The sequence below is a fragment of the Erpetoichthys calabaricus genome, chromosome 11 (assembly GCF_900747795.2).
Source record: "Erpetoichthys calabaricus chromosome 11, fErpCal1.3, whole genome shotgun sequence".
In the NCBI taxonomy this organism is placed as follows: domain Eukaryota; kingdom Metazoa; phylum Chordata; class Cladistia; order Polypteriformes; family Polypteridae; genus Erpetoichthys; species Erpetoichthys calabaricus.
In genome coordinates, this window is record NC_041404.2 from 115,071,532 (window position 1) to 115,215,710 (window position 144,179).

The 144,179-nt window shown below is 39.3% G+C and overlaps 1 protein-coding gene across 1 annotated transcript; it reads left to right on the top strand.

Moving 5' to 3' along the window:
• Positions 1–1,197: 1,197 nt before the first annotated feature.
• sncb (synuclein, beta) lies at positions 1,198–120,045 on the top strand. The gene is made up of 6 exons (XM_028813721.2): positions 1,198–1,522; positions 2,517–2,650; positions 76,557–76,598; positions 97,420–97,538; positions 110,920–111,009; positions 119,225–120,045. Exons 2-6 carry the CDS (start codon positions 2,530–2,532, stop codon positions 119,255–119,257), a joined length of 405 nt encoding a protein of 134 aa, XP_028669554.1. The 5' UTR covers positions 1,198–1,522; positions 2,517–2,529; the 3' UTR covers positions 119,258–120,045.
• Positions 120,046–144,179: the final 24,134 nt, after the last annotated feature.

Sequence of the window (144,179 nt, forward strand, 5' to 3'; positions counted from 1 at the left end):
CTGCCTCTTTCACATAGTGTAACAAAAACTTTCTTGTTGAAAAACATTCATATCCACGTATTTTCTTTTCATAACTTAATTCAATACATTTCTAAAATGTGTACTATACTACCTTATGAAGCCAAAAAAAGAAGACCACAATTTTTAACCGATTATGGTAACCTTTCTATTTTCTTAACTGAGAGAGATGTCGTTTCTGTGCTTGTATATCGTTTAGGTGTGCCATGATTTAAGCAGCATATTTTATAAGGAGCAGTGACTTAATTAGCTTCTGGTGCAAATTGTAGGCACCGTTACGTGAAGGAACAAAGCACTGTATGGAACAGAAGCTTTAAGGAATAGATCAATAGATCCTATGCGACGATGGCTAATTTATTCAGCCTGCGCAGTTATATGACTCTTGGGTATGCATGTTTAATTATTGTTCAAATGAACAAGGCCAATGAATAACTGACCGCTAATAATGTTTAATTCGATACGCAGCCGCATGGCACTTAAGCACGTTGCGTTCCGATGAGCCTGGTGTCACTTGGTGTCATTGCTCAGAGTCGTTGCGCTCTGTGACCACCACACCCCCACCCATCTCATCTCTCTCTCTGTCTCTCTTTCTCTCTCGCAGGGCTCGCAGGCAAACACGCGCAGCCGCACTTACCGCCGTCCCAGAAGATGCGCGTGTTTGCGCAGCTCAAGGTTAAACAGCGCTTAATGCGAGTGCTCGTGCTTTATACTACAGGAAAATAGATCTCACATGAAGCAAATCTCAGGAGATTGTAACCCTTTCTAAATAAAGCTGCACTGTGGTTCATTTAGTGATGGACGGCAGAGTAATCTCTTGACGTTGCGCTTTATAAGACCCTGTAAGCTTTTGGACTCTTGAGACCAGCCGCTTCATTCCCAGTACAGTATATATTTTATAACTCTCCATTGAAATCCTTCATATTTCAGATCGGTTAGGACGATACATTTGTTTCTGCATATTTACTACTACTATACTAATATTACTACTCCTCCTCCTCCTACCACTACTACTACTACTACTACTAATAATAATAATAATAAAGGTTGAAAGTGCAAAGCTCCATAAAAGAAAAAGATCAAAGGATGTAAATAAATCTCCTTACATATTTCATAGTGAGGATGAAAAACCTTAGCAAAAGGCCCGAGCAGAGCGGGAGGGGTGGGGTGGATTGCAGTTGCAGTGTCGTTGTCTGATTGCAGGATTCATGCTGATGAAATCCTCGCACTACAGGTTTATAGGGTGCCTGTCTATAGGGGGAAGCTCATTGCAATATTAACCACACAGAGCCGTTATATATAGGCTGACATCTTCGAGAAATCAATGGCAGAAGTGCTCTGATTCTCTGTGCTCAAACATAAAAGAGACCTTAGCCATTGGCTCGGAGATAAACAGAGGGCCCCGTGTAGCGCTGATGTTATTCTGAGCTCTCCGCGCTCCCCCCGACGATATCTGTGACTATAGCTAATTTAAGACGAAGAAGGAGACCTGCTCATTTGGTTAAAGGTGAGGTTATTTCATTCTACTCTAATTTTGGTATTTGTATGCCAATAAAACATTTTCTGTATTCTGATGCTTTAGGAACACCGTGAATATTTTAACGTTTTGCCGTCCCTTTTGCTATAAGGTTGAAGATGTCACTAATTCTTAATGGGGGACATTTTAACCTCTCGCTTCCCCGTTTGATCGGTTAGCCTAATTACCTATATTTAGCGCCTGAAATACGATTAGTAATAAAGGTGTCCAAGCAAAACTGTCTTGGATGTAAAAACGGTATAAACGACGAGCTATGCCGAGCTCCGTGGCTTTTGCTCGTATACCGCACATTAAGCCGGCATTTTGAAGAGGATGCTTGTCGGCGCGATCTCGCGTTTGAGAAAGGTTGAGGTTTACCGGCTCATTAAAAGTAAAGCAGCAAACCCGAGCCTGTCTTGTGTAGATGTTCACGGAAATGGGAGCCCCGAAGGTTTAAAACGAGGAATGGCAAGTAATCCCTACTGATGGATTACAGAAAGGGGTCAATCGGAGAAAACGCACTACCGATTAACCCTTTGACGTTGATGACACCACATAGGTTACACACACACACAGAAATCTGTCACTTTGCTGCTTTAGTGATCGAAACGCCTTCACCATTGGACATCACTGTAGAATGTTAATATTTTACACGCATGTGTTAATGGATAAAAAAGCCCCCCGCTGTTGAATATCTGCAGAATAGGAGTAAAAACAGTTAAAGGTGTCTAAGATGAGCACGTGTGTACGAATTATTCCGATCGCCACTGTATATTTTTAGCCTTACAATTAAAACACAGTATGAGCAATCAATACGTGTATTACTCTGCTAGGCTGCGTGTATACGTTTAAGGATACTCTTATTAGTTGTACGTCCGTGTGTGTGTGATAAATGTCTAACGTGGTTGCTTATTTAGTTCTTTGTTTGCTGACAGCGAAGGGGAGGTAACTTGCTTATTGATATGTGTATTTCTCCCAAACCCAGCATAACAGCCAAGATGGATGTTTTAATGAAAGGATTGTCCAAGGCTAAAGAAGGCATGGCCGCAGCGGCCGAAAAGACTAAAGAAGGGGTAGCGGTCGCTGCCGAAAAAACCAAGGAGGGCGTCTTATATGTTGGTAAGAAGACTTCTCACATTGCAATCAACTGCTCTTCGCTTTTCTAACAGGCAACCTATAAATAAGCAGTCCCGTGGTCCGCTATACCATCTCTAGTTTTTACATATTACAGAATTGCAAGATCCAAAGGTGGAGCCCTGACATGCCAACTTTGCTTGTATCATCCCGTCATTCTGGGTTGCGATTGGCTGAATGAAAATAAATTCTGTATAAATAGGCCGGAGCCAGAGGAGGGGTTGGAGGTGATGGAGGAACTGACGATCACGTGCACAAATGCAAATTCAGTCCTCTGGTCCTTGTACAGTAATCTAGTGTCGCACATTTTAATTAAAACACCTCCTTGTGTCGCATTTATTGATCAAGTATGTTAACTTCAATGCGTTTTTATATAGCGCCTCTCTCAGTGGACAGGATCAGATTGCCGCCATAGATGATTTCTGTTGCGAAGTAAGTGGCGCTCAGGGCCTGACGGCGGGGATAGAATGTGCATCCTTGTATCTGACAGTCTAACAGTTTTGCTACTAGGTGGGCACATTAACAATGTATCACATATTCAGGGGGGTGCTGAGAAAATGTACATGTTTTAGTAAATAATGAAAAGATCTGCACAGACTTTGCAAATCTGTATTTTGGTGTGTACAGAAGAATCGTTAATGGCACACGGTGACCAAGCACACATGTCCAAATTGTCTGCTTTTGGAATGTTGACACAGTTCAAAGTCCTCCATGTAACTCAGGTATGTCTCCTTACAGCCTAGGGGTTGAGGGATGAGAGGGCAGGCTCCAAGGGAGACGGACTAGAGTTGTTGAACTATCCTCCATGGTTTGGGATGCCCCTAAACTGGTGACTTTTACAATTTTCAGTGAGACAGCCAGAATCAGTATGTTTTTTAGGGTTTGCATTATGGATGCTATTTTACTTTTACAAGTTGACAAGTCTTACATCTAAATATTAAAGTGATCAGAAATAAATACATTTCAGTTCCATTATAACCATTATGTGTTGCACAGTCATTTTTCATCAAACTGTTGCCGCATCATTTAGGGACACTGTGTAAACACTTCCCAAACACACCCCAATTCATCCTCTAAGTCTTTGGATTTTGATGGGCAAGGCGTTTGTTTAGGCAGGGTAGGTTGGCACATGGCCTAGGCAGTTGCCAGTCTAGAAAAAAGAGAGTCAAGCATACACAAGTATAGGGACTGACCCAGACCCATGTGCTGAGTGCCATTTAAATGCCATTTCTTGACAGTCTAGACATGGGAAATAAGTTGGGCAGGGGCAGGGGCAGGGGTTTCTCTGACAGGGGTTATCATCTTCTGTTTGTTTTGATCTTATTTAGCAGACTGTAAATTTTGCTTCCTCTTCGCATATTTTTTCTTATACAATCTGAATCATGTACATTCTATTGATTACCCATTTTTTAGTTTTGGAATATTATTTTAAATTAACTGTTTTATTTTCATTGTGCCACAATGCCATATTGTTCTTCTGTGGGCACCACCATTCTGAGGCTTTATTGCCAGGATGCAATTGTCCATTGTCAGGGTAACATGTATAAGAAATCATGGTGAGTGACGTCAATGGTATGATGAAACTTAAGCTAATATTATGCTGTTGTGTTTATCCAAAATTGTGGATAAATTTCCAACAACGCTTGCATATGTGTTCCTTACAAAATTACTGGTATAAGAGGCTTTTGCAAAGCAAATCTTGACGTGTTTTGGTTTTATTTTGCTTTATTCACACTATTGAGTTATTATTTTGGTTATAACGTTCACCAAGCCTTTTAGCTACCTTTTTTCTTCCAACCCTTTACATTTGAGGTAGAACAGTGGGAGGAAAAATGATGAGAGAGAGTGGCAGTGAGAGTGGGCAAAGGAGAAAATGGAGAAAAGGGAGTGCTACATTTTGTTTTGGAGGTGGACAAATGAGAGACACACTGCATCAGGTAGACAAAAACTGTTGAGGTGGCCAAAGAAAGCTGCAAATTTGTCTATTTTGAACTTTGAATGACTCAATTATGCAAGAGCCTTTAGAGATAATGAAAGGAGAGGTCAAAAAGTAAGTTGGTTATGAGGTCCTGGAGAAATGTACGATCCCAGGCTGAGAACGAGCTTAACTTCTTCTCTTTGTCGTTGAAAAGTGTCTCTGAAGCCCTGTGAAAGAACACAGAGAGGTCAGTATAGCTATGTTCAAGGGATGTGAAGTGTTCTACAATAGGCTTTGTAAGGTCTTTGATTTTAATGGCTCAGACTTGCTGCCTAAAATAGTTTGCTAACTGCTTCCGTTTCACTTGTGTAGATGGCCAAACATTTCCTACAAGAAATGTAGTAGATGTTTAGACAAGCAAAAGGCCCATTGTTTTGAATTTACCAAAGGGACCAGATACAAAGATATTGTTGGTGACATATTTACAAAAGACACAGTGGCTCCTGTTATAGCTCATAATACCTGGTGAAGAATGTGTCTCTTGTCTGTGAAGTGAGCTGTGGACAAGAAGTTTATGTAGGTTAAGTGGTCAATGGAAGGAGATCAAGGGACAGTTAGAGAAAAAGGCTCCTGCGGAAGGACCAATCTGCAAAATGAGGAACTTTTGTTTAATGACCTGTGAGAGAGATAGATATGTTAGGGTGAAATGGTAGGATCAGCGGGATTGTGGGTTTAATTATTACGGTTCCTCTTAGAGTGAATGCTATGAGATCTACTCCTGGCTTGATTGAGGGCCCTGTCCACAATATGAGAAGGATATCCTCTATTAATGAAGAAACTCCTCATTCTGGGTGCTTCATTACAGATGTCACCCTAATCACTGCAGTGGTGGTGCATTTTAAGGAACCATGAATGAGGTATCTACTGTATATATATACACTTAGGCCACTCACTCAGGGACAATCCACATTATATAATAAATTCCTCTGCCACCTAACCTAAAATGTTCCCTTATATCAAGTACACCGTCACTATTGCCTAGTAACAGGAATTATTCCACTGTTACCTTCGGTGGACTTGATCATCATCATAATCTTGATAACTGAGTGGCTTCCATTCTTATGCTTTTAATAGTAATAATTCTTTTCTCACTATTGGGCGGAGTGGTGGCTCTGAGCCTAGGGATTTGCACTGGTGATTGGAGGCTCACCGGTTTGAATCCCGTAAACGGAAAAAGTGACTCTACTTCGTTGGGCCCTTGAGCAAGGCCCTTAACCTGCAGTTGCTCTGTCCTGGGTGTGATGTTAATCTGCAACCAGCCCTGCATGTAGGCCCTCCAACCTGCAGGGAAAAACCACCATAAAACACCTCACACTGTTCCACTCCATTCCACTCCAACTAGTGTGGTGCTGTGGTGTCACCCATTGCATGGCTGCACTCAGGTTCTAATCTGGGATCCTGAATTGGTTTATCATGTGGTGGGTGCAGCAATGCACTGTATCAGCACATGCTCCTAACCCCTCTCACTACTCTAAATATTCCAATTTATGCCTTTCCTTTTTCTTTATGGTTTTCACCCAATCTCAGTTTTTTTTTAGATTTTTACCCACAACTGTTCACATCCTCACCTGCTCCTTGGTCTCTGTTGATATGCTGAAATTTGTTTGTTGGGTGTGCTTTTGTTATTTATTATTTTTTTCTGCATTTAAACTACTGCACCACTTTGTTTGGAAATTGTATGCAACATTATTTTAACATGCAGATTAGAATTAATTTGTGCATGAGAAATCCTAGTAGATCATGCACATACTGCCTTATCACATGCAAGAGAAATTCAAATGGTCATGCAAACGTTTTCACACAAGCGTTATCTTCTTGATTCATACCATATTATTACAAAACAGTTTGCAAAAAGGCCTAATTAAAATGTTACATTAATTGTAGACTGCATAAAAATATATATAAATATGCTAATTAGACAATCTCCTTGATAGTTTATGAAAATCTATAAAACATCTGCAGAGTGAGAATGTAGCACGGTTGTTTCTGGGAAGAATTAATTACTGCTGCATCTGTACTTCTTATAGGTCAACATTATCTTATCTGCCCATCTAACCCAGTTGTTTTCTGCATAGAAATGTTTTGTAATTGTAGAAAATATGCTTTATTCTTTACATAACCTACCTAACTAAGATGATGTCTTATATTTAGCTGGGAATCAGACCCTCAGTATATGCATCCCCAGCCCTTTCTCAGTCTCAGTTTCCAGGCTTCATAAAGGATGAGGGATGCTTTAAGTCCCTTGGTAAATTAAGTGCCATATTTTGACAAGGACTGCTCAGTTGTCAGATTTCCACTCTTCATTTCTTTGTTACTTTGTCCATTAGCTTATCCAAAACAGATGGGTTACTTGTGCCTTGAAGCTACACTTTAACTGAGTGGACTGTCATGGTCGACCCTGCCCTTGGTTATGCCTTCCTTTTGCCATTATAATTAGTGGGCTGTTTCTTGATGCTTATTTGAACCCAGTTGTGATTATATTTAAACAGCGTCATCACTCCCATGGAGGACTCGGGTACTGAGCTGTGTCTTGTTTGCTGCTGCTTTTTGGTTGGTCTCATATCCTTTGTTGTTGTACCTTGGTGTTTTCCCAACAGAGAGCAGTCAGCTCCACAAATAGACAAGGTTGGGAAATACACTGTGGAAAACTTACAAAATAAAAGCCAAATATGATACAAAATATAATTAATATTATTCAATCCTTAGCTTGCATTAAAACACCATTCAGTGAACAATCCTGTTCAAGCTCTGCTGAGAAACGCCATCTGGATTTCTACAGAATGAATTCAACTGCATATGTTAGGTCGCTCGCTCTCCTTTTCCCCTTCTCCGTGTCTCTTTCTCTTTTAGCTGAGGTGCTTTTGGGAGTGCGCAGAAGTTCACAGAGTAGAAGGTTCCTGAGGGCCTCAATTCAAAAGTGCCATTGGTGAGCTCATCAGCAAATGTGATGCACTAATGTGTCCAGAGTTTAGCACTGATGGGCTTCTTCATGTGTCAGGATACGGTAATGGGTGTTATAACATTAACATAATATAGATTTGACAAAATAAAAGAATCACTAGTAAAAAGAGAGCTTTTGATGAAAACTTCTTGAAACAACAAACTTTCTCCTGACAGAAATACTTTTCTCATAAACTAATAAAGTAAAATAGTGAAAACAAAAACACAAATGTATAATACTGTATATAACATAAAAAGAAAATGAATCAATGCAGTAATAGGTAAAACTATGATGATATATGAAAAAAACATATTTCTTAAGCAGATTGTGCACATGATAATGAAGAGTATTAAACATACAGACAAGAATGACATGAGAAATGTTGAATGAACTTCACTGCTGCCTACACTTGGGCTACAATTTAGACCTCATTCCTTTAGGTAATGGTCTTTGTCCAAATTTGATCTCTTTGTCCCAATCTGACCGCATTTTTGCTTATTCATTGGTTCCTGTTTTAGCCTAATTGATTTATGGACATTTACTCCTATAATTATGTCTCTGTGCCCCAAAAAAGTATTTTCCTTCATTTGAACTCAATATTTTGACATCACTGTCATCCTGCATTGCTCATGTCTCATATTGCTCCACCACAACTACAACAGATAACATGATTCCAGCTATGATGGTCTGATGGCATCCTTTATTAGCAGCATTGTGAATGGCATCCTGGTTCTGAATTCTGTTTTCAGTTTTTTTTTGTTTTTAATAAAAAAACCTTCATATGTAAGAATTAAGATGCTGCATATCATAGAAGAGAAATCTAGTAACAATGCAAATAAACTGTTCAGAATGGAGCAACCTCTAAATGTTTCATAATTAGGCCAAAAATTCACTGGTATGTACATTATCCATAATGGACAAAAATATGCCTTGTGAAGAAATGATTCAACAAATATCAACTGTCTGGTTTGGTTTTTGGACCACTCTAATATATATTTATAGTGGTATATCAGTCCCTAACCTTAACCCAAAAGCCTTTTCAGGTGTAGCACAACACAGTGCACAAGTCATCAACAATAAGCTCAGTCCCGTCTTTCTTTCTCTCTCTTCTCTGCCACCTTCACTCCTCCACTCTTAAGCTCTGTCCTCCACCTTCTGACTCCGGCTTTTCGAATGGAGTGAGGTGATCCCTTTCATGTTGCACATGGATGTACTCCATGTGCACCCTGACTCCAGGTGCACTCGGATTCTCTTCCAGCAGCACTTCCTGGTGTGGTAGAAGTGGTTTAGTCCAGGGCTCTGGGATCTTCCAGGCATCCCCTGGTGGCGGCCACGGGCCCCAACTGGGTTGAGCTTCCCAGCTTGAATCCTATAGCCCTGATGCAAACCAGGGGGCCTGTCCTCTTGTGTCCCAGGGGAGGTACACTGTCTCTCTCAAGGTCCTTCCATACTCCAGGCATCCTGGCAGGGCAAGAGCCCCATCCATCCACCACAATATATATGTATATATATAGTGGGGGAAATAAATATTTGATCCCCTGATGATTTTGTAAGTTTGCTCACTTACAAAGAAATGAACAATCTCTAATTTTTATGGTGGTTTCATTTTAATGGAGAGAGACAGCATATCAACCAAAAATCCATAAAAAACAAGTTACATAAATCTGAAGTTTACTGGCAAACTTAAGACGGTCCTGTACATGTGCCTTCTTGAGCAGGTGGGCCTTGTGGGCATGTTTCTGTCCTTTCCTCATGGCTGTCTGTATCTAGGTTCTATTTGCCACCTTCCTTCCACCAAGGAGCTGTTACTTTTGTTCCCCAGTCTAAACCCAATTTCAGTTTAAATCCCTCCTTCACTTTATCATGAAGGCCTCTTGCGAATCATTTTCATGGTCAGAGCTTCTCTGCTGTTGAAAATATTTCAGACTCAAGACCACAGGACAATCTAATGGACACTTGTTTTGCTGCACCCATGAGGCAGAAATCCTCCTGAGCCAAATCTCTTTTCTTAATAATAAAGAGCCCTGGATGTTCATTTGTAGACACCCATGCTGTCCTTTTCTCCCATATAGCTTCACATCCCTATGGTTTGGGTTCCACATCTCAAAGACTTGTCTGTTTGGTTAACTGGCAATTCTAATTTATCTCTGTGTGAATATGAGGATTAGCGTAAAGAGTGTTAGAGGATATCCACATACTTATTCTGACAAGATCTGTTTCCTTGATATTCATGTATTTGTTTCCATAGACTATCATAAAAATGTCCTGTTAAATGTGCCCTGGTCTCCAGTTGCTCTTCATTATCAAAAGTGGTGGGATATTTCAGTCTCAAGAATTTTTTTCTCAATGAAATTTTGTAACCTTTAAGACCCTGAGACTAACTGTTTATTAGTTTATTTTATGTATTGTCAATTCTGTAGTAACAGAAAGAAAGCCATTCTTTCAAATACTAATTTGGGAAGCAGATGGTGACATTTACTTTGTACATGCATAAGCTTTCTGGTTTATGCTTAGCAGGACTTAATGCCTGCAAGAGCTGCGATGGGCCATACATTATTTATCTTGAGTAGTATGCTGCTGCCACTTCTCATTTTGTCTCTGAATGTCTATCGTGCTGTTTGCCTTGGCTGTTATGTAATGTAACTCACAATATACAGTATATTTAGAAAGACTGATTTCATATCTAAGTCTGTTGTCAATGTTACATTTTAAATTGAGAAGATTCACTGCACAAAATTAAATGTAAGCAAATACCTTCATTTGAAATAGGCTTAATGGAAAAACTGTCTAAGGTAGTGAGCAATTTCATTTTTATATAGTATTTCACTATTCACGATGAACCCCAACCCCAAGCACATAACATATTTGTTATGACACAAGAGATGTTTTCTCCCATGTATGTGGTTTTAGTAATTTTCATCTCAATACAAAATACTATGCAATGTGTTCTTTTTCCCCAACACTTTTAAAAATGTTCCCCAAGAGTCAGAATGTAGCAAATGTGGCACTGAACAGCTGGAGGTGTTGGTTCAGAGGAAGCTTATGTAATTTTCGTATAGGTAAGATAAAGGTTAGACTAAAGGTTAGATATTAAACAGTGGACAACTGCATGGATTTGTGGTGTGTCGCTGATTCTTCTCTGCTTCTGCCTACTTCCCGCCAGTGCCCAGTAGAGGTGAATGTCAATGTTTATTAAAGCCACCTGAGACATTACCAGATTGAACTATTCGTGGACTTTAGTGAGACTAGCTTATTCTCACTACTGTATAGTGTATGTCTCAACAAGTACAATCCAATTGCATTTTTATATCAAAGCCTCATTCAGAATCCTCAGAGTTGACTAAATATCCAGAACCTTTGGTCTCACCATTCTGTAGACATTCATGAACTTTATAATGAGGTCATTTACTACTGCATCTTTTCCAAAAATCACATAACAATAGCCTTGTCAACATGGATGGCAAGTAACTGCTTATAATTTAGTTTACAGGCATTCTTCAAAAAAAAGCTAACCTTGCAAAGTATACCTTTAGTTGTGTGTTTATGCTCTTCAGGAAGTCATGGGTGTAAATAGCTTTATTATTAAAAACAACTTCCATAAATGAAGTATGCAGAGTAAATGATCATTTCACTATCATCTTTTACTAGTTTTGTTTTCATAATTAAATATATGTATATTTTAAGGTTAATTTACATGCTGGCTAGGTGAATTGGCATTGTTTAACTGGCCCTAGTTTGTGTGTGTGATGGAAAGGCCCTCCTGTCCAGATGTTGTTCCTGCCTTGCTCCCAGTGATTTCTGGGATAGACTCCATCTGCTCCATGATCCTGCCCTGGAGAAAAAGGTTAAGAAGAAATGTAGAAATGGCTATGTTATGGAGCCCTTAGTTCAATGCTTAGCTCTGTTGCCTCATGGATTCAGTGTGCTGGATTTGAGTCCTGCGCCTGCAGTTTGCATATTCTCCTGGTGTCTGTGTGGGGTTTCCTCCAACTTTATCAAATACATTTCCAGACTGGTCCAGTTTTCTGCTTTGCACCTAGTGTGAAATGTTAAATATCTTACATTTAATTTAATTTCTGCATTCTAAGCTGCATTGAATGTGTGAAATATGAGAAAAAAGACAGTTTTTTTTTCTTCTTGTTAGTATTATTATTATTTGATATCAGCAATTGACCCAGAAATTTTATGACTGTTTCATTGTTCACATTTAAGCCAAAACAGTAAATGCCCTATGATCTTATAAGGGCCTGAAATCGGAACTTGCCCAGTTAAGTATTTTAGGATGACATCTCCAAATTTCTCCGACGCATGCTTTGATCCTGTCATTTACTGGAATACTCCTGAAATAGTCAATATGTGTCAAAGAGGCTAGTGATGATGAGGTCTATCCATCCATTCTTGGGCTTCAGTTTCCCCCAATAATATTGCAATCATGTTAAATTTTAAGCTATGAAGAGATTAACTGTGATACTTTTTTTTCTAATTCCATATACTCTTGTTCAGTGATTTCTGTACACTAAATGGGTCATTTTAATGTTTACATGTCAAAATTAGACAAGCTTGCTTCTTGGTAATAATTTAGCTGTTGCGCAGCCGAGGGTTAAACTGATAAATTCTAAAGAAATTTGCACCAAAGATGAATAAAGCGGGGTGGCACGGTGACGCAGTGGGTAGCGCTGCTACCCTCGCAGTAAGGAGATCTGGGTTTGCTTCCCAGGTCCTCCTGCGTGGAGTTTGCATGTTCTCCTCGTGTCTGCGTGGGTTTCCTCCGGGTGCTCTGGTTTCTTCCTACAGTCCAAAGACATGCAGGTTAGGTGCATTGGCGATCCTAAATTGTATCTAGTGTGTGCTTGTGTGTGTGTGCCCTGCGGTGGGCTGGCGCCCTGCCCAGGGTTTGTTTCCTGTCTTGCGCCCTGTGTTGGCTGGGATTGGCTCCAGCAGACCCCCGTGACCCTGTAGTTAGGATATAGCGGGTTGGATAATGGATGGATGAATAAAGCATAGAGCTGTTTGACAGTCCTTAAAATAAGATATAAATTTAAAACTAAAAGAATTAGTCAAGATTAACTCAACAATAGATGGTTCTTCATTGCCTAGTTCTGTATTTTCTGGACAGCCAGTGTCATAGAAGAAAATAATCTTTGTTTGACCTACATTTATCATATATAGTACTCATGTGGAAAATTTATAGTTGATTTTAGGGAGGTTTCAGATCTTGTTGAATATGTTTGCAGATGTACAGATTTATACATTTAGAGGGTCTTGCAGGGAGTCAGTAGTATGATTTGACAGTTCCCAGTTTTTAGGTGCCAAATCACACTGCCAGCACCAGTGACAGCTTGCAGATGCATGTTAGTAGGTTTTGTGAAATGTTTAGTTGATAGTGTGAGAAGCTGATATTGCGAGGAAAATTCTCCTCTTCTACTGAACACCAAACATAAAGATATGAGCCGTGAAGAAACATCAGGAGGGCCTATCAATTCATTTATCCATTTTCTATCCTGCTCATTTAGAGTGACAGGGAATTGATACCTATCCTGTGTGACCAGGGGAGGAGGGGGGGGCTCACTAGAGTCAACCCCTCACTTAAAATGATCTGCAGTCACCACACAGTCAGTCACAAGGGGTTTTATTAATAGAAAGAATGGTTCTAGGGAAATGCAGAGTACAGGTTATACAAATATAGGCTCTGAAGTAGAGAGAGGTTGATATTTTATCTTTACAATACACAACATTCTGCTCCTGACCTACCTTCTCTTCCTCTCTCCTGTCTTCACAAGCATGCTGGTGGGTTTCTCTCCTTTTCTCCGTTTCCTTGCCAGATGAGCCATTGCCTCCACTTTCTCCTGACTGTAAGCGCACCTGGCTGAGGGAAGGAGGCATCTTTTAAAGTGCAGTCCTTGAATACTTCTGAGGGCACGGCCAGTTGGCTAACCAACAGTTCCAGGTCACTCCTGATGCTATGGGGAGTGAACTTCAGTTTTTCTAAAATGCCAGTCATACTTGTATTTGGCTGCAACCTGATATTAGCTTCTTGCTACACCCATAAGGACTAATAAGTGGTCTCTATCCTTTTTTGGGCACTTTCACTACATTCATCTGGAATCGGAAATCACTTAGAGGATATCTGCTTTGCATTCTATCTGGGCGGTGGTCCCGGCCAGCTACTGGAGGGCACAAGGGGTTTCTGTGCAGGCAGTGGTCCCAACCATATCCCAGATGGCACAAATAAAAATTGTGCAGTGCGCCTCTGTATCCTGCTGACCCTTCACATTGGGCATCACAGAGTTGAGCAAATATGGACAAACAACAGCTTTTATATGTGAAAAGAATACCCTGGTAGCTTTAAGAAGTCAATTGAGATGAGAGCAAACATCTGAATGGCCTCCTATCATTTGCCCATCCATTTAATGGATTTATAAACCCCACTTAATCCATGTCATATTTACAAAGAGACAGGACACTATCCTGGTATCATCATGTAGTTTTTTTTTTCAACAATATTTTTATAATGATTTTCATTCTACTTTTCCAGGTGTTCTGGTTATTTAATCCATTATTTACTAATTAGCGGATCTGACACTAAAGTAGTTGCAGCCTTTCATTAATCAGTATTGTTTGCCTGTGTGTCTGTTGTGTTTGTTTTTAATTGTCATTATTAGGATACAATGAAGAGTACATACTACACAGAAAAAGGGGAAAATAACAGGAAAACAACAAAGGATAGTTAAGCATTTAAAGCTATAGCAAAAATAGAAATATTTGTGCTTTTCAGGATGCAGAATAAGAGAAGATAAAAAAGACCAGCTAATTAAATAAGATTATTTATTATAAATTATTACCAATTATTGTGAATCTGGTCGGAATAAAAACTGGCAGCCATGATTTTTCCCACAGGACTGAATTTGGGAACCACTTGGTTGGAGAAACCAGCATATTGGTCTCCAAGTATTGCAAGACTAGCATATTAATATTCTCTTCTATCTGTGATGGATGCTCTTTTTGGGCTATAAATGATCCCCGGCATACTAAATATATATTCAGAAACACTGAAAATTTATAGTGCCTTATAGTAAATGTGATGAAATATAATTTTAAGATTATACATAATAATATGAAAGAAAGTAACATGCTATGGCAGCACACTTCACGGCAGGGAGGGTTTAAGAATCGAGAGAGTGCAATAGCACTAGTTCCAAATAAGTGTTGCCCACGAATGACCAGCACAAATTGAAACTGGCCATCAAGTAAAAATATTTGCAGACCCCTGTCTTAATATGTTACAGATTTATCTGGCTACAAAAGTAGTTTTAACCTGTACAAAAAAAGCAAGCATCTCATCCCTATTTCAAACACAACAGTTTACAGGCTTAAACTAATGTTTCAGTAATTTAAGATACCTACTTCTTGAAGTTCTTTGTATTGACTCACATTTTGGTCCTTCATGTGTTTGGCTAAATTGGTTATCCTATCCCTTCTACTTGGTATATCCTCTGTGTCAGTTAAGTGTGCTGGTGAGGGCTCTGACACTGCTGAAATTGCCATCTTATTGAGTGGGTGGAAACAGGGCAAAGAGGTCCTCACCTATACTAAATGGGTCTTACCTAAACACAGAAGGTTAAATATTTAACTCCTCCTGTAATTCACAGACACCACATGTTTGGGTCCTAGAAAGGAAAGAAAAGATCCTTACGCAAATGATGAAAATTGTCCCTGTGAGTTATGGACAGAGAACATTTAAGTTGACCTCTGTTTGGCCACGCCCCATTCCAAAGACTTCAATGAATGGTAGTTGGATGGGGCTGCAACTCTTGCCACAGCTATTGGTAGCCTATGAGACTTAACTGACAAATGTCAGAACAAACTGGAAGAACGGTCATAACATGGGAAGTGATACCATGAATATTGAGTATTGAAACAATTTTTAAATGTTATAACTGATACTTATCGATATTTTGATACTTTTGTTTCATTTTCAAAGGTTTCGGTTTCCTTGTGGGTCTAAAACTGTGCTATGTGTTTCTTGAATAGGTCACCTACTGCCCACTTTTTTTTTACCCACCTCACCGTAATCACCTCTTACTACAGCATTCTCAATCTTCAGACCCACACATTCGCCATCCCTCCATCATCTGACATCCAGTGTGAAACTGACGGAAAACTCTTTTAGTAACTCATTGTGGTATCTGAGGTGAGGCTTCCCATAGGTAATTGCCCCACATTAGAAGTTTGACCTGACTCACTGTTTTTCAGAGGCAGCTAGAAACGGAAAAATTGCTGACAGTCTAGCAGGGAGCAGAGAGATTAAAGATAGGTAGGCAGACAGGCAGCTACAATCAGTAACCTGATGGTAATGGGGGGAAAGCAGTACTTATGCTAGAAGGTGGCATAGACATTGATAAGGCAGAAAGTATACTGATATATAATCTGTTGATTGATTAACAGGTCGGTTGTAGTGATTATTGATTGTAGGCCAATGAAGAGTGAAGTACCACACAAGCACACAGAGCCCATTGTAACAGATATACCAACATCATATTGATTGGTAGGCTGTGGGGTGTTTATGGTATCAATGTGATGACTAAGGCTGGGAGTTGTAGACCATGGGTGTTAAGTGACACGTTGGTTGGAAGGGAATTCAGCAGCAGTTATGTCAGGAAAACAAAATGATTTATGGGGTATTGTACTAGCAGGTAAAGTAATGAAGCACAACAAGATGGTTTGGAGGCTCAATAATGGGGAGGATGTGGATGAGTAATCACAGGTGACCAGAACGGAGTGCTGTAATTTGTATGCCAGGGAAACATGGTGATTGGTAGAGTGGGGAATGTATGTCAAGTTAAAGGGCACTTAGGGAAGTGTGGTGAGTAGGCTAGTCAGGTGGGGATATACCGTAGTAGCAGGTGAACAGTAAAGGTGACAGGTAATCAGAATGGGATTCAGTCTCAAAAATGCCAGGGAAGCATAGTGATTATGAGCAGGTGGGGTGGGAGAGGGCAGGTATTGTTTCAGGTAGGCCATGTGAGTATAATGACACCTAGGCTACTAAAGAAGCACAGTAACAAGCAGGCCACAGGAAGGAGGTGACAAGTATGGAGCAATGTAGCAAAGATGTTAATGAAACATAGTGATGAGTAGGCCATCTTTAGGTGTACTAATGATTTGGTCAGGAGAGCGAAATGCTTTAGAAGGAATACAGAACTATGTTGTACGCGGATTTGCTACCTCCACTCATTGTACACTTTATGTAATATGTCAGTCTCATATACACGTCTTTCTATGAATTCAAAAGGACATTAACCCTGCAGGAGGCAGTGCTCTGTGTTACTAAATTTGCACAATAAGATGTTTAATGTTTTATTTATTACCTTAATTTATTCTAGGAATAAAATCATTGCTTTAATTTGCTTGTTTTTGCATCATAACTTATGGGCTTTGCAGAAAACTACTAGTAAAGTCTTGCCAAAAAAAAAAACCGCAATATTCAAAAATAGGCCTGGGAAAGAACTAAGCAGCATTATGAGCCGTAGCAGCAGATAAACTGATCTGATGGCAATTAAAGTAAATTATTAAAGACAAGTGTTGTAATACTGTATTTTTTAATTGTTTACTGTACTGTTTTATTTACAAGTTATCACAATCATAAAGCTGAATTATCCATAACGCCATAATGAAAAATCTCTCTTTTTTGTGCTTTTACTAAAACTCACATTACTCGATTCTCATAATTATCTTGGGTTGATCACATAAATGCTTAATGTTAACCTCAGTACATTTTTTGAGTGGCCATATTCAATACTAATTGCCGTTCCTAGATATTATTGCTTGTGGAAACTGGAGAAAATGTTGAATAGTCAAGTAGCTGCAATTAATTCTAAGAAACACTCTCAGGCGAAGAGCCATAGAAATGAAGCCTGTTTGCAGAAATCTGTGTGACCCACTTGGCAGGCCATCAGAAAATATAAGTATGACATATTATCAAGAGGTTGTAGGCTCTGCTAGCTATCTTCCCTTGCAGCCTCACTGTAGCACCTTTCCTCTCAACTTGCCTAACCTATCCAACCTTAATATTTGACTGAGAGAAAAGAAAGGGAATTGCCACTTTGCTACAAGCCTTTGACATTCATTTGCAAATATTTAATTATACAGGCTTAAAAGACCCACCATATCATATCATATCATATCATATGATGGTGCCATGGGTAATACTGCTGCCTTAGAGATTAAGAATGCCAGGTGTGAATTCTGCACTCAGGTTGTTTTCTGTGTGGAGTTTGAATATTCTTACTGTATCAACATAGGTTTTCCGCTGGGTATTCCAGTTTTCCCCTCATATCTCCATTTTAGGTTGCAGCGTGAGTGAGTATGAATGTGTTTCTTGAAATAGACTGGTGCACTGCTCAGGGTTGTCTTCTGCCTTATGCAAAGATATAGACCCCTGATCCTGATTTTGATTAAAGGACAAATTTGGTATTTTTCAAGTTAAAGTTATTTCTTCACAATCATGATATATATATTAATTTGCTACATAAAACTGTGTTCTAAAGTGAAGTGCTTTTTTTATTTTTTAAAATTCCTTGCCTTTTCTTGCAGTTTACAATGGTGCTAATGGAGACCTACTGTAGGTCCACAGTTGACTGAAAAGGATTTAAAACATATTGTCTATTTGGCAAGCCAAAAATGTTATTGAGTGCTGACCATCATCTTGACATTGCATATACTATATTGCAAAGCAGTGTATCCTTTTCATTTGAAGGTAGAAAAAAGCACAAAGCAAAACATTGTTGTGATTTTCACTCCGCTTTAACTTTGACTTTTAAAATACATAACTTATCATTTAAGCAGATTTAAGAATGTTATGGTATTAATATAATATAAAATGCTCGCACATTCCTGCAACCTTGCTGTGGATTAAGCAGGCTCGTAATATAATATAATATCCATCCATCTATCCATTTTCCAACCCGCTGAATCCGAACACAGGGTCACGGGGGTCTGCTGGAGCCAATCCCAGCCAACACAGGGCAGGGAACCAATCCTGGGCAGGGTGCCAACCCACCGCAGGACACACACAAACACAACCACACACCAAGCACACACTAGGGCCAATTTAGAATCGCCAATCCACCTAACCTGCATGTCTTTGGACTGTGGGAGGAAACCGGAGCGCCCGGAGGAAACCCATGCAGACACGGGGAGAACATGCAAACTCCACGCAGGGAGGACCCGGGAAGTGAACCCAGGTCCCCAGATCTCCCAACTGCGAGGCAGCAGCGCTACCCACTGCGCCACCGTGCCGCCTAATATAATATAATATAATATAATATAATATAATATAATATAATATAATATAATATAATATAATATAATATAATATAATATAATATAATATAATATAATATATAAACATTTACACGTGGAAGTGTGTGTGTCTGTCTGACCCGGAAGTAAGAGGTGGAGTCGGGGTAAGGGCTCCACCTCTGAGGAAGCAAACCTGCTTAGCCACTAATAACACAAGCAAGGCCAGCATGTCATCAAAACGAAATCTCAGAGGAAAGACAAAGTCGCTTAGCTGCTAACATCGGCAAAGCGGTGTCCCTTTTACTTTTCCTCCTGCCGCTAATGCACAAGCGATGCAAGCACGTCAGGGAAATGAATCCTTCTAGGAAAGATACACCCAGAGTAGTTCCTTTTAATTACCTGACATCTTTACATTTCAGTTTTTTTTTCTGACAATTTCAATAGTTTCTTTGACTGCGGGCTTTTTACAGCACGGGCTTACACAGCTAATATAATATAATATAACCAGTAACAGTGCACTGCATGATAATGTGCAGTGAATACAATTGACTTGAGCATTTCCAGTTTTCATACTCTTTCTCTGTACATTTATCATTCGTTTGCTCAGAGGTTGATGCACTTGCTGCTTCCTGAGCAGCTCTTCTTTTCTCCACCCTAGTGGCCCGCTTCTTCTTTTCTTTTGTCTGAATCTTTTTGAGTTAAAACTGATTAAGTCAATGTTTGCGTTTCAGTGTTTGTGTTTTTCTTAATTTTTCACTTAAGCTGCCACTTAAGTCTTCAATCTGCCTCAAGAATGATTTAAGATATGAACAGGTAGGAAAAGTGACAACGAAGGTGGTAGGGATGAGAACAGCGCCCATGCTCATGCACCGTACCTGGCCGCTGCCAAGAGTTGATTCCACAATAAAATAAAAATAAAAAGAGTAATAAAAATCGTCACCCCAAAAGCAGATAATAGACATCACGTAGTATATGTGTACCAAATTTCAGGTCAATAGTTCAAATGGTTTGCGAGCTACAAGTGATTTAAAATTTTGGACAGACAAATGTTCAGCCACGGTAGCGTATAATATAATATAATATAATATAATATAATATAATATAATATAATATAATATAATATAATATAATATATCCATCCATCCATTATCCAACCCGCTATATCCTAACTACAGGGTCACAGGGGTCTGCTGGAGCCAATCCCATCCAACACAGGGCGCAAGGCAGGAACAAATCCCGGGCAGGGCGCCAGCCCACTGCAGGGCGCACACACACACATACACACACTAGGGACAATTTAGAATCGCCATGCACCTAACCTGCATGTCTTTGGACTGTGAGAGGAAACTGGAGTACCTGGAGGAAACCCACGCAGACACAGGGAGAACATGCAAACTCCACGCAGGGAGGACCCAGGAAGCGAACCCAGGTCTCCTAACTGCGAGGCAGCAGTGCTACCCACTGCTGCAATATAATATAATATAATATAATATAATATAATATAATATAATATAATATAATATAATATAATATTGTTAATGCTGCCCTGTCATATCATCAAGAGACTGTGTTTGAATCCCAGCCTAGTCACTTTCTAGTTGCAGTTCTGTCATTACAGGTTTTTCTTTGGGCATTCAGGTTTTCCTCTTACATTCTAGTTATCTTAGTTTAATTGACAAGTTTAAATGGGCCTGTAACAGGACCTATAAAAAGCATGCACCAATTTGAAAGTTTTCACATTATATGGTTATACAATGTTGGATCACAGTTTATTTCATTTGGCTTTCACTCAAAGTGAAAGTAGTAATTACAACTATAAAACACAAAATAATTAAGCGCATAAAGTATTTCTCCCCCTTAGGTCAGCATTTAGTAGATGCACCTTTGGCAGCCATGGACAGCCTTGTGTCCGTGTACACAGGTCTCTCTATCAGCTTTGTACATCTGGATGCTGCAATTTTTCCCCATTCTCCTTGGCCAAACTGCTCATGCTCTGTAAGGTTTCATGGGGATCATGATAGAATAGTCTTTTGTCATGTTTAGCCACAAATTCTCATTTGAACTAAGATCTGGACTATGATTCGGCCATTACAGGAAATTAACATTGTTGTTTGTAAGTCATTCCTGTGCAGAATCTGCTTTATACTTGGGGTTGTTGTTTTGCTGGAAAACAAATCTTCTCCCAAGGTGAAGATTTCCTGCAAACTGCATCAGGTTTTCCTCCAGGATTTCAATGTATGTTGCTACATTCATTTTACCTTCTACCCTCACAAGCCCTCCAGGACTTGCTGCAGAGAAGCATCCTCACAGTATAATGCTATCACCTCCATGCTTCATGGTGGGATGGTGTGTTTCTGATAATGTGCAGTGTTTCGTTTACTCCAAAAAAAGTAGTTTAGTCCATCCATCCTCTTCCGCTTATCTGAGGTCGGGTGGCAGGGGCAGCAGCTTGAGCAGAGATGCCCAGACTTCCCTCTCCCCGGCAACTTCTTCTAGCTCTTCTGGGAGAATCCTGAGGTATTCCCAGGCCAGCCGGGAGACATAGTCCCTCCAGCGTGTCCTGGGTCTTCCCCGGGGCCTCCTCCCAGGTGGACGTACCGAGAACACCTCACCAGGGAGGTGTCCGGGAGGCATCCTGATTAGATGCCCGAGCCACCTCATCTGACTCCTCTTGATGTGGAGGAGCAGCAGCTCTACTCTGAGACCCTCCCGGATGACTGAGCTTCTCACCCTATCTTTAATGGAGAGCTCAGACACTCTGCGGAGGAAACTCATTTCAGCCGCTTTTATTCGCGATCTCGTTCTTTCGGTCACTACCCATAGCTCATGACCATAGGTGAGGGTAGGAACATAGATCAACTGGTAAATTGAGAGCTTTGCCTTACGGCTCAGATCCTTTTTCACCACGACAGACCGATGCAGAGCCCACATCACTGTGGACGCCGCACCAATCCGTCTGTCGATCTCACGTTCCATTCTTCCCTCACTCGTGAACAAGACCCCGAGATACTTGAACTCCTCCACTTGAGGCAGGATCTCGCACCCAACCCTAAGAGGGCACTCCACCCTTTTCCGGCTGAGGACCATGGTCTCGGATTTGGAGGTGCTGTTTCCCATCCCAGCCGCTTCACACTCAGCTGCGAATTGATCCAGAGAGAGCTGAAAATCACGGCCTGATGAAGCAAACAGAACAACATCATCTGCAAAAAGCAGTGACCCAATCCTCAGTCCACCAAACCGGACCCCCTCAACACCCTGGCTGCACCTAGAAATTCTGTCCATAAAAGTTATGAACAGAATCGGTGACAACGGGCAGCCCTGGCGGAGTCCAAATCTCACTGGAAACGGGTTTGACTTACTGCCGGCAATGCAGACCAAGCTCTGACACCGGTTGTACAGGGACCGAACAGCCCTTATCAGGGGGTCCGTTACCCCATACTCCCGGAGCACCCCCACAGGATTCCCCGAGGGACACGGTCGAATGCCTTTTCCAAGTGCACAAAACACATGTAGACTGGTTGGGCGAACTCCCATGCACCCTGCAAGACTCTGCTAAGGGTGTAGGGCTGGTCACTGTTCCGCGACCAGGACAAAAACCACACTGTTCCTCCTGAATCCGAAGTTCGACTATCCTCTCCAGAACCCCTAAATAGACTTTTCCAGGGAGGCTGAGGAGTGTGGTCCCTCTGTAGTTGGAACACACCCTCCGGTCCCCCTTCTTAAAGAGGGGGACCACCACCCCGGTCTGCCAATCCAGAGGCACTGTCCCTGATGTCCATGCAATGTTGCAGAGACCTGTCAACCAAGACAGCCCTACAACATCCAGAGCCTTGAAGAACTCCGGGCATATCTCATCCACCCCTGGGGCCCTGCCACAAAGGAGTTTTTTGACCACCTCGGTGACCTCAGTCCCAGAGATTAGGGAGCCCACCTCTGAGTCCCCAGGCTCTGCTTCCTCATTGGAAGGCATGTTAGTGGGATTGAGGAGGTCTTCAAAGTACTCCCCCCACCGACCCACAACATCCCAAGTCGAGGTCAGCAGCGCACCATCCCCACCATACACAGTGCTGACACTGCACTGCTTCCCCCTCCTGAGACGCCGGATGGTGGACCAGAATCTCCTCGAAGCCATCCAAAAGTTGTTCTCCATGGCCTCCCCAGACTCCTCCCATGCCCGAGTTTTTGCCTCAGCAACCACCGAAGCCGCATTCCGCTTGGCCTGCCAGTACCTATTAGCTGCCTCCAGAGTCCCACAGGACAAAAGGGTCCGGTAGGACTCCTTCTTCAGCTTGACAGCATCCCTCACCGCCGATGTCCACCAACGGGTTCGGGGATTACCACCACGACAGGCACCGACCACCTTACGGCCACAGCTCCGGTCAGCCGCCTCAACAATAGAGGCATGGAACATGGCCCATTCGGACTCAATGTCTCCCACCTCCCTCGGGACGTGGTCGCAGTTCTGCCGGAGGTGGGAGTTGAAGCTACTTCTGACAGGGGGCTCTGCCAGATGTTCCCAGCAGACCCTCACAACACGTTTGGGCCTACCAGGCCTGACCGGCATCCTCCCCCACCATCGAAGCCAACTCACCACGAGGTGGTGATCAGTTGACAGCTCCACCCCTCTCTTCACCCGAGTGTCCAAGACATGTGGCCGGAAGTCTGATGACATGACCACAAAGTCGATCATCGAACTGAGGCCTAAGGTGTCCTGGTGCCAAGTGCACATATGAACACCCCTATGCTTGAACATGGTGTTTGTTATGGACAATCCATGACGAGCACAAAAGTCCAATAACAAAACACCACTCGGGTTCAGATCGGGGGGCCAGTCCTCCCAATCACGCCCTTCCAGGTCTCACTGTCATTGCCCACGTGAGCATTGAAGTCTCCCAGCAGTACGAGGGAGTCCCCAGAAAGTATGCTCTCTTGCACCCCCTCCAGGTACTCCAAAAAGGGTGGGTACTCCGAACTGCTGTTCGGTGCATATGCACAAACAACAGTTAGGACCCGTCCCCCCACCCGAAGGCGGAGGGAGGCTACCCTCTCGTCCACCGGGGTAAACCCCAATGTACAGGCTCCAAGTCGGGGGGCAAAAAGTATGCCCACACCTGCTCGGCGCCTCTCACTGGGGGCAACTCCAGAGTGGTACAGAGAATTTTTTATTCATCATAGGAGGTTGTGTTGAACCGCACTTTGTCTCATCCCTCACCTAGGACCAGTTTGCCTTGGGTGGCCCTACCAGGGGCATAAAGCCCCGGACAACAGAGCTCCTAGGATCATTGGGACACGCAAACCACTCCACCACGATAAGGTGGCAGTTCGAGGAGGGGAAGTTTAGTCTGATGACAATAAAAACAAATTCAGTTTTGGTCTCATCAGGCCATTAAGTCTGTCATGTTCCTTCCAGCAATTTCTAGCTGAGATGTCATGTGTGTGTTTTTTAACAGCGACTCTTTGTAACTCCTATAATGCTGTGAAGCACCCAGACAATGGCTGTTGTCTGCATCGTCTGTCCAGCCTGTCCAAGCCTTTGTAACTTGAAATTCCTTCAGAGTTCTCATAGGTCTATTCATAACCTTTTTCACTGGTCTTATTCCTGCATGTTCACTCAGTTTTTTGGGACAGCTTACTTCACGCAGATTTACTACTGTGCCAAACTTTTTAAATTTCTTAATGATTGTTTTAACTGGACTCCAAGATATATTAAGTACCTTGGATATTTTTTGACTCCATTCCATGACTTGTGTTTTTCCATCCCCTTTTGATGGAGTTGTTTGTTTGTCTTCAATGTGTAGAGTAGGTCATGATACTGATTTGCCATGAGCTGGACCTTCAAGATAAGGTGCATTTATATTACAATCTGTTGAAACCCCAAAAAGGTGATCTCCATTGAACCAATGATATGACTTCTAAAACCAATTTGCTGCACCACTGATGATTTAGTTGTGGCACATTAATCAATTATTTTGTGTAGTATATTTGTAATTAATGTAGACCACATTGCAGAGATCTGTTTTCACTTTGATATTAAAAACATTTTCTGTTGATCAATGTCAAAAAAGCCACTGTGATTCAATAAACTGTGAAAACTTCCTAGGCAGTGAATACTTTTTATAGGTTCTGGCTCACTGCAACCCAGTTTTTTGGGTTATATAGGTGTAGAAAATGGCTAGAATAGCACATACATTTTAGAAGTGAGATTTCATGAGGACCGTATTTTTGTGCAGAACCATAGTATTAGTTTATGTAGCAATATTTGTTCTTGTAAGCAGAACCCCATATATGAATAGATACCCAGATATATACACAAACACAATATCACAAGACCTGAGCCTGGGCAGTTCTTAAGGTATTGGACTTTTATCTGTTTAGTAATTCAAAAAAAAAGAAAATCCCTAAGCAAAAGCCTTTTCAACAAACAATCTGTTCAGATTCCCTCTGGCTGACATTAAATGGACAGCAGTTCAATGCTTTGCTGTGAAATTTCTAATGCAATGGGCCTTAGATATCTGTTTGCAGCACTTAAGAGAGATCTGCTTTAGTGCGCTTTCATTAAGCTGACGCATTATTAATCATTCTGCCGCCCTGCAGCACAGCTTTGCTCTCCTCACAGATTTCACTTGCTGTACACTGGTATTCTAGGTTTTCATTTACGTTAAATTGTCAGTTTCCAAATTGATCTTTTGCCTATACTGATTGTTCAACAGGATGATATTTTGCAGAGGCCAGTCGATCTGCTGACAGTTATGAATAAGTATAAACTTACAGTGACCAGAAGTTTTTACTGGATTTACTTTGAGTTTAATCACATAACTGACTTATTAAGTTAGAGAAATGTTCCCTTTACTAGCATCACTTTGTTTAATTGTTTACTTATGATGGAGAATAAGCAGAGACTTTTCCTTAAAGTGCAGATGAGCTTTCAGATGGGCAGCAGGTGAACCACAACTGAACTGCTGACATTATGATACAAAATAAAGCATATTATATTTTGTGCATGATTACTAGGTACATAGAGTGTACAGTCATAAAGTGATATGCTTATGTCTTTATGGTCTATCTGAAAATCTGATTTACTGATGCCATTTCAACATGCACCTCTAACACTAGAATAAAAACCAAATGGCACAAACAATAGACAGACCCATCAGATACCACTTTAACATAACACATATGTCTGTGCTCAGGAATCCACTCTGTGGTGTGACCAGCTAAATACGGTTCATTACCCAAGAATTGGAACCCTTCAGATTTCCAAAGAAGCAACTCCATCTTGGTGTGCAATAAAGGACAACTCCTCACCATTTCGTCTCCAAGTTGCAATGGTACATTTCGACTACCCCGGCTTCCTCCCAGGTCCCCCACTTCAGTCTGCACCGGGACTACCACAGTGGAACAAGCTACTGTATGTTGTTAAATAAGTCATTTTGCTATCTCTATTGGTGGCAACCATATTTCTGCTGCTTCCTTCATTATTAGTAGTGATTTAAAACAGAAATCAAATGCCTAATTTCTACAATTGCAGAAAAATAATATAAAAATAAAAATGTTGAGAAAGCAAATTTCATGTTTGTTGTCCTTGAACATGTTTTGTGCACCTTTGGACTGTGTCGGTTGCTCAAGGGTGTTTAATTCACTTTCATAATGAACTTTTCTGAAGTTTGATTAGCATAAGGTTAAATATATATCTTACTGGAAATATCTGCATCTTTACCATGTTTTGTTATATGAGTTGTTTGCTGCTTAAAGTCTTTAAAAATTGTATAAAACTTCCATATTAGGTTCACTGAAGATTGTGAATTGGTATCTCATTCAATTGTTACCGACCTCTTTTATCCCTGATGTTTAATGGCCATGGATTGGAGAAAATGGCTTTAGAGAATGAATGGATGGATAGATGGCTGGATGAGCAGATGTGAAACATAAATATCTTTCATATAAACAGATTATTTCAAATCTTGTGATTCCAAACTTTTTAACACAGGAAAAACTAATATGAAATTTGAGTTTAGCACTCTTCCCTCCAAAAAAATATAATAAAAACATTAAGATCGTAGCACTTTATATGCCTAGTAAGAGGAACTGATTATGTCTGAAATATGAAAGGAAAGCAGACAAATTAATCAAAATGTTTATATGATGGCCATCTTCATCATCATCATCCACCAATGAAAAACTGAATAAATAATCTGTGAATTTCAGCCTGTTTTGATTTCCCCTACCCGCATAAAATCTAATATCAGTAAGCTCCTCTGCTTGAATGAAAAAATCGGTCAAATGTATTTACATTTAATAATCCAGTATCCTGTGGTAAATCCTAATCAATGTTTATGCTTTATGCTTCCAACTCAATGTAGGAAATTTTGAGGAAAAACTGTAAGCATGATGCTCATAAGTTCTGATGTTTCCTTAACATTAGTCTTTTTGTAATTATTGTGTTTCAGTTGTTTCATTCATGTTTTCATTGTTAATATTGTTTTCAGTAATTTTTCCAAATGTAACTGTTGTTCAAATCTAATTTACCATTTTGAATGTAGTATGCCTATCATTGCCTCACTCCTAGGGGGTGCAGTGGTAGCACTGGTGCCTCACAATAAGGATACCGTTGTTCAGGTGCCAGGTGCTCCCCGTGTCTGTGTGGGTTTCCTTCCACAGTCAAAAGTCAGGCAGGTTAGGTGAATTGGCTTTGATAAGTTGGCACTAATTTGTGCATGAATGTGTTAACCCTGCGATGGACTGGAACTCTATCCAGGGATTACTCCTGCCTTCTACCTGATGTTTGCTGGGATAGGTTCCAGTTGACCCTGCCCTGGATGAGTCAGCTTGAAAACAGAGGGATGTTTTACCTCTTTCCTATTAGATACCTGTGTTACCAGCACATACATGTCCCATCAATGTGAACTAATTAGTTAGGGGTCAATGCCACTTAAGAGGACACTCTTACAAAGTAACATTCTCTTAAAGTTCAAACTGCCTTTAAACAGTCATTTGCTATTTGCTCACCATTGTATAGTGATGGAGACCTGATTCATTGCACAGGACAAATTTGAATAAAAATATCTTTTTCTTGTCTTGTCTCCTTAACATTCTAAACTCAGCTTTCTTCGCCATTATTTTTGGAGAACATAATCTACTCACTTTTTTCAAGTAAAATTATGAATTAGTAAAGTGAAGGATGATTGTATGCACTATTTACACCAAGCAGCAAATTTTATTACATTCAAAGTTTCCCCCCGTTTTGTTTAAAAGTAAATAATCAAAAGTTAAATTTAAACTGTCCTCGTATAACTATATATATATATATATATACAGTATACTTGTACTAGTAGTAATTAAGGCTGGTATTTTACAAGCCATTTAATTTTTCATTTCTACAGGAATCATGCTATTACAGTACATATAGGAACAGGGAAATGTATAGTATACTGATCCCCTAATTACAAACTGGAGTGATAAACTTCAACTCCCTACTGAAGAATTGTGCAGGACAAGAGTAAGTCAGACATGTGAACTAATAAAGAATAATCCTGGATGGATAAATAATGCAGCAATTCTTTAATCTTAAGATAAGATGCAATCATCTTCAATTATACCAGGCAATCAAAAGATGTTACTCCGCAGCTAGACAATAAAATAAAAAAGCACACGTTAATCCATTAGAAACTGAACGATTAGTGTGGGTATGGCATAAAATGTTAAGTTTCAATATTACCTGCTTTTTTAGAGAATGACAACAGTCCTTAAAAGTGCTAATTTTCTAATGAGCTGAACAAAATCTAATACCCATTTTTAGCAAAGAAGTTATCAATAGGGGATTGTTTTATTTATTACATAATTTAAGTAGACTATTTTTGGAAATAGACAGTGGATTCAGAAAGTATTCAGACCCCTTCACTTTTTTCACATTTAGTTAAATAAACTTTGTCAGTGATTCTAGCCTGTAGTTGTCTTGGGTTTGATGTGACAAGCTTTGCATACCTGAATTTTGAGATTTTCTGCCATTTCTCTCTGCAGATCTTCTCATGCTCTCTCAGGCTGGATGGAGACTGTCAGAGGAAAGCTGTTTTTAAGTCTCCTCAGAAATGTTTCAATGGGAACATTCCCAGAGTTGGCTCTAAGCCACTCCTGTGTTGTCTCTGCTTTGTGTTTAGGGTCATTGTGATGTTGCAAGGCAAACCAGTCTGTGGTCCAGATGCTCTGAAGATGGTTTTCATTAAGGATATCGCTGTACTTTGTCCCATTTTGCTTTCCCTCCACACTGTCTATTTACCCAGTCCCTGCACCGGTAAAACAACCCCACAGCATGATACTGCCACCACCATGTTTTACTATTGAAATATTCAAATGATGAGCAGTGTATGGTTTCCTCCAGACATAATGCTAATCTTGGTTTCATCAGGCCAGATAATCTTTTTCACAGTGTGAAAGTCCTTTAGGGGCCTTTTTGCCAAACTCCAAGTGGGCTTCCATGTGTTTTTATACTGAGGAAAGGCTTCTGTCTGGCCACTCTCTAATAAAGCCCAGATGGTTTCCCAAATGGAAGTTTCTTCAATCTCCACACAGGTTCTCTGGAGCTTGGCCAGAGTCACCATCTGCTTCATGTTCACCTCTCTTACTATGATTCTACTCCTCCAGTTGCTCTGCTTGGCTGGGCAGCCACCTCTTGCAAAAACCTTGGCTACTCCAAACTTCTTCCATTTATGAATTATGAAGGCAACTGTGATCATGGGATCTTTATTTTTTGTAGCCCTCCCCAGATCTGTACTTCAACCCAGTCCTGTGTCTAAGCTCTGCAGCCAGTTCCTTTGACATCATGGCTTGGTGTTTGTTCAGCGATGAGACCTTATATAGACAGGTGTGTGCTTTTACTAATCATGTCAAATCAATTGAATTGGCCACATTGATTACCTGAATGGGATGCCCCTGAGCCAAATGTCAAGTATAATCGCATAGGGTCCGAAAAATTGTGTCAGTGGGATATTTCAGTGTTTATTTTTAATAAGCTTGTGTAAATTCCCAATTTTTTTTGGCTTTGTCATTTTAGGGTATTCAGGGTGGCTTGATGAGGGGGGAAAAAAGTGTTTAAATGATTTTAGCACAGTGCTGTAACACAGCAAAATGTTGTGGTGAAGCGAGTTAGGAGTGCATGGCAGCTCATGATTTTTTAATAAAAACCACATATCGGACTTGGGTGTGGGTCCGTGCAGCCCGGGAGTGTTTGATGGGAAAACTGTCTTATTCCTGGTTAATGTGCAGGAATGATCACCATGGCCATTCCCCAATGATGCTTGTTACTGAAAGCATCTGCACCCCCTTAAAGTATAAAGAGTCTGATTAGGACAGAGAGAGGCAAATAAACTAAATGATTGAGAAACAAGGAAGAAAGGTGTTTTGGAGAAAATCAGGGAAGAGAGACAGTTGAGGTGGATAAAGAGTGAATCAGGAGTGTGAGCCAGAGCAGTGGACAGGAAGCAAGGTGGTCAGGAGGCCTCGCAGTGAGCAAGTAGAATGGTGCTCCAGGGGTGGGTTACTCCTATTGAGCATTTTGGGAGCAGAAGCAACAGTTGTCTCCATAGGTCATCCTACACCTGATAAGAGATGGTAGTGGGATGATGGAGCAGGCTTTGGGCGTCACAGCAGTGAACACCTGAGGTGACTGGCATGAAAGCCGTTTAATGCATACACGCATTCCCTCCTCTGTCTGAGCCTTGCCAAGAAGACCCAATGGGCGAGGAGGGAGAGACTACATAAAGAGACTCACCATATAATAGAGAGGAAAGCTTCATTTTATATCTGTGGTTTTATTCTTGATTTTAACATTTTTCAATATATTGATTTTATCTCACAAAACACAGCGATTTTTTTTTTGGATTATTTATTAGATTATTTATTTAAGGCACTGCACTATTTATTGGACTCTGCTTGATTGTTTTATTGTTATGAATAAAGTACGCTTCACTAAGTACCTTTTTGCACCATTGTTGTTGTGTGGTGCTCTCATTGCACTAGTTCATCCTCGGTTCATGGCTATCAATGTCCTGGGAAGTGGGTAATGCCAAGGCTGCAAGCACCAGTGACATTACAAGTATGCAAAATAGAAGGGGTGTGAATATTTTCTGAATCCATTGTAATTCCTAAAACATATAAATTCTTATTAAACAATGTTAACTGCATAGGGTTAAGTAAACAATTTTTTTTTTTTTGGTATCACTTACATTGTCTTGGTAATAGTTCTTCTGCATATATTTTTGTAAATTAAACATGAGATCAAGATATAAAAGATAGAGGTATGAATCCACTAACTTGCGATCTGACATGCTACAATCTTGGTTATTCTGCAACTGAAGTAGACCAGTTTTGTCCAGTTTTTTCAGAATTTAATTTTTGTTGAGACAGGATTTTATAGGGGCCAAAGGACATATTGGTCTGTGAAAATTATTTTCTCTTAGGCTGCCAGTCAGTGCGTCAATAAGAGACAGGGACTGCACATACTGTAAATATCATGTTATGTTTGCAGTTTGTATTACAGGTTACAGATCAAGTTAGGGTTAGGGTCCATTTCCAACTTAAATATTGAAGAGATATTTAATTGAGGAAAACTCTGAAGTCTGCTTCATCATTGTAGACTTCTGTATTGGGAAACTATGAGCATTTTCATGTTGAAATGCTGGAAGCGTGATTATATGCTAACCTATCGGGTGCCAATCCAGGTGATTCGTTTTGTGGTGGGTGCGGCAACTCACTATCAGCACATGCTCCCAACCTCTTCCTCCTATTACATTAGGAAAAAAAACTGTTGCCCTCAAATATAGTGTTGAATTAAGCGGGGGAATGCAGGTATAGGCAGACTACATATAACAGCATTTCCAACAGATGGCCTAGATGTGTGTCAGGAAGTGATGTGTAAAAAGACTGTAAAAATGGGTACTGAACTGTATCGAAAGTCCAACTTGAAATAAAGTTGGAGGCAGGCATTTTGGTGGTAGAAGAAATTGAGGCCTGAGAAAAAAGGAGAGAGAAATGGAAGGTAAGACAAGGAAGTGTTAAGAACAGTATGAAGGAGGGAAAGCGGGAAAGGCAACCCACCTGGTAGACAGGGAAACTATTCTATATTTCTCTCACATCCTAAACTCATGCAGGTTAGGTTTATTGGGAACATTAATTTGTTATGTAGTAGAGATGTGTGTGTGCTGCAATAAATTGGCTGCCAATTCAGGGGTAAGCTTTGCATAGCACTCCATGCTGTAGGCTTTGGATCCCTTGATTTGTACTGAAAAAAGAATTAGATGAATGATTAAAAAGATTTGACAAATGCTAGGGTGTTATTAGCACTGATCCAGGCTCTTGGTTTTCCCTGTTTTCGTACTGAATTCATTGGTGAGACACAACACCTTTCACTTTGAAATGTTCCAGTTGGATGGTGTAGAATAAATAATAGGTGATGACAGTGAATGGCAGCTGGGAGCCACTCCTGGCATATTAGCAAATAACATCTACTTTTATACAGTAAATAAATAAATACAGCAAGCTTGGCAGTGGGATGTTATAGAATAATATGTCTCTCAAATCCTAACTTAAAGTCTTCTGCATGAAATATAATCTTTTAGCAGAGCTACACATTTATAACCTCACAGAAATCCTTTCACTCTCATTTTATAAGATCTCAGAATTCCTTATAAAACAACACAAATAGGAAAATAAAACCTCCGATACAGCTGCACTCAAGTGTCATTAGGGTAAGCTGAACCTGCAGAACAAAGCTTTAAAAAAAAACTTTTTTTGAAATTGGCATCCATTTCACATCTTGTTAACAGCAGTGTTAAATTTAATCTCTTGTTATTCTAGATTAGTGAGGTGTTAGAGGAATATTTTAATTAAGATACAGGTGCATTATAGGATTCTGCAGGACCATTAATTCTTGAGCTGTTTATTAAAACTGACTGCCTTGCATTGTAAACATGTTAAGTTCGGGATGAGGGTCATTTTTAATAAAAATTAATAAATACATTTTGTAAGTAATACATGGATACATGTAGAAATTCAAATATTTAAATGACATTACAATAATGAATTGACTATCAAATATCATTCAGTTATGATATATTGCATTCATATATCAATCCATAAACCTTCTTCACATAATTTTAGGATTGTGGAGAGTCTGGGACAATTTTGCTGGCATCCAGTGAAAGGCAGGGGCAAATTATGAGATGGTGCTACGTGTGCTATGTTTTCAGATGTTAAGTCTGACTTTTTAAAAAACTAAATGTAATAATCTTCAGGCATATATCTTGCACACATTATATTTGCAGATTTGATACTGCATTATGAAATAAGTTAATAAAATAATGTAATTTTTCTATTTGTCTCCTACATTTTCTTTTGGGCAAGAAAAGAAAACATAAATCCCGTTTACACCATTTACTAAGTGGTGTACTATCTTGCTCTCATAAATAACCTTGGAAACAGGTGGCGGCATGATGGCACAGTTGGCCTGCATGCTGGCACACTCATCCTGCACCTGGTTGTTGTTCATGTGGAGTTTCATTTTGTTCCTTTGATTACTTTACTTTTTACACCTTATTCCTAAAGACATTCTCCTTAGGTCAACTGGTAGTTCAAGGTTGGCCACAGATTAGTGTCAAAGTGTGCTTAAAAAGGGGCCCGCAATGAACTGGAATCCCATCTAGGGCTGCCTACTGCCTTGTTCCTAGTGCTGCAGGGATAGGCTTCAGCCATCTGCAACACTGCATTTAATTAAGTTTGGTTTAAGACATTTTAGTGCATAAAATAGTACTAAATAATGGAACTGAGATCTTTTGTGAATCATGTTATGCCATACATAGATTGAAAATCCTACTCTTTGTGCTTATGGTCTTGCCTAACATTCCTATTTGGTGCACATGATCTAAAAAGTATCTCATGACTCCAGATAGTAGAGTGTGGCTTTGCCATTGCCAATTATAGAATTTAAAACTTTTTAGCATCTCAAACATTTTTTCCATTGCTTTTAACCATAAGAAACCATAACCACTACCTCACATCGGTGTGCATTGTGGATCTGTTAACAATTAACTTCTTTTTGCAGTGTTATTTTTGCAATTGGCTTATCATTTGATTAGAATCTTTTAACTTTGATTTTTTATTTACATCTTGTTCTTTGACTGTCATGTTGTTTATATCGCTACTATCGATTTATTTATGAGCAAGGGTGCTCTTGCATTAGTACATGTTATTATTAACTGTGACCAATTTATTTAAGAGTGAGCTCTGCAAAGCAAACTAATCTAAACTTTGTTGAAAGTAAAAGTTGAAATAAAAAAATATAGAATTTGTCCATAGCTTAAAAAACATTAAAAAAAAATTCAGAAATCAACTGAGAGATATCTGTTGATTTTAAGTGCTGACAAATAAATATATCTGTTTAGGTTACTGACACTTGCCTATATTTCACTGGGATTTTGCAGCACAACCGAAATATACTGTAAACTGTGCCATTCTCACATAATATGTATACCAGAAATACAGTAATCTATCAGAGTAACATATTAGAATAAATAATTACAAAATCAGTTATTCAAAGATAAAACGTCTAAAATTTCTGACATTCATACAATGTGCAATAAAAAATATTATGGAAAAGAATTGTATCTTTAAAAAATGCAAAATATTCGAGAAAGGCCAGAGACTTATTCCAGAATCAAATATTTCTATGTAATTGATATCCATTCATCCATCCATCCATCCCATTATCCAACCCACTATATCCTAATACAGGGTCATGAGGGTCTGCTGGAGCAATCCCAGCCAACACAGGGTGCAAGACAGGAAACAAACCCTGGGCAGAGCGCCAGCCCACCACATGGGGTGCACACACACACACACACACACACACTAAGCTCACACTAGGAACAATTTTAGAATCGCCAATGCACCTAACCTGCATGTCTTTGGAGGTAAAGCAGACACGGGGAGAACATGCAAACTCCACGTAGGGAGTACCTGGGAAGCGAACCCGGGTCTCCTAACTGCTACCCACTGCGCCACCGTGCTGCCCTGTAATTGATATAAAAAGCTTAATTATTACAGGATTTCTAGTGTATAATCATATACCACACTACGCAAAACTGAGGCTTAGAGGCGAGGCTGACATCAAGCTTATTTAGTTTATGTTTTTTATACAAAGCAGCATAGTTGTCTAATAAAGAACTGACCAATTAAATGATTTGCTCAGGCACATAGACTGGGACTGTGATGGAGGCTAAGCTGGCACACTGGTGATTTCCAGCTAAAAGCCTTAAAACCAAGATGTACAAAAACCTGTATGTAACAAGTTCAAAATTTTTTTTTTAGGTAAGCTACATTTTTCTGGCTTGTCTCTTTTAACCATAAATCAGCAAAACTCTTCTAAAAGAAAAGTTTTTTTGCTAAGGGGATGCTAAAAGAGGAGAGATAGAGTACATTAATCAAGTATGACATCAAGAGAAAGAGTAAAAAGTAAATAAGCTGTCTCCATTAAGGAGTCAATATCATTTCTCCCTCTTGAGCCAATTTCCAGACGCATAAAAGTTAACAGAAAAGACACCTGGAGCTACTGAAAAGAATATTTAGAGCAAAAGAGACTTAAAGTCTTATATCTATGTTCAGACAATTAAGATTCTTTCTGAAATTAACTTTGGTATCTGGAAAATTACTGGCCTTGTACTTTTAAAGAGCATCCATCTAATGAATTAACATCATTCTCTGAGACTTATTTTTTCAATACAGACTTATTCGGCAGCACAGCCCACTCTAGCAGCATTAAGGCTGTGTCAAATTAGGTGATTTTTCCAGTGATTATCAATCGTAGCATTCATTTACCTAATCTTAATGGTGGCAGTCAGCGGCACGCTTCTGAGAAGAACAGTCTCTTAGTGCGACATACCCAGCGACTCAATCCAACTAGTTTGCAACACATTCCGACAAATTCAAACAGGTTTGATTTTGCCTTCAGTTGTAAGGATGTGCTCTGTGTGCATGAGAACTGACAACTAGTGAATGCTCGCCTGTAACTACAATGCATAAAATGCCACAAGGAGGAATTTTGGGCTTCACAAACAGAAGAGAAGCTCATTTGTCTGACATCTCATATTTTATGTACCACAACAAAATAGAAAACACAAAAAGACCAGAGATTGCCACTGCAATCACCATAGCCATTAACCCTTCGTGCAGCACCAAGTCCAATAGCCTGCTCACTACTGGCTGTCAGAAAAAGGGGCGGGGACAACTGTGCTGGAAAGCTGACACGTAAATACTAAATTAGATAGCCTCTGAAATTTGGTATGGTTTGGTGACGGGATCAGCAACTGTATCAACAAATCTGACATATCCTACAACTAGAAGTTGGGTAATGTGACATTGACTTTAGATGCAAAGCAAGAATCAACCCCAGCTGGTCACACTCATGCACCCAACCTCACTGGGATGACACAGGGATGACAGTGAGCCTAACATGCTTGTCTCTGAGATATGGAAAGAAAGAAGAATGCCTAGAGAAGACCTGTACAGATGTGGGGAATAAGGAAATCTCCTGTGCCTAAACATGAATTAGTCTGAACCAGCAGAGAATCTGTTTGCACACCTTCAGAATATTTCTTTGGTATTGTCCTACATGAAGTTAAAATGGTCAATCTGAAAAATCTTTTGGAGTGAGCAGAAATAGCTTGCTGTTAAAAGGTGACTGTTTATTGTTAAGTTCTTCCATCCATCCATTTTCCAACCCGCTGAATCCGAACACAGGGTCACAGGGGTCTGCTGGAGCCAATCCCAGCCAACACAGGGCACAAGGCAGGAACCAATCCCAGACAGGGTGCCCACCCACCGCAGGACACACACCCACACACCAAGCACACACTAGGGCCAATTTAGAATCGCCAATCCACCTAACTGGCATGTCTTTGGGAGAAAACCGGAGTGCCCAGAGGAAACCCATGCAGACACGGGGAGAACATGCAAACTCCACGCTGGGAGGACCCGGGAAGCGAACCCGGGTCTCCTAACTGCGAGGCAGCAGCGCTACCACTGTGCCACCGTGCCGACCCTGTTAAGTTCTTTTTAAAGGAAAAAAGGTAAGACTACCAAAATGTAAAATTTCACAAACAGTCAAGTCCCATGCCTTGTTCAGTCATTTATTCTTTTTACCATGTTTATATTTTGATGGTGATGTCTATAATTTTAACATTGTTCTAGCCTGCTCCCTGTTCGTCTTTATTTATCCTGAGGGGCTACTGAACTTTTCTCTGTACTGAGCATGTCTGATTGTCTTAGCTTTCACTATAATTAATATAAATCCATCCTTTATTAATATCTCAAGCATGTCCCGTATCCTTACAAACATCTCCACTTTCTTATTGCGGTTAACTGTCAGTGTCAAGGAAGAAATTAAGATCAATTTTGTACAGGGCTGATCTTACAGTAATAAGACACTATGATCGCTCACAAATTATACCATTAGTCCTTCATCTTATTACTACTGGTATTAGAAAGTGACCTGATACCTGCATATTTGTTCTTCTCAGTAAAAAAAAAGGAGACACCCAAAGCATTAAGATTGCTAAGTGCCCCATTCAAGTCAGTACCCTCATCCCAGTTAATATGAGATGAGATGCAAAATGCCAGTCAGAACATGCTGGCCTCATGGCAGGACAGTCAAATTCTGTGATCCAAGTCCAATAATTAAATTTATAAGTTATTTTCCAAACAAGAGCAACATCTTTTGGTAGATGATATATAATCTGTCCAGACATCAGTATACTTGCTTCAGTTACATGCCCTATTAGTTTGTTCCATATTCCTATGATTATTTTTTGTCACTAATCACTTCCTGATTTAATCTTTATTTTCTATCAGGAGTCTTCAAGTTGGTGATTTATTGTTACTGTCTAATTAAAAAGCTGTCTTAAGTGTTCAGCATAATCAGAAAATACAACCTAGTTAGCAATATTTCACATTATTAGGTACTAGTAACACTGAAACCTCAGTTCCCCAAAGAAGTGCCACACACAAAACACAACGCCCCAGGTCTCTCCGCCGAGGTTGTTGCAATGTCCTTCACTGCCAGCTGATGTTGCCGTGGCTCTTTTTCTGACAGACATGCCGCTTGCTTGTGCTTGCATGTCTGTTCTTTTCTTAGCAGCTATTACGTGGTTGCGAAAAGGACCTGAATCCCAATAACGTGGCGGAGGAAGCTAGCTCCTTCATTTCTTTGGTCGTGTATGAATTTCTGTTGTGCTCGGAGTGAATGACTTGCGTCTGCGATTAAAACAATCACTCAAACTGTACAAAGTGCTTCCTTGTGAACAAAGATCGCTGCATTTTTTTCCTGTCAACAATACTGTACGTCCATACAGCTTTTCTATTCCCTTCAGCTATGTTGAGTGGCTGCATAACCGTTTTCCATGAGCAGGACCCAAAGCCCAATTACATGGCTGAGGTAGTGTGTTGTGTTACACATATAACATCAAAAGCTCCTAATTAAGACCAAGATCAAGGTTCAATACCCAGAGGGTCACAGGTTTTTTTTGTGACAGACAGACTAACTGCACATCAGTCCAACAATGGTCCCCTCTCTGTATCTTTCAAATTTTAAAGGTTACCTGTAACCACTGGGTTGATCCTAATGGGTAGTGCACTTTATTCATTTAACAAAATCATCAATTTCATTCACTAATATACCTTTCATACTTAGACCTTCAAATCTTCATACTGTGTGCATCATCATTACATTTCTAACAAGCAAAGACAGATAATAAACAGATTTCACACAAAGACACTGCAATTGCCGAGATAAGTCTGGTAGACATCAGAGTAAACCCGGCTGTGCAGTGTTCTGTGGAGGTGTTTCAATAAGCAGGTAGAAATGCATTTTCCTTTGCCAGTTCTTTTTGTTCATATTTTATAAAAATGCCCTTTACTAAGTCTGCCATCTGACATCTCCACTTGTTATATTTTATACTAGCAAACCAGGCTTTTATTAAACCACTTAGGAACATAAAGGGCCTTGTGCTTCTGATTGATTTTTTAAACCTCTTGAGAAACTAGGTTGTACCTTCAGCAGAGAAACCAGTGTGCAAACAATGTAGATCAAAAAGCATTTGCTTGAGCCAAATGTAGTGCAATAAACCTTGGTATAGTAAGTGTCTCCGGTCATATTGCTGGTTCAGAACAACGGTATATCAGTTAATATGCTTGTGTGCTGCACGTTGAATAAGACTGGTGCTTTATTTTCCATGAGCTACATGAAATCAGACAGATTAATGTATCCTGGTGTTACATGTGCACACTTTTAACATCGACAAAACCAACATTTATATGCAGTGCCTTTACTTGTCTGCTCTATCTTCTCTTTTAATCTACATTTTTCTAGTGGTAACATACCATGTTTGACAGACCAGGCTTCTCTAGCCAACAGTTTACAGCAACCTTACAGAAAATTCCCAGATGTTCCCAATCTAGTCTAGAATTATAACCTCACCAGCATGTCCTGGGTCTCTGCCAAATCTTCTGGTAATGCTCTGTCTCTGGTATGCCCTCCATTAGCATACTACTAACTACATGTCCCTCAGCACTAAGGAGAGATGTCTTCCTGTGTAGCTGAGCTGCTCACCAGGGGCCTCATCTATACCACCACGTGTAGAATTCACACTAAAACATGGCTTAAGGGCAAAACAGAAATGTGCGTATGCTTCGTTTATACATCAGGCCCCAGATCACAGAGCATAAGCCCACCAAGCATGCACTGAAAACTCAATTTGGGCACATGTATTTTCAACCTTCTTCTTTTAGCCAGTATCCACAACATATAAACATTGGTGTGGACAGAGAAGTAGACTGACCAGTATATTTAAATCTTTGTTCAAGGAATTGAATTTCCCAAAGTTAAATTATAAGGAATTACAGTGTACAAACCGTTTTGCTTAAGAGTGTGACAGTACAAAAGAGTTGAGGATATTATAATGACTAGAGCATGCAAGCCTCCCAACAACAAACTGTTGCTTACCAAGACATTATATTGTGATGTTCTAGACACCGCTACTTCCAACATTCTGCTCATTTTACACCTTTCACATGTTAAAATAATTCCTTGTCTAGAAAGCTAAACAAGTGATTACCAGTTGCAAATACAAGGCCCCCCACCACAGAGTAATCCTTCTCTTTCTGAGCAGTTGAACAATATTTAATGCAGTGTTTGAGAAGCCCTCCTTCACCACTCAGTACATCAGGGCACCTGACTTCTCTCTCTTTCAGTCCAACTGCAACTCCCCTCTACACATTTCTTAATACAATGTCTTTGTCTGGACATCACTTCTCAGTCGTAGCCATTATTGACATAATCTTAGCTCCTTGGAGGCAGCCAGCAGCAAACTCCCATGAAGCTGATCACCTCATGGGACATACTGAGTGACTCACTCCGATAAAATCAAGCAAATTGATTTTGTCTTTAGGCGCAGGGGAGGGCTGTGTGGGCTTAAGAGCTGTCAACCAATGAATGCTTACCTGGGAGTTGTGATATAGCATGTCCACGGCTTAGTAGAAAAGGCCAGTTTTAAATAAATAATCGCCGCACTCTGGACTTAAAGAGAGTAGTGTGGCAGGAGCAGTTCTTGGATGCTACGTGATGTGAGCGTTTCCTTGGTTAAGTGCACAGGTGAGGATCGTCCATATTCGTAATTGATGCCAGGAGCGGTTAATCGCCACACCTGTGCCATGTCCCCATTAAAAATAGGAAAAGCATGAGTATGGAGGAGAGATGGGAAAAGAAAGGAAAAAAAGGCTTGGAGAGTAGCATTGGTGCAAACGAAAGTGGGCTAACCAGCCAGCCAGCTGTAAAAGAGAGGTCAGCGCAGTCAGGGGTCCTGGACGGAACGAAGGATCGGTGCTCAAGGGACAGATCATGCCCACTGAATGGCAGAGTGGGTACGATTGTGGAGGAGTCCGCCCTAGGGATCTGAGGGATGACTTCGAGTGTGAGAAAGAAGACGGGAGGACAACTGACCCTGAGCGGTCTGGCAGACGCTAACAGAGGCAGCCAAGATGGGGGTCAGTAGTGTGAAGACCACAGTGGCTGAAGTCTCTCTCGCTGAGCTTGCCTTTGGTGAGCTGGAGAGACTGGGAAGGAGCTGTGCTTGGCTGGTGTGACCCCAATGACTGCAGCAGGTTTTTATTCTCGTGTTTTAGCCTGGTTTTAAACACTTGAGATTTTTATCTTTTTATGGACGTTTGAATCACTGCACTGTTTTGGACGCTGGTTTTGTTGTTTTAGTAAAAGCACTTTGCACCTTTTTTGCACCGTCTTCTTGCTTCGTTGTATCCTCACTGTCCAGCTCATCTGGTTACATTACCAACGGTGTCAGGTTCAAGAGCCAGATGGGAGAATGAAGCGGAACCCACATCGTCTCAGGAGTACAGGTATAATGCATAGAATGTAGAGACAAGCGATAAGAAACGCGTGTGTTTTGAACCTTGCTAACAAAGAAAGGTTTATCTTTCTGATGTCTCATGTTTTACACACTAAAAACACACACTGGAAATAAAAAAGGGTGACACTGCAGCTGAACTCACCATACCTGTTAACCCTTCGTGCAGTGCCAGCTTTATTAGGCAGCACATTAGCAGTTGCCATAAAAAACATAAAAAGGGGCGAGCAAAACAGAGCTACAAGGTTAGAACTCAGTCTGTAAATGTGGCGTGTAGAGTGACATAATCCAGTAACGATATAATAAAATCAGTTTTCAAGTCTGACATACCCCATGACTAGAAGTCACATAATGTGACATCGGCTTAAGACTTTGTTCTGAGTAGTTAGCTTCTCTATTTACAGAAAAGTTTCACTCAGTCTTTACCTCAATACAATGTCTCTGCCGATTTCAAAGAATACACAATCATCCTTGTGCTTAAAAAGCAAATCATTTCTTGTCTAATTAGGCTAGTGGTGCTGACCTCTAATGAAAACGTTTAAAGGTCTGATACTTTAGCAGGTAAAATCTGACAGATTCTCACCTTGACCCAATACAGTTTACTTACAGTGCCAACAGGTCAGTTGAGGAGGCAGTAAACATGGCTTGCCATGACATCTAGCAGAATTTAGACACCACAGCTACATATGTCAGGATCTCATCTGTGGATTTCATTTCTGCTTTTAACACAATCACACTAAAACTTCACCATAGCAAACTTCTCAGCATCTTTCATCACTAACTTTGTAAGCAAGAGACATCAGACAGCAAAGATGGGCAAATATCAGTTAAGGTTCCCTCAGGTCAGGGCTGTGTTCTGTCCCCTCTTCTTTTCTCCCTGTACTCCTATGACTGCACCTACAATGACCCATCTGTTAAGTTTGCTGATGACTCCACTTTGATTGGCTTGATCTCATAGGGGAATGAAGTGTCATATCGGAGGGAGGTGAATCGGCTGGATGATCTTAACTTAAATTCCTTGAAAACAGTAGAAATGATTGGGGGTTTTAGGAGACACTCCTCACATCCTGCACCCTTTGTTGTAAATGGTGTCACTGTCAACTGAGTACAACCATTTAAATTTATTTATACAACTATCACTCACAATCTGAACTTGGATTTAAGCATAACTGTTCTTCTCAAATAAAGCTCAGCAGTATATGTTTTTCCTCTGTCAACTTGAAAAGTTTAACCTGTCCCAGTGAATGCTGGTACTTTTTTATGGAAATGTTATTGAAAGCATCCTCAGTTTCTTCATAACAGCCTGGCATGGCAATGCAACTGTTCACTCAAAATATAAACACAGTGTGTTGTTACTCAGACTACAGAAAAGATTGTAGGCCTGAATCTGGACTCCATGGAGGCCCTGTATACAGGATGGGTCAGGAAACATGCTGGTAATATAATCAAAGACCACACTCACTATCTCTTTCAGTTATGACCATCATGGAAAAGTTACCGGTCACTCACTAAAGGCAAGAACTGCTAGACATAGACACAGTTTTTTTTTCCCACTCTAATCACTATGGCTAAACACAGTCTCTGATTCATCTATGTCTTTTCCTGATTTCTAAACTCCTTGATCCAATCTAAATGAAATTTTGTGTTTATTTTATAAGGACCTTCTTGATATATTACTGGGCAGGATTGTACTTCTACTTCACAATATTGTTTAATGTATGTGTGTTTCATGCAATATTACTTTCATTATTCCTGCAATGTTGTGATGGTGTTGTGTATTGTATATTGTGCAGTTTAATTGTATTTACCTTGTTATGTGCATGAATGTAACACCAAGAGAAATCCCAAGCAACTGTGTTGACTGGCAATCGAGTTCAAGTTAATATATTTTAAAATACAACAAATACAACATTTATTCAATCACATATTGTCTGATGTATTTGTTAGAGAAGGTCCTCTTTCCCTCTCACTCTAGTATGACTAAGCCAGTAGGTACTTAGAGGGCTGAGCCTATTAGGTTTAGAGTTTCATTATCGGTAATTTAATGAGTGGTAACAATGCTCATGTGGATTAAGAGCATGTAAGCACTTGTTCAGTCTAGGGCTGCAAATTCCATTTTAATAAACATATACAAGTATATGTACTTGTAAAGCTACTTGAACCTATATAGATTAAAGTCTCCTTGCATGTATAACTTCAAGGAGTTATAAAGTAAAGCACTTTTAATTTGATTATAGCCTTTAGTACATGATTCATAGGTTTATGGACAAATCTTAAACTAGCCCTGTCCACACCCAAGTTAATCTAGTGAATATGCATTTTCCAGAAAATCACATTTATGGGGAAAATTGAGAACCATAAATTATATCTGGTAAATTTTTCCTAAGCAGTCTTAATTTGCACTTGTTCTTTCAATAAACAGCAATGTAGTGTGTGCCCATTGTGATAATCAAATCTGCCGATGTTTACGCACATGAACATTGTTATTGCCCATTAAATCACTAATAATAAAACTTCTAAGCCTTCCCGGTAGGCTCAGTAAGTATGTCCTTGCTCAGTCCCAAGGGACCGATGAATACTGGTGAAGTTCATCAATGGAGAGATATCAAATTAATTTAGAAAGCAGCATCACAAGCTGTTTTGAAAAGGAAATTATACCAAAATAAAAAGCAACATACAATAGAAATAACTAGAGGCGGACAACATTCTGGCATCAGAGTATAAACTAATTGAATCTTTCAGATATGCAACCCGGGAAACTATGCAAGACATTTACGGAGGTCCACTCATTCACATATATCAGTTTCCTGGGTTCATAGTTGGTAATGGATAAAGGGGTAATGGTAGAGTGTCCCAAAGGCACTAAAAGTAAATGCATATGTGTGCAGCAATGCTAAATTGTTAGATATACTGTATTTTTAAAATTATTATTTTGAATAGTTCACTCAAATCACAAATTTACTATCAATTGAATCAAATGATGTTATAAATAAGCATTTGAAAAACATCAGAGTTCAGGATTCAACAACGATCAGAATACATACTTGGCTACATTTTTACTATTCCAAAAAGCTTCAGAAAGCCTTGTTTCCACTGGGAAGAGCAGCTCACACAAACCACCAAGCCTATGTAGTTGAAGCAGGAACCTTGACAAAGTTTTAAAAAAGTGTCTGGATGAGATATTGGTAAACTTTGCAGTTAGCCGACCAAACAAGCTTGATGGGCTGACTTGCCTTCTTGTGTTTGTTGTTATGCAACCTGTGAAATGCCTTGAAATTATATTAAGTCTGTAAATTGGAAATTAGGCATTTCCAGAGATATTCAACATGTCTTTGTTCACACAAACTTTTGGCCCTGCAGTTTACCTGTAAATTTCTTGGAGAAATTGCTTGTGTGAATTTAGCGAATGAAGTGAATGTGTGAAATGACAATAAGAGCTGAATGACAGCACTACAGCTGTAGCCAGCTTTGAAATGGTAGGAACTATAAAAAGGTGCTATATAAGCACCCGACCTGACACAGATTCACACTGGAGGCACGTATTAAATAAAGAGATTTTTATTTTTCTTCACCTGTGGGGCACGTCTTCCCTGTAATCCCCACAGGCATAACACAGTCCCAAGTGTGCAAGCAAACACACCACACTAATTCTTTTCTGTTCTCTTTCACCACCACTCCTCCAAGCTTTGTTCTCCTTCTCCCGACTCTGGCCATCGAGTGGTGGCTGCTGGCCCCTTTAATAGTTCACCCGGAAGTGCTCCAGATGCTTGATTGCCAATTTCCGGCTGCACTTCCGGGTGTGGTGAAAACACTGCCCACAAGGGCTCAGGAGTTCCAGCTGCAGGCCCCCCTGGCGGCGCCTGTGGGACCCAAAAGGGCTGCCCCCAACTCCAATTTCCATGGAACCCTGCGGGAAACTGAGGCACCGCTCCAACCCAGGGGGGGCGACCATCTAGCGTCCAGGGGGAGGTATTGCACTGTCCATGGCTGCTCCCCTTGAGCATATAACGAAGGGGCATCCCAGCAAAGGAACAAAGGAATAAATTATAAATTAATTAAATAGAGAATAGCAGCTGTAAAGGACAAAAAATGTTTTTCATTGTAACTTGAATGTTAAATGCAAAATCTAGTTGGTATAAATCCATCTCTATCTAGGGGCCATTCGTCAGGTCTGCAAGCCACATTATGTTAATCAACAGGACGTCTATGACCATCCAGCTCCAACACCACTAAATATCAAGCTGTTCAATATTACACAAATATTTTCCCTAGGTACATTGAAGAAAATTTAAGTGATTGATGGCTGCTCTCTGTTATCATGAAAGATATTACACGAGTGTACTCAATACCTGGATAGCCTCACGTGTATGAATGCACCAATTCTTTTTTATCAAATGATAACACCTTAGTTTTCCAGACAGTTAAAGCCTCATCTGTATGTTGGCATTCACTGTTATCTGGGTCTGGTCAAGCCACACATTTTGAGGGCTGCCATACATTACAAAATAATTATTTTATTTATTGAAATTTAGGCTTGTTGACATTCATCTGTGTGTTTCCTACATGTATTTCCATCATTCTGGCATTCCACCTGTCTCTATCAGCACAGACATACAAGTCTGCAGCCCCCTAAGAAATGTGCTTGCACTGAGGCCTACCACAGAAGAAGATGCAAAAAGTCTGTTTACTTACTGACTTTCAGAAACAGACCCCTGTGGTTTGTTTTATCTGGTTGACTGTGGTATGAGAAATGAGATAAGACTTTATAGCATGTCTGTGTAAAAGTATATACAGTTCAACACAACTGTCGGCCATCGTTGCATGCGTCGGGAATGTGGGTGGAAAACAAAAGTCCTGGATGAAAACCTACAGACCAAAGTCAAATGCAGTGATTTGCCAGTACTATCCTGCTGTACCAACCTATTTCAGTTCTCATCAAAACCTTTTAGAAAGGTCAGTACATTAAAAGTGAATTAAAAATGCACCATACCTTCTTATAGAATAACCCGTGTTGTAGCTCTTTTAAGTGTAGAATGAGAAAAGGTCATCTGTGAGGAACGTATCAGCTCTTTAATCCCCCAAGGGGTTTCCTGTGTCAGTGTCACATTGCATTTATCAGGTTGGTTACTGAAGCTTGCCTTGCTGTCTTTGGTCACTTGTAATCAAACTGCAGTCACTGCAGGGGTTTAGCTGCAGTGTTTAATTATACAGTTGGTGTGCAATACACCTGCCGGTACCCACACCTTGAAATCTGCCTGGCATTAAAAGTCTGCACAAATTGTAGCTAATAATTAGAAAAGTGCTAGTGATAAAAGGTATGGGCTCATAGCAGTTACAGTCTTTGGAAATTGTATTCCTTTGTATTCAAATAATGGTTAAATTAGCAAAAATTAAAGTAAAAGATTACTTGGTTAAGTGACTACTCCTAATTTGTTAAACTAGTAATACACTGGAACATCATCCATTAAAATGGCCTCCTAGCACTAAAATAACTACTGACTTTATTTTAATCATAATCAATCTTTGCAGAACATACAATATTTAACAATAAATTGTTAAACACTGAGCATTCTTAGACAACATAACGTAGTTTGTAACAATAACATCTCGTACAACCTGTTTCCATGAGTGTTTGTATTAAGGTATATACTTCAGGAAATAACTATACTAAACGCTCTGCTGCAATTGCAGCTTGAGGCAACAAAGCATTGCTCAGGAGCAAAGAGAAACAGTTACTTTAAAATCAGCATTTGCACATTAAACTCTTTTAAATAAATTGGGTTTTTTTTCTTTACTATTTAAAGTAGCGTTTTTTTTATATCCAGTTCCAGGTATAGTGCAAGTAGTACGAGGGAACAAAATGATTGATTCTTCTCATCCACAAACCTGCTGTTATTCTGCCATAAGTTTGTTTTGCATTTTGATTGCATTTGCTCCTGGATCTTTTTGTTTCTTCTCTTGTACATTACAAGAAACAAATCTGCAGCACTTAATCAAACTTTAATTTAAAATGTGAAGGTTCTGTATGTGCCAATGAACAACACTTTAAATTTATTCTGATTTCTGACCAAATCTGTGAAATATTGTACAGCTCAGTTTAAAATCTGCTAAAGCTCATATAGAAATGGGATGAAACATTTATAATTATGTTTATTTTCTTAGCAGACTCTTTTATCCAAAGTCACTAACAAAAGAGGTCAACATAATCGAGTAAATCAGTCTGGGGGACTGTTTGGGAACAAGTGTCAAAGGACAAGGGTGCAAAATTGATCACATAATATTTGCTTATGCCACCCCCTTCTATACACCAAGACATGACTCTGCTTACTGCTGTTAGAAACCCATTGGGGCCTTTGTTGTTGTTTTTAGTGTAAACGATTATGTGAAATGGATTATTGTATATTTTCACACAATTTTAGTTACATTATTATGGCACCATTTTGTTAACTATTTTCTCATTGGCACTGTCACAGTATTTCTAGCAAAGATTTTCATTATTTGTGTCATTGTGTCATCATTTCATGGCATGTGATGTCTTCATGTTGCCACTTTTAAAGAAACTGGTGAGCTTAGAGAAGAGCTTTAAAATAATAAAAGAAAGACTCAAAAAGTAGATCATTAGCTTTCTAGTTTATGACCAAAGAAATTATTTGACTTTTTAATATGTTTTTTGTTTTGGTTTATCTTCCTGTATGCTAACCTTTACGTCATTAAGACAATTCACTAAAATCATTCTTTATTTAGTTTGCATCCCTGGGTTAAATTCTACATTTATGTTTATTTGCTTGGCAGACACTCTTATCCAAAGTGACTTACAAAAGAGGTAAACACAACTGAGTAACAGGCTAGGGCCTGTTTGTTCAGCAAGTGTGATAGGACAGGTAACAAACGTTGATTGCCATAAGTGAAAATGTGTAATAACTAATACATTTACAAGCCTAAATTAACAATTGATAAAGCAATTAAACTTAATGTAACAATAATTCAAACTACAGTATGAAAGATCACAGGGCAAATTTTTTTTCCAATCAATTAGACAGATATTTACAGAACACATGAGTTTTCAATTGCTACTTAAATACATTGAGGGAGTCAGCAGTTCAGATGGAGGTGGGCAGCTGTTCCACCAAGAAGGAACTACACAAGACAAGAGTCTGAATTGAGACATGATACTAAACAAAGGCGGCATCACCAGACGATATTCCATGGCAGACCTGAGTGGGTGAGAAGGAGCATAGTACCTCACCAGTGTCTCCATATACAAAGATGCTGACCCATTGACTACTCTGTTGGCAAGCATCAGGGATTTGATGTTAATATGTCCTGCTACAGGAAGCCAATGTAGAAACCTGAAAAGAAGAGTGACATGTGCCCAACTCACCTAGTTAAATACAAAATTCTGCATTATCTGCAGCAGCTTGATAACACTTGCGGGTACTCCTGCCAGAAGTGAGCTACAGGAGTCCAGACATGATAAGACCAAAGCCTTTACCAGAAGTTGTGCTGCATATTCTGTTAGATATGGTCTGATCTTGAGGATGTTGTATAGTCTGAACCCGCATGAACGAGAAAAAGTAGGAATGTGGTCAGAAAAAGATAGCTGCTCATCAATCACCGCCCCAAATTTGTGTACTGACTTGGCAGGAGTTACTGACAGCGAACCAAGCTGTACAGAGATGGGGAGTTGAACAGACTGGTTGCCTGGAATCAGAAGAAGCTTGCTTTTTGCCAGGTTGATCTATAGATGGTGGTCTTTCACCCAGGTTGAGATATCAGTTAAACATGCAGAGATTCTAGCTGATATCATATTGTCCTCCAGAGGGAAAGACACAGGTACAGTTGTGTATCATCAGCATAGCACTGATAAGAGAACACATGGGATTGGATTATGGAGCCTAGCGAGGTGGTGTACAGAGAGAAAAGTAGAGGACCCAACATCAGTCCTTGGGGCACCCCTGTATATGTCTGATGTGGCTTTGACAATGTTCCCTCCCAGGACACACTGTACAATATGCTGTAGATATAGGACTCAAACCATTTGAGTGCAGTCCCAGTGATGCCACAGTTAGAGTGGGTGGCAAGAAGGATGTCATGGTTGACGTGTCAAAGGCAGAGGAGAGGTCTAGAAGGATCAGGACCGATAACATGTTGGTAGTTGTAGCAAATCATAGCTGGTCGACCACAGTCAGTAGAGCTGTCTCAATTGAGTGGTTCCTCTTGAAACTGGACTGGTTGGTATCAAGCAATCCATTCTGTAAAAGGTATACCTGGTCAGAAACAGCACATTCAAGTGTTTTGGAAAGAAAGGAAAGGAGAGGCAGGACTGTAATTGTTAACTTGGGATGGATCAAGTATTGTTTTTTAGAGAAGTGGGGTTATCAGAACATATTTGAAGATGTTAAGAAATGTGCCTGAGCTGAGTGAGGTGTTAATGTGTGTGTAATTGCAGAGATGAGTGAGAGGGGGATGGCTTGAAAGATGTGTGAGGGATAGAGTCAAATGGACAGGTAGTGTGGTGATTGGCGGGAAATTCGGAAACATCAGTGGAAGAAATTGGAGAGAATGTAGAGAATGTTGGATGATTCCGTTGAGGAGGCATAATGTGTGCCAGGGAGGGTGAGAACTAAATGCTGATGGTAGCCACCCTATCCGAAAAAAAGGTGGCAAAGTCATCAGCAGACAAGGCGGTTGATGGAGGAGGTGGATAAATTCTAATTAGTAAACTCTTCTTTTTCTGTGTATTAGCATTTAGATTACCACAAACAAAGATCCAAATAATGTCAGCTTTAAAAAAAGATAAAAGGAGTATACAATGTATGAATGTAAATACAGACTACAGAATAATGATTAAACTAAGAAGTCATTCTCATAGTGTGGGTCTAATGCTATGTCCACACTACTCCATTCTCCTTTAAAAACACACACTTTTGTTTTTAGTTTTTTAAACTCCTGAAAATGAAGACTTTTTGAAACACTCTCCAGATCTGTGTAGTTCTGAAAAATGTGGCTTTGTGTTTTAGTATGAATGGGTGAAAACAAAGAGATTTGAAGTTGTAGACTATAATTGCGATCTGATTGGTTCATGTTTATTACATGGCATTTCCCTAATTGGATCCTACTCATTACAACTTCTCATTTCCTTCACAGTAGAAAACCATATTCCAGCATAGCAGACACAGAGGAGTTGCTTTACTTGGTGCTTATTTTGTTTAGCTGTATGCAGCTAAATTCTGTTTTGTACTGTTTGAATGCTGAATACACACATGGAATGCAAATAATTTATTGGTTGCCACATTTATGTAATAAATCCCATAGATGGAAGTGTAACCACCCTTCAAAGAAGATACTTTCACTTCCTGTTTCTGGCAATGCATGCATGCCCACTAAAGTTAAATGTCTACGTCATATGTGTTTTCAGGAGTTTTATTGTGGGCAGAGATACTTTTATTAATGGCATGATAAAAATAGTGTGGACAAAGACTGTTTTCATTGAAAAATCCCATTTTAAAATGAAAATATATTAGTGTGGACTTAGCCTTACTGTCATTATTTGCATCCATCTCTCATGTCAAGAGGACCATCTATTGGCCCAAAATAAAAATACACCAAAAACACTCTCGTCAATCCTTTTGTGCATTCCCTCAAACTACCTTCCAAATTTTCAGCCCACCCACTAACCTTTGAACTAACTCACCACCTCCCAACTCCAGACACACTGTGCTCTCAAACACAAAACAATAATTTAGAGCCCAAAATGCACCTTATGTTCTGCGGCATCTCTGAAATAGCTGTCAGAGTAAGAGATGGCCACCAAAAAATGTAATCCACCTGATCACACTGTCTCTTTGGTGGCTCTTTTGGTATTGCAGCTCCATTTTGCATTCAGTTATTAAATTAAAGTATTCCTTTAAAGTATTCTGTATTAAAAGAGTTGAAGTGCATACTTAACTTTTGAGTGTCTGGTTTTAAGCTTATTTTAATTAACATCTGATTATTGCTGTTGCTTTACCCAAGTGACTTTTTGAATCACAGGTATAGTACAGTGGTATAAATATTTCTGCTGTTAGAGCAATGGGGGACTTGACGTGCTCCAAAGTAGTATGCTTTTCATTTTTACTTCTTATTGTACTGGGGGAGGCCACACTCCGTACTCATAATAAAGGGCCCAATATGAGTTCATTTGCTTTGCAGCCTTTGACAATTTTTATACTGCTTTATGATTTATTGGTAACAATTTCTTTCCTGGGTGGCACGGTGGCGCAGTGGTAGTGCTGCTGCCTCGCAGTTAGGAGACCCGGGTTCGCTTCCCGGGTCCTCCCTGCGTGGAGTTTGCATGTTCTCCCCATGTCTGCATGGGTTTCCTCCGGGCACTCCGGTTTCCTCCCACAGTCCAAAGACATGCAGGTTAAGTGGATTGGTGATTCTAAATTGGCCCTAGTGTGTGCTTGGTGTGTGGGTGTGTTTGTGTGTGTCCTGCGGTGGGTTGGCACCCTGCCCGGGAATGCTTCCTGCCCTGTGTTGGCTGGGATTGGCTCCAGCAGACCCCCGTGACCCTGTGTTCGGATTCAGCTGGTTGGAAAATGGATGGATGGAATTTCTTTCCTGACATTTCCTTGATATACAAGCAGTTTCGTTGTAGCATGTAATATAAGTCAAGGAAGAAAACAAATACTGTATTTAGTTTTTAACTTGCTCGTACACATAAGCATATTGATTGTGTAATAATTTTAGATTTTGTGAGGAAAGTGTGAACCAAAAGGATAAGCACCCTTTTGGTTTTGCTTATGCTTTCACAGTTTTTTCATGATTAAAGGATAACCAAAATTATGTATTTGGAGACACAGCCTTCAAACTGTGCAGATAATTATACAAATCTCTCTCTCTGTTTGTATGTATATACAGTATATATATATATATATATATAACTATATTACATAGTTTACTGTCAAATAATGCAAAGAGTATGTGACACATGCTTCGCCCTCATTTGGGCTCATCAGGCGTACACACTCTACTGCTCACCTCTCAGGGAATCGAACCTTGGACGTCAGCGACGAAGCCCCTTTACGCTGCGCCACGGCGTGTGGTTCGTTTATTTGACAGCCTGTAGGGTCCGGAGTAATTACATTCACTGAGTTTTGATGACCTGAATTGTGTGGGTGGTTACCTACCAGGTAACGCTTGTGGTTGGTCTGGCATTCGGCAAACATCAGCCACAGTGCCCTCTTTCAGTTGTGAGAAGCAGATCATGGAATGTTGCATAGTTTACTGTCAAATAATACAAAGAGTATGCGACACATGTTTCGCCCTCATCTGTATATATGTATACCTGTATATATTGTACTGTGGCTTGTTGTAGGAATGACAGGTCTCAAGATAAAAATTAGGAGTGTCAACTGGATCGTCCCATTTAATTCAACAACAAGTTCAACAAAAAAATAAACGCTTCATGCCATTAGACATCTTGTCTTTAGGCTTCCAAATAAACAAAAAAGGCTCGGCTTTAGCCGTAGGATCACTGTCTTTTTGCTTGGGTGTTCCATCCAGTGGGTCGCTGCTGCCAAAAATATCCCTCACTCTGGGCATTTGGGGTTCTTATGGATGGAGAAACTTAAGGGGTGACGCGAAGTGTACTCACTGGGTGGTTTCTGTTTGATGCAGGGAGAGAAGGAGAAAACAATGTCAGCGACAGCACCCCCTCTGTATGTGTATATATGTGCAGTCAAGGTGCCGTTGTCTAGGCTGTTGTCTATGCGTTCCCCCATGGATATGCCTCCTCAGACCATCACTGACCCACCACCGGTCATGCTGAATGATGTTACAGGCAGCATAACATTCTCCACAGCTTCTCCAGACCCTTTCACGTCTGTGACATGCACTCAGGGTGAACCTGCTCTCATTTGTGAAAAGCACAGGGCGCCAGTGGTGGACCTGCCAATTCTGGTATTCTGTGGAAAATGGCAATCAAGCTTCACGGTGCAGGGCAGTGAGCAAAGGGCCCAACAGAGGACATCGGGCCTTCTGGCCACCATCATGAAGTCTGTTTCTGATTGTTTGGTCAGAGACATTCACACCAGTGGGCTGCTGGAGGTCATTTTGTAGGGCTCTAGCAATGCTCATCCTGTTCCTCCTTGCCCAAAAGGGCAAATACCGATCCTGCTGATGGGTTTAGGACCTTCTAAACTGCCTGTCTCCTGGAATCTCCTCCATGCCCTTGAGACTGTGCTGGGAGACACAGCAAACCTTTTGGCAATGGCACATATTGATGTGCCATCCTGGAGAAGCTGGACTACCTGTGCAACCACCATATGGTTCAGATATCACCTCATGCTACCAGTAGTGACACTGACTGTAGCCAAATGCAAAACTAGTGAAAAAACAGTCAGAAAAGATAAGGAGAGAAAAATGTCAGTGGCCTCCACCTGTTAAACTATTCCTGTTTTGGGGGACATCTCTTGTTGCCCCTCTAGTGCACCTGTTGTTAATTTCATTAACACCAAAGCAGCTGAAACTGATTAACAACCCCCTCTGCTGCTTAACTGGCCAGATCAATAGACAAGAAGTTTCATTGACTTTGTGATATACTCTGATTAAAAAGTGTTCGTTTAATTTTTTTGAGTAGTATTTATGCACATATACTGTATATAAAAAGCAAAGTTGAGTGACTGACTGACTGTCTGACTCTCACTCACTCATCAACATAAATTCTATTTATTGTTTTTTTAAAATGTTTAAATTTGGTATAATTGTACATCTAGGGCAGTAGGCATAAGAAAGGACATTTCAATATGTCATTATTTAGGGGTAAACCCTCCTATAATAGAAAAACCAAATACCCAATTATCTCAAAAATGCTTTGACAGACTCAAATGAAATTTATAAAAAATAAAAATAGCTGACTTTTTCTGTTGATATTTGTTAATATTATGCTAACATATAGCTGCTGTGCTGTATTTGGAAGTGGCTTTATGCAAGCAAAGGACACAGCAGAATGATTCACAGCATCACTATCCAACAGGGTGGACAAATTATTGAAGAAGAGGGGAGGTTTTGGCAAATCTCTTGGAAGTGGTTCAGTGCTTAGTGGTTAACAAGCACACTATAAATCTAGAGTGCTGGTGCCTTGTGCTACAACTGTGAGTGTAGGTGCTGCTTTGCTATAAGAAAAAATGAGAGAGAGCAGTACGAAGTAGAAATGGAAGCAATGCCATCAGATACAAATTAAGGGGGACAGATAGTATTAAGTTTAAATTTACTAGGTCTTACATCAGCTACTCCACTGTAATATACAGTGCATCTATGGACTTTGAAAGGGGATCCCAAACCTGCCATTTAAAATCATTTATATTTACATGAGTGTCTCTTTCTTTCGACAACACATCCACATTCAAAATTTTTTAAATATACATTTTAAACTATTGATCATAAGATCTTGCTATTGTGGCTTGAACTTTGGGCTTGAAGAGGCTGCTCTTAACTGGTCACATCTTACTGGTAGACACATTTTAGTGTCTTTTAATTCCTCTTTTTCATCTACTGCTTCAGTTAAATGTGCTGTTCCTCAGGGATCCATTTTGGGTCCTATTTTATTTTCTATATATCTTCATCCTATAGGAGCTATTTTCAGGAAATGTAATATTTCTTTTCACTGGTATGTTGATGACAGGTTTATATTCCTGTGTGTAACTCTGCAATTAATCAGCTGCACAATTATCTTTTTCAACTAAGATCCTGGATGGCAGACAATTTTCTTAATCTCAATCAAAATAAAATGAAATTGTTGATAGCTGGTCCTTCAGCCAAAGCTCAAAATTGGTTTTGAACTTCTCTACACTTTCACCGACTTTTGCAAACCTCAAATCTGTAATCTTGGTGTCATTTTTAACAGTAACCTCTCATTTGAGAAACAGATTGTAGGCAAGAACTGCTTTTTCCAACTTCACTTTTTAGCTAAGGTCAAACCTTTTTTTTATCTCCTAGGGATCTTGAGTATGCTACTCAAGCTTTTATCTTTTCTCGCTTGATTACCACAACTCATTGTATTCTGGGATCAGCAAATCCCTGATACGTTGGTTGTAGATGGTTCAGAATGCTGCTACTTGTTTATTAGTAGGGCTGTGAAAGTTTGTTTCCGTTTCTTCAATATTACCTTCTTTATACTGGCTACCTGTTTGTTACAGAATTGACTTTAAAATTTTGTTGCTAATTTTTAAATCATTACATAGGTATGCTCTTTATCTGAATTGTGTGTTTTACAGAGAGCTTAGATCTACTGGTCAGTTGCCTCTTATAGTCCCTCGCACTAAGTGCAAAACTAAGAGGGACAGGGCTTTTGCAACTGCTGCACCTCGTCTGTGGAACTCTTCACTTCATTACATTAAGGAGTCACCTTCAATTGAACTGTTTCAAACTAAATTGAAGACTCATTTCTGTTCTCTAGCTTTCAGTGACCTTCAGTGATACTGATGGTTTCCCTACTCTTAGTCAACTTCTTTCTTTTTTAACAAACTGCTGGCTTATTTTGTTTTATTGTAATTTATTTCTGTTTACTTATGTTCATTGTATGTTTTAAATCTAAAGCACTTTGGCTACAGCATTACTGATGTTGCTTTAAATGTACTCTATAAATAAATTGAAATTGACATTTGCATCTGCAGCCTTTAAAGGAGGACCCTGAATGTATAAGCAGCCTCCAAAACATAGTAACAGAAGTTATTTTCTTCCACTTCAAGTACTACAGAAAGCAGCTCCAAAACATTCACTTCATTGGATGGACTTCCCAATTGTGCAGCATTATTGGTGTTTGTGATAAGTTAAAGTAAATCTCAAACTCAGTGTTAGTACTTTGTCTGTCTATGGGTATAAAAAAAGACAACATACAACTGATCAAAAACACAAAAATAATTGAGTGAACGATGATAATAACATATACTCAAATTTCACATTATTGCTACTGATTACCTATTTCAATTCAAATAAATGAAATTGTGGTTTGCAATGACCACCAACAAAAGCCATGTCACTAGGAAAAACAGGAATTGATCTATAGCAGAAATGCTTTATTCATGGAAAATGTTTAAAAGAAAGCAGCTCAGATGTCCTAATAATAATATTACCTATTTGACTGACTCCTTTATCCAAGGTGACTTACCTTTGAGATACTATAGTTTTCTGATTAGAGCACAGACAAGTAAAGTACCTTGCTTATGATCACACAGTGGCAGTAGCAGGATTTGAACCCACAGCCTCAGGGTTAACAATAATAGGCCTTGGCAAAAAAAAAAACTACATATACTCTATACAGAAAAGTACTTAGTTACAAATTACTTCTGATACATCTGATTACCAATGGTACTATAAGTGAATAGAATGACAATTACTCATTATACTGTATATTATACAGATTATGGTTGTCCTTCTTTTAATGCACCTGGAACTCCAAATTAATTATTTTAATAATAATACTGTTGTTTATTCTTAGACTTACAGTAGATCCTCCCATGATATGCGGCATATTGGGCAGCATGGGTTCTCCAGCCATTCCAACCTTGGTCGAGTGCTTAAGCATCATCCCATGTTGTGTTCAGTGCCTTCAGGTCTTGCTTGCAAATTCTTCTCCATGTAATTCAGGGGTGTCCTCATAGTTGTTTGGTGTCAGGAGATGTCCATTTCATTGCCACCCTAGGGATATGATTGTCCTTCATGTGAAGGATGTGGCCAGCTAGTTGGAGTCTTCAGCATGTGATGATATTATGGAGTTTCCACATAATATATATAGCCATTGTCACTGAGTTGAAATGAGCTCCAATTACATTTTCCAGTCCTCGTCAGTCGCCACCCAGTTGGACATTAAAGTTGCTGATCAGGACCTTCAGGTCATGCTTTGGAGTACTGCTGAAGATGTCCTGGAGCTGCTCATAAAATTAGTCCTTCACCAGTCGTCTTCACTATCTGTTGGTGTGTACACTTGTACAATTGTCACTTTGGTGTGGCTATGGGTGAAGCGTGCTGTGATTACTCAATCACTGACCAGTTCCCATCCAATGAGTGCCTTTGTCTCTCATTGACCAAGGACGAGGCTGACTGCATGTTCATGCCATTCTTCATGACCTGCATACTGGATGGTTTTGCCACTGTTATTGATTTGTCTGGTCTCTGTTCACCTGACCTTGCTGACAGCAAGGATATCCAGTCTGTAATCATCAAAAACTCATAGGAGCTGGGTGAGTCACCCAGTCTGATGTAGTATTCGCACATTGCACATCCCAATTCTTGTAATGTTTTTGGCTGAGAAAATCGCCTTCGACTTCAAGCACCAGACACCAGTGCCAGTTTGCTCCACCACCGTCATATAAATCGAAACCAAATTCTCAACTCATTGACCAGAAATACTTTAGATTATTCTTGCTGTTTCTGTAGTGGATGTGAGTTTTTGCAGAAACAGGTTCCCGACATCCAACCCTCCTCCTTTCGCATCTCGGCTTAGGACCAGCAACGGCAGAGTTGTTTATTCAAAGTTTTACATTTTACATGTCAAAACTGGGCTGAACGATATCATAACTTTATCAAAGCTCCAGTCCTGGGTTCAAATCCAGGCTGAGTATGGGATTCACATTCTCCTAGTAACTGCATGAGATTTTGTCTAAGTAATCCTGTTTTGCTCCAGAGTCCAAAGACAATCAGGTAAAGTTGATTGTTACCTGTAAACTAGTCCAGTGTGAGTGAGTATGCTCTGCAATGGACTGGGATTACCCCCAGTGTTATTTCCTGCCCGTGCACAGTTCACTCCACTTTTTTGGTGTAACAAAGTTTTAAATATTTGACTCCAGGTCACCATCAGTGGAATTTGCACATACCCTCTGTTTCTATGCAAGTTTTAATCCAAACATACCAGATATATTTATCAGTTTAATTGTCGATTCTAAATTGGCTCAGTATGGGCATGTGTTGATTCCTACCTTGCATCTACTGCTAGTTCCACATGAGCCTCAAATTTCATTAAGCAGATTGCGTAAATGGGAGGATAGAGTTAAATACAAGTTCAAGTGTACACTTAATAATAATAATTCATTACATTTATATAGCGCTTTTCTCAGTACTCAAAGCGCTATCCACACAGGGAGGAACCGAGAAGCGAACCCACAATCTTCCACAGTCTCCTTACTGCAAGGCAGCAGCACTACCACTGCGCCACCTGTGAGGACCTTGTATATATTTCCAATAAATAACCAAAAAACTTTATTTCTGAATAGTACACATCAATTCAAAATAATTTTCTATAGGGTTATTATTAATATTTGATTTGGTTTGCAACATTACAGACATTATTAATTTATGTTGAAAATAATAGCAACTTTTCAAATACCACATTACATGAAAACACAGCACTGTACCTTATTATTTTGGATAAGTTTAAATTTCCAAAGCCAATTATTATCATGCATACAGTGGAAAGATACGCATTCAGAAGATTCTTTCCACATGAAGGGAATACAGTACTTTATGGCAACAGTAAATGTCTCTAAGTGCAACCTGACCCTTTTTCTCACCAGATCATGTGTGCTAATGCCCTATAATAGTTGCACAAAGAAGATGGCTAATAAACTGCAGCGGGATACAGTAAATAGCATTTAATTAAGCTACTGTATAAGAGGTCATAACCTCATCCTTGGGTTTTGATTTGATTAGAGGAAACAGAATGCGGATATACTTGTGTAACTGGCATGTTGCCCACTTTGGGCTGGCAGAATATACAGCTAAGAGATTTATGCCTCTAGCAGCATCTCATTCCAGAATTAAGTAATTTTAAAATATACTGTAGTTCCCATTAATGTCTAGCACTGTGTGATATAAAACATCCATCAACATTAAAGCTGTCCTTCAGTGACACCCAAGCAAAGCAATGCACACACTGCGGGTATGCCTGCACTTTAATATGCCAGTGAGAGTCATTTCAAACTTGGTGTGCATTTCTGCTAAACTGGACAGTATTGAACTACAAACTAAAAAGCTGCCCACATGTCCCCCATCAAATCATTTGTCACTAATTTTTAAACAGATGGCACAGGAGGGCACCCTTGTGGCAGCTCTCTACAACAAAGAGGGCAGAATTTAAAAAAGGAATAATCACAAAGTATTATTATTATCATTATTATTATTATTTTTATTTAGATAACACTCTTCTACTGCTGATGGAGGAAAATTGGATATAGTAGGATACAACTCTGTATTGGAAGCTAAGTTATTTGTTCACTGTCTTCAACTGCTGTTTATTTTATTTCCATCTTTTGGTATTCTTGTATTAACTCAGAATTTTGTGGTCCGTTTATTCAAAATGTAGATTCTAGATACTTTTGAATGATGGAGGAATATTTTGTACAAAAGTTAGTTAAATAAATATGCAAATAAATAAATAAATGAATTGTGGCAAAATATAAAAAATACAATGACATGTGTGCATACATAATTAAATGTGTCATGAAATGTATTTTTTTTTTGCTCATTTCTTTATGTACAGTGCATCCGGAAAGTATTCACAGTGCATCACTTTTTCCACATTTTGTTATGTTACAGCCTTATTCCAAAATGGATTAAATTAATTTTTTTCCTCAGAATTCTACACACAACACCCCATAATGACAATGTGAAAAAAGTTTGAGGTTTTTGCAAATTTATTAAAAATAAAAAAACTGAGAAAGCACATGTACATAAGTATTCACAGCCTTTGCCATGAAGCTCAAAATTGAGGTCAGGTGCATCCTGTTTCCCCTGATCATCCTTGAGATGTTTCTGCAGCTTAATTGGAGTCCATTTGTGGTAAATTCAGTTGATTGGACATGATTTGGAAAGGCACACACCTGTCTATATAAGGTCCCACAGTTGACAGTTCATGTCAGAGCACAAACCAAGCATGAAGTCAAAGGAATTGTCTGTAGACCTCCGAGACAGGATTGTCTCGAGGCACAAATCTGGGGAAGGTTACAGAAAAATTTCTGCTGCTTTGAAGGTCCCAATGAGCACAGTGGCCTCCATCATCCGTAACTGGAAGATGTTCAAAACCACCAGGACTCTTCCTAGAGCTGGCCCAGCCAGAGCCCAGACTTGAATCCGATTGAACATCTCTGGAGAGATCTTAAAATGGCTGTGTACCGACACTTCCCATCCAACCTGATGGAGCTTGAGAGGTGCTGCAAAGAGGAATGGGCGAAACTGGCCAAGGATAGGTGTGCCAAGCTTGTGGCATCATATTCAAAAAGACTTGAGGCTGCATCGACAAAGTATTGAACAAAGGCTGTGAATACTTATGTACATGTGATTTCTCAGTTTTTTTATTTTTAATAAATTTGCAAAAACCTCAAGTAAACTTTTTTCACATTGTCATTATGAGGTATTGTGTGTAGAATCCTGAGGAAAAAAATTAATTTAATCCTGTAACATAACAAAATGTGGAAAAGTGATGCGCTGTGAATACTTTCTGGATGCACTGTATTTTATCTTATTTTATTTATTTCAATGATACCACATGGAACACAAAATATGCCTTCAACTGAAAATTGCCACTTTCACCCATCGTAGCTGAGAGAATGGGCTTTATCAAGTACTGTTTTTTGATTGGTAAATCTTCTGTAAGGTGTGGACAAATTTTTGGCCGACAAGGAGTACATTTATAGGCAGACCTTTTAGACACAGACTCTTGAGACTGACAGGTTGATGAATTCAGGGATTCTTCAGTTAAAGTAGCTTTTTCCTGCACTTGTGACCCATTTGAACGCACAGTCACAACTTTGTGCATAGGTTTTACTTGCCTTGGTTATCCTGTGGTTCATAAGCAGGTGCAACATTGTGACTGTGTGTTTCTACTCCACCAGTGTTTCACCAATCAAAGCACATTACTCACTAGAGCCCAATTTTTTAATGAAGAAATAATTAAAAAAAAATAGACAAAGAATTAGCCGAAAAAAACATATTTCATGAAACATTGCATTATTTATGCTTACATATTGTTTTGTTATTATTTATTATCACGTTTCACAATGAATATTTATTTGCATATTTACATTATTTATTTATTTTTATTTTGTCTGAAGTATTCTTCCATAGTTCAAAAGTTTTAAGCCCCAAGTAAATGCTGAATAAATGGCACCAAATACCATATTATACCATTCCATTCCATTTTCTATGCTCACTTAATCCTGATCTGGGTTGCAGGGGATTGGAGCGTATTCCAGAAATTAAATTCTAAATAAATAAGAATACAAAATGCTGAGTTAGTACAAAAAAAATAACATAACAGATAAATAAATTGCATAGTAGTAGAAGACTGTGAACAAATTAAACGGCTCACAATGTACAGATATATCCTAAGATTATATGTTTGAATGACCTAAACAAAGTGCGTGAACTGAGAGGGATAGAGTTTTTTTGTAACTTAAATGCCTTCCTCAGCAAATGGGTTTTAATGGCCTATTTAACAGAATAAATACAGTATTCAGATCTACTGATGTTAGACAGGTCAATTAACAGGCTGGGTGTGACACAACTGGAGTCTCCTTCGCCAGCTGAACACAAAATATTTGGGGGGACAAAAAGAGTTCCAGCATGCAGGGAGAGGAGTAGCCGGGCTAGAGCTTACTGGTTCAGGAGGTAAGTGATGTTGTCTGGTGTAAGCTAAGGTAAATCTAAAGAAGGATCCAGAATTAACTAATACAAGCAAAAGTAATTCATAGCTATTAACAGTCAAGTACAAGAGAGACACTAGGAATTTGAGCAGAATAAAATATCAAATCATCAATGGAATGTTAATTACACAGTTCTCTTAATGCTGAATTACTTTAAGGATGGCAGATGTGCTGCGGTGGGTTGGCACCCTGCCCAGGATTGGTTCCCTGCCTTGTGCCCTGTGTTGGCTGGGATTGGCTCCAGCAGACCCCCGTGACCCTGTGTTCGGATTCAGCGGGTTGGAAAATGGATGGATGGATGGATGGCAGATGTGTAGAATGTGTAAAATGTTGCAAAAAATACTTCTCATACTGATCCATGTCAATGTTTAGAGAAAGCCAGCATTAGGTCTACTTATACAAAAGTAAAACAGGCCATCATAATAATACCACCTGGGTATCTCATCACTCAAAGTCAAGCTCTTAAACTGTAGGGTTACCTTTATGACAGCAGGCCTTGTAGAACTTGTACTGCACCATAACATCTTTAGTTTTATTTGTATTGCTTCCCCAGTTCTTTATATAAACACAGACATATTTTATGATAAGTTTAGTGGGTCACCTCTCTGGATGGAAAGGGGGGGGGGGGGGGTGGTTAGACCAAGGAAATGAGGGTAAGGGAGATCCCAGTAACTAACTTGAGTAAAGGTGTGCTGCTCTAAAGATTACTCCTTACTTCTGACCAGGAATCATTAGCTCTTGAAAACTGTGAATGTGCCACTTCTTAGAAAGAGTAGTTTTCTCAAGGTCAGCCAGTATTAAGAATCCTTTAGAGAAAAATACTGAGAGTCTTCTTGCATACTGTCAAGGGCAGATAGCCAGAATCAGTCTTTAGTGTCTGGAGCCGCAAATGTATGTCAGTGGTCAGTAATGTAAAGGCAAGAGTAGGCACCTGAAAGTCTTTATTAGGAAGCTCTTGACATCACAAAATGTAGAAATGGCCACCTAGTGTCAGTGTACACGGAGCCTAATAATTATATAGAACAGTGACTAGGAGGATCAAAAGTGACAAAAGAACGAGGGCACACGACACCACCTGCCTATTTGTTAAAAAGGAATTACACACTGGTCTATATGGCCTATATTTAGTTATTATGTAAACTTTTATTTTGCGGTATTACTGTGTTACCGCTTCTGCCCAAAAAAGATACAGAGAGTAAACTCCAGATGAATCTGATAGATAGATAGATAGATAGATAGATAGATAGATAGATAGATAGATAGATAGATAGATAGATAGATAGATAGATAGATAGATAGATAGATAGATAGATAGATAGATAGATAGATAGATAGATAGTAGGAGGTGCTGTCGCACCTCCAAACCCGCAGAAAATACGCCAAAACACCACATAAAAAGTCCCAATAATAAATTTATTGTTACAATAATGTGCACAAAGCACCTCCACCTCCACTATACACAATAATATATCAATAATCACAAATAAACACTTATAATAAACACTCATCCTCCTCTCCACCCAGCAGCTCTGTCACACTCCCTCCCAACTCTGGCTCAGTCTGCTGGTGTTTCTCTCAGTCCTTTTATATTCCTTGACCCGGAAGTGCTTCTGTCCCTCAGTCCATGTGATTTCATAGCAATTCCGGGTCAGATGAAAAACTTTCCTTTTTCTTCAGCCCAGAAGTACTTCCTTTCTTCCGTCCCTGTGACTAGGGAGTACTTCCAGGCTATAATAGAAATCATTGTGCCTCCCTGCAGCATCCCCTAGCGGCCCCCATGGTATCCAGCAGGGCTGTACAGTAAAACTCCATCGTCCATGATGCCCTGCTGGAATTCGGGGCACCTCCATGTTGCAGGGAGGACTCCATCTAGCAGCGTGGGGGTATTGGCCGGGATAAACTGCCGGCCATATATCACAATAGATAGATAGATACATAGATAGATAGATACTGTATCAAATATGATTTATCTGTAAGTTCTGTAATTATTGTACTTTAAAAATTGATTTAAGCAATGCATGCAGGAATGGGCCTTGGTTAAGATTATAACCCAGCACATATTCTATTATAGAATGACTATGAGGGACAGGCAGACAGTTAGCCGAGGTCTCCGGGACTGTTTCTGCCACATTGTTTGTTGTGTTCTTATTTTTTTTCTCAGTAATTTAGATTTTTTAGTTAATTGTTGAGTTACTAAATCAGTTTTATTTTTTCATTTGTCTAAATGCTTGTTATTTTCTTCTGAAATATTTATTGTGTTTTCTGGTTTCCTTTTTTCATGCTTTATTACAATAACATAAACTGACTTGTAAACATCCATCTATTTGGCAGTACCATGCAAACACCTTAGTCCCTTTTCTATAAGCTCTTTGCCATTTATACTCTATGGTTGATGCAGACACCTACCAGAAATGCCAGTGCAGAATATTGCAGGGCCTGCTAGAAGCAGTTAAAGTTTCAAACCAACACAATGAAATTTGCAGAAATTCCTTTCTAATAAAGAAACAGGCAGTTTATTACCCATCAGTCAAAACATGCTCTTTTTGGCTGCATTCTTTGGGAAGAACACTTATTGACATAAATTAGAATTTTGGCAGGTATATTTATCATTCTTTGGTAATATAGAGGCAATTTTGAATTTCTGCCTCTTCTGCACAAAGTTATCTTACTGATTGTATTATCTCCAACGTTTCTGTAAAACACAGAAAAAAAATTATTTCAAATATTATAGCAGAATTTATAATACATCTGTATTAAGAGTGCATAATTACATTTTTGTATGCTGTTATGATTGGTTGTATTACTGAAATATCTCTAATCACCATATGGATATCATTTTGTCAAAAATGAAGTATGCCTTACTTTATTCCAGTTGTCATGATTTCCTTTAAAAGGATTGTGCTTACCTGCATTGTTTGTTACATTATGGAAGACCTTCAAAGATTTTCTTTCTCAGTACAATTAACTCACTTCAATGCAGTATGAGAATAGGTAGATTGTAAAAGTGAAAGAATGAGAACACAAGTGCAATGTGGCTTACATGCCATTCCAGTTAATGTCCAATATAGAGAGACCAAGAGACAGCCACACAAATAGGGAGAGTCAAAAATAAGGTTATAAGGCAGAAAAAGGGTCATTAGTCTGGGAGATCAATAGATACGAGAAAACAAATCAAAAACACAAAGCCAGAGAAAACAACACAAAGATCCTAACCCTAAATATTTGGAAGCTTGTTTTAGCTTTCTCATACAATAAAAACGCAAAGAAAAAGAGTAACAGTGTATTTTTTTAATCTAGTGACAGGATACTGGGAGGTACCAGTCACCTTCTTGCTTAACAGTAGCATATTGATATAACATACAGTACATGTCATCATAAGATCACATTCTAGCACGCTGAAGTTGTTGCTAACAGCAAGATGGACATGGCCACTAAAGAAGAAGAATAAGATAATGGCACTAATAAACAAAAAATTGATAATGTGAATAGAAACTAATGTTAATTAGAAATAAAATTTAAATACAAAGCAATCACTAAAGTTATAACTGCTGGTTTTACTCACCATGATTTTTGTTCATCTATTTAAATGGTTGATAACATAATATTCACCTACAGTAATGCAGTCTGTTATTCCATTCTATACACTATAGCTCTTTCAAAAATTCAACTGATATAATGTTTCCCGTAATTATACTGGAAATTGCAAACTTTTTTTATTTTTGTTTTATTATCACCATTGTTTCGATTTAGAGCACACTTGAGCTGCCTTTTGTACAAGTCACTTTATGGCATTCCTGTTGATATGATTTAAATATATTCAGGCCTTTGTTCTTTTTTTAACTTTGTTTCTCAGAAAGTCATGGTCCAGTGTGAGGGTGCCCTGTAATGCAATGGCGTCCAATCTGGTATAGGCATTAATCCCACACAAGACTGAACTAGATAACCTTGTTATCAAATTGTTTGAATTGATCTTTTTCTGCACATCAAGCAGCATTCAACACTGAAGAATGACAAAGTGCAAACACGAAATTAGGATTTTTTCGAAATTAATTAAAAATAAAAAAGTGAAATATTACATTGACATAAGTATTTAGGCTCTTTGTTATGACTCTTGAAATTTGTCTCTGTTAAATTCCATTCTATTCATCATCATCAAGATGTTTCTACACCTTGTTTGGAATCCACTTGTGGTCAGTTCAATTTATTGAACACGATTAAGATAGGAACACACCTGTCTATACAAGGTCCCACAACTGACAATATGTATTAGAGCAAAAACCAAGCCATTGGGCCAAATGAATTGTCTGTAGAGCTTAAAGACAGGATTGTGTCTGGTGAAGATCGGGGGAAGGCTACAAACAATTTCTGCTGCATTGTAGGTTCCCAAGACCACAGTGGCCTCCATATTTATTAAATGGATGAAGTCTGGAACAAACATGACTCATCCTAGAGCTGGTCATCCAGCTTGGCACAGATTTGGTAAGAGAGGTGACTAAGAACTTCACAGTCAGTCAGGCTGGGCTCCACAGAACCTGTGTGAAGTTGGGAGAAGCTTCTAGAAAGACAACTATCATTGCAACACTCCACCGATCTGTGCTTTATGGCACAGAAGCCACTCCTCAGTAAAAGACATGGAAGCCCACATGGTGTTTGCAAAAAGCCACCTAAACATGTCTCACATTGTGAGAAACAAGATTCTCTGGTCTAATGAAACTTAAATTACCATCATGACTCATGTCTGGAGGAAACCATAAACCACTTATCACCTGGGCAGTAACATTCCAACAGTGAAGCATGGTGCTGGCAGTATCATGCTGTGGGGTTGTTTTTTAGAAGAAGGGACTGGGAGACTAGTCAGGGTTCAGGGAGATCTGAATGGAGCAAAGTACAGAGATATCCTTATTGGAAACTTGCTTCACCTCATCTTTAAATCTCACAATGGAATTAAGCACAAAACAAAGAGAATATAGGATTGGCTTAAGAAACTCTGAAAATGTTCTTGAATAACTCCAGTTGAACATCTCTGGAGAAATCTGAATATAGAAGTCCACTGATGGTCTACATCCAACCTGACTGAGCTTGAGAGGATCTGCAAAATCCAGGTACTGAATATGAAGTTTATCATGCAATACTTAAGAAGACTCCAGGCTAAAATGGCTGCCAAAGGTGCATCAACTAAAGTAATGAGTAAAGGGTGTAAATACTTGTGTCACTGTGAGATTTCAGTTTTTTACTTTTAATATATTTGCAAAAAATTCTAAAATACTGTTTGTCATTCTGGGGTGTTGAGTGCTACTTGATGAGGAGAAAAAATGAAGTGGCCTGAATCCATTGTATATGCCACTTTCCCTTGAATTTCACAATACCACAATGCAGTCAGGCAGTCTTATACTTAAATCTGTAATAGTTATATTAATTATGTCAAATACTCCCTGTCTGGGATTATTTTCTAACTTGCCCAAATGATGGCAGTATAGACTTCATCCCCCAGTGACATTGAATTAGATTAAGTGAGTATGAAAATGTTATCTCACAGAAGCTCTGACTTTGAAGGGAACATGTATGATAAAGTTTACTACATACATAATATACTGTAAAAGGCACTGCTTATCCAGTCCACATTAGGTTCAAGGTAGGAACCAACTGATCCTGTGATGCAAGTTTATTTCCAGGCCTACTCACATACATGGCCACAATCACACATAGTTAAGCTAACACACATCTTTGTAATATAGAAGGGAAACTGGAATACCCAGAAGAAATACACAGGGAAAACACGCAAAGTCAGACAGAATGTAGGATTTGAACCAAGGTCATTTGATCAGTGAGGCTATAGCATTAACCAGTGCACCAGCCTACAGTCTATTGGTTAAAATCATGGAGTAACGCTACTGCAATGAAAAGGACAGAAAAATTAAAGACTGTAGTACTGTTTATGAAAACTAGGACAGTAGATCACATTTTCAGCATGGTGCTCTGGGTCTAACGGCATAAGAATTTTAAATGTGATACTGTATGTGTACCAGCTGATAAAAATACTACATTCAATACTTATTTTATTTTTAAATGCCACTTGTTTAAAGGATGAAATGTATGTCATTTAGAAACCATCCAATAATAATTTGCCATTAAAAGAACTAACTTGCCTGTAATCGCATTTCTGTTTAATATATAGGGATTCAATTCAAGAAAATAAAATAACAAAATAGCCACAGTTTTCTAGGCTGAACCTGGAACCTTACACTTTACACTCCTGTCCTTTATTCACTAGGTCATGTTGTCTATAATTTATTTGTATGTGAATCTGAGAAAATGTTATGACAAATACAAAGGAACATTTCAGATTGGACTTGCCAGACTGGTGAATGAAGAAATATTAGCTACAGATCTTTCATCCATCTATTTTCCAAGCTAATTTCCGTGCTGAGGGCTGAAAGGAGAAGCTCAGTTGTAGGGCATTAAGGGATTCATTATTTAGATTTTCTTGCAAAATTGTACCTTTTTAGTGGGTAGTTGTATTTTTGAAGACCTACGGCGCTATACCTGTGTTTTAGGTTTTTGATAAACTAATATCTTTATGCATATAAACGATGCCAGTTTTCTGAATCTCATATGCATTTGCTTTGCATGACAGCTTGTTGGTATTCATTTGTAACTGCTAGGGTCTCACTGGGGTTGGAATCATAATTATTACAATGCAGTAATATGGCAACATGTTATGACTAAAAATGTCACTATTAACATTTCTTCGTATATTTCTTTCTGGTAGGGAAGGAAAAATAAATTATAGTCATTGCATTTAATGAAAAAATGTATCTTTATAAGTGTATATTTTTTTGGATGGAGAAAGATCTTTAACATTATGCAATCTCAAATTTAACGGAGCCAAGTTTGAAAATGAATGGCTAGATTAAGACTTTAGGCACTTTCAAAACTAGACATGATCTTTTTTTTTTGAAGAATTAAGTGGATAGGACTGGCGAGCTTTGTTGTGCTGAATGGCCTGCTCACATCTTGATTGTTCTACTGTTCTAATTAGAACATCTAAGTAGAATATTAATCAGCAAATTTACACAATTAATTGAAAACAGCTATTCAAAACCAAGGAAAAGGATATGTAGATCTTCTAGCCATGTTTGGAACTTTCTCTATCCATTACCGGGTCACAAGTGAGCAAGGTTGAAGGACAGCAACAATCCATTGAAGGGCACCCTTAATCGAGTACATACACATGTTTCCATGTTTTGAGCCAATCACATTAAGTGTCAATGGCTAATTTAATATTCCAAAGATATTCATATTAAAAGAATATCAGAATAAGTGGAATAAACCAGATGGACATAAGACAAATTTGCAGATTCTATACAGACAGTGAATGGAAAACTGGATTCCTGCGGTGGCTGTAATAACTAAAGTACCTCACTTATGTCTTCATAATATTCCAATAAGCAGAAACATTTTTATTGAGACAACATGTTCAAGGTGCTGGTAGTAGATTAGCACCTCCTAAAGAAATATTCACAATTTTAAAATGTTAATCAATGATTGTTTTTTCAAATATTATGCTTTTGGCTGGGCCAGTTTTTACCTGTTCCTTGTTTTCAGACTTGTGCATCCCTTAAAATTATTAGATTTGAGAAAAATAAGGAGGATAAGCAACAGAATCATACTTTATGACAAACAATAAGAACTTGTAGTTGAACCTGAGAACCAATCCTCATTTAAGAAACAATGCAATGATATCCCCACACAAGTTCATCATTAGCTAACCAGTCAAGTTGCCTGAAATATAAATTGATCACTAAAATTAGAAATAAGACAATAAACAGATACAAGGAAAAGCAAAATCAGAAATTATGTATGGCAGCTGCAGCTATCAAGGCATTAGGTGTCCACTTCATTCAGATGTCTGCAATAAGGCATTGAAGCTTCACAGCAACAACATATAGTAAAATATGAAACTGCATGAGGGACTAATAAAAACAACTGCAGTAAATGTTCCTGTGGTCACAAAGTATGCTTATAGAGCATTAAACAAGCTATTATGAACAGGTGCATTGTATCTTCCAAAAATGAGTTTTATTTTATTCTAATCTAATATTTTGCCACACCAGTCATAAATTACTCCAAAGTTTAACAGGTACTGCCTGACTCTCTCAAAGTCAGCATTCTGTCAGATATCAGCCACTCATCCATAAACAAATCACCTTCACGGATTACTTAAAGTTGCCCATTCCCAAAATGCCACAGTCAGTCCATATGTATATACCAAATATTAACTGCCCCAACACTTTTATTCACTTTTTGTTAATATCCAATATTTTAGGTATTTGTTTGTTTGTTTTCAGAACTCTCCCACAGTCCTAAGTGTTTCTTCTATACAAGTGTAGATCCTAGTACTTTGCAATTCAGATGCTCTTGGTTTATCCGGGATTAGCTCCAAGTATTTTTCAACTTCTTTCTTGATGGATCCCAATGAACCAATTACCTCTGGTGGTCCACGTGTTTTGTACACTCAAAAAATCATTCTTGAGGTATGTTGCTATTGCACAGCTAACTTAAATTGATTTTATTCAAAATGTGCATGTATTATGTATGTATAATTTGTGTGGAAAACACAAAAACGAATTTCATTGATTTAACGGCTCCAGTCAGAGAAATAATATATTCAGATTACCCAATTATCTTTGGTTGTCTTAACTCAAAATTAGTATCTTTTTAAACTTTAAAAAATATTTGGGAAATATTTGTCATTACACAGTAACTTTAAGTATTGTGTGTTTAAACAAAGCAAATAATTCTCATTGGCACAGAATCACCATTCACTTGCCACGTGGACTGCATCCCCCCAACCAGCTGATTTTCAAAATATTTTCAAAAGAGGGAAGAAAAGGCTTTAAAGAGTTCTGTTTCATGGAATATTTTCAAGAATGCTTGCAAAGGTTTCCTGTTACAACTGCTCCAGTCAAATGTCAAGTGTCTTCTTGGGCAGATCTTACTGCGTGTCCGGGCATGGGGAAATATCAAGGGTGCAAGAGGCAAACACAGGAGTGCCTCAAGGATCGGAGCTGGGCCCTCTCTTCTTTCTATGCACCTCCTCACTAGGGCATATCACTGTGTCCTATGATTTTTCTTATCAATGCTATGCTGATGATATGCAGTTGTACATGTCATTTCCTCCAGAGGACCACATTGTATCAACTAGAATCTCTATATGTCACATTGATATTGTAACCTGGATGAAGGTACATCATCTGCAGCTCAACCGTATCCCAGTTCCTCTATCTATTCAGCATCTCATTTCTTTTCCTCTTGGCTCATTATCACTAACACCAGCCAAGTCTGTATGCAATCTTATGGTGGTGACTGATGATCAGTTGTCCTTCTGGGACCATGTTGCTATTGACTCTCAGCTTGCAGATCCACTCTATACAGCCTCCCAAAGACCAGACCAGGCAGAGTATGCAGCACAACTCCTGGTCCAAGATTTTTTCTTGTCATGTCTGGACTACTGCATCTTTCTGCTGGCAGGAGTTATCAGCATGTCTGACCAAGCCATCACAAATGATTCAAAATACAGCAGTATGTCTTGTGTTCAACTAGCTGAAGTGAACACGTGTCACACCTTTTTAGGTCACTATACTGGCTTCCTGTAGCAGCACACATTAAGTTCAGATCCTTCATGCTTCCCTACAGAGTAGTCAATGTGTCAGCACCTACGTATATGAAGACAATCATGCGGATCTATGCTCATTCTCCACCTCACAGCTCTGCTAATGAACCGTGTCAAGGTAGGCCACTTTTGTGTGACATCAAATTTAAATCCAGCCTCTTTTCATGTGTAGCTCTGGTGGAAAGAGCTGGCCACCTCACCCACAAAGCATTCAAAAACTCTTGTATGGCAAATTCCTGTCTGATATTAACTGTTAGGTTTTGTAACTTAGTAATTGTTTCCAGCTTGTATTTTGCTCTGAGCTCTTCACTTGTAGTGATCAATTCTGTACTCTTGTCCTGTAGCACAGCACTTGGGAAAATATGAGTATTAAAGAAGTCAGGCTAACAAATACATTTATAAAATATTTCCCTGTGGTTTGGCTTGCTTTATTATTTGTCTTGTGACAATTATGCAAACTAATTATACAAAACATAAACAGATTTATTGACCATATGTGTTTAAACTACTGGTGATACATACACAAACACATACACACTGTCTGAACATACACTAGAAAAACTAAAAAAGAAGAAAATAAAAAGAAAGAAATCTTCTGACTTAGTGAGGTATTATGCACGCATATTGGTGTTGGTATAATTGAGCCCCCATAGCATTTCATGACCCACTTCTGCTAAATAATCCATTAGCTGAAATAATTCAGTGTTAATGTGTAGGAGAGAGGATGTGGAGCATTGTTCATAATGGCACTCAGCGTTGTTTTAATTCTCTTCTTTACTAGATAGATAGATAGATAGATAGATAGATAGATAGATAGATAGATAGATAGATAGATAGATAGATAGATAGATAGATAGATAGATAGATAGATAGATAGATAGATAGATAGATAGATAGATAGATAGATAGATAGATAGATAGATAGATAGATACTTTATTAATCCCAAGGGGAAATTCACATACGCCAGCAGCAGCATATTGATAAAAAACAATATTAAATTAAAGAGTGATAAAAATACAGGTATAACAGACAATAACTTTGTATAATGTTAACGTTTACCTCCCCGAGTGGAATTGAAGAGTAGCATAGTGTGGAGGAGGAACAATCTCCTCAGTCTGTCAGTGGAGCAGGACAGTGACAGCAGTCTGTCGCTGAAGCTGCTCCTCTGTCTGGAGATGATACTGTTCAGAAGATGCAGTGGATTCTCCATGATTGTCAGGAGCCTGTTCAGTGCCCGTCACTCTGCCACGGATGTCAAACTGTCCAGCTCCGTGCCTGCAATAGAGCCTGCCTTCCTCACCAGTTTGTCCAGGTGTGAGGCGTCCCTCTTCTTTATGCTGCTTCCCCAGCACACCACCGCGTAGAAGAGGGCGCTCGACACAACCATCTGATAGAACATCTGCAGCATCTTATTGCAGATGTTAAAAGACGCCAGCCTTCTAAGGAAGTATAGTCGGCTCTGTCCTCTCTTGCACAGAACATCAGTATTGGCAGTCCAGTCCAATTTATCATCCAGCTGCACTCCCAGGTATTTATAGGTCTGCACCCTCTGCACACAGTCACCTCTGATGATCATGGGGTGCATGAGGGGTCTGGTCCTCCTAAAATCCACCACCAGCTCCTTGGTTTTGCTGGTGTTCAGTTGTAGGTGTTTTGAGTCGCACAATTTAACAAAGTCCTTGATTAGGTTCCTATACTCCTCCTCCTGCCCACTCCTGATGCAGCCCACGATAGCAGTATTGTCAGCGAACTTTTGCACGTGGCAGGACTTTGAGTTGTATTGGAAGTCCGATGTATATAGGCTGAACAGGACCGGAGAAAGTACAGTCCCCTGCGGCGCTCCTGTGTAGCTGACCACAATGTCAGACCTGCAGTTCCCAAGACGCACATACTGAGGTCTGTCTGTAAGATAGTCCATGATCCATGCCACCAGGTATGAATCTACTCCCATCTCTGTCAGCTTGTCCCTAAGGAGCAGAGGTTGAATGGTGTTGAAGACGCTCAAGAAGTCCAGAAATATAATTCTTACAGCACCACTGCCTCTGTCCAAGTGGGAGATGGATCGGTGTAGCATATAGATGATGGCATCCTCTGCTCCCACCTTCTCCTGGTATGAGAACTGCAGAGGGTCGAGGGTGTGGTGGAGGGTGGAGGGCGCAGTACTCCAAGGTGAGAGTGGGTTAGGGTGGTCAAACCTGTTAAAGAAGTTGTTCATCTGGTTTGCTCTCTCCACATCTCTCATGATGGTGGCACCCTGTTTCGAGCTGCAGCCAGTGATAATCTTCATCCCATCCCACACTTCCTTCATGCTGTTTTTCTGCAACTTCTGCTCCAGCTTTCTCCTGTACTGCTCCTTTGCCGCCCTGAGCTGGACTCGGAGTTCCTTCTGCACACGCTTGAGCTCATGCTCATACTACTACCATCAGGGAGTCCACAGTGTGTCCCATAACTGAGCTTGCCCTTTTCATTAGTTTTTTTGATTCAGTGAGCCTCTCCTGATGTGATGCTACTGGCCCAGCACATACCACAGCCTAGAAAATAACTAGACCACCTAAATATCCAATCTGTGAATAGTGACCTAGCATAGGGGCTCTTTGATGCAGTGAAAGTCAATAACTAGTTCCTTAGATTTGCTGATGTTAAGCAGTAGGCAATTCTTTCTCCACTAAGAAGCAAAGTTCTCCACCTGATTCCTATACACTGCCTCGATTGATCCTTTAGTGCCATTTTTTGATACATCACATAAGTGCAGAATCATCTGATAATTTTTGCAAGAGACATGACCTGGTGTTATATTTCTAGTCTGAGAAGTAAAGAGAAATGGAGACAGGGCTGTTCCTTGTGGTGCTCACATCTGTATCAGACACACAGTCATTGAGCCTCACAAATTGTGGTCTTCCTGACAGACAGTCCATTATCCATGAATGACGCCATAGGTTCATCCACTTGCATATGTCTGAGTTTACCCCTTAACAGGAATAGCTGGATTGTATTGAATGCACTGGAGAAATCAAAAAACATAATCCTCACAGTGCTGCCATGAGTGTCTAGGTGAAAATAAACCTTGTTTACCAGACAGATAATGTAATTCTGTACTCCAGTCTTTGTCTAATAGGCTAATTGCAGTGGGTTTAGGTGGTCTACCACAAGAGTCCATAGCCAGTCTCTCATGATGTAAGATGTTAAGTGCCACTGATCTGTAGTCATTAAATAAAGATGTGTCTGCCTTCTTTGGAACAGGAACAATGCAAGATGTTCTCCACACCTGTGACACTTTCTGGAGCCTTAGGGACAGATGTGAACAAGTAACAGACGACACCACAAAGCTGGCCAGAACAGGCCTTACTACTGGTGCTGAATAGTTTATACAGGGCTATTCAAAATGAAAGAGCAGATTTCAAAAATGTATTTCAAACAAACTGTATAAGACAGAAACACAGTCCGCACATCACTGGATAGAGGAAAGTTCAAAGTTTAGCCCTATAGTCCTTAAGGTTGCATGCACTCAACAAGAGCACCATGTGTAGTGTGACAAACATCAAAACGGTAGACCATTTTTTGCCACACACGAGTCAACTGGTCCGTAGTTACTGAATTCACAGCTTCCTCAATTCGATGTCTCAAATCTTGAACATTAGCAGGTATAGGTAGAACAAACACTCTTTTTTTAATGTACCCCCACAGATAAAAATCGATGGGGGTAAGATCTGGAGACCTGGGAGGCGATAGACGATGAACAAGATCTTGTTGACCACCTTGAACAATGGACTCACACTTCGCAAATTGCAGCACTCAAAATGATTTCTCTTGTGGTGTTGTCACCATTTTACTATAAACAAGTAACAGCGCTCGGTGGCATTCACTGGTACTTTTAGGCAGACTTTTAAACTTTGAACTTTCCTCTATCCAGTGATGTGCGGAATGTGTTTCTGTTTTATACAGTTTGTTTGAAATAAATTTTTGAAATCTGCTCTTTCATTTTGAATAGCCCAGTATTTGTCTCAGTTGTATATTTTAATACTGTATTATATGTCTTAGTTCTCACACTAATAAGGCATTAAGCTTTGCAAGTCAACCAGACATTGCCAAATGACAGTATTTTTATGACACTGTAATAATAATGAAAATCAAATATCCATAGTATTACAATACAGTATGTTTAGATTACATTTTTTGCACATGAAAATTCAGAGCTGGATTTAACAAGGCAGATGTTCGATTAAGGTTTTTTCCCCCCTTTCGGATAAGTTATACTAAATTACTTGTCATCTAATGACATCTTATTTCAAAGCAAAATGTGAAAAATCCGCCCCTTTGCTATTCTTAATATGGGGTCTTTGCACTTGTGGCACGCATCCCTGCTCCTTGAAGGCTCTTCAGCATTCTGTTTTCATGGCGCGTGGGCCATTGATGCTGAGCTTTGATGCCTTGCATTGTTTTTACATTGTGAAAACCTGTCAGCTCCATTTCGTTAACTGCTTGCAAATAGGCACTGTGACTTATTCATCTGAAAAAAGGAGTGCAATGAATTCCTATAAGATGATATAATGCTCAGAAGCAGAGTGGTGTACAAAGAAAACATGGTTTAAATGTAGACCTCAGACGTTTCACTTTAACTGTTTCCTCCCAACCTAGTATTCAGTCCATTCTTTAATAGTTATAAATTAAGAACAACAGTATATCCCTATGTGCTTCACATTAAATGTACTTACTGAAATTATATTCATGCACTGGAGGACAAGCAATGCTTACTGTCTATTTTGGTCACACATGGGGATAGCAGTAGGATATGAACTTGCCTTGTCTTTCAGGGTTATGCCACTAAAACTGTCTGGTTTTCTCCTTTCTTCTTTTTGCAGGTAATATGACCAAAGAAGGAGTGGTGCAAGGTGTTGCTTCAGGTAAGTTGACTTCTAGTATCTTAAGCCTTGTGTGCCATCATAGTAAAATTGTTCTCAGAGCTCCCATCATCAAGGCTTTTCTATACTGGATGGCAGTTAAGTGCATCCAAAACAATCAGCATAGCAAGAAATGTTTAGCAAGACGCTATGAACATCATCACTTCTTGAAAAAAATCAAAGTACACTGACTTATCAAATAATGCTAATTGGAAATGGTTTATATTCAAGAAAATTACTGATAAAAGAGCTGTGGGTGCCTTCCTCCAAACTGGGGTCTCTATTGGCCTGTGGATCATTCAGAATGCAAAGTGTAATCTGTGATCCATAAATAAATAACACAAATATTGCAGCTTCTCCTTCATCCTAATGCTATCCAAGAAAAGATACCAACTCTTATTTAAGTGGCATTCAAGAGGAGCTGTAATCATCTCACTCCCAGACCATTAAACATATTGCATTCCCCTGTGACCACTCAGCTGTCTACATTAAATTCTCTTAATTAATATTTGACATTTAAAAGTAAAAGCAACAGCCTGCTCCTCAGGTTTTTCCAAATCCCACTCCCTCAGAGTTTCCATCCACACATGCAGTATAGGTTTTCCTAAGCTACTACCCACATTTGTTTTAAGTGATCTTTAAGTTATATATTCATCAATCAAGTAAAGGGGCTCAGTGTTCCACAAGGCAAAATATTTTTAACTAAAAAATAAAAACTGCATAATAAACAACCTGCTCCATAAATAAGTATTGTATTAACTCCTGCACAAGGCACCAGTGTGTCACATACACATCCACACAGAAACAATTTAAAGTCACCAATTAACCTAACGCACATATTTGGGATTACGAGAAAAGCCCATGTAAACAGTAGCCAAACATGAGAGTCCAACCCTGAATGCTGGATATTTCAGAAAGCAGTGCTAACCATGACATCTCTGTGCCACTTAAAACACACACACACACACACACACACACACACGCACACGCACACACACACACGCACACACAGACACAGCCATTGTCAAACCTGCTTAATCCAATTCAGACTTAAGAGGCACTGTTGTTTAGTGCAATCTCATTTCAAAAAATAAAAATGGGTTGGCATTTCATTACAACTCCCAATTATGCACATTCCTATGCTGGGTTAATTTGCCTAATCTGAATCTCCTTGGAGAGTGTGAGGAAAATCCGAGAACCCTTGCAGAAATCCACACAAATATGGGCAGAATGAGGTAACCTTACACAGATGTGTGCAGAGCTGGACTCTGGAGCTGGCCATGGCCCTACTGTCTCATTCCTTTTTACAAACACATTCAAGTCTATAGGCAACAGATTGATCTACATTGCAATGGGTTTTCCCAAAATCCAGAATCAAAATGTATTTAAAGATCCCACAGATTGTAGACACAGTGGGGAGAGTCCACAGGCAGAATAAAAGTTAAACAGCTGAGTGATTTAGAGCATTTAGTGTATCCTACTCCTCCTCTAAGGTTTTTGCATGGATTTGTACACCTCCTGCAGAAAGTATTAGAGGATGTACACATTACTCACGAAACTTACTCTTCTCAGGTTTGATCCTTACCCTGTCATGAAGAGAGTCCATCAATATACTGTCCATTTTAGGATGTCCTCCTCCCTCTGACAGAATGCCATCCTTTCTCTGGCAAAGCTCCATCCTCCCTTCCGCCTCTAACCAAACACCATCCTCCTTCCATCATCCACCAGAATCTCTCTCCTCAGTCCTACCTCAAACATAAAAATAAAAAATGCAAGCTGGAGGCTTTGGAAATGAGCAAACAGCTGTCAATCATTTTTACAAATAAGGTCTGTCCAAATTTTTACTACTGGCGAGAAGAAAGAAATGTATATGTCCATTTTCATTTCATACTAGACATTCTTTTTTTGAGTTTACATTGGGAGAAATTCATTTTAGACAGTCAATTGAGTTCACCCTCATTATTTTATAATGTAACATTATTTTACAATGTAATATTATTTTAAAGACCTGCATGCTGCAGCATCATTACGCATTATGGTGTGTTGCTTACATAACACTATTTGTAATCTGCAATTTTATAATCTGCTTTCTGCAGATCATAAATGATTTAAAATGTGAATGAGGTTTACTTCCTTGATGTTTAAAGTATCATTCATTGTCCTTTTTCTGTCATTTAAAATTGGAATAATATATTGCTCATTTAAGGACTATATTAATTAAACATATGCAGAATAGCCATAAGTAAATTCTGTTTGAAATATCAAGAGGTGAACTGTTCACTAGACATGGACACTTAGAGCTTATAGGAGAATAAAACCCAAAATCTAGCACAAAAGAAAGAGACGTCAGCGCCTATATTTATGAAACATCTCAGAATTGCTCCTAGGAATTGCACTAAAAGTCTGAAGAGGATAGGAATTTGCACTACCCCGGAGAAGAACATGAGAAATATTTATAAAGTGTCCTGCACCTTTTTCTCAGCAAGGAATCGAAGTTTACACTCAGTGCTACAAAGAGGAACTCATGATGATGTTTTGTAGTTTTCTGCTAAGGCTTCACTATAAAGACATTATTGTTATTGTTATTAATTATAATAAGGTAGGATACTGTGCTAAGCTGTATTGTAATTGTTTCCTCTTCATAACAACATCAACAAAACTACAGTAATCAGCACTGAGATGGAAAAATAGAGATACACACCGAGTGAGAGTTAAGCCCAATAACAGGCAATTTTATTTACCATTTATTTGTATGATCCACACTTCTAAATAAATCACCATTCAGCTATCATAGCAAGATGAGCGTCTTGTAAAATAATAGTTATTGTCACTAGCCATGGCTATTCCAGCTTGGTTTCTGAAGTCTCATTCACTCCCAGTGTTCCCAATCAACTTCCAGAGTTGTATGCCATGTCCCTGCCAGAGAGTAAACTGAGCCTACAGTTGGCAGTAAGAGAGCTATAAAGAACACCATTTTTCAGATATTGGAGGCAACAGAGAAAGGAGAGAACAGAGAAATAAAACAGATGTAGACTGTAGAAGTTAGAAGTACAGAGAACATGGGGACAAAGTAGGCTAACCAAACATTAAGATAAGCAAGACAAGCTGGAATCTGTTCAGATAAGCCTGTTCAAGACCTACAGCTGTTTTATTGTTTGGGGTGTGTTCAATTCTCTGTCACCATTCCATCTTCTACTAAGTAAAAAATTGTCTGGTAAAGAGTAATACTTGTGCCTCTGAGTTCATGTCTGCTTTGAGGGTGAGGTGAGGCCATGCACAATGACAGTAGCTTCTGTCCATTCTGAATAGTCGATTTCCAAAAAACTTACTTTCCAAAGTAAGATTGGCACAAGATGGACCATATTGTAGATTACCCAATTAATTTTGTTGTGCCCAATTAAAAATAAGTTACTTTGTATGTACATATTTCACTTTCTTGATCAAAGCAAACTACTTTAGCTTTTGTTTGCTTTCTGTAGTATACTCCTTAATAAAGTGAAAAATATCTAGAGATGTTTTTTTCACATAAAAAAGGTTTTAATTGTTAGAAACATATTCAGGTCTGTGCTGCTGAACCACTGCAAAAACATGTCTTAGAACTTCTGCTGCAATTATTTATATTTAATACAGCAGGCTGGGTGGACCTTTTGATATTCATAAAGAGGATTTAAAATAAGAAAACTCAAAATGGAAACTTGCCTTTTCTGTCCCCAACTGGGACCTGCCATTCTACCTCATTTCAATTAAAATCACGCCTTTATGATCGGGCTTGCATGAACAAGGCTGTAGTTATTTTTACTTCAAGTTATTTTATATAGTGCAATTTCCATTTATCCTTGTGACCTGAGAGTAGAATAAGGTCACCACCCCTCTTGCTTGTTGTAAAGGATGTTGGCATCTGTCCTAGCGATTTATTTTCGAAAACCTTCTTAATGATTAGATACAATGATGAGAATTACAAAGTATGGGTAGGATGAGCCCATATTACCCTATCCATTCCCTAACCTGCCTCTGTCAAGCTGAAAGTTGGAGAACCAGGAAAATCACAGACAATGGAGACCCAAATTTAGTAAGGTTCTAGACTTGATTCACTTTGGGGAAGCCATTTGTTGTCAGGCAGGTGAAAGTGAGAGAGTGAGTAAGAGATGAGAATAAAAGAATATATGGACTGTGACATGGAATATTATGAGTATGAAGGTAAAACTGTGTACGATGCAAGAAGTGCAGAATGGAAGGAGAGCAGATGTGTTTTGTGTATAGATGACAAAGTGAAAACGTAGAGGTGTGAGAATGCTTAGTGTGAACAGTGGAAAGAGGATGAATGAGCATAATGTGGTTGTTAAAATGATTGCTGTAAAATGACTAATGAATATAGTATTGGCATACCGTATGCCCCAAGGGTTGGTAGAAGCAATGAAGAGAAAGATGTGTCTTAGGACAAGTTGATGGGGTTAACATCTAGAGTGCTTTAGTTGATTGTAATGGGTGATAAGCTGAATGAGTATGTTGGAGCTAGTGCTGATGATTTTTAGAGGGAATTTATGGTGGCTTTAGCTTTAGTATCAGGAATGCTGAGGATGATCCTGAAGATTGGTGAGGGAATGGAAATGGTTGCATGCAATACCATGTTTAAGAAGGAGGAAAACTACTTTGTGACATAAGAATCTGGTGTTTTAAAGAGCACAATTAACAATTTGCTTAAGTTAATCAGGACATGGTGAAAAATGTAAAAGTCACTCTTGATTGTGTATTACAGTATCACTCAAGTGTAGGAGATGTTTTCCGTTAGAGGTATGCAGAAATGTAAGAGAAAAGTATTGGCCAAGGATGGAGTTCTTGAATTTGAAAAATGGATAATGCGAGATGTAAATTTTCTGAAACACTGGTAGCAAAATGGAGGAGTATCAAAAATATCAGGTACGAATGACAAGTGGGAACAGATGAAGAATGTCTGGTTGAAATACAAGGAAACATTGTGGTGGAATGGTGAGTAGAGATGGCAACTGAAGGGATGCTATAAGGAGTGGCAGGAAACAGAGACAGAAAGTGTCAGGATAACCATAACAAAGCAAAGCGAAATGGCAGAAAAGTCATTGCAAGAGCACACAAAGCTAAGAGATTGGAGATTTTAAGTGAGCTGTGGTATCAGTAAGGAGAAAAGAAAAGCAGATGAGAAAAAAGGTGTAGTAAATATGAACTATTTTAAAATTGCTGAAGGGAACATTGTGGTTGACAGAAATAAGATTGTGGATAACTGGAAGAAGTAAATGCAGAAATTGCTGAATGAGGAGAATGAAGGAGCTAATATTTTTTTGTTGTTGTTGTGAGAAGTAAGAAGGACTGAGCTGTAAGTTCTGGAAAGAGAAGGTTGCAAAAGCATTAGATAATAAAAACAGATAAAAGCAGTGGGCCCAACTGGAGTGGCAGTGGAAATGTTGAGGGTTGTGGAAGGTCCTAGAATGAAATGGTTAACAAACCTGTGCAACATGATTGTATGTCAAGGGAGAGTTCTAATATATAAAGGGAAGGGTGATCCATTGGAGTGTGGGCCATTGTAGAAGGAAGTTCATATGCTTGAGAAAGTACCATAGAAAGGCATCAGGGATCAAGTCGAAGTTACCACAATACAGTGTATATTCATGCCTGGTGAAAGGTTAAGAGGTGTGAAAGATGGGTGCATGGCCGTTAGGCATGTGAGGTAGAGGTGTTGAGAGAAACTGAATCCAATGCACAGATTGCTCAGAAGGAGGTTAATACAAGATGAAGTGTTGTAAAAGGTAGTCTGCAGTGAATGTGTAGAAAATGCGTAAAGCAGGGTACATAACCTTGATGTAGTAAGTGTAAATTTACACATCAGTAATGGAGCTGATTTGGAGAAAATAGAGGATGACTATAACTTAGGTGACATTTTAAGAGGAGACAACAGTGCAGGTGCAGCAGTGCTGGCAAGGGAAAGCAGTGCTGATGGCAGCAAAAGGCAGAAGATGACTGGGTGAAAAGATGTACCAAGATGGAAGGGGAGATGATGTAGTTCAAGGCCCATTATGATTGGATTATCATGGGACAAATCAGAGTGATTATAGTGGCTTGGTTGCTGCTTACATGTTTACTGTTTTTTTCTGTTAGCTTTTTGTAATAAAGCAAGGATTGTTTACAGTCAAGATCAGTTACTGACAACTGGAAATGGACTTCAAACAGCTTCAACCGAAAAAGGATGCTTACATTTGGAATTACTACTTATACCCATGACTGCATATCTGAACTCTTGGCCAGGTAACATGCAGCTGATGTGGAGGGGGGTCTCTCGTGCACTTTATGAACTATGGGTTTTGAGTGCCTCTTCCCAGTCTGTTTTTATCTAACATGAGATCACTTAGAATCAAAACTGATGAACTCCAATTTCTCTTTACAAGTAAGGATATTTTTTTTGCCTCAGTGTATTTCTTTGTGGAAACGTGGCTTCTGTACATTAGAACTGGAGGGTTCGTGCTTTACAGAACAGACGTAGACACAGACCTTTGTGAAAAGTCAAAGGGTGGTGGTGTTTATTTCTGTATTAATGAAACTGGTAAATGTTTCACACAAACTTAATTAAACTTCTCAGATACAAACAGCTAGATAAATGGCCTTCCGGAGATGGGAAGACTTTGGATCACTATTATTATTACACTATACTGGATACATACAGGGCTTTACCTTGCACACTGCTGGGTAAATTTGACCACGTAATGCTACTGTTCTTAGGCACTTACAAGTAAAAGCTGAAATCAGTGAGAAAATCTATACATTCATGGTCTGCTAATGCAGCTGGAAAATTACAAGACTATTTGGATTGTTGGATGTCTTTAAAAATGCTTGTGAAAACATTCACAAGCAGACATACACTATAACATCTTATACCAGCTTCCATGAAGAGGTATACATTCCAAGTATTGTGATCTGTAACAATGGAAAGTATTCACTCACCAAAGAAATAAGGATTATTTGCCAAGTAAAAGAAGCAGTTCATAAAACATGGTAAGGAAGTCTACAAACAGGGTAGGAATCAGATGAACAATGCAATAAGATATACTAAATGGAAACACAAAAGTAAACTGGAGCTTCAGTTTTCAGAAATCCATAGCTTCTCTGTATGGAAGCCTTCAATCTATTATTAGCTTTAAACAAGGTACTGCCCAGTGCCACTTAAATTCTTCCCTCACTGACAAACTTAGGTTTTTAAACATATGTGAAAAATAAGGAGCTGAGTATCAAAAAAACTGGTTCTGACACATGATACTTCTTTTCAAAAGCCTCACTCTTCCTCTTATTATTACTTGATAAAAAAGATGTGTGGAAGCTGTTTTCAAGACAAAACACAATACAATGCCTTCTCCTTCTTCAGGCCGCCTCCTTCTCTTTCCTCCATACCTCGTCCGTCTTCCACCCGACTCTAGTCACCATATGAAGGGAGGAGCCCATTTTATATTCCCCCAGATGTGCACCAGGTGTGTTCCAGCAATCTTCCACCGACACTCCCCAGTGTGGCAAGAGTGCCGGCTGCACACCCGGAAGCACTCCGGGTGTCCCTGCTCCTCTTCCCCCCAGCACTTCTGGGTGTGGCGGAAGTGCTGAGGTCCAGGGCTCCAAAGGCATAGGGGCTCCCCTGGCGGTGACCATGGGCCCCTACAGGGTTGAGCTTCAAAGCTCTGTACCAAAAAGGTACCAGGGCAGTCGCCCCCACATGGTCTGGGGAAGGCGTAAGCCCTCCTGTGGTCCTCCTGGGTGTCCCGGCCGGGTCGCCCCCCCCAGCCATCTCTGACAGTGCCCCAACGCCAGTGAAGATCCGTCGGGCGGAGCATCTCATCCCGCGAGGGCAGCTCATCCCCGAAGTGGGTCCTACTCCTGCAGCTCCCGGGTCAGGTCCTGTCAAACAAACAGAAATAAGGGTGGAGACACTGCCTGGACACCACCAACTGGTGTCCTGTCGTGCCTCGCACAGGCAGCGCTCCCCCTTCTACCGGCACCCCAGGGCCTGCTCTTTTGGCACCCCCTCCGAGGTTTCTGTGCCCCTTTGGTCGGAGCTACTCGCGCCCTCCTATCCTCCGCCAGCTGTGGCAATATATATATACTGTATGTATATATATATATATATATATATATATATATATATATATATATATATATATATATATATATATATATATATATATATATATATATATAAATATATATATATATAGTGAATAAGGACACAAACAATGATAAAGGGTTGGGGATTTTAGCCTTGTATACTGCAAAATAAAGTTCGTCAATTGTTTTCAAAAAACTCAAAAGACATTGAAGGGAGGGAGGATGGACATTTTATGGTGGCGGACCGTAAATTAATGTGAGGAATGCTGGGAGGAGTCGTGATGGATTCTGGGAGCATGACGTCATCACGGGTCAGCAGAGGGAAGGAATGAACCCGGAAGTGTGCACTTTCTAGAGCCGTCCGGGCACTCTTTACAGTTGCGCCGTCTCTGCCTTTCTAAGGAAGTAAAGAAAGAAAGATTAGTACACTGCCGTTGTCCCCACGCGGTACGTTTTACGAAGCAAACCGGGTCGATAAGCTGTTCCCCAAGCACTCATGCCTGACAATATATATATATATATATTGTGACAGTTTGAGGCCCTTATCTTCCTCTTGAACCCTCTGACTCGACTCCAGACACCAGGTAAAAGTCCAAATATTACTTTTATTTAGACAATAACGTGCACAAAGCACCCTCCACTCCACAATATTCATAAATCATTAAACAATACACTAATCAATCCTCCACACTCCCAGACACTTTGCCACCCTTCCTCCCAGCTCAGCTCAGTGTACTGGTTTCCCAAAGTCCTTTATATAGTCCATGACCCAGAAGTGTTTCTCCCTTCTGTCCATGTGATCATGAACACTTCCAGGTCGGATAAAAAGCTCCTTTCTTCAACCCAGAAGCACGTCGTTTCCTCTTGTCATGTGATCATGACGCACCTCCGTGTTATTGGGCAAGTAAGAGTCCGGCAGCCTCCCCACAACGACTCCTGGTGGTCCCCATGGTATCCAGCAGGGCTGTGCATATAAACTACAAAGTCCATGAGGCCCTGCTGGAATTCAGGGAACGTCCATGCTGTTGGGAGAGCTCCACCTGGCAGCCTGGGGGTGAGGGCCGGAATATTTAGCCGGCCACCCACCACAATATATACAGTGGGGCAAAAAGTATTTAGTCAGCCACCAATTGTGCAAGTTCTCCCACTTAAAAAGATGAGAGAGGCCTGTAATTTTCATCATAGCTATACCACAACTATGAGAGACAAAATGAGAAAAAAATCCAGAAAATCACATTGTCTGATTTTTAAAGAATTTATTTGCAAATTATGGTGGAAAATAAGTATTTGGTCACCTACAAACAAGCAAGATTTCTGGCTCTCACAGACCTGTAATGTCTTCTGTAAGAGGCTCCTCTGTCCTCTACTCGTTACCTGTATTAATGGCACCTGTTTGAACTCGTTATCAATATAAAAGACACCTGTCCACAACCTCAAACAGTCACACTCCAAACTCCACTATGGCCAAGACCAAAGAGCTGTCAAAGGGCACCAGAAACAAAATTGTAGACCTGCACCAGGCTGGGAAGACTGAATCTGCAATAGGTAAGCAGCTTGGTGTGAAGAAATCAACTGTGTGAGCAATTATAGAAAATGGAAGACATACAAGACCACTGATAATCTCCCTCGATCTGGGGCTCCACGCAAGATCTCACCCCATGGGGTCAAAATGATCACAAGAACGGTGAGCAAAAATCCCAGAACCACACGGGGAGACCTAGTGAATGACCTGCAGAGAGCTGGGACCAAAGTAACAAAGGCTACCATCAGTAACACACTACGCCGCCAGGGACTCAAATCCTGCAGTGCCAGACGTGTCCCCCTGCTTAAGCCAGTACATGTGCAGGCCCGTCTGAAGTTTGCTAGAGAGCATTTGGATGATCCAGAAGAGGATTGGGAAAATGTCATATGGTCAGATAAAACCAAAATAGAACTTTTTGGTAAAAACTCTACTCGTCGTGTTTGGAGGAGAAAGAATGCTGAGTTGCAACCAAAGAACACCATACCTACTGTAAAGCATGGGGGTGGAAACATCATGCTTTGGGGCTATTTTTCTGCAAAGGGACCAGGACGACTGATCCGTGTAAAGGAAAGAATGAATGGGGCCATGTATCGTCAGATTTTGAGTGAAAACCTCCTTCCATCAGCAAGGGCATTGAAGATGAAACGTGACTGGGTCTTTCAGCATGACAATGATCCCAAACACACCACCCGGGTAACGAAGGAGTGGCTTCGTAAGAAGCATTTCAAGGTCCTGAAGTGGCCTAACCAGTCTCCAGATCTCAACCCCACAGAAAATCTTTGGAGGGAGTTGAAAGTCCGTGTTGCCCAGCGACAGCCCCAAAACATCAGTGCTCTAGTGGAGATCTGCATGGAGGAATGGGCCAAAATACCAGCAACAGTGTGTGAAAACCTTGTGAAGACTTACAGAAAACGTTTGACCTCTGTCATTGCCAACAAAGGGTATATAACAAAGTATTGAGATGAACTTTTGCTATTGACCAAATACTTTTTTTCCACCATAATTTGCAAATAAATTCTTCAAAAATCAGACAATGTGATTTTCTGGAATTTTTTTTTTCTCATTTTGTCTCTCATAGTTGAGGTATACCTATGATGAAAATTACAGGCCTCTCTCATCTTTTTAAGTGGGAGAACTTGCACAATTGGTGGCTGACTAAATACTTTTTTGCCCCATTGTGTGTATATATATATATATATATATATATATATATATATATATATATATATATATATATATATATATATAATATTTACACACACACACACAAACATATACATACACACACATACACTTTTATTTGCAAATCTCCTTTATGATTGCATTATACTGCAAAAGACAGCATAATTTTTACCTTCGCAACTTTTCTGTATTGCACAAGAACTGCCATAAACTCCTCCTCCCCACCCCCTTTCCTACCACTCCTCTGCACCTATGTTTATATATGTTGTGATGTGTGGGTTACAGACTTGCACAAGAGGGACAGAGGCAAGCCCAGGTTTCCGAAAAAAAATCAGCTTTATTGTTGTGAAGACAGGAACATTCTCAAAGCACTTATTCAAACTGGAGCTGTCATTCAAGCACATGCAGCATAAGGCAGTGATGATGATGTTATCCTGCATTCGCTCCCTTCTCAGATAAAAAGAACAGATAGCCAGACAGAAAAGTGAGTGCAAGACCAGGTGAGTGACCAGTTTTAAAAGTTCCCTGCATCACCCACCCTGTCCACTCGTAGCTGCACTGGCAGCAGACAAACAATCCTTGCTTGCGTTATCAGAGTTTCAGTGCACAGCACAGTTTTGGGGGTTGTCGGGTTCTCAAAAATCTCACAGTATAAATCAAGAAAATGAACAGCAGTGCAATGTTTTGACATGTGGCGTATCATTGTGAATTGTGTAATATGAAATTTTAAGTTTTATTTAATAAAAATTGATCTACAGCAGCAAGGTAAGCAGGTAAATACCACAAGAAAGCAAAATTCAGGTAATAAAGATATAAGAGAATTAAAACTTCTGAGGACCACAGTTGTTAGAAAAAAGTTAATTGACATCTATCAGACAAAGAGAAACTGACTGCATGCTTCTTCTGGGTCATCCTACAGTGTACTAGTGTGCTAGCTGGAGTCTATGATTTTTTTTTTAAGGAAACGGAAGAGTGTTATATTCTGGGGTCTGTTGGTGGTCATAATATTGTCTGCCATTCACAGGTCTTCTTTTAGTGTCAGGATGGGTTATGTAACTCAAAGTGCCCGAGAAGCTAATCATTACAACAGTTTAAGTACAGTGGAACCTCGGATCACGACCATAATTCGTTCCAAAACTCTGGTCGCAACCCAATTTGGTTGTGACCTGAACTAATTTCCCCCATAGGATTGTATATAAATACAATTAATCCGTTCCGGACCGTTTTTTAAAGATTTTTAAGCACAAAAATAGTTAATTATACCATTGAATGCACAGTGTAATAGTAAACTAAATGTAAAAACATTGAATAACACTGAGAAAACCTTGAACAGAGAAAACTAACATTGCAAGAGTTCACGCTGCAGCCTTACGAACCGCTCGCTGTAAACACTTTTTTTTAATGAGATTTAAGCACAGGGAAAAAAATAAAAATTTGAAAAATCCTTAATTTATACAAAAACTAACCATAAACAACCAAGAAAACTAACCTTGCATGAGTCGAGTTCTGGCATGAAGGAAGTGGGGAGGAAGAACTAGCCACTCGTAGAAGGATAGTTTTGTAGCAAATCGCCATGAATCTTCCTGACTTTCTCACATAACATCGCCTCGCTTACTCTATCCCCTGCAAGTTGCTTCTCGTTCAACCACACTAGCAACAGTATTTCCACCTCTTCCAGCACTTGAGGACTCTGCTTGGTTAACACTGTAACTCCTTTTGCAACATCAGCTGCTTTAATGGCCTCTTTCTGCTTTAGAATAGTCGAAATCGTAGATTCTTGTACTCGGTAGCAAGATTAGTAACACGAATGCCACGCTCATACTTTTCAATAATTTCTTTCTTTAATTCGATTTCAGTTTTCTTCAAGCCTTTCTTCTCACCAACACTACCACTCTTCACTTGCTTAGAGGCCATGGTTAATTGCAAAATTAATGCAAAAGCACAAGAAATAGAGCACAAAGAGTTCACAGCAAATGCACGCATGTCTGACCGAGAACAATGTACAGCGAGAGACTGAACACGTGCGGAAATCATCAGCGCATACGAACCAGAAGGGAAACTGGCTTGTTCGTCACCCGAGTGTGTGGTCGTGAACAGATGCAATAGTTTGACAAACTTTTTGGTCGTAACCCGATTTGTACATGTTCCGAGACGTTCATGACCTGAGGTTCCACTGTACTAAGGAGCAATGCGAGCTCCACCATCATTATGGTGTCCAGTAGGGATTAATACATTCAACAAGGTAAAAGTGGACAAGGTTATTCACTACTTTTTTAATCAAAAGGATGAGTTTAAGCTTGTCTATAAATTTAATGTACTGCCTGTAAAAGTGGCAGTCAATTAAGAAAATAGGAGTGAGGCACAGGAGAAAGATCAGAATCAAAATAAAGCAAGGGTTAAAATCAAATGTCAAAAAGAGAGAAAGCCAATTTGAAATTGTAAACCAAAAATCAAATTCCAGAGGTTTATTTCATTAACCAGTAATCTAAATAACAAGTAAAGAGAGTTGCTATGACTGGTGCAATCTTGGATACAAAATGACAGTCGAGATGACCTTTTAACCCTTCACCAATTAACCCAGTATCATCACCCTAGAGTCAATGCCCCTAGCAACCAGAACCTGCATCATAACAACAGTAGCCACAAAATGGCCGCCCCCATATTTGAAACAAAATGGTGTCTGAAAAAACATTAGACAAAAGTCCATTTCTAAATGAAGGCTCCAATGAAGAAAATACCCACAGAATTGCTTTTGGGCATAAACCCAAGAAATGACACCTAGATGAAGTTGTAGCCTCTGAAAAGCCTGGACAAAATAAAATGAAACTAAATTCATGACAGTTAACTGGAAGCAAAAATAAACACTTGAGAATTGTATCTGTGGTTGTCTAAAATTACCAAAGTTCTGCAGCTTTTAATCTACTGCATAGAACAGTTCAGGCAATAAATAGTGTGATGCATGTTCAGATAATTCCACCATCCATGCATCTTTGTTTTAAACATTTTAGTAAAACTGTACTGCGGTGGGCTGGCACCCTGCCCGAGGATTGTTTCCTCATTTGCACCCTGTGTTGGCTGGGATTGGCACCAGCAGACCCCTGTGACCCTGTAGTTAGGCTATAGCGGGTTGGATATTGGATGGATAGTAAAATTCAAAGCAAAACAGTTCACACAAAAATAGAGAAAAAATCATATTACAAAGAAAAGTAAGTTCTTGTTTAAAGAAAGTTCTGTTTAAGGCTTATTTATCTTGTTTAATTTCTCTCCAAGTTTGGTCATACAGTCATATGACATGTAGAATGGTCAGCATGGTCAGAAAGCTGTATGCCAAACTAGCCTAATCACCTTAATTAACACTCTGTTTAACATATATAGCTAAGAATTTCTATTTAAGGTTAACTTACAGGGAGTAAAAGACTATACCATAATCTAAGTAATTATGAGAAACTGATATTCTATTAAAATTAAGCAGACACTTATGTGGATTTAACATTAACATTAACTTTCTAAGTTTAACTCTTGCAAGAAGTGGATTTAAATTCTCACACTTTATCATTTTATTTATCAGTCTTGCCTTCAGTATTTGGAATTAAACCAGTAGCAATACAATAATTTAACAGTAAGATAGTAAAGCATTACAGAATTCAACTCTGCTTGACAAAAATGAATAAAGTAACTTTTCTGTAGTGTAGATATTAAAAACCACCCCGACACCCCAGGAAATTCATAACACTCTTCTTCAGTATGTGCAGTGGAGGAAGTGAAGAGAATTTTGAAGTAGTTAATTATCAGTTTTGACTTTGCTCCTACTTTATTTTCCTTACCCTTCTCTGCAGGACGGGGTCCCAGGCTGTTAAATTTATATCTAGGTAAATGAAGTGCACTCATTTTAAGAAGCAGAATAATAAAATGTATTGATAAGCAAAGAATGCAAAAATATAATATCTGCATACTGTATATACTAATGTAGAAGACAGCACATTACAGGTGAGGCAAACATGTAACACAGAAGAGGGTGGCTGTTCACTTGCTATTTACAGTTTATTAATTAATTTAACTTGGCACAGATGAACAGTTTTACAATACCAAGTCTTTGAGGATGTTGTCAGGTTCAAGTGGAAGACTTTTCTTGCATTTGAGTGCACTTAGTTTTTTTGTGACATGGTCCTTAGTTTGTGGTATGCTGTGCTTTTCACAGTCTTCTGTTAGGCTCTTTCCTGTGTCCTCTGAAAACTTAATAGAGAAAAGCATTATTCTTTCTGTTACAAGAGGTTATGCTCTGACAGTCCCTTTTTGAAGTAATAGCTGATTCCCAGTCTTCTCAGACTGGGCCCAGTCATTGGCATAGAGCTTGACTTGGCAGACTGGATCTTAGCTTTCCAGGTCCACAAAGAGAAGAGACTGTCCACTTTTAGCTCTCCAAGGAGAGGATGGCTTATTGGCTTTCTGGTTTCAGAGAGAGGTCCTCAACTTCACAAGTGAGTAGAGAGATAGGTGCGGCCAGTTATTGAAAGAAAGTATGAACTTGGGTGGTTGGATCAAGATCTCTTCTAGTTACTGAACCAGTGTCTACTCATAGTCACATTATTTTGCCAATCAATATTGCCACTCATTGAATTGCAGTCAGTCCTCCATATCCATGAATTCAACCAACCATGTATCGAAAATATATAAAAAAAAACCTCAGAAATTTCTGAAAGCAACATTTGAATTTGCCATGCACCAAACACTACACTGAATGAAAGTGGTCTGTAGCAAATGAACTGATCTGTAGGCATACCATGCTTTAGCTTCCTACCATATGAGGTGAATAAAATGGCTCATAGGAGTAAAACTACAGCTCATATATATAGCAGCCAACTGCTGAGCGACCACACTATTCTTCAGCAAGCTAGCTCTAATCACACAAGGCACCCTTGCTCTACTCTGTTAATCAATCAACCTCATTCTCTGGCAATTGCCTCCTTTATAAAAGGAAAGCTGTTTCTCACTCACCTATCCTACCTCGGCTTCAGAGCAATACCAATTCCCAAGGTGGGAAACGGTTTCCATCTTTACATTTCCCAAAGTACTGCACTTCTTAAATAAAACACAAGAAAGGCATACACATATTCCAGAAAATAAGGACACTTAAACAAATAAGAATGAACAATCATGAACTAAAATGTTAAACTGAAATTGGACTTCCTTAAACTGTTGCTTCCCTCCAAGTCAATAAAAGGGAGTCTGTCCATCAGCCAGCAGACACCTGGCCAGGGCACCAGCTTTAAACTTAGGTTAAGTTATTTATATGAGGCTCACTTTCAAAATGCTGTGTAGGTTAGAAATGGCTATAACACACACAGTCTGCCGGTAGGTAATCAGTACACTGTAAATTAAATACTAAAATTTCAACCGCCGAAACCATTATTATTGACGGGAACAAACAGGCACACAGCTGGAAATGAGGCACCATGTTTCTTTAAACAAAAGCCGTTTAACCGGCAATCCTGACTGTAAAGCACTGTGAGGACTTTGGCATCACATTGTGTTCACCCTTTGTTTCTCTGACAAAATGGCTCCTAACATCATTTAAATGGTCAAATCAATCCTTCAAAGGCCAAGAGGGAGCTTAAAGTGTCATCTCGCAACAAGAAAATAAAAATGTTAGATCTTTTGAAAAGTGGCATGTCACTTGCCAAAGTTATTATTCCCTAAACAATACCTTATAAGTTATTTACATAGCACTTACATTTTATTAGGTATTAACAGTAATCTAGAGATGATTTAAAGTATAAGGGAGTATGTACGTTATATGCAAATGTTATGCCCTTTTTGGAGTCCCTGGAGGGGGTGCTAGAGGGCATACCTTCTGGGGACTCCCTCGTTCTGCTGGGAGACTTCAATGCTCACGTGGGCAATGACAGTGAGACCTGGAAGGGCGTGATTGGGAGGAATGGCCCCCCTGATCTGAACCCGAGTGGTGTTTTGTTATTGGACTTCTGTGCTCGTCACGGATTATCCATAACGAACACCATGTTCAAGCATAGGGGTGTTCATATGTGCACTTGGCACCAGGACACCCTAGGCCTCAGTTCGATGATCGACTTTGTGCTCGTGTCGTCGGACTTGCGGCCACATGTCTTGGACACTCGGGTGAAGAGAGGGGCGGAGCTGTCAACTGATCACCACCTGGTGGTGAGTTGGCTTCGATGGTGGGGGAGGATGCCGGTCAGGCGTGGTAGGCCCAAACGTGTTGTGAGGGTCTGCTGGGAACGTCTGGCAGAGCCCCCTGTCAGAAGTAGCTTCAACTCCCACCTCCGGCAGAACTTCGACCACATCCCGAGGGAGGTGGGGGACATTGAGTCCGAATGGGCCATGTTCCGTGCCTCTATTGTTGAGGCAGCTGACCGGAGCTGTGGCCGTAAGGTGGTCGGTGCCTGTCGTGGCGGCAATCCCCGAACCCGTTGGTGGACACCGGCGGTGAAGGATGCCGTCAAGCTGAAGAAGGAGTCCTACAGGACCCTTTTCTCCTGTGGGACCCCGGAGGCAGCTGATAGGTACCGGCAGGCCAAGCGGAATGCGGCTTTGGTGGTTGCTGAGGCAAAAACTCGGGCGTGGGAGGAGTTTGGGGAGGCCATGGAGAACGACTTTCGGACGGCTTCGAGGAGATTCTGGTCCACCATCCGGCGTCTCAGGAAGGGGAAGCAGTGCAGTGTCAACACTGTATATGGTGGGGATGGTGCGCTGCTGACCTCCACTCGGGACGTTGTGGGTCGGTGGGGGGAATACTTCGAAGACCTCCTCAATCCCATTAACATGCCTTCCAATGAGGAAGCAGAGCCTGGGGACTCAGAGGTGGGCTCCCCCATCTCTGGGACTGAGGTCACCGAGGTGGTCAAAAAACTCCTTGGTGGCAGGGCCCCAGGGGTGGATGAGATACGCCCGGAGTTCCTCAAGGCTCTGGATGTTGTAGGACAGTCTTGGCTGACACGCCTCTGCAACATCGCATGGACATCAGGGACAGTGCCTCTGGATTGGCAGACCGGGGTGGTGGTCCCCCTCTTTAAGAAGGGGGATCGGAGGGTGTGTTCCAACTACAGAGGGATCACACTCCTCAGCCTCCCTGGAAAAGTCTATTCAGGGGTCCTGGAGAGGAGGGTCCGTCGGATAGTCGAGCCTCGGATTCAGGAGGAACAGTGTGGTTTTCGTCCTGGTCGCGGAACAGTGGACCAGCTCTATACCCTTAGCAGGGTCCTGGAGGGTGCATGGGAGTTTGCCCAACCAGTCTACATGTGTTTTGTGGACTTGGAAAAGGCATTCGACCGTGTCCCTCGGGGAATCCTGTGGGGGGTACTCCGAGAGTATGGGGTACCGGCCCCCCTGATAAGGGCTGTTCAGTCCCTGTACGATCGGTGCCAGAGCTTGGTCCGCATTGCCGGCAGTAAGTCGAACCCATTTCCAGTGAGAGTTGGACTCCGCCAGGGCTGCCCTTTGTCACCGATTCTGTTCATAACTTTTATGGACAGAATTTCTAGGCGCAGCCAGGGCGTTGAGAGGGTCCGGTTTGGTGGGCTCAGGATTGGGTCACTGCTTTTTGTAGATGATGTTGTCCTGTTTGCTTCATCAGGCCGTGATCTTCAGCTCTCTCTGGATCGGTTCGCAGCCGAGTGTGAAGCGGCTGGGATGAGAATCAGCACCTCCAAATCCGAGACCATGGTCCACAGCCGGAAAAGGGTGGAGTGCCCTCTCAGGGTTGGTAGCGAGATCCTGCCCCAAGTGGAGGAGTTCAAGTATCTCGGGGTCTTGTTCACGAGTGAGGGAAGAATGGAGCGTGAGATCGACAGGCGGATCGGTGCGGCATCCGCAGTAATGCGGGCGCTGCATCGGTCTGTCGTGGTGAAAAAGGAGCTGAGCCGCAAGGCGAAGCTCTCAATTTACCAGTCGATCTATGTTCCTACCTTCACCTATGGTCATGAGCTATGGGTAGTGACCGAAAGAACGAGATCGCGAATACAAGCGGCTGAAATGAGTTTCCTCCGCAGGGTGTCTGGGCTTTCCCTTAAAGATAGGGTGAAAAGCTCAGTCATCCGGGAGGGGCTCAGAGTAGAGCCGCTGCTCCTCCGCATCGAGAGGAGTCAGATGAGGTGGCTCGGGCATCTGATCAGGATGCCTCCTGGACGCCTCCCTGGTGAGGTGTTCCGGGCACGTCTAACCGGGAGGAGGCCCCGGGGAAGACCCAGGACACGCTGGAGGGACTATGTCTCTCGACTGGCCTGGGAACGCCTTGGGATTCTCCCGGAAGAGCTAGAAGAAGTGGCCGGGGAGAGGGAAGTCTGGGCATCTCTGCTCAAGCTGCTGCCCCCGCGACCCGACCTCGGATAAGCGGGAGACAATGGATGGATGGATGGATGGAGGGAGTATGTAGGTTATATGCAAATGTTATGCCATTTTATATAAAGGACTTGAGCACCCACAGATCTTGGTATTTGTGGGTGGTCCAGGAACCAATTCCCCACGGTTGCGGAGGGCCGACTATGTCCAGCTGGCAACTCTAACTGATGTCTCTGTAATGCTACTTGGTCTTGAATTGATCATCTTATTAGATAAGGTGTAGGGGCTGCATTCTGAAGTGTTAGTATGAGTTGCAGTTTAGCTCTTTATTCTAGAAGTGAACTAGCAGCTGGACCTCTGTATCCCTTACAAAATGGGCAATGCCCATTCTGTCCTACTGTAGAACATGAAGAAGTTTATCTTAAAATTATACAGTACTGCACGTCACACATATTTGGAAAAAAACCCTCATTCATGATCTAGTTAAATAGGGAAAGGATAATAGGTAGACAGAAGTTTGCTCCTGTTTCTCAACAGCTTTTTTGCCTCTTTAATAGAATTTTGACATTTGTGTCTTCCTGGCTTTTGAACTCTCACTTTTCTCTAGACCATCCTCTTGCTTTTGCCCTTTTGTTCCCAATCAAAAAACACTTAATTGCAGAAATCTGTTAGAAAATCTTTTTTTTTTTCAAGATAAAAAGAGTTGCAAAACTACAGCTTTTTAGGACTTAGAAAATTTAAGAAAGAATATTTGAGAAAAGCGGCACGGTGACGCGCAGTTGGGAGACCTGGGAACCCGGGTTCACTTGGAGTTTGCATGTTCTCCCCGTGTCTGCATGGGTTTCCTCCGGGCGCTCCGGTTTCCTCCCACAGTCCAAAAACATGCAGGTTAGGTGGATTGGCGATTCTAAATTGGCCGTAGTGTGTGCTTGGTGTGTGGCTGTTTGTGTGTGTCCTGCGGTGGGTTGGCACCCTGCCCGGGATTGGTTCCTGCCTTGTGCCCTGTGTTGGCTGGGATTGGCTCCGGCAGACCCCTGTGTTCGGATTCAGCGGGTTGGAAAATGGATGGATGGATATTTGAGAAAGATCACTTAAGAAATGTTTTAACTTTTTTATAATTCTTAAAACAATCCTAGCTTAAACTGATTTTTTTAAAGTTCTAAAAAAGGCCACTTTGAAGTAATAAGAATATGAGTTTTCCCCAAAAACAAGTTTTGCTCTCTATACATCAATCAAAATTAAAACAAAATTGCATGCACCTTATTGTATAGACAATTTGAAATGTCCTTTTTGGTACTGCTGGGCACTGTGTAATTCCTTTCCTAGTGCTTGAGCAGATTGTTATTAAAATAATGTCATGTGGTGCTGCATGTTGTAGACCCAGCAACCAATAGTAAAGCTATACTGTTGCTCTATAAACGTAGACTCTGCCAGAGCATATCTACCCTGCCCTAAAGTGGGCTTTTTTCACAGATAACTGTCTTGGTCAACGTCCCAAAACCTTTTAGGACTTTGCTTTCAGATCTAGATTCTCATCCACTGTTTTATGTGTTTAAAGCAAAAATTTCAGAAAAAACATTAAACAAAATGGGTACGTCTGCAATAGTATTGCCGCTGTAAGAGTAATAATGAAAAGAACAAGCTCGGACGGCATTTTAGAGTACTAATAATGAGCTGTATTGTGTTTTCTTACAGTGGCTGAAAAGACGAAGGAACAGGCTTCCCAGCTAGGTGGAGCTGTATTCTCAGGAGCGGGAAACATTGCAGCAGCCACTGGCCTCATGAAAAAAGAGGAATTCCCCACTGATATAAAGGTATGTGTGTGTCTTGTGCCATGATCTTTGTTTATATTTGTTTTTATGTACTCACTTTGCTACTCTCATCTTCAGATCCTTAGCCTTTGATCTGTTTTGCAAGCCAAACTAGTATTTACAGATATCTCAAAATGCATTTTAAGATATCTCAAAATGAGTATGTCTATTTTGAAATAATTTTAAATGCATTTTAAGAAATCTCAAATGATAAACTGTTTATTGTGAAATATCTCAGATGTAATTCTACATATCTTGACTTAAGTTCCTATACATTTTGAGATATCTGAAATACAAGGGGGAGTCAAGCTAAAGTTAGTAAATTAGATTTATTAGAAAATAATTGCTTTAGCTTAGGTGCCCCTGCAGTCCTTAAATCACATTTAAAATCACACTGCACACAACTGGTCCACATTCTACAATCATGTAAAAAAAAAAAGTTAAGTACACACCATGAGGTTTTTTCTTTTTTTAACATCTGAAGATTCTATTAAAATTAAGCAGACTTTAGGTCTTTAGGTACAGGTGATGTAACTGAAAAAAATGAGAATGTAACATTGCAACAACTTACTGTATTCAATGAAAAAAGAGCAGACATGCCATTTCCATCTATGGAAAAAGTAAGTACACTCTTGGCTCTAATAATTGGTATTGCCTCTTCAAATAAGCATTTCCCTTAACTGCCTACCAGTCTCAGACATCGACTGGGAGAATATTTTTGGAATTATTTCAGTGGTATTATATTTGAGAGATGTCTTGCATGCAAAGCCTGGTTCAAATCCCCCCACCCACTGCATCTTGATGGGATTTAGGTCCAGGCTTTGACTTGGTAATTCCAGAACCCTCCACTTCTTTCTTTTCAGCCATTAGTTGGTTGGTTGGTTGATCGATAGGTAGATAATAATAATAATACAATTTATTTATATAGTGCCTTTCCCATGCTCAAGGTGTTTAGATAAATAAGAAAATATATATACATACGTACATACATACATACATAACTAAAAAAAATAAATAGTAAAAAGTACAAATGGTCAATTGTTACAGTGTTGTAAGGTAGAGTGGTGACCAGGTCATCAATCACTTGTGTTGACAACAGAGTTATAAAATCTCACAGCAGTAGGAACAAATGATCTTCTAAAGTGTTCTGTTCTACAGAGCAGTCAGAGAAGATGACTGCTACATTTACTTCTCTGACCTGCCAAAATGTTGTGGAGAGGGTGACTGCTATTGTCAAGGATGGCCTGTACCTTCCTCCCCATATACCTTTCCACCACCACTGCTACTGAGTCCACAGTCCTACCTAGCACCGAGCTGGTCTTCTTCACCAGTTTGTCCAGCCTCTTCATGTTCTTATGTGTCACACTGTCTCCCTAACACACAGAAGCAAAGAAGAGGACACCTGCAAGAACTGTCTGATAGAACAAAGACAACATTTCAGTACAACAGAGCCTGCTCTGCACCTTCCTGTAGAGGACATCTGTGTTCACAGACCAGTCCAGTCTGTCATCAAGGTCTACACCACCTCAATGTCTTACCCTCAGATGTTAACAGGATGAAGGGGGAGCTTAGACCTGCAGAAATCATCCCCTTTGTCTTCGTTGTGTTCAGAACCAAGCAGTTCTTATTTCTCCATTCATTGAAAGCTCCAATCAGATCCCCATATTGCCCTTCTTGCTCATTCTTTATACGTGCCACAATAGCCGTATCATCAAAGTGCTTCTGAATGTGGCCAAAGACTGACTTATATTTAAAGTCTGCTGTGTCTCATGTGAACAGAAATGGGGCCAGAACAGTCCCTTGTGGGGCCCCAACATTGCTCACTACCATCCCGGAGACACAGTTCCCCAGTTTGACAAATTGCAGTCGCCAAATCAGGAAGTTATGAATCCAGGAGGTGAAGGTGGAATCTACACTCATCCCGTCCAGTTTATCTTTAAGAATGTAGGGTTGGATGGTGTTGACTGCATTCAAAAAATCAAAAAACACGATTCTCACATAACCACCCAGTTCATCCAAAATGGGAATGAGTCAGATGTAGCATGTAGAGGACTGTAGAGCACCAATGTGCTCCTGGTATGCAGAACTTAGGGGATCCAATGAGAGTCAATCACAGGCTGGATTTACTGTTATGTTTAGAGACATTGTCATGTTTCAAGATCCACTTTTTGTGATGAGTGAGATGGTCTCACATTACCCTCTAGTACTCTCTGGTACAATGAAGACTTCATAGGGTATTCTGTGATGGTGAGTTACCCAGGCACTGATGCAGCAAAGCAGTCTCAAACCAGAACACTTCCACCACCATGCTTTAAAGTTGGTATCAGGTTCTGATCAAATGTTGTGCTTTGTTTTCAGTAAGCCAAAAACTCTATCTTTGCCTCATCTGTCCAGAGCACATTGTTCCAGAAACCCTGGGCAAATTCAGTCTTGCCCAGAGGTTCTTTCTGGACAGCAAAGGTTTCCTCCTGCCACAACTAATATGCAGACCTAATTTGCGCAGCCTTTTTCTAATGGTAAGCTTGTGCACTTTGACACCAACAGTGGCAAGAGCTACCTGTGTCCCATGATTAAATTTTGTGTTAAATTTTGTCATCATCTTGCATTCTGTTCTTGGGCTGAACTTGCTGGGTGGCCTGGCTTGGACAAGTTGGTAGTTGTTTAAAACCTTCCCCACTTGTAGATGACTTTCTAGATGGTGAAATGTTTGATTTCTAATTGTTTGGAGATCTTTTTAAATCCCTTCAAAGATTAATAGGCATCTATAACCTTATTCTGAAGTCCTCAGAAAGCTTATTCAATCTAGGCGTGGTGAAAACACACACTTCAACAACAAAGAGTAAACTAAACTAAATGTCTGAGGTTTAAATAAGGCAGATTCAGGCAAGATCCTCTCTAATAATGTTCGAATTGTAGGTATTTGAGGTACTGATAGATACAAGGGTGTACTTACTTTTTCTACATATGAAATTTGCATTTATGTTTTTTTATTATATAATGGGATACAAAAATAAATGTGACATGATGTTCATTTTATTATATAACCTTTATCTATAGATATTTTTAAATGAAAATCAAATCTTAATAGGTCCACATATGTTAAAAAAGAGAAAAAAAAGTCATAGGGTGTACTCACATTTCTACATAACTATACATAGTTAATGATTGAACATTAATGATGAACACCAAAACACTTTTAATACATGGAAGGGTAGTTGTGGCAGCTCAGAATAAGTTCTAGGAGGTCAAATGTAGTGCAGAAATGGAACCTGTATTAGACAGAATGAACTACATGAACAAATAAACATAGGAAGGAATCCAAGTACCACAATAAGGGCATCTGGGCCGGTCTTCATATGTGGTGGAGGCTCAGCTCCTTTCCCATCAAATTCGAACACCACCATGACATCTCTATTTTAGCTTCTCTTCCTCCTGCTAGTTGAGCCTTTGCTCCAAGTTTCCTCCTGACTCAGGCAGATTTACTCTCCATCCCAAGATAACATCTGTCCAGACTTCAAAATTGTTTCCATTGTCTCTTTTGTAGCAAGGGCACAAAACTAGAGCTCTTTTTAGTGGCCTTTGTTTTGCTTAATCCTTTAGTTAATAATCCTTTAGTTAAGCCTTTAGTTCTCTTTCATAAGCCAGCTCTCCCAGGCAACACTCCCACTGGCTGGTATCTTAAAGGAACAACACAGTCTCTGCTGTCCCAGTCTGAGACCAGGGATAAATGGTGCATATGCACAAAAATGTTGTGTACACCCCTTTCCACACACACTTTGAGATGTATAAAAACTAAACTTGCTGTAAAGCCATGCACATTTTTGCAGCAGGGTCCCCCCTTGTGTACGCACATTTCTATTCGGTTTTGCAAACTGCCAGCACCCAGCGTCAGAGCAGTGCTACTGTTTCTGTGGTCTGCTTTTCTTTTTCAGATTCACATCTATGATGTGGGTTTTATCAAATGTACTAAAATTAATTTCATATCGTTTACAAATTTAATTCACTTGATTGTAATCATTCTGTAATAATATAATAGTGCACGGAATTGCCAAACTATTCCAACTAATATGGCTGCTTTAGAATTGTTAGAAGACATTGCAACTGGAAGAATTACTAGAGCGCTCCTATTTATAGATGACGATGACTGGCTTCTAAGTTGATTTTGGTTTCCAAGAGCTATCCTCTTGGAGCTGTGTAATGAACTGGTGCTGGCTTTACAAAGGCCGACTTTGAGGAATTGTGCTCTACCTGCTCCAGTTGTATAGGATGATATATCATCCAGATACATTAGATTTCCTTACACCGTGGTTGAACTGGAAAATATAAAAGTGCAATTCGCAACAATGTCTGCTTTTCCAAATATAATCAGAGCAGGCAACTGCACGCACATTGCTATTGCAATGGCGCTGGACAAGTTATATCAACCAGGAACGAATCACTAAAAGAATGAGTTGGCATTACATCATATATACAGTAGCTCGAGAACCTATAAAAACAGCAGCTCTGTACAATCGCAGATGCTTTTTCCAACTATTGAGGCAAAAGACAAGCAGTCCTTTTGCTTTAAGGATAGACTCACCTCATAGTAAAGAGCAGAGAATCAATCCGTTGTGGCGCTTGGTGCCGTCACTACACTATAAAGGCACCTTTAGGGAATGAATTTGCTTATGTAAATAGAAAGCATTTCCACTCTATTAATGTGCTGCTCTATAGTCCACAGAAAATGTGTCTCAGTGTGTAACCATGTACCTGAAGAGACGTGCAATGATGAACCTGATCCTGACCCACCAAATGATCAGCCGAGTTGGACAGTGTTACAACTTCGTTTGAATGTAATTAGCAGAATGTAGATGCAGCATTTATTTTTAACCAGTTCATTTATTTTGTGGTCAATATCACATAGTATAGCCCTTATATTCCTTTGTTCATTGGCCACATCTCTTACAGCATCCACTATTGCATTTTGTGACTCCAGAACAGCGTCCGTCAACACAATGGTCTCACAGCAATTTCCGATGCAGAGGTGTGTGTGCAGCAGGCGCCTGAAGATGTTCTCAGCACAGCAGCACCATCACCACCTGAGCATCGTACGGGGGTCAGCTTTTGTAATATTGTCTGAAACAGACTAAACAGACAGTGGGCTGCGACTCACCTTTTCACATTGACTATGACATCTGACCACTTCTTTTTTTTTTTGGGCACAGTGCAACTTTATGAACTTGAAATTTCCAGTGTCTCTGCCATGCTTTCGTTGCTTATACCACTGCGTAAGCACACAAATAGTACATTTTTCCTTGCCTCCACATCGCATTTGCTGAAATTGTTCTTTTTTTCATATGCCTTTTCCATTGTTTTTTAACCAAACACTGAACAGAAGGTGATATTTACAGTATATTGATTTGCATATTAAAATATGTGAAATTCTGGGAGGAGTTGGGGTGAGGTTGTAGGCACGTGCATTAAATTTCATGTTCGTTGGGGTTTGTAAAGGAGAAGTGCGCAGAATTATGCATCTGGATTTTTTGTGCATACACACATTTCCACTTTTGTCCGTATGCCATGTCTTAGTGTGAATTCTACGCACGGCCTTATACATGAGGCCCCAGGTTACTGTCCTTTGTCTGCCTAGAGGTATTTCAGCTTCACGCAGTTCTCCACATCCTTATTCTCTCTCTAGTATCTCTTGTATCTCTAGTTTCATAGTATCTTGTAGGTCACCTGTATTCTAGCATTTTGAAGGCATACTTGATATTTCTACCCAGTCCATATCTTCCTTTTTTTCCAAAGGTGCACTTGACTAAAGTCCTTCCCAAGCATCTTACTTCCATATTGCCTTGTTGACATACATTATCATTCCCAGCACAGCATATATTTTGTTCTTTCTCTCTTTCAAAACCTAATTGAACCCTGGTTCTGCTCTCTGCCCTGACCCATATTTTTTTTAAATATAATACAATAATTATTTAATTAATAGCATAAAAGAGTCAATCATAGGCTAAATATGCTTATTTTCAAATAATGCTAATGACTTCTTACCATGTTTTAAAAAGTTTTGGATATATCATCTAAGGAAGAGTCTAATTTATTCTAATTTGAAATATTACAGAATGTTAATGAGAACGATAACAGCAGTTTTTAACTTGATGGTCACATTTTTTAAAAGTTCAGTAGTAGCAGTGTATTAAAATCTATGGGATTCAAATTCTGCACCTTACAAGGTCAGCAAAGAGAATAATGTAATAAGATAAATATTCTTAAACTTAGGGATAGGTTACCTTGTACATAGCAATGCAGGTTGCCATTGTTGTGAGATGATCCTATCCTTGGAAGCCAATTCTTATATTATACTATCTTGACACCTCTCATTCTCCTTGGAACTCTATGACTTTCATGTAGCCTACATGTGCTCTAAAGATAGGAATCAGCTAGCAATGGTTGACTTATTTTGTAAAGTGCTTTCAGATGGTTCTTATCATGAATGGTATAACATAAATTACAAATTGTTTTTTCCATTGAGAACCCATGAAACTTTCATGGTAATTATGAAAATATATAGTTTTCTATATTTATACCATATATAAACTGTAAGGATAGAGAGATATTATATATCTACTCGATATATAAAAAATCCTAAGCCTTAAAATTACAACGATTTTGTGCAATGATTTTATGTGATGTTTTTATGTCACATTTTTTTTGTCACGCTTTAAATCAGATTTATTTTAAAACCTATATATATATGTTTGATATCATTCTTTTCAGAATTTATCGAACTTTAATGTGATGTTGTTAGATTTTCAGATTCTTATTCTGTTTCTAAATTATAAACTAAAAAATATCAAAGACAAAGACAAAGAGTAGGACAGCTGCTGTACAGGGTTTTAAATGTTCAAAGCACCATGCAAGATACAGATCACGCGGCACAGCAGCAGCAGCAAGCCAGCAGCTGATTAAGCAAAGAGGAGGTTAAAAAAAAAGCTGTGTTTGTTTCCCATTGTATCACCATTTAAAAGGGGGTTTCGGAGGAGCGACCGCGTCTCCATGAAGTGCATTCAGCCCCCCTCTTCACAACGCAAGTGGCAGAGATGTGAAGTGGCTGGCGCGTAGCGCAGGCCGGGGAGCTGGGAAGCGAAGCGAGTAGGGGCGAAACTCCCTAGTATATATATAATATGTATATTCATGTTACATTCTGTATGACAAAGTTTTCTTGCCAGGTTTTCCCTTTCACTTTAATCCTCTTTAATAAAATCCCTGTGTGCGTCCAGGTGTCCGTGTGTGTGTGTCTTCTGGTGAAGTGCACATACGCGGGGCACGGTGCATTGCGCGATATTACTGTCAGAGAAAGTTACAGGAGTTTTACGGAAATACAAACCAGTATTACTGCGAGAGGAGATTAAAGTTACACAATACAGTGACGCATATTACAGCCACATACAAGCCAGTATTACTGTCAGAGAAAATTAAAGGCATATTACTGACGCGCACGCCTGTATTACCGCCTGAGAAAATTAAAGGTATATTACGAACGTACAAGCCAGCGGACGTACAAGACAGTATTACTGTCACAGAAAATTAAAGACATACAATACATGGTGGCAGCCCACGAAGAACAGTAAGCTCAACAAGTAAACATCAACAAAAGAAAGACTGAAAGACGAAGAAAAATACGACCAACAAACAGAATGAGGTCAAGGTCCCTTGACATTTAATATAGACTGTTCCTACTAATGTTTATGCACTACTGTTCTAGCGCCCGTTATTGTAACAGGCTTAATGACTAGTTGTCTATAATAGTTTCCATTTTTTATAGGGAGATTAACTTCTCCCTGGGTGTTGTTATGTATATATTTCTTATCTAGACCTACATAAGTTTAGGAATTCCTTTGTCTACTTAGAACAGCCAAGCAGAACTTTCCTGTTCCCTTGCTGTCCTCCTGCTGTAATAAAATAAGCTTATTTAGAACAACTGCAGAGTGATTTTAGTGAACATTCAAAAAGAATTCCTCTACATAATCCAAACTGCAGTATCCTGTCCCAATGGGGTGGGTATAGTGTGAAAATTATAAGGTCTATCTTAAATGACATGTGAACGATTATGATAGACTGAGAAACTGAAGCAGACAAATCACTAATTAATATCACAACCACGGTTTCATTTGAATTAAATAAAAGTTTACCTCCTTAGTTTATTAATAAATTATTGCTTTTGAATCTCCCCATGCAGTCTAATGCTTTATTTTATGTTATAGTGTATTTCTTTTGTAACATATTAGAGAATTCAGAGTCATTACAGTGTCTGTCATCCTGCACGTTTGCTGGTAATCTGACAATGTACTCATGTCGGCAATAGATTTGTGCCTTCTAACTGATTGGGACACAGCGTGGACAATATTAACTGAGTCACAATGGATAGATAGACCTCTTTCACATTAATTGTTTAGGCTACTAAAGTAAGTACCGTATAACACAATATCATACCACTTTTTCTCCTTTATTTGCTTATTTTCCTCTTTATTTGCTAATTTTATAGATTAAAGAAAGGGGTTGGAAAGTGCTGTTTTGTTCAAAGCTTAAGGCTGAAAGTCATGTTTAGTGCTTTCTTTTGTGTGAATGATTCACACTGAGTAGCTTGTCATTCAAATTTGATTTTTAGATTAAAGCATCACAGGTATCATCAGACCAGCAGGTGGTGAGCAAGAAGGCAGGAAAAAGACAAAATCCCGGCCACAGACACGGTAGCTGGCACAGAGAGACATATTTCATAGAGATTTTAGATAGCAGGAATAGATGCAACAGTAGAGTAGGGTGTGAGCATTTTGAGGTCTCTAAATATTGCCAAAAAATTGTCTATCAATTGCAAAACCTTTTCACCGACAGTAAAGTTATGTTTCACTGTTAAAAAAAATGCATAGATTCGTTAAAGTCAAATTTCTAACCAGCTTGACAATGGAAAGAAAATGACATATCATATAAAACTTGATTAATGTATATAGAATAATGGTAATAATTGGAGATATTTTCAAATTGTAAAAGTGTTTTTTAATCATTTATGGAATTTATGCATTTTAATTGAATTAAATTAATTTAAATAAATTTCTTTTTTTATGTGCACCCCACAATTTTATTTTTAGTCACATATGACCAACAAGGGGCAGCACAGTGGCGCAGTGGTAGCACTGCTACCTTGCAATTAGGAGACCCGGGTTCACTTCACAGGTCCTCCCTGCGTGGAGTTTGCATGTTCTCCCCGTGTCTGCGTGTGTTTCCTCCGGGCGCTCCGGTTTCCTCCCACAGTCCAAAGACATGCAGATTAGGTGCATTGGCGATTCTAAATTGTCCCTAGTGTATATGTGTGTGTGCGCGCGCCCCTGCCCAGGGTTTGTTTCCTGCCTTACGATCTATGTTGGCTGGGATTGGCTCCTGCAGACCCCTGTGACGCTGTAATTAGGATATAGCGGGTTAGATAATGGATGGATGGATGAATATTACCAACAAAATCTTAGTACAAGAAAAAGTATTTTTTACTTTCTAGTGCATTTCTGAATAAAATCATGTCACTTAAAAAGTCTTTTTCTTATATATATTGTTAGCCACCCTAATGCCACACTGTCCTCTGTACATTACAAAAACCTTGACCTAAGTGGGAATGTGATTTCACAGAAATGACATCAGTGACAGAGTGAAACTGAACCTACAATCTTAAAATGAAATGTAACATTCATGTTCACTTCTCATTTCAGAAAATCCTAACTATGGTGAAACCTTACACATGTGAAGTACTGGAAATGTGTGTTTGTCTATTGGAGAATTGAACTTTCAATCTTTTTTATGAAATCCCAGCACTTTATCCACTGACTCAATATTTCCAAATCACCGAAAAGAGTATTTTGCCAAATTTTAATATAAATGATGAATTATGCTGCTTAATCGTCATATTGAAGTAATTTGACAAAACTTCAAAATCAATTAATCAAAATGATTTTTAAAATTAATTTGTCTATATTGGTCTTGAACCTTTGACCGTTGATCAAATGTCCAACATGCTAACTGCTTGACCACCACCGGTAATTCATATATATGTGTATTGGCTAAAAGCACTATACAGTATGTGTGTGTGTGTAATCACTAAAAGTATAATATAATAAATGAGAAATTTAAATTTGACGTAATTAACGTACAGATCCCAGGTCAAAACTGATGAAATATTGCATTGTCACCGGAGATCAGCATGCATGCAAAGTTTGAAGGAAATAGGTTTGGTAAAACTGGGTAAAAAAGTGATTGCAAAATTTGACACAGACAAACAAGAGAGGGCAAATTGAATAAAATCGTGTAACAATAATAAAAAAAGAGTTTTGTAGTAGAGAAGTGGATTGGCTGCTTCCTCACAGTGCCAGAGATCAGGGTTTTAATCCCCATCTAAGCTTTCCCATATTCCAAAGAAGGAAATATTAAATTGATAGGTTATTATACTGATAGGTTATTATACATTGACCCCCTTAGGCTTAAACATGGTTATGTTTGAGATGGTGTTCTGTGATGAACTGTCATCCTATCTAGAATTGGTTTGTGTCATGATCAGACTGTGTGTAAATTAGTTCCATATAGCTGCTTCATTGTAAATGTAGAAAATTAATAAAAATGGATGGATGTACAGAAATAGAACTTGAAGAAAACTTGGTCCATTCTTGCAGCTTTGCAGACAAGGCCCACAATATGGTTACAAACATATAAGAGTGGCAATGTGCTTCTGAAGGTAGCTATCTATTCTGCTGCTGTTAAAGACCTAAGGCTCTATCCCCAGCCCATGTCTGCTTGCAGTTTGCAAGTTCTCTATCTGTCTACATTGGTTATCTCTGCATATTCAGGGTCACACGTCACCCCCAATCCTAATTCAAAGATGTGCCTGTCAGATTGATTGGAGACTGTATATTAGGAAAGTAAGATGAGAGTGTCTGCATAAGTGTGCTTGATGATGGACTGGGATCCCACTCATAGGCGGCTTCCACCTTGTGCCTGATATTACAGGAACACCAAGTGACATTCCATGCCTCTGTAATGCAATAAACAAAATCGATGAAAGTATGGATGGATTTACTTGGTTATTTCAACAGAAGGTTCTGAACTCTCTTAATTGCTCTTTATCCTAGAAGCTTTATGTCTGACATTTGCAATGCATCTTATTTTAATGTGATACATTTGGTAGATATTGCTGCAACACAAGTCCATGTAAAATATGGAGAGTTACAGAACACATGAAAGTTGTCAGTGAAACAGTGCTCTCATGGTGGGGGGTTATGTGTGAAAGACAAGTGGATACTGTGAGATTCCCAATGCTACTGAACTTGCATTAGCCTACAGCTGGGAATCTAGGCTACAGCTTAATGTATTATTTGCTCTTTATTATCTTTTTATATTTGCATTGTAAAGTGTCTTGGGATTGTGATAAAAGTCACTGTGTAAAATACAGACTGGTCGAGTAACGGACTACCTGGTATCACACACACAATATTTAGTTTGAATATTCCTTACCACAAATGCTACCACTACAGATGTTAAGGAGTTACTTTGATATGACAATTTTTATGGATACCCATTAATCATGCACTTTCCTTTGGATTTTGCAGTCTTCCCTCAAGTTCTTAACATACACTACTAAGCTAAGTTGCACTTAGTGAGGGTATGTGTGTGAGTGAGCCAAGGCATAGAGTGGAATCTTCACTATGGCTGGTTCCTACCTTGAGGTTGTACACAAACTTGATCAATAGATGTAATACCCCACAAGTGTATGCAGTGACTTTACGTTCAACGAATTTCAAACATAAAAACATGAGATGAATACACTCTTAAACTGCCTGCCTCAGTATCTTTTTTTTATTCTTTTATTCCATAAGTGCCACACTTAACATGTTATAATCCTCTGTTAGCATAGGGCCCACTCATGTAATGGCTTCATTTTCCTTGTCAGTCAGTCTGTTTTTTATGGCCAGCTGCACCCATCTTCTGCTGCCCTGATTAGCAATAATGACTAATAATTTTATAATGCCTCTAGAGACGTGACTGCTCCTTAGCACTAATGCTATCTCGATTACCTGAGGCCAAAAACCATGCATTTGTTTAAATCTGTGTGACATTTAGTTGTGCATACAGTACTTTTTATTTTTCAGTCATGTTCCTATTTACTAGTAAGCTAAGTATCCATAAATATTTATATACATACAGTGTCAATGTAAGGTATTATTCCCCTTGAAATGTTGTTTTTATTGGCATACAACATTGAATCACTTTGGATTTAATTTTGATTTTTTGACACTGATCAACATAAAAAAACAAAAACTTTTTATAGGCACTGGTTACCCAGTAAAAACCATAAACAAATGCCTATTGTAATTTTGTTATTTGCTCAACTTCAGATACACCATCACTGCCAGGCACTATAAATATAGAATGTACTATAAAGATAAGAAGAGCAGGATATCCAAAATCACTCTAACCCAACACTTGATCTGCCCCTAAAAGTGAACACTGAAATCAATTTCCATAAATACAGTATGCATAAACCTTATTATTCTGTACTAATTCAAATAAAAATTAAATGAATAAACCAGTGCAAATGTCAACAACTAAAAATAAAAAAGTGCAAATTAGGTTTGTTTCTGCATAATGCAAGCACAAGTACTGCATCAGTAAGTAAATATGATAGTGTTTTAATAAAATCTGTAGAAATTAGGCTAAGTTTCCAGTACTTGACTAATACAAATATATATGCAGTATTTCCAAAAAGATTTATGAGTTCTGTGCAAATAATAATACTTTCTTTCCAGTGGGATTAAACAGCGAACAGTGGTTAAATTCCCAAGATTCCTCTGGTGCTGTTGCCACTGTCAGCATAGTATGCTAATAGCCACAATTTATCTTTGCATAACCACAATGTAGAGACTTAATATCAGTGTTTTTTCAAGCTTTAGTATTTCCAGGGCAACATTAGTACATAATATACTAACTTTAGTATCTCTGGACAAATGGGACTCAGACCTCATTACCCATTCTTGCACACTGAGGTAATATGATACCTATGGTGGCATGGATACCATGGCTGGCACAGCTTGGTGGTCCCGTTTGAGTAAGTCCAAAATTTATGGAGGAAGAAAGAAGTGGATGTAATACAAAATATTCAGATTACTGATACTAATACATGTAAAGATAATCGATTAACAAATGCTATATGCAATATATACAAGTGAAAACCATCCAGAATAAAACTGGGTTATCAGACTGTAGCTAAATGAAACAGTGTGAAAACAAGACAAAATTAAATAACAATATTTATAGGTATTGTCTAAAATCTGGAGTGATGTGGTGATGTGGAACTGTGTTTCTGCAGCCTGAAGAGCTGGGCCAGGAGGCAGTGGAGGAGCCGCTGGGAGAGCCTATTATGGAACCAGAGGGTGAGGCCTATGAAGAAGCTCCACAGGTAAGTTAAACTGTGTCATATATTCACTTATACATACATTTTAATAAACTAGTCATTCTGTTTAGTGTGCCCTGAAACAGGTTCTCAATTCAGAGGCACTGTGTATACAGTAGGAACCAACTCTGGACAGGGCACCATTCCCATCACTGGATGCACTCGTGCACTTACCTGTACCCTATACTGGGCTAATTCAGACTTACCAGTTAGCCTAGTATGCATCTCTTTTTGATGGTGAAGGTAAACTGGCCAGCCCAGAGAAAAACAGTGGGTGGGATTCAAACCCAGAACTCTGGAGTGCTAGGGCAGTAGTGGTAATCACTGCAGTATCATTTGGCCATCTCTATATATAATACTTAGCAAGGAACACACCAGAAATATGAAGTATAAAATAAAAGTCTAACAATTTGAAATTTAAACTAAAATTCTGAAAAAATAGCAGCCTGAAGGGATTGGACAGATTTCAGCAGATTCCTAAAAATACACCAGCAAAATAATTGGTGCAAGCAGGCCCATGTGTTTCAATTCTACTGGATATTAATAGAAACAAAGAGGTAAGTTTCACTTGAAATATTCATTAATTTATCAAAATCTTGTAATAAACAGTTTAGGGGTTGGAAATTAATCGAGTGGAACACACAAGATAGCAGTTAGGGCATATTAGTAATTGTCTACACAAGAATGGTTTTGGAATTATAATTCTTTTTCCCAAGGAAAAACTGCAAAATGAAAAGACAAATATTTTATGCAGTTTCAAAGTGACCCAAGAGCTACGCTAAAAAAAACTTTTGTTCTGTATTGCTTCCCCTGCCATCACAGCCCTAATAATTAAAGCCTCAAAAATGCAATATGTTACCAGGTAAAATTGGTCTGCTGTTTCAATAGGTCACATTCACTCCATTTAGTTCAACCAAAGGCCCTAGTAGTGTTTGATGCCTGCCTTTTATTTTCTGTTGACATGTTCTCTTGATGTTCACGTGTGTTTCTTCTGTTTATTTAATTCTTATTGTTTAAAATCTTCTTCTTCTTCTTGTTTTGGCTGCTCCTGTTAGGGGTTGCCACAGCAGATCATTCTGTTCCATATCTTCCTGTCCTCGGCATCTTCCTCTGTCACAACCATCACCTGCATGTCCTCTCTCACCGCATCCATAAACCTTCTCTTAGGCCTTCCTGTTTTCCTCTTCCCTGGCAGCTCTATCTTTAACATCCTTTTCCCAATATACCAAGCATCTCTCCTCTGCACATGTCTAAACTGACGCAATCTCGCATCTCTGACTTTGTCTCTCAACCATCCAACTTGAGCTGACCCTCTAATGTCCTCATTTCTAATCCTGTCCATCCTCATCACACCCAATGCAAATCTTAGCATCTTTAACTCTGCCACCTTCAGCTCTGTGTCCTGCTTTTTGGTCAGTGCCAACCCATATAACAAAGCTGGTCTCACTACTGTCCTGTAGACCTTCCTTTTCACTGTTGTTGATAACCGTCTGTCACAAATTACTCCTGACACTCTTCTCCACTCATTCCACCTTGCCTGCACTCTCTTTTTCACCTCTCTTCCACAATCCCCATTACTCTGTACTGTTGATCCCAAGTATTTAAACTCACCCACCTTCACCAGCTCTACTCCCTGCATCCTCATCATTCTACTGACCTCCCTCTCATTTACACACATGTATTCTGTCTTGTTCTTACTGACCTTCATTCCTCTCCTCTCTAGAGCATATCTCCACCTCTCCGGGGTCTTCTCAACCTGCTCCCTACTATCGCTACAGATCACAATGTCATCAGCAAATGTCATAGTCCACAGGGACTCCTGTCTAATCTCATCTGTCAATCTGTCCATCACCATTGCAGATAAGAAAGGGTTCAGATTGTATAAAAAGAAGAGGTCAGATTGATTGGCATCACTAAAATGTCCTAGTGGACATGTGTGCAATAGATGACCAATGGTTAATCCAGGAAGGGTTCTGCCATCCGCTTATTACTTCTTATTACTCCTTGAAGGCACCCCACCTATCTAAATCCAACAGCAAATAAAAATAAAATATGTATTTGATCCTACTCTTTGAAGCAGAAACCTTAATTTAAAAGGATATTTCTGATACTAATCTCACTTAGTAGATTTGCAAATTTTTTGAAAACATGTAAATTTGTTATTAAAAATGTATGCAGTTTTATTTTGTTAAGACATAAATATACTATACATAATGTATTGCTTTTTTCTTTATCTGTGAACCATTAACTAATTAATCATAATTTTTGTTAGTAATGTACTGTATGTAGTAATCATTTTATTTAAAATACTTTAATTGGAAGTCATATGTGGTTGGGTGGAGTGGTGGCTCTGGTTGCCAGTTCACATCCCATAAATGCCAAAAGGGACTCTGCTCTGTTGGGCCCTTGAGCAAGGTCCTTAACCTGCAGTTGCTCCATCCTGGGTATGACATTAATCTGCATCCAGCCCTGCATCTAGGCCCTCCAACCTGCAGGGAAAACCTTGGGGGGTTGGTGGCAGAATTGGCATTCCAGCCAACATAAAAAACCTCACACTGGTTCCACTCCATCTGAACTAGTGTGGTGCTGAGGTGTCACCCATAGCATGGCTGCATTTGGGTCCTAATCTGGATCCTGAGTTGGTTTGTCGTGTTGCGCATGCTTTCTAACCTCTTTCTGTCTCTCTCATATGTGGTTACATATATCCCTCCATGGGGTTAGCAATGCTGCTTCTCAGCTCCAGAGTCTTGAATTCTCCTCCCAGTCCAGTGATTGTCTTTGTGGAGTTTGTACCTTTTCCTTATGCTTGTGCAGGTTTTTTTGCTAAGTACTCCATTTTCCTCTGCCTTTCCAGACACAAACCAGTTCAATTAATCTGTGACTCCAAATTGGCAACATTTAAATATATTTGAACAGCAATGCACTGGTGTCCTGTTGAAGGCTGGTTCACTACTTATGCACTCTTTGTGGGTACCGGTGCCTGTAAATAAATATTTATGATACATATCTCATCAATCAGATTCAGTGACTGAAACAGTTGGACCCTGAAGCATGAATAAGAAAGGAGTCCAAAATCAGAGCTATGAAACAATTTGTTATTCTAGAAATGAGATTCATGTTGGTTCATTGTAAATGGATCAGCGCCAGTTGGTGGCTATACAAACAGTTATACATGTCATAACTATACAAATTGGTATCCTTTGGCATATGCAACCAAATATGGTGCAACAAATTGTCATCAGTTGACTGTAGCTGTTGTCCCAGCTGGCTGGTGGCAAAAACCAATTGATTCCATTAATATCATGTGTACTCTGTTTTGTATATTGCTGATAACCACATCATGTAGACATTCTTAGTTAGCCGTAGTGGCAGTGTAACTATCCTGAAGTCACAAAGATCTGACCAGTTATCATCTTATTTATGGTGTACCTGACATTATACCAACTAATGGCTGTCAAGAACATAATAGAGATGCTTGGTTACCTGCCAATGCTGATTTCCATGCTAACTGCACCACTGATTCAGGTTTCAGCTTCCTTTGTAACAGAGTATATAAGTATTAAAAATGTAGATAAGGATTATTACATGTTTAATTTGCAATTAAACATTTATATAGGGCTATTCAATCTGTACAATAATTTATTGCTAGATGAGAACTATATTATTCTCTGCAGTATAGTTCTGTGCCAGCAGTATTTATGATCATTGTCTCAATATATATTCCTTATTTAGGTAGTCATAATATATATTTTACTGATACTTGTGTATTTAAAATAAAGATTAAGTAATTATTTTATTGCTTATACTGCATTTATGATATTCATCCCAGTTTATTGGTATTATGCAATGTTTAGTTGTGCTGCCGCACAGATTGGGGAACTTTGGTTCAGTTCTTGGTGTGGTCTTTTATTCTGTGAGGTTTACGCATCATCCCTGTGTCCCCAGGATTGTTTCCAGGTATCATCCATCCACACCAAAGATTTGTATATATGGATTAACTATTTATTTTTCTTCCTGCCTTGTTCCCTGTGTTGGCTGGGATTGGCTCCATCAGACCCCCGTGACCCTGTGTTTGGATTCAACGGGTTGGAAGATGGATGAATGGATGGATTTATTTTTCTATTTCCTAATGCTGCTTGAATAGAATTTTAGTGACTCAACTCTACCCTTTCTTGGGAAAAGTGCATGATGTCAAAATGGGTACATCTAATGTTTTTAAGTATACGGTTCATACTGTGGAAGATCAGCCCCTTAACACAGACAGATACAGGACACACAAGTCCAAAAAACACACACGTTTATTTTTGTCTTCCCTCTACAGCACCACACAATGCATTAATCAGCTACAAATAGCTCACAGTCCTTTCTTCTTCTCTCTTTGCCGTCCTTTTCTCTATTCTTCTCTGCTGCCTCCACTCCTTTCCCGCAAGCTCTGTCCTCTGCCTTCCGTCTCCAGCTTCTCGAATGGAGTGAGGTGGCCCCTTTTATACCCGGATGTGCTCCAGGTGCTCATTGGTCTTCCTGCAGCACTTCCTGGTGTGGCGGAAGTGCTGCATGGGCACCCGGAAGCACTCTTGGTGTGCCTGTATTCTCTTCCGGCAGCACTTCCTAGTGTGGCAGAAGTGCTGCAGTAAAGGGCTCAACAAATGTCTAGGTACCCCCTGGTGGTGGCCATGGGCCTCCACTGGGTTGAGCTTCCGAGCTCTGTTCCCGTGGCCCCAACACCCACCAGAGCGGCTGCCCTCTTATGTTCCAGGGGAGATACTGCTCCTCTCCTGGTCCTTACACTTTCTGGGCATGCCGGTTAGGCCAGGGTCCCAGCCGACCGTTACAGTACATAAACATATACATATGCACATACAGTATGTACACATATATAAATAAAGTGAAAAAATATGTACCTATACTGTATATGTATTTGTGATAGTAAATCTTTATGAATAGAACAGAAGATGCTTTTGGGGTTAAATTTTCTCCATTTCAAACCCGCCATCTCACAGTGAGATATTAAAAGTCAAAAAACACATTTCTGCTGCTTCTCTCAACCTGCCAACTGTTTGTGCCATGCACTCCTAGCTCCCACAGTCTTTTTTGGTAATAACCTCCATCATCCTTTCATTTATGTAACACTAGCATCATTACTGTGTGACTGTTGATACTTTTCTAACTCAAGATCCTGCTGATCTCTAGATATCACAAAAAGCTGCTACTCTGTGTTTTTCCTCCATTTCACAATTCTACCTAACAAACTCAAGCAGAACCATACATACTTAAATCAGCAGAGAAAGGATGTAGGATTTCAGTTTTAATGAATTGCAAGTCTAAAGTCACCCTCTTGTGGATTAATAAAATAAAGCACCCGTTAAGTACCTAAAGGAGCTTGGGTCATGAAAACGTGGCAGCGGGATCTGTGCTATTAAAAGAACTCTTTCAAGTACTGTCCATATTTTTTAAAATGTAATATGGCCTGCTTGCAGGGTGCCATCCTCTTCACTTATAAGCAGGAGCATGGATTAGTGGAAATTATGTGCTGCCATCTGCAGTTTTATGTTAAATAAAGTTACAGTTTATAATAAAGGTGGGAATATGTATGAATAAAAAAAAGTAAAAAAATAATTTTGAATTACCAATGCTATGAAATGTCCTTTTCAGTCCATTTTTCCTTGTGAGGATCACAGTAGTGACAGTCTCAGTTGGTCAGGGAACACTTCAAAGTCCACCAGTGGTTACCATCTACTTTCAGGAATTCCCAGGCACTTCTAAGGAAACATATAAAGTAGGTCTGCCCCCAGAATCCTCTCAATGGGACTGGAGCTGGAATTGCTGTATAGCCGTAACCTCACTCATTTAGCCATAATGTTATGATGTTAGGTGAGGAAGTACAGTAGATATAGACTCACTATAAATCAAATCTGTGTCCAAGGAGTTGATGCAAGTTTCAACACCGCTGTTTGGTGAAAAGCATTCAGTTCTCCTACTGCTGTGCCAATCCACTGGTCAATATCATGACAACCTTTACTCTTAAGTAATGGTGAGCGAAACAGCAAACTTTAATTTGGCAGCTCATTTTGCATTTGCAGTTTTGCAAAAATTAAACTAAAATTAATCTTACTGGTGACTTCACAATTGTGAAAAACAAAACTAACTAAAAACTGTTTTTTGGGTTGGAAAACAAAGAATATTTCTCCCTAAATGTTTGTTTATACTTTCATGTTTACATGTGGGTTTTTTTCTGCCACCATGTCATGCAGGTATTCTGTAGCAGACCAGTAAAATCAATTCTGTTTATGACTTCAGTTTACATCACCACAGAGCAGCAGAGTGCATTTTTTTTTTAATGTTACATGCTGCATAATTTTCACACAAAGACATAACAAAACAGCTCAAAAAAGTGTCTACACGTGACAGGTATCCAATACTTCTTTATTTAAATATTAAGTGAAAGGCAGATTCGTATGTTGTGGAAAAAAACTTCCCTCCATTTTCTAAGAAGTCATTCATGGAGAGCAAATGAGAATGCATAACACACAGACATGCACAAATGTCTTGGTCCATGGAGCGAGCAATTAATTAAATAATTCATTCCCTTTAATACTTTTCTATTACCATTACGTTATCCAATAGATATGCAGAATTCGGTCATCTTAACCAATCCACTACAGCCACCAGTAATTTCGTATACATGTTGATTCTTCCGTTATTCTAAACATTGCTTTGTCAATAGGAGTGTCTGGGCTTTCTCACTAGTTTGTCCTCGCCTTTTAAGGGGGTGTTCATTACTCACTTGCTTCATTTTAACCTTAGTAATTACTTTGGTGGCTCCTCTAAGATAAGACAAAAGCCTAACATGGTCAAGCTTTAAGCCACGTTTAGTTAACCCTTTAGATACCTTCAGTCCTTTTCCTTATGTTTTAACCAATTCATTATCACGACTTCATATAAGTGTATACTTGTAATAATTTGTAAATATTATATATTAACTAAAAATTCCATAGGTACAGAATTAATTGAAGAAAATTCTTCCAGAGAGGAACTAAACACCTTTCCTCTTGTGTCAATAGTATGAATTTCACTGTAAGTCAAATACCAGTTGTTTAATGATTTTTTTGCGAAGCAAAACACTGAGTTCCAATTTCACAAAAATAAAAGAGCATAACCACAAATTTTGAGGTGTTCTTTCCAACTGTCTGCTGAGGTTAACAGAATAATGTCCTTTTCAAAAAGGTAAGATGCAATCCTTACATCCTCTTTTAAACAGACACTCTCACTACCTTGGCTATGCCTCAATATCTTGCCCATACAATTTATGTATAGGTAAGGAGACAAGACCCATTTGTGTGCTTGATGTAGTCCTGAGTTTACTGAATTCTATCTAATGCCAATTATGTGAACACAACTCTTGCTTTATAAATGCAGGGCCCATAGAACTTTCAGCAGAAGTTATAGGACCTTGTTAATTCTACATCATGTCTCTCAAGATATCACAGGGTATGCTCTTGTAATCCTTCTCAAAGTTCACAACTCCCATGTTACTTTAAATTTTCATGTAAGGTTAAAAGTTTTGCTTTACTGTTTGTTCAACTACTGGGAAATACAGGGAATGCATGTGAGATCCACATGTATCTGTTGGTCAGTATCTCAGAGTACACTAATGTGCCCTTTTTCTAAAATGGTGACAAATGCCCAAGGCTTCAGCAACTGGGCCACTTTTTCCCACTTCTTTGCAGTTTTGAAGGAAGACTTTAAGAAAAATTCACTACAGTACCCTGTTATTTCAGTCCCAAACTCAAGCTTATATAATACAGGGATCCAAAAACCATATCTCTCAAAGAATATTCCCAGGTATTATTCAAAAGTGTTAAGAGAAATATATATGCTTAATATATTAGTCAAGTATGTGTACTTGGATTAGTACCATTAAAATATTGGTATTTCAAAATATTTTTCAGTTTATTTGTTGTGGTCCTGTCCATATTGGGTTCATATCTTACATCTGTTTCTGCCAGGATAAACACCAGCTCTGTGTAAAATTAACCTGCAAAAAGAGTGTCAGTGACTGGGTATAAAGGGTGTGTGGAAGGCATTCAATTTCTTAATGGGATAGTATATCTCATGTGGGTTTAAGAATTCACCTGCCAACTTTCCCCAATCAAATGATTCATCATTCAACCATTGCTTCAGGTATAATAAATAATTTTTTAAAAACTTTCTCTGTTTACAGGACGAATATCAGGAGTATGAGCCTGAAGCATAATCCTGGACCTGACTCCAATTCCAGAGTGACCAGCAAAAGTACAATATACAATAAATACAATACATAATACAATGACAATAATATGGACAATACCCTAATCCTAACAGTGTCCCTGGTGCAAAAAAAAAAGAAAAAAACAAATGATCCTGTTAATATGTTCTTCCTTGAAGAAAACAAAAAAATCTTTTAATAACATCTTTGGATTGTCATGTTTTCTGTAACGTGTTTGTTCTAGTAAGTTATTATGCAGTAAATCATTCGCCGGGTCTCATTTCCTTGTTTCCCTCCCAATGAAATGAGACTTGTGCTTGGTATGTGAAAACTAGTGTTGGTGTATTTGTATGTTTGTGATTTTTGATGTTTATTCTCTACCAGTGAGAAAGGAAAAAACCCAGTCATGCTTATAAATTAACAATAATCAACATAGCTGTACATTGCTTGTATGTGACTTATTTTTTATTTGTTATGATGTGCTCACAGATTAGAGTTTTATACGTTGTACCTTTGGAGTTACTTGTAAGCCCATTCCATGAAAGAGTTAATAAAATAAATTCTATAGCAGAATGTGTGCGGGTGAGTGAGCATGTGAGTGTGACCGATTTAAAGGCCTATTCCAATCAAAAGTCAGCATAAGTGTGTCATTTGCAGGATATTAAGAGAAATAGTATCTTCCGTCTAGTCTCAGCTTTAAATTGCAGGACTTAAGAGATCTATGGTTGTATGTCAAGGAAGTAAAAAGAAAATAAAATCTCTGTAAATAAAAAGTAAGAAATGTGTTTGTATGCACACTTGAATGTCTTAGATCTTTTTTTTTTATATTTTACTCTAATTTATGTACAGTATATAGAATATGCACACATGAAAGAGAATGGATGGCTATAATCCACATAAAGCTAAAAGGCAGAGTCTGCAACAGTGCTCAGGGACAGATCAGGTCAGGTCAGGTCGGGGAATATGCACTGGTACAATGTGTTGCCGTATCCACCACACAATGAAACATCTCAGGATCCTGGTTGGCAACCTTCCAGGTAGACACACAGTCTGGTCCCACCCTCCGGAAATGACCATCTACCTACTACAGCCAGGTGTTATGTCGACGTCCCCTTGGCCTGGTCCAGACACTTGGGTCCTCAACAATAAGGATTCTGCAATCATCCTCGGGGAATCCTGCCATCTGAATGCATGTAATGTGTCTCTCATTCTGGACTCTGTGAGGAAACAGTCTTTTAACACAAAGTCAAACCCACAGTACCCAAGGAATCGCCGAAGGGACACAGAACCGAAGGAGTCTAATCTTGGTCTCAGGTCACTGGATAGTGTCCACGTCTCACAACCATATAGCAAAACAGGAAGCACCAGGACTCTAAAGACTTGGACCTTCATCCTTTTGCATAGATATCAGGAGCGCCACACAGCCCTTTCCAGCAACCTCATGACCTCCCATGCTCTCCCAATCCGTCTACTGACTTCATAGGAAGAGTCACCAGAGACATAAATGTCATTGCCAAGGTAAGTAAACCTCTCAACAAGGTTGACGCTCTCTCCGCAAACAGACACACTGCTGATGGCTGTGTCCAAGAGGTCATTAAAGGCCTGGATCTTGGTTTTTATCCAGGTCACTCGCAAACCCAGCCTCAATCAAAGCCTCCATTGACTCCGCAAAGATCACAGCATTGTTGGCAAAGTCAAGATTAGTGAATCTCTCTTCACCAACAGATGCCCCACAGCTCCTGGACCCGACGACCCTGCCCAACATCCAGTCCATGCAACCACTGAACAGAGTAGGAGCAAGAACACAACCCTGAAAAACACCAGAATCAACACAATCAGAATGCAGACATTCTGCCTCCAATCTGCACGGCACTCACAGTACCAGTGTACAGGCTGGCCATGGTATCCAGCAACTTTGGGGGGATTCCACAAAGTCTCAGAATTTCCCACAGGGTAGCTCAATCAAACACTTTACGAAAATCAGCAAAGCCTGCAAAGAAACTCTGCCAATTTTTAAGTTTGTACTCCATGAGAACCCTCAGTGCCAGGATACAATCGATGGTAGACTTTTTAGGCGTAAAATCAGACTGCTCTGCTCGCTGGTTGGTGAGCAAGTAATCACAGATCCTATTGAGGATGACCCTAGCAAGGACCTTACCTAGCAATGAGAGCAGTGTTATCCCCCTGTAGTTGCCATAATCCAGGGGATCACCCTTCCCTTTCCAGATAGGGACAACAAGCCATGTCTTCCAGTCAGTCCAGTGATGATGCCCATCTCCCAAATAGAAGGAAAAATTGTTTTGCAATGCAAGGAGGATAGCCTTACCTCCAGCCTGGAGAAGTTCACCCCGGATACCACAGATCCCTCCAGACTTCCCTATCTTCAGCTGGTTCACCACCTGTGCAATCTCAGTCAGACTGTGTAGTTCACAGCTAATTGGAGGATCAGCCTCAAGATCCGTGGACTAAGAGATGTCCAACATCCTAGCTGGAAGATCAGTTTTAAACTGCGACTCTCCAAGGAGCAGATTCAGATGTGTGTAATGCTTTGATTCCTCTGTAAGCAGGACATGGGTCACTAGACCATAGATTGTGTTTCACCTGCACAAAGATTCCTCTAACAAACACATCCTTATCTGCCCCCAGAGCCCTTGTAGCTGATCTTCTCAGTTTCTGGTACAGACCGGAGTTGTCATCAAGCCATGCACTCCTTCTGGGCACACTAGTAACACCAACACAACCTTCAGCAACCTTCAGGGTCTTGTCACTGAAGCTCACCCACATCACATTAGGATCATCAGTCTCACCCAAGACTGTAAATTCCTCATACTAAGTGCAAACTCATTACAAACAGCCTGATCTTGGAGTCTGGCCATGTCCAGCCACATTCTCCTAGTAGGTGGTTGCCTAATGGACCTAAGCTGGATCTCCCAAGTAGTAACAACAAGTCTGAGGTCAGAATTCACAAATTGGGCATTTCTTAACACCCTGAAGTCATGTAAGAGCCTCCAGTGTCTGCTCAAGAAGATGTGATTGGATGTGATTGATCTCCTTCACTGCACCACCAGTACTGGAGTAGCAAGTCCAACAATGTGGCTCAGGGCGCTAGAACCGGGATCCAGTAGGCTGCAGCCCCTGACCTTTTGCAAAGTCAAGGAACATGGAGGCACTTTCACCATGGTCACCACACCTATGGGGACCAACACAATCCTCTCAGCCAGCCCTGTCAGTGCCAGTGGTTGCACTGAAATCACCCATTACCAGAGGAGTGTCACCTCACGGGCACCCATCAACCACCGAGCGAAGCTGCAAATAAAATGTCTCCATCACTGAGAGACCACTCACTGTGGTTGGAGCATACACTGAGACAACAGACAAAGCACTCAGAGAGTGTTTTAATCTGAGTATCATATACGCTCGTTGAAAGGAGTGACATCGGACACCATTGTAAGGAGCTGATCTGCCACAGCAACAGCTACTCTCTGAGTATGACAGCCATCAGAGCGACCAGACCAATAAAAGGTAATCTGGCCAGTCCCAGGTCTGTGCAGCGCTCAGGGACAAATTTTTTTTTTCTCACCACTGAACCTTACAGTTCTGCATTTTAGAGTAAACATCATTTAATAAGCCATGACTTTTTTGCAGTCTGAAGGTATGTCATTCTGTTCAAATTCAAAAAGCCCTAGGCTGCCACCTCTTGACCAGCCACTTTACCAGCAGCACAGAAATCATTTGATGGTAAACTTGCACACACATACATTTCACCATGCTGTGAAAGGCATTTCCAAAAGTACGTATTAACTGCAGTACAGTATACACCATACCTAACAAAGGTAGTAGTGATCATTTCTGGGGAATGTCTACAAATATAAATTGTCACATCTTTCAGTTTCTAACTCTGCAAAATTTGCCAAAGCCTTTGAGTGGAGAAAAATCACACTTAACTTCATGTGCTTAGATGTGCACTTCATTCATAACTGAACAACAAGGTAGCAATGTATCCTTCCAGGTCTAAAAATCCCTGTTAACAGTTGGGAACAACATTGACTAACATCCCATTTGATCACCTGTAACTTTATGTCTTGCTGCCCACTACGTTTTCTCCATTTTACCCAATTAAAATCTAATTTGCAGTGAACCACTTTGGCTGACCAGTTTCTCAGAATCTGAAGCCCCTTCTTCATTTGGCAGAATTTGGCCAAGTTAAGCCCCACCTACTTGCACACTACTGTAAAAGCATCTTTTTTTAGCTTAATTGAGATGCACCTGTGACCATATAGTGTAGTGCTACTGATGCCCTGTAATAAACCAATGGAAGTTTAAAAACAAAAGTATTAGCTCACTATCACCAAGTATACCGAAATTCTTGCACAGAACAACCTAATGGAGCAGGCTATCTTTCAGATGTCATGGAGTCTACCTCAGACATTCTCCACTTAAAGGTAAAGATGTTTTAAATGGTTTGCTTCTTCATATTTGTATAAAAAATAATCTCTCTTCCTTCTTAGTATCTCCATCTTTGCCTCCCTGACAGACACATTTCCCCACTTCACAAGACAGTGGGAAATAATGTGCATTATACTCAAGATTCACTTTCTTATTTACAAATTGGAAAGAATAAAATGATTAAAAAAAAAACTTCAACTCCTTGATGATGGCCAAGCGTACCTCATGTCACTCAACAAAGGGAGATATGCAATAATTGAAGTCCACTTTTCATAATACAGGAAGGTTTATCCAGTTTTTCAAATCCAGACAAGATGCTGTGTTAACTGTAGCACTGATCTACCCATGTTCCCATCACAACACTTCTTCACTCAGTCAACCTGTCCCAGGACAGTTTATAGCTGACTACTTACCATGGCAGCCTTACGCTACTGCCAGTGCTCATGTTCATCTCATCCTTTGGTTATAGGCTATACAGCCATGCTGACAATCCAAACAGTCTTTGATTCAGTACCCTACTTCAACAGTGTAGGGCTATAGTTACATTTTAAAATTTGGGCTGTAACCTGCCCCTTCCCCAAAGGCAGATTTAAAAAATGAAAAAGGCAAGACAGAGACAGATGACTTAAAAATCTAGTTAACCAGGTTAATGTCAATAATGCGTACCCACTTTCTCACCCTCAAAGCCCTTGAAAAGCACATTTTTAATCGATGTATACATACAGACAGCAGTGTCACAGTAGGAATTAACTGAAATACTGTATATCGGCACAGAAAACTTCACAAAGTATTGATGTATTTTTGATATGTTCTATGTGTGTGAGACATATTTAGTATAAATTGTTCTACAACACTGAATCACAATGAATTTAAATTTGTCTTTTTGTCACTGATCTAATGAATAAGACTCTTCAATGTTAAAGTGAAAACAGATCTCTGCAAACTGGTCTAAATTAAATACAAATACCCATCCACCCATTCTCTCAACCCATTTAGCCAGGGCAGGGTCATGGGACAGCGGGAGCCTATTTAATTACAAATATAAAAAACAAAATAATCGATCATATAAGTATTCCCCCTTTTAATATGACATGTCTAAATCATCACTGGTGCATCCAATGGGTTTTAGAATACACAGAATTAGTTCACTGAATGGGGTTTCTATTGATCGTAGTCTAAATGCACCTTATCTAGAAGGTTCAAATTGTGGGGACTCAGTGTGTTGCAGCCAATACAACCTACACAATCAAGACCAAAGAACAGTTCACGTAAGTCTGTAAAAAGGTGAATCAAAAGCTACAAAAAAAATATCCAAGGCACTGAATATCGTTTGGAGTCCAGTTAAATCAATCATTAAAAAATGGAAAGAGTATGGCACAGCTGTAAATCCTCTTAGAGAAGGCTGTTCACAAGATCTGATTGATTGTGCAAGAAAAAAAGACAAGTGAGGGAGGCCAACAAGAAACCTATGATAAGTCTGAAGGAGTCACGAGCTACATGAGTTGAGACAGCAACTATTGCCCAGTTGCTTAATCAGCTGCACTTTTATAGGACAATGGCAAAGTGAAAATCACTGTTGAAAAAAATGGCATCTTGGCTAAAGTTTGTCATAAGTCACATGGAAGACTCTGAAGTAAGATGGAAGAAGGCTCTGTGGTCTGGTTAGACAAAAAATAAGCTTTATTTGGCCTTAAGATTAAATGACAACTTTAGCATAAGGCAAACATGTTACATTATCAAAATCACACCATCCAAACCCACCATGAAACATGGTGATGGCAGCATCATGCCGTGGAGAGGCTTCTTTGCAGCAGACCCAGGAAGGCTTCTGAGGGTACAGGCTAAACTGAATGCTACCAAATACAGGGGAATCCTGGAAGAAAACCTGATGCAGACTCCAAGAAACCTATGCCTCAGGAGGAGATTTCTATTCTAGAAATACAACAAACCCAAGCATAAAGCCAAACCTACACTGGAATGGCTTGAAAACAAACAACGTTAATGTCCTACAGTGGCCAAGTCAGAGTCCAAATCTCAATCCATTTATGGCTGGACTTAAAAAAAGCTGTTCAGTTGTGATCCACGTGCAACATGATGGAACTAAGCAGTTTTATATTGAAGAATAAGGGAAAACTTGTAGTGTCCAGATATTCAGTTGTGATAGAGACCTGAGCACACCTTAGACTCAACTTTGTCATGACTATCAAAGGTGTCTCTACTTAAAACTGACTTGAAGGGGATTCATAATGCGATTAAATATTTTGCATTATATATTTTTCATTATTTTAGACAACTCTGCAGAGTTCCGTTTAAACTTTGACATTAAAGAGTCTTTTTCATTTGATCAGTGTTAAAAAAAGCTAAATTAAATGAATGGTGATTTAAAGTTGTACAACAATAAAATGTAAAAACTTCCAAGGGGTGAATACTTTTTATAGGCACTGCAGCTATTCTTAATCAAGAAGATAATTACACTACATCTATAAAAAAAAAAAAGGTCCACAAATTAAAACCTTTTCTCACATCTCTCCACATCTCAAAAGAAAGAAAAAGATTATAAATGAAAATGCCTACTTGCGTATTTAATAAAACACGGTGCCATCCAGCAATTCCAGGGTCACAATGAAACAATAATGCGAAAGGCTTAGGATTCAACTGGCATGATGCACACATGAGTCATCTCTCCTCAAACAGCCTGTCTCCTCGTGCTTCAGCACAAGCCAGAAATATGTGCGCGCTTGCATACAGACAAGAGCATACCATCCAGACAAGCTGACTTGCTAAATTCCTAGGTAAGCTTGTTGTTTTCATAATTTTGCACTGGTAATCAAATTTCCTTCAAAACAAGAAATCTCTGTCTGCAGTAGCTACCCCCAGGAGCAACTAGCAGCAACAGTATTAAACTGCCATTCCTAAAAGTGGCATTCCTGATGCCGGTAACAAACTACAAACAAGCTGCTTTTGAGTCATGGCCTCCATGAAGAAATCTTTTGAGGCGCTCAAAGATTCAACCCAGACAGCAGCAAAAGGGGTCACAGACTCTGCAGGTAGGTACATTTCACTTGTGAGTTGTTGTAATAGCAGTTACTTTGGAAAGAACTTCCACAATCTGCACCCTATTACATAAAGATCTAGCTAATTTACATTTACTTGTAAATCTGGTAATGTACATGTATGTATTTATACGTATCATAACACACAATAGACTCTTACACGAGTTTCATTCATTTAAGACTTGAGTGCAAAAAATATGTCAAGAAGTCTGCTAAGGAATAGAATTAAAGCTGGTTTAGTAGGAAATCTTTTCTGACAAAACTTTCTATTTTACAAGAATGTAGAAAAGTTTTAGTGGTGATTTCCAGACTCAAATTTGTCACTTTGTTGTTGCATGAGTTAAAAATATCTGAGAACATTCACATTTAAATATGAGACACATGCTAGGCTACAGTGCTTACCTTTTATATTGGCACAGTGAATCACAGATAAATGAAAATCAGATAACTAACAAACAAAACAATGTTTGGATTACTTTGTTAATAATTTGGTCATATGCTGGGACACTTATTGTCCATCCGTTTAGAAATCACTGAGAGTGCTCTGGTACTGACGAATAAACCACTATCTGGCCCAAAGATGCTCTATGCTTTTGTTATAAAAATAGTACAATTTTTCTATATTGATGTTTTCTAAGAGACATACCCATGGTTGCATGGTAGCACCCTTTTTAGTGTTACTGCTTCTCAATTTTTGAATGCCAGCAGTGGCGTAGCTAGGGGCGGGCTGAAGGGGCGGTCTGCCCTGGGCAACACATTTTTGGGGGTGGCATTATTGGTCAAAAGATTTAGTACAATTTGTGTGTAAGCAGCAGGGTGCGGAAAAATATCACTCATGAATGAAAAAAGTAAAAATTCTCTGATTTGTATCCACAAATGCTTCAAAAATCATTTTCAGACTATCCTTCTGTGACGGCATCAGACACAGTAGTTGAAATTTATGAGGCAATAACAAAAATAAACATAAAAATGACACCGATAAGAATTTCTAGGAAGATAAGCAACTAATTTACATTTTATAATTTCGTTTTGTTATCAATCTGAATGCGTTCTTGCTCTGCGCAGAAAACATCCCCACCTATCATTTGTATGCTACACTGGTTCTGGTTTTTGCAGCGTAATTATATTAAACTAATAATAAGAACACGGCTTATCAGTACGTCTATACTATACTCTTGTCTAGTTGATGCTTATTAATATTTATATGTGAAAAATTATTAGTTTCTCTATATATGAATAAATCTATGCAAAATATATCTTAATTTTTCTCTATACGTCATTTTCATTTTCTATTTAAATAGGTTAACAATGTTGGAGAGTGGCAAATTGAAGCACTGCCCCGCCCTGAGTGACAAGAACTCTTAGATACGCCACTGAATACCAGGTTTAAATGCCCTCTGAGCAACAGCCTCCCCATGCCCACATTGTTCTTTTCTGAGTAGTCTGGCATCCTCCAAATCCCAAAGATGTGCAATGATTATTGACTTTAAATTAGCCCTGTATAACTGAACATGAGAGTGTGATAGAATGTGCCCTAGTATACTATCAGTAGAGGATCCAGATCTTAAGACCCTGTGTTTGGTTTATGATATGCAGAGAAAAAAAACTGAATAAATCAATAAATTGCAACAACAAAGCAGTACCTCTTCATCAGATTGTAAGGGAAGATATATCAGGTTTGAAACACGTTGTCAGGATGAGTTCATCTCTCACCTTTGGTAAAACTTCTCCTACTTCCTGAATAAATTTGTCCCAGGTCTATCTGTCAACGATGATATAAACGTATTGGTTACTGCCAAAAAATGTTTGCATAGTTAAATGCCATATGAAGGTCCCTGAACATACTGTTGTAATGTCAGTGGCCTCTCAGTTACATTAGAGCAGCATAATAACAAAGAAAATGGATGAAAACAGTTGCTTTCCAAACTATTGAACTCTAAACAACAAAAATGATTCAGAGTTCACATTGGTTCATTTCACAATGTGAGATGACACTCAGCAGTACCCTGCAGCATCAGATGAATTTGCTCCCACCTTAGATGTTGGGTATGGAGAGGGAGGACTCTTTAGCCTTGCATGTTTGTAGTTTATAGTGTTCAAAACCTCTGGTCTTTCTATTGCCAACTTTCTTTTGATCATTAAGTAGCCAGCGATAGCTCAGTTCCATCACTGTAGATACAGATGACTGCCTTCCGATAGTGTATTTTGACCAGCTCTATAAAAAAGCAGCATCCCATGCCACCAAAATCCCACCTCTTTTCACTCAGCAAACTCTGACAACAACAGAACTGCTTTTACAAAGTATGGGCCACATATTGGGTGCCAAAAGCAAGTAATAAAACAGTACTAGATGTCAGTGCTAGCCCACAATAATGAGCGAGGGCTGATGTGAAGTGCCGTAGTCAAGAAAAAAATTAAACATACGTGTAAACTGGAGAATAACTTTAAAAAAGCAAGAATTCGGGTACTTTAAATGCTTGATCTGCAAACCTCTGATATATTTAAAGAAAGGAAAAAGCAAAAACAGAGTATACATGCAAGTTTGAAGACATACAGGCTGAGATAAACAGGAATGCAGGGTGCTGAGCCCCAACACAGAGCACCATAGAAAGCCAAGGATTAGACGTGATGTTTTAAGGGAGGAGGCTGATTCGGTTCTATTCTATATTATTATTAATGTGAATAATTTGTGAAATTATTGATAAGTATTGGAAAACCCTTACCACATAACATACTAGTTATTTGTGTGTATACTGTATATAAAGTGTATGCAGTTAATATATATTTGTGCTGTTCTTATAATTCATATAATGTTCAGCAACCTTATCAGTGGAGCGGGAATGAGCCCAAACAATTTATATAAAATAAAAGGTTTCTAAGTTCTCAAAGATGAAGTCAAGAAAAAAAATAGTTTTGAATTCCAGTGATGTGTATTTTTACAGTACATTAAATTAAACATAATATTGTTGTTTACGTTTTAATACTAGAATTCTGATTGTAAAAGAAACTCCTATCAAGCAATTAACCTACTTTGTTATATTTATATAGTTATATTTGTTTACATGTTTTTTAATTAAAATACATTCCGTTCTAAAATGCTAAGGCTAAGGGAAATTTACATTAATTTACTTAGCATCTGTATTAAACTGATGTTCTTTGGACCATTTAATAAAAATTTTAAGTTTCATTAAAACAAATAAACCGTAAACCTTTAGTCCACAAAAATGTAACAATAATAAATTTTGTCTACATGCTCAAAGTGCTTATGAATATATTAATCGGTTCATAATCCACTTAAACTACCAGATTACAAAAAAATGTTATATAAATACAACTGTAACATACAGTAAATTAGCACAATTCCTACATTTACAATACTCTTATGTCATAGAATAGGTCATACAGTTGGAGTAAGCTGACGTTTTTGCAGCTTCGCCTAGGGCAGTATAGGCGATAGAAACAGAGTCACAGAGCTACAACCAACTTATACAAAATTAATAATAGTGAGAAAAATAACTGGGTATGTGCTGCATGATGACAAGATGCTTACTGAAGCTGCTCCCAAAATTTTCATTGCTTTTGGAAATATGAATCTCAAATAAATAATTTAAAATTGTACTGACTTGGTGCTGCAATATGTAGTGCTGATATTTCACAACTCCAGAGTCCGGCTCTTGAATAGCAGCCTTGTTGCTGCCTGTGTGAAGTGTGCGTGATCTTCCCATATCTGTATGACATTTTTGCAAAGTACTTCAAATTTTCACCAACATTCTAAAGACATGGGTTAGGTTAACTGGGCATTTAATACGGTATGATTGTGCCCTGGAATGGATGATCATCACGTACTGGATGGGTTCCCACCTTGTGTCCAATGCAACTGAGCTAAGCTCTAGTAATACAGAGTTTAGCAAAATGGATGGATGGAGGAATATTATACTGAGAAATATTTTAATAAATGAAATTTATTGTACAAGGAAACAACTAAACTATAAGTTACTTATTAAATAAGAAATATAAATATCATTTTATATAGGGGTTCGGATTCATGTTTCTCCCTATCAGTGTTTTTGTATGTTCAGCCTGTTCTCATGATGTTCAAGTGGAATTTCTTCAGTTATACATCTTACACTAATACAGGTTAGGGTACATGGAGATTCTAAATAAGCCTGGTATGAGGGTGCTGGTACTAGAATAGGCTGGCATCGAAATGAGAGTTAGTTACTGCCCTGTTGCTAATTTTTCAAAAACATGGCCCTATAATAAAAAGAAAATGGCTTCAGAAAATGGATGGACGGAATACTTCACAAAAAGAACACATTTCATTCTGCATCTTAAGATCACCTAATACTTATCTATTATTCTTATTCTAAATTGCTACCCTAAATACCAAGAGGTGACCACCCAATACCTACACATCTATTGGTCAGACAGAGTAGTAACATACAAATAGTGTACCTTACCACCAGCACTAGTTCTTTTACAACTACAGCTGTACTTTTAATTGTCCACGTCAGTCTTCATATGTAGCTACCAGAAGAAAAGTGGAGGCGCTTTGGAATGTGCCAGAAAAAGTCTACTCAGAAAAGGCTGGCAACAAAGGGGCAGAAACACATACAAGCTTTTTTCTGATTTGAATCTCATATTGTTATTATTATTGTTGCACATTTTCTTTATGTTGTTTTCCTCAGTATTTAAAATATACTTAAGCAAAGACTTCTTCAGTGGAAAATGAGTAACTCCCATTGTTAATGTCTGATATGAATTTCAGTTCTAGCAGCTCAAGAAGCGGTGCAGCAGGTGGCAGAGTCCTCCAAGGAAACAACAAAAACAGGTGAGCTGTCAGAGCTGCCAGTGTGACGTCAAAGATTCTGCATGAGCTTCAGTGTACAGAACAGGGCTGCCTGAGACCACTTTTACTTTTTTTTAAAGATTCTTGCAAAAATTATGTAATTGAATAAAATATGGGATTTTTCTTAGATTTGGAGAGTGTGATATGGGGGTCTGCCTCAAAGTACCAGCTTAGTAAGCCACTTCCAGATGGTGCTGCACAAGTAGGATTTTTAGTTATTTATAGCAACTTCCATTAGACCTGATAATGTACTTTGCCCAGTAGCAAAAAAAAAAAATGCATATAAAAATTTAAAGAATCTTGAAAAATTAATAGTCATATTCATAAAACTAGGTGTTTAAAGAGCTTCCATTTTCTGGATGCTGATTTCATTTTATGGATGGGTTTGCAAACACTGCAGATAAAAATCAAGTAAAGAAGCACCATTCCCACCTCTGTAAATCTAGTACTGTATCCATTAAAAATCTATTTTTTGGGCACTTACTTCACTGGGAAGCACTAGCTAACAACCATTGTTACTTGCTATTCAGAAAATTGCTCCCAACTGCCAGTGTGGACATTTTCTCTAAGAGACATTGTTAAACCCTTTCTTCTTGTTGGGGAAGGGGATTTACACAAGACCGTCTTGGGGGAAAATGAGTATTGAATGCATCATCATTTTTCTCAGTAAATATATTTCTAATGGGGCTATTGACATGAAATTTTCGCCAGATGTCGGTAACAACCCAAGTAATCCACACATACAAAGAAATAAAAACAAATAAGTCTATAAATTAAGTTATTAAGTGGAATGACACAGGGAAAAAGTATTGAACACATGAAGAAACCAGATGAAATCTGTCATAGAAAGCAATCCAGCCCCCTATCAGGGCAAATTAATATCAGCTGGTTTAGTTCTAATTCATGGCCTATAAAAAGGTTTCTCATTTACCAAGGTGTAACATAAGAAGCATCTTCTGATGGGTAAAAGCAAAGACCTCTCTCAAAACCTTTGCAACCTTATTGTTGCAAAACATACTGATGGCATTGGTTACAGATGTATTTCTAAACTTCTGAATATTCCAGTGAGCACCATTGGGGCCATAATCCAGAAGTGGAAAGAACAACATTACACCATAAGCTGGCCACGGCCAGGTGCTCCTCACAAGATTTCTGACAGAGAAGTCAAAAGAATAATCAGAAGAATTGCCCAAGAGCCAAGGACCACTCACAGAGAGCTTCAGGTACAACTGTTTCAAAAAAAACAATAACGAATGCATTCAACTGCCATGGCCTTTGTGAACCCTCACCGTACAAGACTCCACTGCTGAAGAAAAAGCATGTTGAAGCTCGTTTAAAGTTTGCTGCACAACATTTGGTTAAGCCAATGAAATACTGGGAGAATACAGTCTGGTTTGATGAGACCAAAATTTAACTCTTTGGAACTAAGAATCTACTGCCATTTACCAGAAACGTGAAAATGAAATGGGGGTAGACATTTCAGCAAGATAATGATCCCAAACACTTAGCCAAGGAAACTCTCAATTGATTTCAGAGAAAGAAAATAAAGTTTGCTGGAATGGCCCAGTCAGTCACCCGACTTGAATCCAATTGAAAATCTATGGAATGAATTGAAGATCAGAGTTCATAGAAGAGGCCCCTGGGACCATCAAGATTTGAAGAGTTTGTGTGGAAGAATGGGCCAAAATCACACCTGAGCAATGCATGTGACTAGTTACTCCACACAGGAGGCGTCTCAAAGCTGTCATTATCAACAAAGGCTTTTCTACTAAGTATTAAACAAATTTCAAGCAAGCATGGTCAATATTTTTTTCCTGTGTCATTTCACTTTAATACACATAACTTGATTTATGGACTTATTTCTTTTGATTTCTTTGTATGTTTGGAATACTTTGGGTGTTACCAACATCTGGTGAAAATTTCATGTCAATAGCCCCATTAGAAATATACTTACTGAGAAAAACGTTGATGCATTCAATACATATTTTCCCCGCTCTAATTGTAATGTAATTACTACATCTGTACAGTAGATTAAGTCTATGCCAATGAATCATTCCTTAGCTCTAATTTTGGTGCCACATTTTACTCAGGTATCACATGTTCTGTACATTGGATTTTCATGGAAATTTGTTGTTTATAAAGCCATTTTTCATTACATACTTAACTTTTGTATTCTGCACATTTGATCAGCCAGTTGCAGTAGTTTGTTTAGATTCTTAATTTTCATGTATCTTGACTTTCCTTCGTCCTTAAATTCTCACCTTTTGTAGGATGCTGGAATAAATATGCTTGCAGGCTTAATAGTGTGAGCATGCATTACAAATTCAAACTTACATCAGAGAAAGTTTATTTGATGAAAAGTATAGAAGTCTCACAAAACAAACAGAAAACTGAGACACCATAAAAAAGTCCTAAATTTAATTACTATTGATAAAATTAAAATAGAACAGAAATAATGCATCCACAATTGTGTGGCATATAAATCATATGGTAATTTGTTAAGCAAAATTGTGTTCCCATGAAATGTAATAAAAATATCCATCCATCATCCAACATGATATATCCTAACTACAGGGTCATGGGGGTCTGCTGGAGCCAATCCCAGCCAACACAAGGCAGGAAACAAACCCCATGCAGGGTGCCAGCCCACCGCAGGGCGCACACACACACCCGCACACCAAGCACACACTAGGGACAATTTAGAATCACCAATGCACCTAACCTGCATGTCTTTGGACTGTGGGAGGAAACCAGAGTGCCTGGAGGAAACCCACGCAGACACAGGGAGAACATGCAAACTCCATGCAGGGAGAGACCTGGAAGCGAACCCCGGTCTCCTAACTGCGAGGCAGCAGTGCTACCCACTGCGCCACCGTGCCGCGCAATAAAAATATCAGTAAATTATTAATTTTATTAAGAGTGTGGCTTTTTGGCAAAGTTGTTTCCAACTTTTCTAGTTGCATTCTTTTTTGTCATTAAATGACAAGTCAATGCCACAGTTTCTAAAGAACTTTGAAGACCAACTTAGAAGGAAAGAACTACAGATTGTGATACCACTACATTTGGTCTGTTTTGGTGTTGTGATTCCCATCATATTGCAGCAATGAGATGAAATATGGAATATTCATAAAAGGGCACCACAAAACACAAAAAGTGCTAACTGTGAAAATCGCCTGTTTTAAAAAGAAGCACCATCATACTAACATTATTCACAGCAAATATAAAGGCTACAATTATTCAATGTCTAAATATCCAATACTAGTGTTGCAAAGCGTGCCATTTTTAGCCAGCATTCTCAAAGCAAACAGGGGAGGCCAGGCGAAGAACTTCAAAGACATTCACAAGACCAACACATAGAAATGCAATATTAATATATTCTCTTGGAACCAGATCAGATCGTCAAATGACTTGTGAAAAAGCTCCCTGGAATTCAAGACTTCATGAAGTGACCAGGAGTGATGAGTATAGAATGTTGTAGCCCATAACTTCACTGCCTTAACCATCCTACCAGAGAGTATCTTCCTAAAGTCTGTGAATCTTAGGTTGCTCTCATTAGCCATGTTCAGGCCCACCTATTATGCACAGAAGCCAACCACACTCACCTAGAAGGGTTTTTCAACTCTGATGATTCTTATTAAATTTTTAAAGGGCAAATATTGTGTAAAAATGACATAAAAAATCCAAAATATCAAGTGTCTGAGTGAAATTGTCCTTAAAAATAATAAACTTCATTTGTCTTTTTTATGGAAAATTCAAATATATCCTTTATCTTAATAATCACCTTATAAGCCCTAATGCTCTCTAGACAGTTGTAAAGTATTCTCACAAAGTAATACAGCAGAGAACTAGTACTGGATGTCACAATTGAATCTCAATTATTGCATAAGTAGTAATAAAAAAGTAGTTAGTAGAAGACAAATAGATTTGTGTAAAATGGAGCTGCCAAAAATTTCAGGTGGCTGTATCCATGGCCAGGTTCTCTAGACGTTTTAAACCTGGATTGAGTCTTCATTCTCTGTCCTGGATGCCCTAATTTTCTTGTCCATTTCAATGTCTGTGCTTCTTCCCTCAGCTGCTGATGAGGCCTCCAAGCAGACTCAGACTACCATTGGCTCTGCAGCCAATAAAGCAACCCACGCCATCAAGGAGTTTGGGCAGAAATTAAACCCTAAGTGAGGAGGAAAGAAAACAATTCTCTACAAATCTAATTTGCAATGTGGGCTGTGATTCAAATCTTTAAAAATTGAAACAGTTTAAAGATACTTCATGGTAAAGGAGCTGACCTTTTGTATTTTATTTATTAATAAATATTAATTAATCAAAACAAAAGAAGTGTGTATTTTCCTTTTTCACAAAGTCCTACTCTTTAACCTTCCTTGTTGGACATCCTTGTTGCCTTCCCACAGCTCGGTATTGGATGCACATACAGTGCCACTGCACCAACTTTTATTGTGCATGCCTAAGTTTGAATGATGCTTTAATTAAATGCCCAGTTTGTTTTATCTAAGAAATACCTGCAACCATCTTATTGAAATATTTTTATTATTAATTGTTCTTAAAAATGATCCACTTGTGTTTCATTTTAATATTATTGGTTACAACATCTTGCTGTGTCTTGGTTTTAGCATTTCCACGAAAAGATGCTGAAATTTCACTTAGAGTGTGTAGGTTTGTTTTACCCATTGCAAGTTCAAAGGAGAGATGAAGATGAGATATGAATTTTACTCCTTCTGTGTTCCATCTCTGTTTAGTAACTGGTGCATCAGTGCCACACACACATGAACATTGCTTCTTTGTGCCACCTTAAAGTGATGAACACATTCCCCTTGTTTGCTCCAAAGTTCACTCCATCTTTCCTACACCATTTGCTGCATGATCCATGCTTGCCATGAGACACATACTGTAAAGGGATTCTTGCATAATGTCCCTGCAGCCTGTAGCAGAAGGGGTTTAAGCAAATGGCCTAAGATAAAATGCCCTTGGCGAAGGCATGCAAATGGAATACATAGGATAGGCAATTTGGAAAAATCATGACTGTTCTGAATGCAAACTCAGGTGGTTAGCACAAAGCATGTTTCATAGTACAGAACAGTGTAGAAACAAGCAGCTGTGCAGCTGCACAAATTCAAAAATGCCTTGATAAGCCACTGGAACCAATGTCCATAGACCACAAAATATATCAATGCCTTTCAAGGGATTGTGATATGTGAAAGCTTTTTAAAACACAGCTACCATTTGGATGGGAAATTTGGATAGGCTACAATGTTGTACTGAAAGCTTGGGCATTGGAATATGGACATAAAGCTACAACCATTTCAAAATGATGAGATGCTGGGGAGAAAAAGTCCCTGCTGTGGGATACAGAATGGGGCAGAAAATTGATATGGATGGGGTCAGATGACAGACACCTACCATACAAACTAACCCTTGTTTACATTTCGGGTGGGGGGGTCAGATGTGGGTAGAATCAACAGTGCATTTAAGAAAACGTTTTGTCTTCTTACCTGATCATGATCTTTATAACAATCCTCAACTTTGTCAACTTAAACATGTTTTCCGATTTTCCGTCATATTTATGCTCAAGGTAATTTCCCATGTAGAAAAATATTGCATTTTCTAGTGTAGAAGGAAAATTTTTTATATTAGCATAGAAATAGCAAATTAACATAAAGAGCAATAAAAAGTAATTAAAAGCTTCTAAAACATTAGATTAAGCATAAATTAGAATGTTGAGAAAATAAGATAGGTCAAGTGAATAGTTAAACTAAAAATCAGTCATTTTGCATTATTTTTTAAGCTTACAGCAGAATTGCTAGTATGGGAAAGAACAGATAAAGCAAAAGAAGATTGAGAACACCTGTGTCCAGAGATAGGAAGCTAAAAGAGGCCAGCTGAAATATTGAATCAGCAAAGATGGCAAAAAGGCATTGCTGCCAAGGTCAGGTGAAGTAATGCAAGGAAAATGACGAAATATGTTCTATATATATATTTAGAAAATTAGTAATACTAGCATTTAACCTAAGTACTGGAATTAAATATAAATCAAGCATGCCAAGCAAATGATTAAATAAAGGCACATGCTATAGTTCAACTTTAATTAAAGCTTAAGCTTCAGGCCACTAATATAAGTAAAAATACCAGGATGGGGCCAGCGATAGGAAAGTAAGGAGATAATAAGGGTTCCCATGGGAACTCAAGGTTCGGCCGGACAGGAGTAGAGGGGAGGCTGGACAAGAATTGAGGGGAGTCAGAGGAAATGAGCAGAAGAGCTCATTTGAGCAAGGTCGGAGAAGATAGGAAATGACATAACAAAAGCCCAAAGATGGTAAGAGGAAGCCATCTGCCCAGCCTTAGATCAATCAAAATAAGCAGAACAGAAACCTAGAGAAAACGATGGACAGTAAGGCCAGGTGCAGAATGAGCTAATTGAGCAAGAACAAAGTGATAAGAAAATTATATTAAGTTTTGGATTTTGAACCGTTCGGGGCTCAGCTCAATTTGGTCGTATTGGGTTGAGTCCTTGTTATTTTTATTATTATTATGCTTATTTTATTGCAATAAAACTGTAACTCTGTTTGCCTATCCCGTGTCTCCTAATAGCATTTATTTCAGGTAAAAAAGCCTTCTGGTGAAGATTTTTCACCACGACAGTAGTATATAAAACTGGCTTTGTGTCACATGCTGCCAGACTGTTTCGATCTCATGGGGCTACCTCTGTTGTTCCTGCAGTGTTTTAGGTTTACCCTTGGGCATGTGGGTATATGCAATCTGAACTTTCCATTTAAGTGATTGTGCTTGAAGATAAGAGCCCCTTATTCTTGCCTCTAAAATGTTTTTTATTTTAATTGCATGTTTGCTCTTCCAGTTTTAAACTTTTCCCAGTAAGGGCTATGAAGCATAATCCAATGAAAATGAGCAAAAAAGTCCAGTGTATTTTCCTCTCTTAAAGTTAGCCATAGCAGTTAGAAAAGAGAAAGAAGATCAACATCAGGAATGCACTGTTCACAAGACATTACACTGATGGGGCTGAGTGGCATTTTTGATCTTCACCCTCCACTGAGAAGAACCTTAACAGTGCTAAATTTAAAAAAGCCACTAAAGATATTTTAAATGTACTCCTTCCACTTCATGGAAAAGACATCAGCAATATGATGTACCTGTATCAAACAAGCACAGAGTCTAGTGCTGAAAGAACACATACTGTATGTAAGAAAGTGTTTTTTTCAATTGCCTGCTCTCCTTGGTTAGCTTTAGAGCCTTGTTTTCGAGTTGTGCAGTGTGTGTAGTCTGCGTGTTCTTTCCGTGTTATTGTGGCTTCACCTAAAATACAATACAATGGATACAATGAGGCTATTAGAAATAAACTGGAAGCATTAGGATTAAAAGTCAAAACGGAGGTAAAAAGCTTAGGGGTAACTGTTGACTGTAATCTAAATTTTAAATTGCATATTAATCAGATCACTAGGACAGCATTTTTTCACTTAAGAAGCATAGCAAAAGTTAGACCTCTTATATCATTGAAAGATGCTGAGAAATTAGTTCATGTGTTTGTTTTCAGTCGACTAGATTACTGTAACGCACTCCTCTCAGGACTACCCAAAAAAGACATAAATAGTTTGCAACTAGTGCAGAATGCAGCTGCTAGAATCCTTACCAGGAAAAGAAAATCCGAGCACATCTCTCCAGTTTTGATGTCACTACACTGGTTACCTGTGTCATTCAGGATTGACTTTAAAATTTTGCTTATGGTTTATAAAGCCTTAAATAATCTCACCCCATCCTATATATCGGAATGTCTGACGTCTTATATTCCAAATCGCAACCTCAGATCCTCAACTGAGTGTCTTCTTAGAATTCCTAGAGCAAAATGTAAAAGAAGTGGTGAGGCGGCCTTCTGCTGTTAGGCACCTAAAATCTGGAATAGCCTGCCAGTAGGAATTCGCCAGGCTAATACAATGGAGCACTTTTAAAAACTGCTGAAAACACATTACTTTAACATGGCCTTCACATAACTTCACTGTAATTTAATCCTGATACTCTGTATATCCAATTCATTATAATAACTATTCATGGTGGCCCTAAAATCTGTACTAACCCCTACTCTCTCTTCTGTTTCCTTTTTCCGGTGTCCTTTTGGTGGTGGCTTGCGCCACCGCCATTTACTCTAAGTACCATGATGTTCCAAAAATGATGGATGGATTAAAAGCCAGAAGTCTGTATGACCATCAGCATCAAGTGACTCCGTGAGAACCCTAACTACAAAGAGGACTATTTCATTTATGTTAGGTAGAATGCCCAGAGGGGACTGGGTGGTCTCGTGGCCTGGAACCCCTACAGATTTTATTTTTTTCCCCAGCTTTCTGGAGTTTTTTTTTGTTTTTTCTGTCCACCCTGGCCATCGGACCTTACTCCTTTTCTATGTTAACTAATGTTGTCTTATTTTAATTTCTTATTTTGTCTTTTATTTTTCTTTTCTTCATTATGTAAAGCACTTTGAGCTACTTTTTGTATGAAAATGTGCTATATAAATAAATGTTGTTGTTGTTCCATTCTAACCATGGAAGTATTGCTGTTTAAATTTAGGCAGTTTATAGACAATACAGCAACTTGCATTACAATGTTTTATGTTTTTGTACAATTTGGCTGCAAAGAAATGTTCTTCCTGGATAATAAAAGTCTACCTAACCTAACCTTAGATATGGTACTTTTTTCTAGGAAGTGGCTGGTTGCAATGTTCTCAGTTTATTTAGTGTTTACTTCTTTATGGCTGTATTTTGCCAGATGATGAAAACATCAGACAGTATCACAATGATCCAATGCCAACCAAGATAGACCACCATCCTGTTGCTGGATTGATTTTTTTTGTGCCATGAACCTGCATGACTTGATAGCTATTAGGAAAAAATACATTATTGCTATTATTAAATTTTAGGAAGTAGATCCTGCCTGATATTGGACTGATTTGTCTATTTCTCACTTCTGCCAAAATCTTACACAAGACTCCTTTGACTTCTAGCCTTTAGCACCTGGTGGCATTATTCTCCCTTTCCCTTCATGGACAGGTGGAACTTGCTGAGCAAATTCAGCAAATTTAAAAATCTTTTCAATTGTTAATCTCACTGTGGTACTATCAGATTTCAGCAATCCCCAGTTTTGAATTTTTGTAAGCATGCAAAAAGATGTCACTGAAGAATGTTAAAATTTGTCCACTATCCAGATGTGGAAGATTGTGGGTTCGCTTCCCGGTTCCTCCCTGTGTGGATAGCGCTTTGAGTACTGAGAAAAGCGCTATATAAATGTAATGAATTATTTATTATTACCTTCCCCAAAACTATAAAGACCATTCATTTTAGATTTACACTGAAATATACAGGATGGTCTAGATCTAACTATGCAATTATTGCTTTGCATTGAATTAGAAGTTGCATAGTTAGATCTAGACCACCCTATAGAACAAAAGTAAACCTTAAGAATACAAGTTAACCTATCTCTTTTTAATTGTAAATTTCTACAAAGCAACACAAGGACATCTCTCACTCCTTTCAACCCTGAATAAGAATAAATAGGTTCTGAAAATTAATGTATGAAATTATTTTACAATATTGTGCTATTTTACCTTTTACACTGCAGCTCAATTGAGATTACCTTCACTTGAGATATTTTTTCCCAGAAGCTGTTAGGTGGGTTTACTGCATTTTCTTCCCCAGTGCCAAAAACATCCATATTTGAATAGCCTGGGATTAGCATGCGGCACGGTGGCGCAGTGGGTAGCGCTGCTACCTCGCAGTTAGGAGACCCGGGTTTGCTTCCTGGGTCCTCCCTGCATGGAGTTTGCATGTTCTCCCCGTGTCTGCGTGGGTTTCCTCCGGGTACTCCAGTTTTCTCCCACAGTCCAAAGACATGCAGGTTAGGTGCATTATCCCTAGTGTGTGTATGTGTGTGTGCACCCTGCAGTGGGGGTTTGTTTCCTGCCTTGTGCCCTGTGTTGGCTGGGATTGGCTCCAGCAGACCCCTGTGACCCTGTAGTTAAGATATAGCGGAATGGATGGATAGATGGGATTAGCATGAAGTAATATATGAGTATAATCTTTGATGAGCTCGAAATCCATTTGATGGTGATGTTCCTGCATAACACCAGCTTCCCCGTCACTTTGAAATGTACTTGTGTGGAAAGGAAGAGATAGATAGACATTTGAATGAACTAGACATTAAAAACTGATTTAAATGGCTATAAATAGCTAGTTTCAGATATTACATAAATTATAATCCTTAAAGTGAAATCGGTGTTACATATCAATTAATGTTATGTTAATGAAACTAAGGTTTAAGCCCTTCAAAAGAAAGTTGATTTTTTTCTGCAGAATTACCTCTCACTAGATTTTTTTTTTGTTACTGAACTTAAGGACAATCCAAGTTTCAGACTGACTCCAGCACTCATGACCCTTAACTTAGATAAAGTGGCTTTAAAAGTGGATAGATGAGTCATTAATATTCATCCATTACTTCACTAAAGAGTTTAATAAGTAACAGAGATAACAGTGCATGATTCCCTTTTTGTTGCTAGATTCTTGAAATTGGCATCTGCCTTTGAAAGAAAATGAATATCTAGTTAATTTTCCAAATTTATTGTAGCCTCTCTTAATTGACTCTTTTTAACATTTATTATACGTAGATAGGCACATTCCTTTCATTCAAACACTGATACGAGCATGTGGTGTGGCTTTATTCCTTCAGATTACTCCCATGGCCACCATGGAGAAAAGCTGTTGACAAGTGTGGCCTTGCTTCTAAATGTTCTCCTCAAGAGTGAACTAGTACTCCCTTATTTCTTCTTTATGCACACACAAAGTTATGTCATTTGAACTTTTCATCTTTAAACAAGTCAGAATATGTTGGCCTGGCATAACATTCACGTTAGTCAGAGGACTTGATTAACTGATTTGAAAGTCGGAACATTTTACAATTGTTTGGCTACTTCATCAAAGAGCTTTTTAACACATTTTTATTTATTAAATTTTTTTTGTAGCAATGAGTCAAATCTGAAAATAGTAGTGATAAAACAATACAATTGCATATGCTACATTAAATAAGTTACATGCCCTTTAACAGCTTTTAACGATATCAGTATAGTTCAGGTCAGGTCAGGCCGGGGAGCATGCACTGGTAGAGTGTGTTGCCACATCCACCACACGAAGAAACAGCTCAGGATCCCGGTTTGCAATCCCCCTAGCAGACACGCAGTCCAGTCCCATCTTCCGGAAATGACCATCTATCTGTCGCAGCCAGGTGTTTACGTGGGCATCCCTTGGCCTGGTCCAGCCACTCGGGTCCTCAACAATGACGGTACTATGAGCCGGATCACCCTCATTGAATCACGCCACATGGCCGTAGTGCCGTAACTGATACTTCCTAACAATGCATGTTATATGCCTCATTTGGGACTCTGTGAGCTACTGAACATTCAACACAAAGTGAAATCAGCAGTACCCAAGGACTCTCCGAAGAGACACAGCAGCAAAGAAGTCCAGTCTTCGTCTCAGGTAACAGGATAGTGTCAATGTCTCACAACCATATAGCAAAACAGGAAGCACCAGTACTGACTTGGACTTTTGCACTTTTGCAAAGATACCAGGAGAACCACACACCCATTTCCAGTAACATCATGACCCCCACATACATTCCCAACTCGTCTAATGACTTCATAGGAAGAGTCACCAGAGACATGAATGTCAGTGCCAAGGTAAATAAACCACTTGACAAAGTCGACACTCTCTCTGTGCCCAAGAGGTCATTAAAGGCCTAGGTATTGTTTTTTGTCCAGGACACTCACAAGCCCAGACACTCAGACTCCTCGCTCAGTCTCTCAAGAACCCCAATCACAGCTTCCATTGACTCCATTTTCTTTGAGCAAGTAAAACCAGAATACTTGGAAGACGCCCCACACAAGCAAACTCAATGATAATGATCAGGCACAGGATTCAAACTCAGGGCACTAGAGTCATGACATAGTAGTACTAACAACTACACCACCATTGCACCTTAGCTATCTAACAAAATATATCAATATGTTTATTTATTCATGAACGAAGTTCTAAAACACAAATCTATTTAATTTGGTTTGGTTTTTTTCCCTATCTTGTCAAAAAAAAAACCTCCACTGTGTCATTTGTGATGGGATTGTTACTCAGCCAGGAAGCCAATCCCGTGTCTGTTTCAGCCTTTCACCATGACTCATTTCTTATTTTTAGCAACTCCTTTCATTTCCTCACATCTCACTAAAAATGATCATCCCTAGTCTACATGCCTGGTTGCTAAGCAACCAGATTCCCGAGTAATGCCTGATTGGCTGAGGGGACTACATCTATGATGAAAACACAGCTGAGACAAAAACACAGTGAGCAGGTCTAGAAAAAAAAACCTTTTGCCACCAAGTTCTTACTTGGCTTTTCCATATAAAATGAGAATTTGACTGTTCATGAGGCAGTAAAGATCATTGATATGACACATGAAAAAGGACCCTATGGCTGGTAGCTGGTGGCAATATGAACCTAAAACAATGCCCCTGCACCGAGCCACCAGTGTA

Coding starts and splice junctions, on each gene's coding strand:
- sncb (XM_028813721.2), top strand. CDS start 2,530: ATGGATGTTTTAATGAAAGGATTGTCCAAGGCTAAAGAAGGCATGGCC. Junction 2,651..76,556: donor GGAGGGCGTCTTATATGTTG/GTAAGAAGACTT, acceptor TTCTTTTTGCAG/GTAATATGACCAAAGAAGGA. Junction 76,599..97,419: donor GGTGCAAGGTGTTGCTTCAG/GTAAGTTGACTT, acceptor GTTTTCTTACAG/TGGCTGAAAAGACGAAGGAA.